Genomic DNA, 143,002 nt, shown 5'->3' with positions numbered 1-143,002 from the left:
CTTTTTTAAGTTTGAACTGCTGGACATTGAGGTTGAAATATTTGCGTTGGGACATAATTTACATTTACGTTTAGACTTTGTGCCCTTAATTTTCTTTATTGGTTTAAAATATGTTATAATTTGCGGCCAGGGAAGGGTTAAATCATCTTCACCTGAAGAAGTAAGTACTATGGAAATATTCTTAAAATAAATTATAAAATAGAATAATAATATTATTAGTAACCTTTACTTTGAATTTTGATTGAATATTAATTAGATTAACATTCGACTGAAAATTTAACAACTAGAATATAAAATAAAAATGAATAGGAATTATAAATTTGTTAATATTATTTTAAAAATATTAATAATTAATTTTTCTATCAAGTAATTTTAGAATTTATAAACGCGAAAAAAGGAGAGCAAGATCATTTTTTTATATTTTTATTCAAATTTATAAATTCCTTACATACTATTTGATTAGTCGTAAAATTTATGACCCAATTTGGTAATCAGGTCTGCTCTGAGCACGAACCCGGGGTCCAGACCCTAGATTCGGATAACATAATTATTCCAAATAATTATTGACCAAAAGTAAAGAAGCAGCCAAACGCAATGGCGTTTTCTGATAGATAGTAAAGTCCTGCAAGCATCTCAGCTTCGGGTTTAAAATTTATTTTTAATAGGGTAGACCTAGGGCTCAAAAATTCCAAAAAATAGAATTAAAATGAGTTATTATGTTGTTTAGCCGAGCGATTTACAGCCATCTTTTGTAACGATTCGAAAAATCACTTTTTTCTAAATAAAGGATAAATTAGTATTTTTTCTGGGATTATGACAAGGACAATTAATATTAAATTTAACTTTATGCAAAAATTAAAATGCTTTATATTTATAAATTAAATATTTTCGGACTCAGGGCTAAAAGGAAGATGTTGTGCCTAGATAGATCTTGCTTTTCCTTGAAGATATTGTGTACAACTCTTAAAACAAGATCCAAATTTTTAGTCATTTATAGAACCTATCCATTAACATTTATTTTTAATATATTTCATTTTTTAGAAAAATAGTTAATATAAAATAAACAAAAATAATGAATTTAATTTATTTATGTTTTTTGTTTTATATGCATGGCACATATATAGAAAATAAAATTAATATATTAGATTTATTTCAATTTTAAATAATAGATTAAGAAAATATATTTTTGTTTTTGTGGGGTAGGAATTATTATGTTTTTTTATAATTTATGTATTTTTTTAACCCTCAAATATTTATTACAATAAATAAATTTAGAAGTGATTTTTTTCTGCTATTCAAACAGATAATAATATTAGGGATTAAAATTTCTTTTTCTTATTTAACTTTTTTTATTTTAAATTATTGCCTTTATATAAACTAAATTATCTTAAAAAAAATAATGATCACCACAATAAATTATGATAAAGAAAAATGAATGTCAAAACTTAAAAGATAACATTGTTTAACAAATTTTTATTAAGTTTGATGATCAAAATATCGTTCAAAGTACATTTGCCCAAACTAGTTCACTACTCGTTAGAGGGTGTATCATTAAGGTTATTGAAATTTTTTGGATAGCCAAATTGCTAAATATTTTGATCGGAAGGTTATGGCTATTTATTAAGCAATTAAAGATTGTCGTGATATCCATTAGCGAATTAGGGTTAAATAACAAATAAATACATTTCGACTCAAAATTAAATCGAGTCAATTATTGGGACAACTAGAGACAACTCTTGATCTGATTGATGCCAACTCCTGAGCCAACTCATCTAGTCGGCTTGAGCCTTAACCAATTTTCACAACTTAGGCGAGATCTCGAAAATTATTAATTAAATAGCAATTTAGAATAAATATTAAAAATTTTAATTAAATTTTTACATAACTTTTATCTTATATCTTTAAAAGTAGTGTTGCCAAACTGTTCAATTTGAGCCGATTTTTAAAAACGGCTAACTTAATATTTTTACATATTGACTAAACCTCGAGACTTGGCTTAAGATGTTTAAACCTTTATGCCATTGTATGAGCAAAATCTTCAGTTTTCTTTATGTTTTTCTGGATAAAATATTGAGTTAGCCGTTTTAAAAGATCGACTTAAATCGAGCTGCTTAACAACACTAGTTAAAGATTCTAATATAAATTTTATTTAATAATTGATTATATAATCTAGATTATACATTTTGTTCTAAAAGTTTTTCGGTTATTTAAGCCACTTGTGGAAATGATAGGTTGATATTTTATTTTTAATCAATAGAAATTAATTTTCCATTAAGCCTTTTTTTAAAATAAAAATTTAGGAGGGATGTAGCGATATTTTATCGGATCGAATCGGGCCGATATTCCATTCATTTAATATCGGCTATCGGCCAATATTATCAAATATCTCCCGATCTGATTAACAAGAATAAAATGTTATAAAATTTTTTTTAAAAGTTATATCTAAAATCATTTATTTTATAAATAAAATCGAAATGCATTTTTATGTATATTTTTTTAATAATAATATTTAATTAATAATCATTCTATTGTTATTTTTTTCCGCATTCTATTTATAAAAGTGTGCGATATCTCTTCAGAATCTGTTTTTAGTGAAGCTGGTGATATTGACAATTATCATCGTCGCAGGCTGACCTCAAATAAATTGGAAATTTTAGCATTTCTAAAAAGAAATCTTCTATATATTAATGTTAAATATTATTTTAAATATTTATTTCAAATTTCATAATATATTTGTTTATTACTTATTATGTATATAAATTAATGTTATTACTTATTATATAAAGGTGATTTAACAATAAAAATATTTTATAAAGTTTTAGAATTGTATTTGAATTGAATATGAACTATAACTGATCATTATAATACACTTAAATGACATAAGTTATGGTATAGTTAAATTATAGATGTTATACTAATAAAAAGTATATTAAAAATTAAAACTATTTGTATCTTTACAGAATACAAAATTAGATATGATTTCGGATCGGCAATTGGCCGATATCAATTCAATATCGGGAATATCGGATCGGATCGGCCTCCAAAAAGTGGTATCGGTACATCCCTAAAATTTAGAGTTTAAAATTGAATTTTAAATATTAAAACAAAGCTGAATTGAAATAATTCATGATTGCAAATCCTGTATTTTAAATTAAATAAATCGTTCTAAAATATTACATTAAAATTAAAGTTTAAGTGCAAATATGTTATTTTTTTTCTATCAATTTCAAATTCTTATCTGAAAAACGTGGTAAGAATACCAAGTGATTGGGAGACGATTTCCCTTTGCCCGTTTTTAAATATAAATTTAACATATTATAAAGGTCATATTTGTATTTTTTAAAATTATTTATCGATCGATAATAATTGATAAATTTATATTATGTAATAAGAATTTGGTTTCTTATTCATATGGTTGAAATATTTCTTTATTATTTTAAATGTCACAACAAAGTAATTTTAAGATTTGTTCTCTTATTAATAGAAGGCAGAGATAAAATAATTTTTATTTATATTCTTAGGGCATAAATTTGATTTTTTTAATGGTAATTCAATGACTCAGTCCAGCAGAATCTCAAATATACATATTCAAAAGTGCCAATATTGTTTTGAATATTAATTGCTCTATTGTTTTAAGCCATATATGCAATTGAAGAGGGAGAGCATGGAAAATCCCTACAAATTTTAATTATTAATATCATTAAGCTGTTAAAAATAACCTCTAACCCCCCCCCCCCTTCCCTTCCTCATCTCCGCCTCAATTTCCCCAATACATGAATATAATATGCCATTGCAAACAGTATTTTTAATATAAAAATAAGTAATCGTTTTGTTCGAATACGAATAAACAATGTTTCAAGTTGAATATTTATAATTAATAAAATTGAATAATTAAAAAATAGTCAAATAAAAATTATAACGATATTTTATAATATATTTTTTTTGCGATTTATATGAAATTAAACACAAGTATATTTGTTTATTTTCATAGTTATATGACCCACCTATTTTAATTTTATTATAAATTCTATCCAAAAATCAATATTTTAAATAAAGATATAAATTAAAAAAGGATAATTTTTTTAATAAATTAATTTTGTGATAACTTATTATATAAAAATCTAACATAATTATGAATAATTTATATTTTTAGGGCTGACAGTAGAGGTCTGCACGGGTTGTCCGTAGGGTTATGATATTCATTATATCATGCACATTATTTTTATATAATCACAATAATATTTAAATTCGATTGTATTTCAACTTTTTTAATATTTAAACTGAATAAAAGATATATGTTTCCAATTTAAATAAAATGCAACTTAATAGAAATATTGATTATATTATTGCTTTCAAAAAAAAACTTTATTTAAGGTAATACACATTATTTTTAATTGTTTTTGGATATTTCGATTCTAGCTGATATAAAATTTTGATTCGGGCTCGGGTCGGATTCGGGCCTGCAGACGTATATTTCACAGTCTTATATTGATGATAATGTTAAACTAAATAACAATGCAATAAAAATTTTGAAAAATCTCTTAAAATTTTATTTTTCATACAAATACAAATAGTAAATTATTCGATTGTTTAAATGAATCAAATAAGACAAATGCACTATTTGATGCATATTTTTTTTTTGAAATATAAATAGTATTTCATGACTTTTTGGTAAGCTACACACTTCTAATAAATTTTATATCATAGCTAAGCTAAGGATGTTAAAAAAAGTGAATTACTAAGCAAAATTATATTAAGCAACAAATATTAGAATGTTAATTTTTATAATATATGGGTAATATTTAGGAAAAATATATCAAACGATGAGCAAAAAAGATGTACATAGGGGAGAAATTATAAATAAAAATGCATCTTTACACAAAATTAAATATAAACAGCTATCTAAAAACTGTGTTCGAATTAAACTGTAACCCTTTTGTACCAATAATTTTGTCAAAAATATAATTCACTAAAATTTTATAGAATAATGAGAGGAAGATAAATTATCAATGTTTACTGAAATTTCTTCAAATTCCATCGTCAGGCTCCAAAGTTATGTATATTTAAAGCAGTGCCGGGTTAGACTTTTAGCGGCCCAGGGCAAAAAATGATTCAGCGACCCCATAAAAACATAATTTACCTAAGCTTTTTTGATAATTTTTTGCAATCAGACTAAAAGCATTTTATACTCTATTAAATTTTAATTAAAAATGAGTTAAACTCATAAAATATTCACTAAAATTTTAATTCAATTAATAGATCTTGCGAATTAATATCGCCTTCTAAAGTATCCTAATCTGTGAATAAAATATTTAATTGATAATATTTTTATTTTACCTCTCTTCAGATGCATTTAACAATTCTGGTATATTATATAAGAATCCAAAAGGATCTTTAAAGAGCTTTAGAAACGTTCCTCCAACTATTTTCTCGCTTGATCTATTAATGCATTGAAAATTTAATCTCATATTCATTTTGATGGTCATGAATAGGCATGTCACTCCTTCAAATTGTTTTGAATTTTTTATCTACGAACTATTGTTATTAAAGGAAAACAATGCTCTTCAAGATTCATTTCCAATTCCTGCTCAAGCTCTTTCGCTGAGTCAAGAAAATTCTGAACGTTTTCCTTAAAGCGATCTAAAATATCTGCACACTTTCTACAAGATAGCCCTTTCCAATTCAATATTATTACGCATAACCTTACTTACTAAATTCGCCTAAGTATATATTAAACCTGATGACAAGAGTTACCAAAAATGGAAATTGTTTTAATTCTTTAGCCAATGAAATGGCTTCTATGCAGCATTTAAGGTCATTAGTTTTTTCAAATAGTCTATTAGTGCAACGCAAATATAACCAACCTAATTTTTAATGGTCTTTACAATTCCACTTTAAACTCTCATCGCGTTTCAGGTAATGGGTTTAACTTAAAATTATTTATATAATCTCTCAAAATTTCCCATGACTGAGTCGAAACAGAAATAGGAATAAATATTCGTTGGACAACTCCAAAAAATGATTTTGGGGCTATTGATGATCGTTTCATGTTACAAGTCATAAAAAAACAATCTCCGATATATTTATAATATTCGAGCTTGAACCAATCTATAATATCCTCTCATATGTAAACCATTATCATAACCTTGTCCACTACAATATTTTATCTCTAATCCCAATTTTTTTGATAATGATAAAAATACTTCTACCATGGCTTAGCCAGCACTGGAATCGATTTCTAGAAAGCTAACAAATCCCTCATTTATCTTAATAGAGCTGTTGTCAACTTCTACGTATCGTATAACTACAGTTAATTGTTCCTGGTGGCTTACGTCTAGTGTGTAGTCTAATATTACGGAAATATTCCGTTTTTAATAACTTCAACAATTTTTTCCACTATTTTCTCTCCCATCAAGTTAATGATTTTATTTTGAATTCGATTTCCAAGGTAATGATTATGAACTTCACTATTCTTAATTCGAAGAATGTAGTCGAATAATATTATATGAAATTTCGATAAAAAACTTAACATAGCTTCATCTGAAATGTTTAAATAAGAAACAATCCCAGAATCTAACCGATGCAAGATTCCCTGTCTGGAACGGACCAAACAACATATATACAAATACCCTCAGAGTTTACTTTACTCATATGGTTCACGGGCGAAAATATATTCAAAGTAACTCCACCGGCTGCAAAATAATAGGGTGTACGTTGAGTTTCAAAAAGAAAAAACAAGTTGCGTCTAATCGATTGCTAGTGCAACATTTGACTCTGTGATAAATCTAATAACTTACTATCTTTTTCTTTTTTTAATACTAAGACATCTGTTTTAGAAAATAATATTTTACAAATAACTAAAATCACTTATGTCAAATTGATTTATGTCAACTTGAAAATCAGATATACACAAAAAATATATAACATCTTTTTTGATTCAGAATAAACCGTCCTGAAAACCAATTCAAATTGATTTATGCCAACTTGACAATTAGATATATATAAAAAATGTACAACATCTTTTTTGGTTCAGATCAAACCGAGCTGAAAACTAATTGCAAAGACTGAACTAAACTATCCGATTTTCTAAAGACCAAGCCGCCATAGTTCGATTACAATCTGTCAACAGGACTGTTGACCCTAACTAGTATTTATATAATATTGTTCCATACCTCACTAAAATTATATACTGTTTTTTTCCATTTTAATAGATATTTATTAACTATTTAAATATTTTAAGCAAAAATGCTTTTCTAATTTGTTCAAAGATATTATATAAAAAAATTAAAGAAAATACAAAAATTAATAAGTTATTCTGTGAGTTCTAAAGTGAATATTTATCAGAGACCTGAAGACCTCCTGGCCAGTATGCCCGTGCCGGGCCGTATTTTAATTTTTTTAAATATACTCGGGCCGGGTCTAAAAATTTTTTTAAAAAGAATATCCGGGCCGGGTCTAAAAAAATTTTTTCCCGGACCGATCAATATTTTAAACCGCCATTAACTATAAAAATTTAAAATAAATATAATATAATTTAAAAAATCCTCACTAAGCCTGAAAATATATAACCCGAGCCGGCAGAAAATTTTTCTTAAAAAAATTCCAGGCTGGGCCGTGCAAATGGTATTCCTGCAGGTCTCTGATATTTATATTGATAATTAAAAATAAATTGATAAAACTCCTAAAAAGTTAGGAAAATAATATATATAGACTTTTTATAGATAAATTATCGATTATTTTAAAAAATCCATAATATTTATGGCTTTATATATATAACTAAATTTATGGTTATGATAAAAAAAATATCAAGAAAGCTAAACAAAATTATAATTTAAAAAGAAATAACACGACCAAATTAACAGCCTTTAAATTTATTTTTAAAAAATGTTGACTATATTTTATGAATAAAATAAAATTGTTACCTAGGTTTTTATTATATTTTTTTTTTTTAAATTGTTGGAAAATTTTTCTCTAAAATTCCTAAAAGCAAGATATGTAAGTTTGTTTTTACAATTCAACATAATTTTAATATTTCGAATAATTAAATTTTAAATTAGGGTATGGCTTGTGTAACGTTTTATATTTTAAAATATAATTTGAATGAATAATATATAAAATTTGCTTTTAATTAACTTATCAAATATACATATATCGCTATATTATGATAAATTCATAAATTATATATTTAATTTTTACAAGGCTACAAATTTTAAATTCTTGCCTTGTAATTCAGTATGAATAATTCTAATAATTTATATTTTAAACATAACCTTTATTATCAATCAACGATGACCTATTTTTTAAAACAATTTTACATGAAAATAATAAGTCGTGGCTCGATTAATTTTCTAGACTTATTATCTTAAGCAAAATGATGAAAAAACACATGAAAATATCTTTTTAAGTAATACCAGTGGACTAAAAGGAATAAAAACATTTTTCTTATAGGTGCAAAATCTTAATAATTATGTATAACATATTAAAATCTGGATGCCCATTTTTACAACTAAAAATAACGATATTATTTTATTAAATAGGAAAATTATAAAATATCGATAAGAGATCGGGGTCTAATCGAGTCTCCCAAAACAAATTTTATAAAATAAAAATATACCATTCAATTCTGTTAACGTTACTTTAAAAAGCGCACTATAGCAACAACTATTTTCCAAAATAAGTAGCTTTGCTACTAATTAGCTAAATTCTCAAAAAATAGGGCGCTATCTATTTTAAAAACTATTCAAATTTTTTCCCTTTAAGTAAGGACGAATCAATAAAAGAATGCACCCAATTATATATTTTTTTCATAATCGTGAATGAAATTTTTGTTTAAACAAAAGAATTGAATGAGATAGGGGTATTATATTTTATGAAGAGTGGTTTTAAAAGATGGATCGCTTTAAACATTGTGATCTGATATGATCTTAATTTGTTCTCAATATTATTTATATCTAGGGATTCGGCAAAAAAGAAACCTAGTTTTTTTTTCATTTGGAAAAAAATATTTTTTTATTAATAGAATATTAATGTTTTATTGTAAATTTTTAATTTCACAATCATTTAAATAAAATTTAAATACATTTAAATTTAACATTGCAGAATGTTCATGAAGTATTCATGAACATTCTTTCATTGCAATATCAGTTTTTCAACTATCAAATTAGCAGTTTCCTATAGTGTAGGTATTTACTTTTTAGAGTAATGATTTTGTCAAATCGTCGCTTCTGTTGTTCCTCTAATTCAATGATGATTCCAAATGACCAATTTCTTATCTTTATTATAATCTAATGAATTTTTGTAATAAAATGTTTCCAGAGCAATACATCATGGGAATAAGGGAAGTATATATATGGGAATTTCATACCTTGAAGGGGAAATGGTTTTTATAAAATTTTTAAAATATTCTCTCTTTAAATGGAATATTTTCTGCTTATATTTAGGGTGTAATATGATGATTTTAGTAAATTTCTTTTGCAAAATTTATTTGCTGATGATGAAGAAAAGGAAAAAGGAGCAATTGATGCATTAAAATTTGTGAAGAAAATGATTGGGGGTCTATGCATGCCTGTGATGCTGATGTTGGAAGTAAATGTAATTGATAGAGCATTTAGCTTATATTTGATTCTTTAACTTTCGCGCTGCTCAGCAGCCTTAAGTATCTTTTAGATTTTACCTAATGTATAATATATTTGGTGTCTAATAAAATTAGTATTATTCTCTTATAAAACACTCACCCTTATCTTTTTGTTTCGCAGCAGTTCAAGAATTCTGTATTAGTTTCCTGAACCACGTAGGGGAGACTGGGGTTAGGTGAATCGATTTTTACAAAATTATTTATAGCTCCTGGGTTTTTTTTAGATAATATAAAAAGCAATATATGATTGGATACCTAAAACTATACTATATAAAGTTGCCTTATAAAAAAATTCTAGAATATAATCATTTTTTTGAAATTTTATTTTTTGTAAAAGTCGTAATTTGCCCAACAAGCCCCAATAGCGGGGTGAGGCAAACCACTTCAAGGGGCTTCCTAAACCAATGGTTTTTTTAGGCCATAATAAATTGAAATGTATTTTTATTTATTAACAATGATACATATACTATAATTTTATTCTTTTATTGTTAAAAATATGATAATATATATAAATTGAAGCTAATTATATAAAATTGAAACTTAATTTTGGTTAATTTAATACACATTTTGGACATATAAAAAATTTATCAAAATTAGCACATGTACCATGTGCCCATTCGTGGCACATTCTGCACTGGTACCACTCTTCACCATTATGATGTTTGATATATTCCAGCTTACAACAAACACAAATATCTTTGTGAATAATTTTTTTCACTATTTTTCTCTTGTTAATATTTTCTTTTTCCATTATTTTCTTTTCTTTCTCAATTAATTTCTTTTTATAAGGAGATGATGTAAATATCTCTGCTCTCTTTTAACTATCTTGACTCTTTCCTTTTTAGGATGAGGCAAGGATATTGATAAATTGCACGATGGTCCAGGAATATTATCTAAATGAACATAAGACGTAGATGGAGTATCATTACATATATCTAAGTTTCTATTAGTATTTAAAATATCTTTTAATACCAAAGATACTGAGCTTGATTCTAATAATGGGCTTTTTGGAAGTTCACATATAGAATCTCCATAAACTGAGGCCACATAATCTTCTTTATTGAATATATCTGTATTCAGTGGATATATTCCACATGCTTTAAAACCATTTGATATATTGAGAGATGATGCTGCTAAAGGCAAGACATCCTTAATAATTGATGGAATATCATAAATTGTAAATAATTTTCCTGGATGGCCATTATTGTAATATTTTTTGAGAGGCCCAAAAACAGACCGATCAAGAAGCTGTAATTTATGGGTGCAATGGGGTGGCAAAGATAATAGAATTATTCCCGTATCTATACAAAATTTGACAGCTGAATAGGAGTGGTGTGATATATGATTGTCAAGGATTAATAAAACTTTGGACTTTGGAGTACCCCTAGTGTGTTTAGAAAAATGCTTCAAAAAAATAATAAAATCCTCCTCTTGCATCCATCCAGAACCATTTGATACCCCTATAGAGCCAGATGGACCATCTCTAACAAAATAGACATAATATTTTTTTCTGGGAAAAAGAAACATTGGAGGAATTGTATGACCAATTGCATTTACAGCAAGTGCGAATGTTATTAAGGTACCCCTTTCTGCGGAAGTAATAGATCCTACCTATTTTTGATTTTTGTGCAATAATCTTGGATGTGGTTTGAACTGTGGTAAGTCCAGTTTCATCCATGTTGTAAATTGCCATACATTCTAATTTATGTTCATCTAATATTCCTAAATATTAAATGTAAACATTTACTTAACAAATCATTTAATAAACTTTTATATAAATCAAAAAAGTATAGAACATTTTCTTCATTAAATCCAGTTGCCCTAGCCATACTTGTAGCTTCAGGGGATCTTAAAAAGAGAGTAGGATTTCTTGACATAAATCCTAAATACCAGTCATGGCCAGCCATTGAATTGTCCTTCCAAGATTTAGGAAATTTTTTCTTCATATTTACTGCCATTTGGTAGGCTAATATTTTTATCTAAAAAACAATATAAAATAATGAAGAATAAACTATACCTTTTTAATTGAAAGGTCATAAAAAATTTGGCTAGATTGAATGAGATATTTAGTTATATCTCCCTCTTCTTCTTCTGTGAATATCCTCTTTTTATTATTTTGTCCTACACTAGTAAGAATGCCACTTTCTTGATATCTCTTATAATATCTCATAAAGTTTGATCTAGGAATACCTAAAATAAAAATGTCAAGTAAAATATATAATTATTTAATTATATGTTTAACATTTAAGAACATAAAATTTAAAAATGATAATCACTTTACCATTACCATTTAGATTTTATTAGCATATTCTCTATTATTAAATATTGCTAAAATTTGATTTTAATGTTTAAGAATTACATAAAATTAATACAATAATACTATACTTCATCTAAATTGTAATCAATCTAAAATATAAGATCATTTATAAATTACATTTAATAAAAATATTTACATAATTTCTATTATTAAATATTGCTAAAAATTGATTTTATTGTTTAAGAATTACATAAAATTAATACAATAATACTATATTTCATCTAAATTGTAATCAATCTAAAATATAAGATCATTTATAAATTACATTTAATAAAAATATTTACATAATTTCTATTATTAAATATTACTAAAAATTGATTATATTGTTTAAAAATTACATAAAATTATTGTGATTATATCTTAAAAATAAGACAGATAATGTAGATAAATTTACCTGTAAGTTGGCTAGTCTTCCTTGTTGATTTACAATTTTCATATACCCTAATAGCCTAATTACAATTATAATATTAATTCATTAAATTTTTATATACTTCTAAATAATTATCAATATTAAATGATTCTCCTATATTAATTTTTTTGGATTTATATTTTCGCACCATATCGAATAATGTAATAATTGCTAAAAATAAATTATTGAAATGGATTGACATGTATGGTTTAGCAAGCCCCGCTAGCTCTAAATTTACTAATCATGATTGAAATACTATATAGACATAATAAATATTCATAAAACTTTCCCAAGTTATAGAAGAGTGTTTAAACTTTGCTATAAAATTTAATTTATATATAAATGAATATATATTTTAATAAAAATTAAAATTCTGTCATGTAAAAATCTTTAGAAAATTTCATCAAAATTTTATTTCTTAAATAAAATTTTTAATAATTAATCATTTCAAAAGATATTTTGTCTATAGATGTAAACTAATAAAATCTATATTAGGATAAAATTTTAACCTTCTAGTGTTTATAATTTTATAATATTAAATGGTTTGCCAAGCCCCACGGTTTACCTATCCCCAGTCTCCCCTACTTCAGTGCAGCACGAAGCCGCCAATAGGTACCTATTGGATTTTACCTAAAGTAGGGGATTTAGTATCTAATAAGTTTAGGTATTTCTCTTAATATACTTCTAAGCTTAAATTATCTCTAGTCCATAGGCATTGTCATTAATCGCTTAGCAATATATTTAGCTTATATCTAATAACCAGACTCACATATCGGCATTGCTTTTTTAATAAAAATTTGTAAAAATGCACATATTATCATTAATTAAATATTTTAAATGAAGATTAAAACATATGAGAGGAAAAATTAATAATTTTTTTGAAACTTTACCCTTTTTCTTAACATTCAACAAATGATTATAATTTGGGTATTTTGTCTAGTGCGTCTTTTTGTCCGATCTTTCTTTCTTGAGATATTTTTGTCCAGGGGTATATTTGCCCGTGTCTTTTTATCCAGGACACGTCTGATCGATTATCCTCAGGCTCTTCCTCTTAATATTGTTTTCCTAAATAAAATATCTAAATTAAATCTATATAATAATTATGATTACGAATAAGATGCAATCTTAAAATTTTAAATTAATAAATGAAATAAGTGAAGGGATTTAATATATTTAATTATTTAAAATATATCCATTTATTTGTTCCAAATTATAAATAAAAATTTGTTATATCATCATTTTAAGATGTTAATTGAATTAAGTAACTAAAAATTAGTAGCTATTTTTCAGCCATAACTACTCGCAAAACGGAAAAAAACGGCATTACTAATTGGCTACTTTTTATAAAAGTAGTGTTGGTGCAATTGCTACGCTACTTTTGATAGCTACTTTATGAGCATTGATACCTATATACCGCATTTTTTCTTTATTAGTTTGAATTAGGCTTTATATTTTAAAAAACAAAATATCATTTTTGGGGTTTTTTTTGGAACGAATAAACTATACAGAGGAAAATGAACCCCTACTTAGATCTATTGCATTAAATAAACATCATTTTTGCTCGTAAAAATTATAAATTAAGTTTATAAATAAATATTTATTATGATATATAATATATTTTAAATAATAATTTCTGACTTATAAATTTAAAAATTGGTGTATAATTCATAAAAATATCTTCTCATTGAAAATCATATTTTAAATTATTTTTAATATGCCTCTTTTGTTTGGTTAAATAAATATTCTATAAATGTGTATTTAATTTTTTTTTATTAAAATGTAATTTTGTAAAAAAATATCACATAGAGGCCAATACTTTAGATAAAATCCAGATCTAGCTGTAACCTGGGCCTAATTCCGTCTTTTCTTTAAAATAATAAAAAAAATTAGTAAAAAAATACACTTCCATGATTAAATTTTTGAATGTGTAATGTCTTCTCCTGCAGAAAAATTTAGAAAAAAAATATAGATTCCCATTAATTGCTTTTTATCACTAATTAACATATTTCTGGGAGTGCAGCCACCTCAGACCCCCAAAAATTATCAAGATAAATAGATATATAAACCAATAAGCAATAAATTTTTTTAACCTTAGTATATTTTTTTATATGAATACCCAATCCACTAGCATGGGAACTTAAATCTAAAAAGCATACATATACATATGACTATTTTTTTATAGATTATATATTATGTATAATGATGATTATTCATTTTTAATAAACAAGAAAACAATTGAAGGCGTGTATCCTATTCCTATTATTAAAATCCTACCCATATAAATTTTTGACTATTTTGAAATATCACTGGTAAGTTATATTGAATTGAAATATCTTTAAACAGGTATAAACTTGCTTTCAAACAAATGAAATCCAAGTATTAAAATTTTGAAATACTTGAAATTTAGTTTATAGTTTTTTTTATAAGTTTTCTTTCTCAGATACATATTGTCTTTTTTAAAAAGGTTTTATCTTTCTAAATATATTGACCAAAATTTATTGTATTTTTTAATTCTTATCTCTGAAAAAACAAGCTAAGAGCAAAATTTTACCTACACTCAGGATTTCAGCAATGGTTGCCAGAAGCTTTTGGCTCTCTTTTGGTAAAATCGAGAATTAGATAATATTTTTAATTTTAGCCGTTTTTTAAAATAAAAAGAAATTGAGTTTTTATCAACTCTAAAAAAAAGACATAGGACAATGAGAATTATTTTATAATATTCTTCTAGTGCTCCTACAATATTTGAATTATGAGCATGGGTGCAAGTCAAGGTATGTAAATATCAAATTCTTAAAAATCTGCTTTGATTTTGAACTCAACAATAATATAATTTAAGAAAATCATCAATATTTGACATAACTTCTTTAAACTCTGGCTGTGTCCTGGTTCGAATCATTACTAAACAGCCAAATGAGTAAGAGACTTTAAACATGCCACTCATTTAATTTTCTAAATACAATTTTACATATGAATATAGAAAACAAGGTAAATATTATATAAGTATAATTTTATATACAACAAGCTCATCCTATCGATTGTACCCACGAGAATATTATCATGGGTGATATTAGTTTTAATTTCCATAGTCAATATTCGAAATCGTTTGCTCAATATTCCAAATGTTCTTTCAATACATCCGCGTTTCAAATATCACTAATCTTATTTCATCTCATTAAGAAATTCTTGATCTTTTTCATGTTGATTCAAATGCATTTCATTTATTTATCCTTCAATCAACAGAGCCTCCTAGAGAGGTAATGGTTACATGAAAGTTATTTCTTCTATTTTAATTTATATAAGAGTAATTGTAGAAATAGAGTTTTTTAGTTATAAACAAAAATATATTAAATTACAAAATAAATAAAATAATTTACCTTCAAAAAAAAAAAGCAAGCAATAAAATTACAAATAGTAAGACGATAAAATGTGAACGAGAAATATATAATATTTTTTAAATGTTAAACCGCTCAAATTTTTATTGATATTCTCTACCGTATGAACTTGGAAGCTGGTATGGCCATTAAGTTGATGTTATGTTTAAAATCTATATCAATTTACAATTATATATTTTTTTTAAATCTATGAATATCATAAATAAAAACTCCAGACCTTGGATTGCTAGGAAGACATCAATAGTACTGTACTAGGCGAGATATTAGAAAAGTAGTTTTAATATGTATATATTATAAGATAATTAAATTAAATTGGTTGTTAATCTATTTATTATATCATTATTATATCAAGATCTGTATTGTAGACCTTTTTATATTAAAATAAGCACAATTATATTTGAGCATAGAAATTTAATTTATGATAAAAATGTATATTATCTGTATACATATTTCATATAACTAAACGGCGCGTACGCAAGGGAAATCTCACCCAACACTGCCCCCCACCCCGAGCAAAAACATACATCTTATACATATATATTTCAATTTACATTTTATCACATTCATAGCAGAAATAATTACGATACTAATTTATTCTATGAATTTATTCGATTTCAACTTTTCTTTGGCGTTATTACCATTAAAATTTCTCAAATCATTTGAAACTTCTTCACTGCAAAACTTAAATATTTTTTAAAAAATGACATCGTTTTAATTGAGACAATAAAAATAGCTGAAAACAATATATTGAAACTTAATGAAATAAGTGAATTTTATAAATTATATGTCATTGTAGTCAAAAGTAGAGCTCGAATTTAATATTTGTCTACCTCGACTCGCAGCAAGGCAAGTCCATCATTCCAATATTAATATAGGGTTAGTTCGAAGAATACTATAGAATATCCTTAACCCGCTATTAGACACTTTTATAACTAAAATGAATGAAAGATTCTTAATTAATCAAGTTACAAATTTGCAAATATTATTACCGCAGAACCCTTCCGAATTTATTTCAAATCTTGCTAGAGAAAAAATTAAATATTTGGCAGATTTTTATTATGATGCTAAAGTATCCCATGATGCATTACTAGCGGAATGCAAACTATGGTACAAAGGGTTAAATATACTGATAATGTTCCAAAAAATGCTGCATAATTTTAAATATTTTTTAGACCATTCCCGTACAAAATTATTATATATTTTTCTACCAATGACATTTTCTCTTTAACAAGAATAAAGGCATAACTGAGAAGTAGTATTGTTAAATGACACAATTTGGACAAATTTAAAAAAAAATAGATGTCCAAATCTTTGAACCATCTATGAGCAAAATTTTCAGGTTTGCTTAATATTTTTCTGGATAATACAACAGAGTTTTTCAATCAAAAAAGGAAAAGTGTAAATAAAAAAAAGAAAAGGACCAATCAAAAAGGGAAAAATCCCAATGGTTTAGGGAAAAAGTTCGATACAAAAAGGGAAAGTGTCAAACAAAAAAAGGAAAAGGTCCCATCAAAGAGGGAAAAGTGTCAATCAATAAAGGAAAAGTCCCAGAGGCTTAGGATAAATATCAATCAAATAAGAAAAATTCCCATTCAAAAAAGGAAAATCATTAGTTTTTTAAATATTTTAAAAAAAGAATTGTAAATTTTTTTTCTTGTCATTTTTTCTTAAATTTTTAGTTTTTTTTATTTTTCTTTCTTATTTTATTTCGCAATTAAGCCATTTTTAATCTTATTTTTCTTATTTATCAGTTTTTCTATCTTTCATTTTTTTTTAATTTATTTTCCCTGTCATTTTTCTTCACTTTCATATTTTTTTGTCATTTTTAACAATTCTTTTTCCTTTTTTTTTATATCCTAGATCACAATTTTTTTACTTTTTTTGATTTTTTTTCTCCTTATTTTTATTTTTTAAATTTCACTTAATTTTTATTTCTTTTTGGCAATCAAATTTTTTTTATAAAGATATTTTGGATCTATTAATCGACGCGTTAAAAAAGGATAGTATCGTAAATATTGCATCATGTTTTAATAAGCAAAACTGTGACAAATATAAAATACTCTCATGGAATAAAATGGCTTAACCAAAGGAAGCTCATTTTTTAAAAATACAAATTAAGATATTATTTAAAAAATCAGTACATATTTTTATTCATATTTTTTAGAAGATTTAATGTTATTCTAAGTTTATTTTTTGCTATTAAAATCTTTACAAGAATTGAAATTATGGATCATTAATACTGTTAAAGTTATATAGATAACTGATTAAGATCTTTCTGCCAGAAATTTTTCTTCTGAATTAGCGTTGAATGTGGTAACGAGAATATAATTGTGCATATTAATTCAAAATTTGGCGCAATGTTCTATGAAAAAGTACCCATTTGCATTCATGAGCTAAATCGATATATTATTTTGTTCTATAAATATATTTAAAGCAATTAATTCCTGAAATAATTCATCTAATTCGATATCTTTTACATGAAAATTGATTATTATTAATTCAACTTCCTCATATTTGAATTTATTATCGAGTTTCATAATACTTAAATTTTCCCATTTATTATTTATATTCATCTTTTTTTCTCAAAATACGAAATGATTGTTTCAATGAATTATTAGCTTTATTTTGAAATGATGCGATATTATGATCATCATCTCTTATAAACGAGTCAAAAAATTATTGATAGTTTGGGCTTTTAAAGTGTAACTAATTTATTCATTAATGAAGATATCTCCATTGCATTAAATTTTCCGATTGCAATTTTTTAAACACGTTGCGTAAGGTCGTCCCAGGCGCGTAACCAATGGGGGGGAGGAGGGGAAAATTTCACCCCCATCGTAAATTTAACTGTTTTCCTAAATATCATTTTAAGCTAATAAAAATTTTCCCCCCACCCCCCTTTATCCTTACTGATAGTTGGATTAAAATATAATTTTCCTATAGCTCACTACTATGTAGAAATTTACAAAAACCAAATTTCGATTTATTGATTTGGAGGAAAATGTGAACGGGAAGAATGAATGTAGATGAATATTTCATAATATTTATATAGACGTTGAATCAAAAACTAAATCTTATAGAATTTTATAAAATATCCAATTTCATCCCATTCTTAGATACTTTTTATCACAAATTAAAGTACGGTTTTTAGATAAAAAACAAGTCTTTGGTAATCTTCAAATTTTATTACCTAAAGACCCTTCTTCGTTTTCTGATGCCATATTGGTAAAATTAAATATTTAGCAAAATTTTATTCTTATGATATTGATACTGAAATCAATTTAATCAATGAATTCGAATTGTGGTATAAATATTTACTACGTTTATTATTTTATCTGAGCATGCTATTGATGCGCTCAATCGGTATAAGGAAACCTTGGCTTAATTTCCAAATATTTTGAAGGCATTTAATATTCTTGCATGTTTGTCTATTACAACATATACGAATGAAAAGACCTTTTTCAAATTGAGAAGGTTGAAAATATTACTTCCGAATCTCGGGTAAATGGGTTAGCTCTGTTAAATATCCACAGAGATTTGATTCCAACGACAAAGAAAATTCTTGATGAATTGGCAAATTTCCCACGAAAATTAAAAATCGCATTATAATTCTAGTATTTAATAAATTTTTTGTAATTGTATTTGATGATAAGTTATAAAAACTTGTTTTTTAAAAAATTTTCTAGTCAATATTATACACACTACAACTAGTATTTTCAATAAAAATTTTTTTATTCTATTTAAATTATATGAGAATTTAAGTTGAAACTAGTTTTTAAGCCATTTTTATAAAAAAAAATTGACACTAAACTTTATTTCAATTTTATATTATTAAAAAAAATTTATTTATAATATACTTAAAATAAAAATTGGGTTATAATATTTCTTCCTTAAATATTCATAAATTAGTAAATAAAAGCTAAAAATATTAATATAATTAATATAGAATTATGAATAATTTAAAAGAATAGCTAAAAGATATGACCCGGCCGAAGGTAGGGGAAATGCTGGCCGAAGGCCAGCCAAAGGGAGTTTGGGAGCGCCCCCAAAAAATTTCCCCCCTATAGGAAAATCCTGGATACGCCACTGGGTCGTCCCTATATTAATGACTAGGCCTAAATACTCCTCAGCCAATACACGTTCATAAACGAAGTTCCTTTTTTTGAATAAAATAATGAACGACGTTCTATTGTTGACGAACTTTGAAAGTGAATGCGTTTTTATGACGAACGTGTTAAAATTTTACCTTCGTTCAATCTTAGAAAATCTTCTTATCATTGAAAATAAATATTTATTTAATTTTAACCCAAATTTTTTAAGAAAAAAAGGATTATTTTTTAATCAACTATTTCCTTTATCACATTGGATTTTTTAACCAGCCAGAATATTATTTATAGAGCGTAAACATAGATGTTGCTATTTTATTATAATTTTCTGATTCTGAATTTTCAGAATCAGTTGAATTAACATTACCATAACCCAAATATAATAAATACAATATAACTACAAGTATCCTGTTAATAATTTATTTTAGATTGTTGTATTTCATTATTAAATTATTAGGTTAGGATTATTATAATAGATACATTAAGTAAAAATCATTAAATAATATAAATATTCATAGATATAAAATAGTTAATATCTTATAGAATTTATTTATTTTAGTGTGATTATGTGAAATTTCATTATTATTTTTAAGTTTTAACACTATTTTTATCGTATTTATATTCATATTTTTTTAAAAAAATTTATTCATAAAGTTTTGAACGAATGTGAATGCGTTCATGAACGTGAACTAGCTCCTTTTTTTGGAAATAAACTTGAACTTGAAACACGTTCAATTTTTTCCAATGAACGTTGAACTCGAACGCGTTAATTTTTTTAGAAATGTTTACCCCATTACTACGATTTAATAATATTTTTTATCTCGTTATAATTGAGACTTCTATGATTTATGGTCTCTCTATTTATCACCCCCTATATTTTGGGATTCGCAATGATTTATTAAACATTTATATATTCTTTTGGTTAACATTTCTGGGCATTATTTGAAATTGAATGAAATTAAGGGTGAAATAGATAAGATATTGAATCATTATATGTATCCCTAAACTACGATAAATACACAAACTCCCCTTTTCTATTGAAATCCTGTTCTTAAATTATTTTTTGATAAATAATAAAGTGTGATTTTTTTTTGGTTATCGGGGTAGAACTATAAATGAAATTAAAATGCAATTTTTGTGAAAAAAAAATAAATAAAATATTTTCAATAAAAGTACCCCCATTATGGGGGTACAAATTTCCTACTTGAAGCAATTACTTCAAAAGAAATTTAATATTTAAATCAACAAATTATGAATATATATATAATACAAAATTTCAATATTTAAAATCTAAATACTTTCTAACATATTCAAACAAATAAATACTAAATATAAAAAGTAATCTGCATTTTAAATTTAAATACTGTCCAACCCTGCAAGTAACTAATTCCCTGTATTTAGTAACTTCTTTTGCAAAGTAATATTTAAGTCTTTGAAAAATAATATTTGCAAAAAGTATATTAATTATAAGCATTCACTTAAAAAAATATTATATCATTTTAAGAAATTTATTATTACAAAATATACGTTATAGGGATTAGGACAAATCTTGACGGCAAAAATTTTATCATTATTTTATATATATTCCTTGTTATTTTAAAAGATATTTAACCTGTAAAAATAAAAATATATTTATAGGTATTTTTATCGATCTTTTACTATTTCACAAATTAAATTTTTGAGTATTATAGAAATTGACTTTTCTTTTTTTATTGTGACAATATATATCTCATAACTATAACAATACTTGTACTCTTTGTTTTTATTGCTTTTAATTTTATACCATAAAAGGTTAGAGTTATTAAATTATGTTTGATATCTTATTTGCTAAGAAAAATAAAATAACATCCATGAAAAAATTTGTTTAATTTTAATAAATAAAACTATAAGATTTCATAGTATGTAAATGGGTAATTAAAAATGTTAAATTTCGTTTGTAATTTATTTTTAGAATAAGTATAATATCCATTGAACGTATCTAGGATTTTGAGGGAGGTGAATCATAATAAAAAAAATCTATTTATAATTATAAAGTATTGGAGAACAGGATGGTCAAATGTCATTTGACTCTCCCTCCCTCGAAATACACAACTGTTATTTTCAATATTATATCAGATTTCCTCTCAAAAGTTTGGCCGATTTCAAAAAAATAAATCAAGAACAGGGTCAATTTTTATAAAATAAATTTAGCTTATACAATTAAGCAGTTATCAAATAATAGATTAAATAATTTATTTGCTTATTATATAACTACACTACACAATTAGAGAGAATAAAAATTTTAGAAACCTGGCCTGATAAAAAAAAATTTAAATCTCGCCGTTAAATGGGTACTTTTAGGTCTCTCTCTGACAAAGAAAAATACACTTCTTATATAATATCAATTAATTTTATTTTAAATTTAAAAATTATATTTTTAAATTATTATTATAAACATGTAATATTTTTGCGAAATGTTTGTTTTACTCAATAAATTTTATTTAAATAATTAAATTTATCTTCTATGATTATTATGAATATTATCTTTTTTATTGTCCAAAAAGTACCTTTTAAATTATTAAATTATTTCAAGGCTTACTATCTAAACATTCATCTATATCAAATCGATTAAATATCCAATATTTTTCATTCAAAAAATATAGCAAAATATATTGCTATTAATTCATAATGCACATTTAGGTTGATAATGAATTTTAACCTAAGGGTGAGAAAAATGATATCAATTAAAAAAAATTATCGATCAATATTACAAAAAAAATGGTAGGCAAAATGAAATAATTTTTTTTTAATTTATCAAAGGTTTTGTCAAATATTTTCCAATATAAAAACATAATAATAATCATTATATATTATTAAAATATACATATTATTAATAATGCATTATACTTTAACACAAGCAAAATAATGGCAAAAAAGTAGATATTAATTGGTTAGAATTATATATTTTTTAAAATCGATATTTTTAAAATTTAATACAAATGTCTCAAATATACTAAAAACTTATTCAATATAAAAGGTAAAAAAAGTGATTTTTTTTTAACTTTATAATTATAACCTTACTATGTTTATAAATTTGTGTTTATAATTTATGAAATTTATTTACTTATTTTTCTAAAGTGCTATAAATAATAAAGATATCAGGGTTAAACCTATGCTTTAATTTATTGAGGGCAAATGGGGTTGGTAATACATAGATAAAGGCATGATATAGACTAGTTTGTTTAGTATTAGAACTAATTTTATTTAAAAATACAATTTATAAAACTGTTAGGCAAATCATGTGCACTGTTGTACCTGGCTATAAAACATGCATGACCTATCTGGATACGGAATTTCAGAAAAATCTTGAGGTGGCGTAAAATTGTGAATTATAAAATGCTGTAAAAATAAAAAATTGGAGTGGGTCATGATTTTAAAAATAAATTTATAATTAAAGATCATAAAATTTGTACTTAAATTATAATAATATTAATTTTTTATTTCAATTAATGGATTCTCAAAAAATATTTAATAAAATAATCATATTTCTGTAAAATTTATATTATTATATATATGGGACGTTTTATACATATTAAAGATGCTGGTTTGTCAATTGTATATGACAAAATTTTTGTCTAAATTATAATTATATTGATTTAATTTATTTTAACTATATTTTATTATTATTAATCCATAACCAATTTTATTATATTTATAGATTTCGGATATTCTCCAGCCTTACTCCAAAATTTGATTTTTTGCAACTTAAAATTATCTGATATTAAGTTAAATTTAATATTTTTTATATGTTAAAATCTAGTCAACTTTATTTTCAAAAGAATAATATATAATTTTATATAAAATGATTAAAATACCCAGTGATTTTATATATCGTACTTATCATTCAACTTTAAAGAATCCATTTTATTCATATTCCAGATCCTTCAGGCAACTGTATTACAATTCAATATTAGTATTCTTATTGACGACTAGTTCCATATTTATAAAAGGTTAAATTTATTTTAAAATCTTACCAGCTTGATGCACAGATTCTACAGCTGCCTAAAGGTTTTTGTGGCTGGATCGGCGCACCAAGCACCTAATGCTATAGCTATACTGTTTTTAAGATGTACAATATATTAACAGTGCAAATAAATTTCAAAGAAAATATTAATAATTATTATATATCTAATTTATTGTAATTATCGTGGATGAAGATGATTTATCTGAAACTGACGGATAATAAGGAAAGGAAATTATGTTAAAAAGATTTGTTCCTTTTGTTTTGCGGGTATATAATTTTTTTCTCTATATTTACCAGCCTATTTACTTTTTTCACAAAAAATTAAGTTATCAGGATATTATTATTTTTTGACCTAGTAACAACCCATATTCTTATTCTAATTTGATTATTATAGATGTAAAGGAATAAATTTGCTCTACTTTTGTTAAATAATCCTTAGAATTTGAACTTATTTTCATCAATTTTTTTTTATTTCTACATTATTTGTTCAAGAAATAATAGGTGTCGAACAAGAATTGCATTGGGCTAATAATTATAAATGAATTAAAGTATTGGGACTAAGTTTTTGAAATCTGGAATCCAATAACATGAATAGTTTTAAAAAGATGATAAATCAACAAAAACACAAGAGCTTACTTTATAGAGATCTTACGTAAATAGACAAAAAATTAAATATCTGCCCACTTTTTAAAGTAGAGAGTTGTACAATTTTCCAAATTTTTAATAACAATTAGTAGGAATTTGATTTAGTCTCAAAATTTTTTTCAGATGAGGGAGTTTCCCGAATTATCAAAAGCCCAAATTAGACAGGTTTGACTGCAAAATTTGACACATACTGTACTGATAATCTTAAAAAAAACTATAAAGAAAATGATACATTTTATAAATCCAGATAATAGCATGTTTTTTAATAATATATCCGACCATTTTCTAATATTCAATTAATTCTTAGTTAAAAATAAACCTTTTAGTGAAATTCTATTTATTTATATTAAAAAACAGCATGTATAAAAATAACATTTAAAAAATGAATTAAAACGACATTTAAAAATAAATAAATGAATTAATAAACAACATGGGAGGAGAGGAGCAAAAAAATTCTTATTGAGATCCGAGGAAACTAAGATAGTTGATTAGAAATACAGTGATTTGAGTTGAATGTAACATTTTAAAAGCGGATCATCATTAATTTGAGAATTTTTTTAAAAAAATGATAGCCTAATGGGCCTAAGGACCCATTGGTAGAAATAACTATTTAAATAAAAAAAATCAGAAAAGTTGTGATACTTTCTAATTTTTGTCTTTTCAACTGTAATAATCGTATTCATGTTTGGAGTGTTGTTAAAAAGTCGAGTTCTTACCACTTGCGACTCGATTCGAAAAACCGCTCCGAGTCAAACCGATAGCCGCATGAGCCTAATCTCTTAGTCGGCTAGTGTAGTCGACTCACTGGGTCTGCTGTATTTTTTAGTTTTTTTATTTATAAGTAAATAATATTTTTATAAACGGCTAATTAATAAATTACTAAATTTTGGGTTACTGATTAATGTAACAAAAATTATAATAAGACTGGACCCGAATTCGGCTTTAGAGATTTTAGACTTAAATTGGTGGAAATTTTGATAACATGAACTTAATAAGCCGGCTCAGGAGTTGGCTCAAGTCGGCTTAGAAATTAATTTTATTTGTGATTAGGTTCTAAACTTAGCCAGTTTGTGAATTGAAAAATTGATATAGGCTGAAGCCAGTTTATTGAAACAAATGATCGGATCAGCAGAATTTTGCTAAAGCCGGCTCAGAAGCTAGCTTGAGTTCAAATTAGAGCCAAAATTTATTTGATTGAGACATTTTAAGAATATAATTATGTAGAATTTTATTTATTTAATTTTAATAAAATATATTTTATTTATATTTAAAGTTAATATTTTATTATTATCAACATAAAAAAATATTTTATATTTATATGAAATATGATTATATTACAAAAATGGATATATTAATTTGATTTTTTTTGTAATATTATTTTTGTTACAATTTATTAGTGATTTTCACGCCCAAAATTTTAAGCAAAAATATTTTTTGAAGTTCAAAAAGAATTTTGAAACATATTTTGATTTGATAAAAATTTTAAATCTTCTTTGTAAAATCTTTTTTAAGGAATTCTTTTGTGAATTTGAATTTATAGTTTTTTTTATCATTTTTGCAAAATTATCTATTTTTTAAGTATATTAAGAGAGGTGGTTTATCTAAATAATTTTTTTAAAATATTTATATTAAACCTTTTTATGTTATTTTATATGATAATATTTTAATGTGACAATTGTCATATTCGTTATTTTTTAAGATTTTTTGACACAAATTTATATGCTAAAGATGTTAAATTATAAATTCAATGAAAATGTTTTTTGGAAAAATGACAATTATCATAATCGGTATTTTTAAATATATTAGATTTTTTGACGTTAATGGACAAAAATATGTATTTTAACATGTAAAATTTCAATTCAGATGTACCAATAAAAGTGACAATTGTCATAATCGTTATTTATAAAGTTTTTTAAATTTTTTAAACGTAAATGGGCTAAAATAGGTATTACTAACATGTTTAAATAAAACTTCAGTGAAGATGCTAGATACGTGACAATTGTTATAATCGTTATTTTTAAAGTTTTTTAAATTATTTTGACGCCAATGGGTTATAATTTAGAATGTAAATATGTTGAATAAAATTTCAGGATGATGTACCATAGGAAACTGATAATTGTCATAATCGTTATTTTAAAGTTTTCCAATAAGTTTTTGAGAAATCAAAAAAGATATTTTGTTTAAGTTTTATTGAAATAATTCAGAAAAGTGGCAGTAACTTTGTTATTTAACTTTCATATTTTTTTGAGAAATTGATGCTATGGCGAAACAAAAAAAAATAATGGCTATTTTTATGCTCATAATCGTTGTCCTTATCATAAATTTGATGAAAACATGCAAACTGATTTAACAAAAGAGGTCAGTAACTCATGTTATTTAAACTTTTAAGATAAGGATTCACAATCTTATTCCTTTAATTAATAAATTTTAATTCTACATATATTAAAAATTATAACCCTGCATTCATTATTAGCATAAATTTTTGTATACTCACTGCGAAATCGTGCTGAGTTTGTATTCAAAGTAAGATTTTATGAAAAGAATTTATAAACCATATGAATATTATTTATCAATATGATAAAATACACATCTTATAAATTTAAAATTTTGAATTTCATAAACATATGGAAAAAATAGATTACAATCTATATTTTAACCCATTTGCGTCAAAAATAAATTCAAAAAACTTTAAAAATAACGATTATGACAATTGTCACTTTCCTATGGTATATCATCATGAAATTTTAATTCAACATGTTTACAATCTATATCTTTACCCATTAGCGTCAAAAATTATTAAAAAACTTTAAAAATAACTGAAAAATTTTGTGACAGGGTCATGATAATTTGTTAATAAAAATTTCAAAATTATTTTTAAACATAAAAAGTGTGTAAAGATTTTCAAAATTATTTTACAGAAAAAAAATAAAGTATCAAAACTATAAAAGATTCGTCCCTTTTATAGGGAAAATAAAAGGCGCAATTATAAATTAAAATTAAATTGGTGCAAAGTGAAAAAAGAACGTTTTTGTGGAACCGAGTTGTGTTAGTTTTATCGATAATTGGGGATAAAACCTACCCACCTAAACTTCCCGAAACTCAAAATATACCTTGGGATGCAAGGTGGTCTCCCGGACCCAACGGTCTAACTCATATTTTCGGATCACCTTACTGAGGACTCCTAAAGTAAGAAATCCAGTAAAATGAGAGAAAACACAAAAGCCATATGTTTTATTTTCACTGTGTTTAACTTAAAACAAAAGAAGGACCAAAAAGAGAAACCTTTTTTTATAACTTTCATTTTATTGTAAACAAAGGAGGGGTATTAAAAAAAAACTTTATTTATCTTTAACATAAACAAAAGAGGGGGATTAAAAAAACTTTTTCATCTTAACCATAATAAAAGAGGAGGATAAAAAAAAACTTTTTTTCATCTTTAACAATAACGATATGACAATTGTCACTTATTGAGGATACATTTTCATTGAGTTTAATTTAGACATGTTAGCAATACTCATTTTAGCCCATTTCAAAAAAATTTAAAAAACTTTAAATAAACGTTTATGACAATTGTCATTTTTCCAAGGAACATCTTCATTGAATTTATAATTTAACTTCTTAACAATATAAATTATATATTCACCGTCTAAAATCCCTAAAGCCGAATTGAGGTTCTGAACCATTTTTACGACATAAATATTCTTATTATAATTTAGTTCACAATCAGTAATCCAAAATTTAGCAATTTACCAGATTTTATAAAAATATAATTTACTTATAAATAAAAAAACTAAAATATTGAGCAGGTCCAGCGAGCCTACTACACGAGCCAATTAAGCGAGCCGACTAAGTGATAATGCGGCTCCTTTGATCGACTCGAGTCGAAGTCGTTTTATCGACTAGAAACTAGACTCGAGTCGCAACTAAGTCGACTCGGCTTAGCCGTTTAACAACAGTATGTTTAAGTTAGAGGAAAATTGTGAGACATATATAGGTGTTTTCCTTTAAACCAAGGAATGTTTGTGAGACCACCTGTTTTTCCATCAGACAGGGATAAGTTGACGGGTTCCAGAAGGTTAAGGTAGTTAGCAAACCCTAATTTATTTAAGATTATAGAGTTAATAGACCTAAAGTATTTAAGGATTGGAGTTTTATCAAGGGAGGGGTTAATTCCCTTCAATTTATTAAAGTTAGTCAGAGGGGGGTTAAGAAAGCCATTTTGTGCCGAGGACTGTGAAAGAGATAAGGTATAAATTTTTCTTATATAAGTAACTGGCAGTTTCAAATGAACATCTCTACCCCTTACAAGCTTACTTGTAACCTCCTCGCATTGAAGATGAAAAGAAAGGAAGGCTGATAAAGAAATTAAATTAAGAGGGAGGAACCCAAAACCACATTTCTTGGTCGGAAGTTGTGCAATAACCCAGGGAAAATGAATGTTTAAGATAACCTCAAGCAAGTTTTTAATTTTCATGTCCAAGGCTGAAAAGAAGGAAAATTTTAAAAGTGTAGATGAGGCCCAAAAAGATGTAAAATTTTGGGAAGTCCTTATTAAATATAAATGATGGGCGGGAATATTATATATTGCTTCCAATTTAGTGCAAAGTCTAGAATTTCTACTGGGGATAGACTATTTGACGAGGATCCTAAAAGAGAGATTGATTCCCTGTCAATACCTTAAAGCAATTAAAACATTCTGATCGGGATCTTTTTAAAAACTAATTTCTTTTTTATCCATATTTAAAACAAGGCTTATAGTTTAGAATTCATCAATTAAGAAATTGATGGCCTCCAACACATTAATCTCTGGGTCACATAGGGATCCGTAGTCCAGGTACCAAAGGTTAAGTTCAAGATTGATTTTGAACTTCATATTATAAATATGTCATCGGGGGGGGGGGGTGAACTGAGATCTTGCGGCCTCGTGGGCAAATGTTTTCTAGCAGCCTCAAGTGTTTTTTTTACTTCTTATATTTTTAAACAAAAATGTTTAAAACGATGGGTTAAACACAATATTTCAGTTTCACATTTTAATTGAAAAAGACTCATATGAAATGATAATCCCATATTTTATTTTAAGAATACATATAAAAATCAGCCATTGCAAATATAATTTCCTAAATAGAATTTAAATAATGAATTAAACGAATATTATATATTTTTTAAGCTAATAAATCTTGCATTCTTTATAGTAAATAACAAGTTTCATTTGCATCAACAATTCTCTTCTTTTTCAACGGGCATCAAAAAAATGCCTCCAATTACTCGTGCCCTCAGTCTATTTTTTATAATTTTAAATTTACTAGATGTTCTTTACTATATTAATATGTTGGTAAAAAATAAATTAATGTATGCGGTCGTTTTATTTGAAAAATTAGTCCTTTGTCGAATGAATTTAAATTGATAATCTGTAATTTTTATTAAATTAGATAGACTATAAAATATTAATAATTATTTATTGTTTCTTTATTATACTGCTTTTTATTAATTATAGATTTTACAGAAAAAGGAATCAATAATATTCTTTATAGCAGTTTTCCATTTTAATTTATTCTTATTTTTATTATGCAACTAAGAGCTTTTTTGCAACTGTTTCATGTTCTAAATAAAGATTACATAATCATTAGTTTTTTTTGAAGTGACAATGAAACTTAGCTGTTATATTTCATAATGGTAACTGCTAACTTTCATTAAGCAATATGCCCAACTCTGGTTAATCTCATAGATACTTATTAAGAATTGATTATTGGTTGGAGTTACTATTACAGGGTTTCTCATTCAAAAAAGGAAAAGTTCTAATCAAAAAAGGAAAAGTTTTAATTATAAAAGGAAAAGGTCCGATCAAAAAAAGGAAAAGTGTCAATCATAAATGGAAAAGGTTCAATCAAAACGTGTCAATCAAAAAAGGAAAAGTCCCAAAGGTTTAGGGAAAAGTTCGATCAAAAAAGAAAAAGTGTCAAACAAAAAAGAAAAAGTGTCAATCAAAAAAGGAAAATTCCCAAAAGATAAGTAAAAGTGTCAATCAAAAAGGAAAATTCCCATTCAAAAAAAGGAAAATAGTAATTTTTTAAATTTTTTTAAAATAAATTATAAATTTTTTTTTATGTCTTAAATTTTTATTTATTTTTCTTATTCCTTCTTTTTTTATTTCTAACTTTTTGCTATTTCTTAGTTTATTTTTCCCAATATTTTTCTTTTCATTTTTGATAATTCTTTTCTCTTTTTAAAAATAATTTATAAATTTTTCGTTATTTTTCTTCACATATCTGCTCCATTTTTTTAAACAAGTACTTTTTTTCATCATACATACGATATTCTTTTTTTATGATTTTTTCTCCTTATATTGTAAACTTTTAGATACATTAGCCTTTTCAATCTCTTTAACTCATTTTCAATCTCTATTTTTTGATCTTTTCTTAATTTTTTTCTTCTCATTTTTGATAATTCTTGAATTATACATAATTATCCCGCTTGAATTAGAAGAAATTATTTGCGTCAAAATTTAAAGTTATTCGGATCTATTAGCTTGAAAAAATTATACATAGGCGTAGCCAGGATTTTCCTAAGGGAGGGGGATTAAAAAATTACTGGGGACTTCGCCCTCAGACCCCATTTGGGCGGGACTTCGGCCTGCTTCGGCCGTGTTACCATATTCTATATATATAGTCATAAAATATTTTTACAAGATAGGTTAGTTTTAATAAAAAAATAAGCCTGGAACAAATATGAAATATACTTTTATTAGTTTATATAAAATATAATAAATTACTTGCATATACATTAATATAAAAGCATTCCAATAATTTATTCCAAACAAGTATAAGAAATTTATTTATAAGAAGTAAGTAGACATATATTTGATATTCCTCTATTATATCGAATTGACAAAATATTAGGTAAAACTCCACTTTTACAGACATATTTGACAGTTAGAAAATATATTTCAGTTAATATTTTAACAAATTTTACTAATCAATGCTCTTGATAATAAATATAGCAATAATTTGCACTCAGTTATTTAACGCCATCTATTTTATTTAATTTTATTAAATTAAATAATGATAATGATAATGATAATGTCTTTAAAAGATATTTCTTGATGTCCTTATCAACATTCTATAGTTTTATGTAAAATATATAATTCGCTATATTGGAAAAATTATTTGATTGTCATATGATAATTGATAAAATTAGATATAATATAAATCTACGACATATTATATTGTACTGTTTGTATTGTGCTTTAATTTTTTAATTTAATTTATGATTTAATTTTATCAATAGTTTTATAATTATATTTTACTTTTATTAAGATAAATAAATTAAAATTACTCACTTTATAAAAAATTATATTTGATATATTATATTATTTAGTAATTTTATGGATCTATTATTATAATTATAATACATTTCACTTTAGTCTTAAGACTTATCTTTGGCTTATATTCCATTTCTTTAAAAACATTTTTGGTTCACTTTTTTTATATATACTTTTTTCCAAAAATATATAAATTATGATGAATAGTTTTAGTTTAAAAAAATATCAATTTTACATTCTTTCTTTCAAATTATTGTTTAAGATATATGCATATATTTTTGGGGGTCAGGGAGTGGGGGGAGGATTAAGGGGGATATTTTTTATTAGTTTAAAATGATATTCACAAAAAGTGATAAATTTCTGAAGGGGGGGGGATTTCCCCTTGTCCCCAAAACTGGCTACGCCTATGAAATTATATAATAATCGATTAAAAATTTATCTTAATTCTATCTCTGAAACTACCACCCAACTTCATAAATATTCATTCTGCATTTTAAATTTTTAAAAAATCAAACCAAAGTATTTCATTTCTTAATATTTTATAAAATTATTAGAAATAAAAAATCATAGGTTATCTAGTGTTACTTGTAATTCTTCATGTCATTTTTTTTACACGTGTTAACCTAACTTTATAATATAAATTGTTGTATATTTATTGTAAAAATATTCAACATTTTAAAAGGGGTAATCAGTCAAGATGTACATATGGATATATCTGAATTTGGGCTATTAGGCGGAGAAGCATGGTTTTATTGTAACTATACTGATAAAGGTGATTCAATTATAGGACTGGAATGGTTTTTTTCGGCCGATCCTTCAGATCTGGGAACACCACTTTTATCGTATGACCCATGGACCCATGGAGTTCAAGTGATATTTGGATATCGATTATTATATAATTTGTTTAAATATAAAAAAAATATTTCTGATCACGCATAAAAATAATTGTCAATTTTATGGTTTCTAATATTAAAATATAACAGACCTTTATTTAAAATTATGATTTATCATATATCAAAATTGTAATGAATTTTGTTAATTAAATATCCTAAATGTTAATAAATTTTAGGGGTTTATCAAATTTTTGATTCTTTATTAGTGTTCATATATTTAGGCATATTTAGATATAATGTTCGCGCCTATAAAGTTTTTTCGCTTTTACTCTTTTGAATTTCTGGTTTCGAAAATTTTAATATTAAAATAAGGTTAAATTCATTTTCTCATTACTCGCATAAAATTATTTAAGTTCCTTCAACAATTAAATATTAAATTTATCGCTTATCGTTTTATTTTTTAATGTGTTTATTATGCAAATTTCTTTGTGTTTCAATTTTTGATTGTGATCAAAATCTTTCTTAAGCTTAAAATCCATTATCCACTTTTTACTTTTTACAAAAATAACTCCCTGAAACACTCTATTTAGATTATTATTTATATTATTTCTAAAGCCTAAGCATAAAATCACAGTTCCTCTCTTAAGACACAATTATTTTTAATATATTATAAAAGGTAAACCATAAATGGAACGATCGTTTAAATTTTCAAGACAAAACCACAAATACTTCCTTCTTTATATCACCATTGAAAAGGGAAGATCAAGGAATTTATCGTTGCACAGTAATAGGAGATGAAACCATAACCAAAGAAAAATTTTTGGAAGTTTACGGTATTTTTTTAAAATCATTCTTATAAAGATAATAACTAATTAACTCACTGACAGATTCTAAACGAATTCTTTTTATACTATATTATTATAGTTATATTTTTTTTCATAGACATGAGATATATAGAATGTTTGTAACACCTTATTAATATTCTATAATCGGTATTAATAAGTTCAGTAAATTAATAAACGGAATTTTATATTGATAATTGCTAGAAAAAATATTTTTAAACTAATGATCCTTAAGTTATTATTTAAGATTATAAATGTTTTATAATAATTTATGTCATTATTATCAAAAAATTATTTATATAAATTTGAATAACATCTTTTAGTTTCTGACAAAAAATAATAATAAACCAGTTAGAAAACTTTTAGAAAGTTTGAAATTAATAGTTCTAATTTCCTTTACTTCACGAGGGCATGTTTAATTTTATCTAGGTTAGGGCAGGATAAAAACATGGATGGAATAATTGGGGAGACCACCGGGATTATATTATTCACAAAAAATTGAAGTGCTATAAAAAAGATAAATGAAGCAAATTTTTCAAAATTTAACATATCTCTTCGGTAGTAATTATTTACGGTAAAAATCTTTTCGTTTTTTATTTATATAAAATTTAAAAAATAAAAATTTGAGAATTTAGAAAAACACCCTGGGCACTTTTAGCATTTCACGGTTCGTTTTATAGCGCTCCTTTATTTTTAGATTTGTTAAAAAATATACAAAAATGAAAATCCAACTACTTTCATGATATTAAATGCCATAAATTTTGTAAATATTTTTAAACATGATAAAATCGAGATTAATTTATCATTTAGAATTTTTATTTAGTCTGAGTAACTTTCATAAAAAAATTTATTCGCAAATAATTAAAAAATTAGGCAAATATCAGGACGAAATAAGTTGAAGCTGATGGTTATAAAGAGAACATGTAGTGATAAATTAAGACAGTTAAAGAAAATGTTTGCGGCAACAAGCCATTATCGTCCTTTAGGTTGACTGATCATCTATTTCTTTAAAAATATATTGGATTGTATTTTATAAGTTAGAAAAATTGAAAATATAGTAATTGAATACTATACTATCAATTTGATTACCAATGAATCTATTATATAGGTTTTCAATAAATCTATTGATATAAATTAAATTTACCCGACCAAACTGGGACTTGTAATGGGCTTGCAGGACACATAACTAATTTTTTCCAGAAAATTTAATAAATAGCAATTTTCATCTCCAAATACTTCTCAATTTGGAGCTATCGATGTTACTCAAAAAAGTAAGGTAGTTATACATTTCGCTTTTTTCTGTTAATGTGGTATATTATTTCAAAACCCCAATGAAAGTTTTTTTTTTATCTAATTCATTACTATGAATAGAGATTACTTAAAAAAATGTTTATTTCCTGGTTCTAAATATTTCCAATCACTTTAAAAATAGAGAGTATTATAAATATAATTTTAATTATCTTCAATCGATAAATTTTGCAAATGATAATGAATTATGGATGAGGCTTAGATTTAGAATTTCGCGAAATTCTTTTAAGCCATTTCTCAGATAGGATCAGTAGGGTCATTATATGATAGGATAAAACGAACTGCAATTTTTTCAATTACTTTAAATATAAATATTATAACATAATTTTAATTATCTTCAGTCAACAAGTTTTGCAAATATTTGATTTTCCTGGGAGGAGGGGAGGAAAAGGGGGGGGGGGGGTTGGATTCATTTTTTAACTGGTTTTTAAATTTTTTAAAATTTAGACTCACCTAGATTTTTTTTAAAAATAATTTTTTTTTGCACTTTTTGTATTATTCAAAATATATTTTTCTGAAAATTGACACTTTATTTCGAGAATCCCCACATAATAGCTAATAAAACATCTTTTATAAAAACTTTTTAATTATTCGTTTTTGTAGATTCCATATTTCGAATAATATAAGCTTAAATTTTTTAAGAAAACAGATTTTATTATTTATATTTTTGAGGGTCAATTTTGCGGGCATCAATTTTTCTGAGTCCAATCTCTGAGGGGGGGGGGCGGCAATTTCCCTAGGAATTGGCTTTTTGATTAGGCTGTGTTCAAAATCTAATAGATACAAATAAATAAATTTTGAAGAAATATATAACATAAGCTATTTTTAATGTAAAAATAAAATAGTGTTCTAAATCATTTTTCATCATTAACAAAAAAATTTTAAAAATAAAAAAAAAATTAATAAATTTAAATAAAAATTTACTCAAAATTAATTTTTTGGGTAATTAATATGAAAAAAACTAGTAAGTAATATTAAAGTTGTGTCCAAAATGTTTTAAAAGAAACCTCACTATTTTATAAATTTTTGCAAATTAATAAAATTATGAAACATGCCCGAAATCTTCCATTATTTTTTTTATCAAAAAAATGGAAAAAAAACCAAAAAAATATAACTAACAAAAAAAACATAAATTATTTTAATAAAACATATTATATTACTAGTTTATAAAATTACCCAATAAATAAATTTTGAAAATTTTTTTATTCAAATTTATTAATTTCAAAAATTTTTTTGTAAATGACGAAAAATGATTTAAAACACTATTTTATTTTTACATTAAAAATAGCTTATGTTATTTTTTTATAAAATTAATATTAATTAATGAATTTAAAAAAAATTTTTAGAATTGAATATTATACAATCCCCCCCCCCCCCCAAAAAAACATAACTAACTTGTCAAACACAAAATCTTCTTCCAGATAACATTTTTATTTTTCAATTCAAATCCAAGAATAATACATATAATAATCCACATTTTATATAAAAAATAAATTAAAATAACACAAAAATATATTGATGGACGTTAATTAAAAAAAGTATTATTCTTTGCAGTATTTTATTGAATAACTGCTACACACCCACCCCTCATAAGCCCAGTGTCCATCTACTCTATGAATTTGGAAGTTATCGATCTTCATATTTATCCATTATCGTAGTTTTGGCATTGGTCTTTTCTTTATCATTTATAGAATAGCACCTTTGAATTGTATCGACTTTTGACTTGTTTTTATCGCCCCTGGTATTGGTCGAATAAATAAATAATTTCCCAAAACCTATTTAAAATTTAAACAATTGAATGGCAAAATAATTACATTTTTGTTCTTAAAAAAAATGATTCACTCTCTTGCATCTCTAAATTTTTCTTTAACAAAAACAATATTATCATCAATAATGCAATTACTATGTCGAAGTGAATATCAATATTATTTAAAGACATCTTATATGTATGGCGGGGCCGGGTTATATAACATCACAAGGTTAAATTTTCTGTTGTTAAAGTATAATTTTGCTTTAAAATGATTTTGTGGTGAATTAGTGAATGATTATTAATAATGTCCATTCAAAGAAAATAAACAAATATAAAGGAAATTCTATAAACTGTACTTGGATATTAAAAAAATTGAAATAAATTGTACCAGGCTAAGTTAATTTTACATTAATCAATTATTGAACCAAGTCAGGCCTGATAAATTGTTTAATTTTGGTGAACTTTATTAATATGATATACATCACCCGATAAGCGTTTCTTTTCTTATTTTAATTGAAGAGTAGTTAAATTCCAACCACGACATTTACCCACAAAGATAAAACTTTTAACTAATTTATTTTTTAAAAAAAATTACCGAACATGTGCATTCCCTTATTCAATTATTCCTTCTCCCGAGAATTAATCAAATAATTAAGTACCTAACGAAATTTGTTTTCTTTTTCTTTTGCCGGGAGGGAAAAAAATAAATAAATTTTCAGCTCAATGAACTTTGTTAAAAATAAAAAATACATATGTTACTGAACTCTTCTCCTCCTGATCTCTTTAATTAAAATATATGATTAACAAATCCTTAAAATAAAAACCTGCCAAAATTAGACAGAAATATTTAATAAATTGTAAAAGAAAAAAAAAACAAACAAACCCCTCCCCATATTCCATAATATCGCACAGATTATCCGACACCACATTGTCTTTCTTCCAATTACTATATACCTTGGTCACTTCCTCGGTAAATTTCTTTATCAGAATTTTACATATAATGAATAACACATATATTACTCCAAATAATATCGTAAATACACAATCAATTATATCCAGGGGTTCGAACCGAACCGAACCGAACCGCAAAACCGGAATGAACCGTTATGATTTTCTGAACCGTAACCTTAACCGAACCGTTATGATTTTCTGAACCGTAACCTTAACCGAACCGTTATGAAGAAAATATTAAAAGAGCGAACCGAACCGTTATAAATATTTTAACCGGTTCAAAACGGTTTTAAAAATAATTAATTTTAAATTATTAACCTAAATTTAAAATTTTAATTTTCCTTGGGGGCATTTTTTAAATTGGTGATTTCTTTTCAAATTAAATATTTCCATATTATCAACATTATATATCAAATTAAATATTTTTATATTATCAACATTATATATCAAATTAAATATTTTTATATTATCAACATTATATATCAAATAATACCAGGTTTGTTGTTTTTTCTTTAAATACTTAATTTATAAGAGATTAGACAATTTATCTGTTAATTAGATAAGATATCTTAAAATCAGACATAATTATTCTTGGCTAAATTAAATTTTTTATCTCATTATAAAAACTTGGATCATAGAATTTAAATGACAATAAATAAAATAGTCAGCAATATTTTAATGATATAATAATTTTTTATTTATAATCATTGTTTTTTTAAATTCAGAATTCTAATATTATAAATTATTTATTATTATAATATGTTAGTTAGCATTTACCATTAACATATATGCAAAATAAAAAAATATGATTAAAGAATGGCATTTGTAATGAATATTTTTCTAAATCTGTATTTTTAAATAATAAAAATCTTACTATAAATCGTTTAAATAAGTTAATTAACATTGCATTAAATTATTTTTATACTTTTATTTATTTATTAATGTGTTTTATATTTAAATAAACTTACAGTGAATTAAAAATAGGAATTACATTTTGATGTTAAACTAAATATAAATACTATAGTTTAACTTAAATTATCTATTCTGTCATATTATATTAACATCTAACAGAAATAAAGTACTGACCAATTTTTATATAATATTGTTTTACAATAATTTCTTATTAATTGATATATTCAAAAAAAGTTTATCTTAGTTTATATAGAATATATCAGAGTGGGTAATTTGAATTAAACTATACTAGTTATATTTAGTTTAACATCAAAATGTAATTCCTATTTTTAAATGTAAGTCTATTTAATATAAAACACAAATAAATAAAAGTATAAAATAATTTAATGCAATGTTAGTTAACTTATTTAAACTGAAGATTTATAGTAAGATTTTTATTATTTAAAAATACAGATTTAGAAAAATATTCATTACAAATGCCATTCTTTAATCATATTTTTTTTTATTTTGCATATATGATAATGGTAAATGCTAACTAACATATTATTTTAATAATAAATATTAGAATTTTGAATTTAAAAAAAAATATGATTTTTCTAAATAAAAAATTATTATATCATTAAAATATTTATTGCTGACCATTTTATTTATTGTCATTTAAATTCTATAATCCAAGTTATTTAAAAAAATAAAAATGAAGGTAAAATTGTTTCTATTAAGCTTTTTATTTATTCTATTTATATAATAAAAGATTTTCATCTATTATCATATAGCTTTTTAGTTATCTATTAAATGGTTCGGGAAAAGTCAAATCCTTTGCGTTCCTTTTTAAATTAGATATCATAAAAAATCAATCTATTTGTAAAATAGAAGATTGTGGTAAGATCTTAACTGGAGACCATGCTGCAAATCTTGAACGACATATAGAAAGATTCCACAATAGGGAATTCAAATTATTAAGAAAAAAGAAAGAAAATTTGACTATTAAAAAAATTCAAATAACGAAAACTGCAAACCAGTATAATACAATCCAAGATGCTTTTAAGTCCAACACTACTACAATACAAATCAATATAAATAAAGAAACTTTAATCCGCTCCTGCACCGAGCTAATAACAGTTCATGGTAGGCCAAATTGACGACAAAGCATTTCGAAATATTATAGATCCAATAATTATAGGATTGGGTGGAAATTTAACTATCAATTCGGAAAATATACGCAATAATATTAAAAAAATGGCGTTAGATTTTTCGGAAAATATAAAAAAGGAAGTGTATCAAAAACTTATTTCGTTAAAATTAGATATAGCAACTAGATATGATAGGTCCATATTGGGGATCAATATTTAATTTATAAATAACGGAAAAATAAAATTAAGGACTCTATGCATGAAAGTGATTAAAGAACGACACACATCAGAATATCTTAAAAAAACTATTCTAGATGTTTTAAAAGAATATGAAATAAAAATTGAGCAGATTTACACAATAACCACCGATAATGCAGCAAATATGATTAAGTTAATTAAGATATTAATACTACACGATGAAGAAGATGATGAAGATGATGACCTTAACGATTATTTAATTAATGATGATTTAAATAATAATGATATAGATAATGATGATTTAAATAATAATGATATAATTCATGATGAAAATAAAGAACCTTTTAATATTGAAAATATTAATCTTGCATCAAATGCCAGACCCATATTAATAGGTGTTAGATGTGCTTCACATACATTTCAATTAGCAATTAATGATTGCATTAAAAATTCAAATGAAATTGTCATTATAAATAAAGCAAGAAACATCTGCAAAAAAATAAGAAATCAGACAACAATGGCTATTCTCTCAAAATTAAATTTGAAAAAACCACTAATAGATTGTTGCACAAGATGGAACTCTATCTATTTAATGTTGGAGAGATTACTAGAGTTAAAAAGCTTTTGCTAAGAAATATCGCTCCAAAGCGATCAAAAATGTTTATCAGAGAATGAATGGGAAATAATTAGTGACATATTAAAAGCTTTATATCCAGCTTATGTTTTGACAAAATATTTACAAAGTGAACAATTGACAATGGGCGATTTTTATGCTGCGTGGATCAAATGTCTCATGCAAACGAGTAAAGTAGACACTCCATTTGCCAAACTTTTAGTTTCTACGATGAAAGCATGAGAAATAAATTTTAAAAATGAAGTTTTTTGCTCTGCTATTTATCTCGACCCTAGATATAATGTATTTTTAACTTTTGAAGAAAGAGAGATCCCAGAAAACATCTTTGTAAAAATTGGAATAAATAATCAGAATATTGAAATTCTAAATACTATGCCTACGTGTTCGTATTCGAAGGATAATTTAGATGATGATTTTGAAGATTTATTAAAGTCGCATGAAAGTCTTAATAAGAATAATTCTCAGGGTATCGAAAATTATAATAAATGTATAGAAATAGAATATATAATTCGGTCATTTGATAATAAAGAGAGATTAGAAAAAGATACTAATCTTTTGAATTATTGGGAAAATGTAAAGAATAGTATGCCAGAACTTTATAAGTTAGCTATAACTGTGCTAGCAGTTCCAGCTACGCAGGTCTCCGTAGAAAGAGCATTTTCAAGCCTTAAGTTTATACTCTCTACGCAGAGAACTAAATTATATCCTGAAATATTAGAAAATTTTAGTTATCCGTTCGAATTCTCTTTTTAAACCTAAATAGTATAGTATACATATTATTTTATTGATTATTGTATTTACGCATGTTTGTTTTTATCTTATTTATTTATGAAATAAAAAAAACTAATTTGTCTAATTTATATTTCCTAAATTTAATAAAAATATCTATTAGATTATCATGGATAAATTAAATAAGAAATTATAAACTAAAAAGATTTTTCTCTAAAATTAATATATACATGGTTAATGATTAATTTTTTTTAAAATTAAATTTATAAAAACCGGAACAAACCGAAAAGAACCGTTATAAATTATAAACCGAACCGATATGATTTTTTTTTTAAAAACCGAAATGGAACAAAACCTTTATAAAATTTTAAACTAAAAACCGGAACGAACCGAACCGTTATACTAAACGGTTCGAAACCCTGATTATATCCCAAACTTTATGACCAAAAACTCTTTATAAATCAAAAATATTATGTTCATTTCCAAATTAATATAAAAGTCCTGTCGCTCAACCTTCTAAGTTACCAAATTGATGTATATTATATGAATTCAACTCTTAGCATTTCCAGATTTCCACCAAATTATTTTTTTAAGGTTAAAAAGTAACATTAAAAAAACATGTTCCCTTTTTCCCTTTTAAATAGACTATAAAAATTTGTTTACTTACTTTATTATTACTTTAAAATAGTAATAATTAATATAAAATCATCCAAAAATTCTTATTCCAAAAATAAATATTTTCATTTTTCCCTTTTAAATAGGGCTAAAAAATTGTTTATCAATTTTATCATTACTTCAAAAACATTAATAATTTCTATATAATGATCCTACAAAAATCCTTATTCAAAATAAAATTCAGGCTTCAACCAGTTACATTGTGTTATAATTTACCATTAAATAAAAAAATAAAATTAAAATGTATGTGAAATATTTACTTACCTGTTTATTTAAGTACCGTATCTACCAGAATTCGACATCCTGGTCACGTGCAACACTACACAAACCCCTAAAAACCACAACTAACTTTCAAACACAAAATCTTCTTCCAGATAATATTTTTATTTTTCAATTCAAATCCTTGAAAAATATAATCCATATTTTATAAAAAAATAAATTAAAATAACACATTAATATATTGATTGACGTTCATTAAAATAAAAAATATTATTCTTCGCAATATTTTATTGAACAACTGCGACAGATATGTTTAACAATTTTTTTATATTTCTTTAAAATGAATATGATTAAATATGGATTAATATAGATCCTCCTGATGAAAAAGATGGATTAAAGGTTATTGAAGATTTTAAGCCTTTAATGATTGGTGAAACTGCTATATATACTTGCCAATCAAGCAATTCAAGTCCCCCAGCTAAACTTATGTGGTTAATAAATGATAACCCCGCTCAAAAGTAACTTAGTTTTTTTTAATGTTGGCAAATATTATCATATATTATAATATTAATAATACAGGGAAAATATACCATTGAATTTAACTCTTACTGATCCTTTAACTGGTACTTCAACATCAGTGTTGAAAATTAAATTAATTGGATTGACAAATTTACATGGTGCAAAGCTAGTTTGTAGAGCTACTATGTTTAGACAGCAGCCTAAGGAATGGATAAGAACTATTGAAGTCACAAGTAATTACATTATATGAGCTAAACTGACATATTTGAATGTAATTTTATAAAAGTTTATGAATTACAAATTTTTTTTGTAATTAATTGAATAAAAGTTATAAGATTAAATTTTCCAAAGGGTTAAATCGATAAAAAAATTATACTATATTATAAAATGGGAGATACTTTTATTTGAAATAAGGTCACAAGCTTAGCCACGTTCTGGGGAAATCTATTTACATAAATTTCTCAATAAAACTATTTTCTAAATTTTAATCATCCAATTGTTATAACAGGCGTGTTTTTTTAAATAAATTATGGAAAGGCTTATTTGGGATGGTAATTTTGTCCCCTTGATTTTGGAAGGGTTGCAAATTTTTTTATTTTTTCTAGCCAATTTAAAAATTAATTATTTATAAGAAATGCGTTTGTTACTCGTACCTTTTTTATTTCTTTAAGAAGATATATTTTAAGAAGATTCGAATCCATCAAAGATCAAATCGAAGCAGGTGAATACTACAAGTATAATAAATAGTTGATTGGAAGCTATAGCGTGATCTTATCTCTTAAGTCTTAATATATATTGGAAATGGATCGTATACTCCATTTTTTTTAAAAAAATGTTCGTTAAAAAATAAACAAATTTTATTAAAAATTTTGAACATTTTTTATAATTCAAATAATGTCATATCTTGTCATTTTCATATTAATTATTTATGTGAGCAGATTGACAGAAGACTTTGGAGAGTTTACGCTGCAAGAAATTTACCCTTTTCAAATACAAATAATTTTGGAACCGATGATGATTATATTGTCGATTATTTAAATAAACTTTTAGAAAATTTTTATATTAAAATGATATATTTGATTTAAATCCTAAATCCCCAATATATCATTTTAAACAAATTATTGGTTAATGTTAGTTAATGTCAAGTCAACATATAGTGATTTTCTAATTTATTATAGGTCTTTGGCTTTGTTACATTAAAATTTTTAAATAATTTTAAAAAATATATACTTATATTTCTTCTATTTTTGAAACGATATAATTTTATATATATATATCGTTTTTTGAGAGGGGGGAGGGGATGGGCTGCTTAAAATGATATTTACGAAATCAGGCAAATTTCCGTAGGAGGGGAAAGCGTCATCATGTTATCTCCTTAGCTCTATGACCCAGCTAAATGTTGTAGTTTGGCACATAAAAATTTACATTTAGTTTAAAATAACATAGCCCAACAAGGAGAATTTAATTATTTAATTTATAATTAATAACAATCTGGTTTATTTTAATCATAGGGTTGTTTGACCAGATAACCAAAAAAGAATAAATTTGTTGGCTATTATTATAGTTAGGGCAACTATCTGCTTCATTGTAGATATGGCTAATTCATTTTATATTAACTTCCTTTTTGGTTTATTCTATCGATTGTTTTTGTATGAAATTCTATCATTAGTACATAATATGTTTTGTCATTATCCAACATTATTTTTTATTCAAGTCATTTTACACCTATATTATTGGATTTTGTATTTAATACTGAAAAGGATAAATATACTCTCATTTCAATTAAAATTTTAATTTGTAAAATCTTTGGACCTTGAATAGAAAGATTGAGTAAATTTTTAAGCCTGTTTAATTAATCCGACCGTTATCGTTATTTGTCAAAAAAAGTTGCGCGCTACCGCTATCCATCATAAAAAAGTATTTGCCGAATTATATCAATTGACAAAGACTTTAACAGCCATGAAAAATATTGGCGATATTGTTAATCAATTTAGTTGAATTAAACTGGTTTTTTTGGATGTAGTCTCCAATATACCAAAATTATTAATATATTTTTCTATCTCAAATGGAACATTTTCGATAAGATGAATTACATAATTATTAGAATTTTGAAAATGGTCATTAATAAAAATATTATTTAAGCTAAAAATAATTTTATAGTGATCTATTAAACTGACTTGAAAAAGTATTCGCCAAAGTATTTATTTGTGCAAAATTTACGTCAAAGTATTAATATTAGAATACATTTTATGAAATATTTTGTAGGTATTTAATATTTATATTTAAAACATATATTTGTATTCATATTTAAATACTTTCTTCTTGTGTATTTTTATTTATATTCTAAAACATTTTTTTGAAAATTTACTCATCTTGTATATAATAGATCGGAGGCCACCGTGTTCTTCCACCACTTATATAAAAAAAGGAATTTTATTGCTCTAAAATTAATTGGTGTGCTGTTTAATCAGATTGCCTATTATTGCTATATGTTGACTTGATAGTATTTAACATAACTAGAATCTCGTAGGATTATTATTTAATTATTTTAATTTAAAAAAAATGGTGTTAATCTATTTTTCAAAATTAGTGTTAATGCAGAACTCAAAGCACCTAGCTAGGCTATGCCCCTGATCACATGTATTGCCAGCGTCTACACGGCAGAAAATTTGATGGAGGCAAACTCTCCTACAAAATCTACCCCTACCCCCTAAAACCGTGGCCTTCGGCCGCGATATTCGCCAAACCACGATTCTATAGTAAATCGTATCAATTATTGATTTAAAAAGAATATAATTCAAGTCAATACCCCCCAAAAATTAATACCCCCAAAAATTAATATCTACCCCCTCAAAAAATATCTACCCCCTCAAAAAATATCTACCCTCAAAAATCTATACCTACCCACCCCCAAATGCCAACATATTTTGGAGCTCCTACCCACCCCGGCCATGTAGACACTACTGTATTGCAACCGTTATAAAATGACTAGGTTATAGAATGATGGCTTCATAGTTTTCTCCTTTTAAAAGCATTGACGGTCATATTTTATTTGATAATTGATCTTGAAAATATATGCTATTAAATTTACTGATTAATTAATATGGATGGTAATAATGTTAATGTTTCATAAACATTGGTTGGCTATTTTTTTCTATAATAATCGATGTTTGAAAATAATTTTTAAGATGACTGCTATTAAATGATCAAAAAAAAAATTGGGGCCATAATATTTGAAATTCAATCATAAGGATAGGAATTAAAAATACTGCAATTAATCTGACATTTAATAATATTCATTTCTCGCTTCAAAAATATTTGTGCCCATTTTTTCTATGAAAATATATTGAAAATAACTCGGATTAAACAGAATGCGATTAATTTGAAAGCTAAAATATTTATACCTCGCTTCCAAAATTGGGCCAATGTTTAAATGAAAAGTTTGGGATTAAAATGACTGAACGAGCTAATAATATTTCTCGCTTTAAATTGGGGGCCATCTTTTAAATTAAATTTCTTTGAAAATGACTGCGATGAATACCAAAAAAATCAACTTCCTATTTCTATTGGGGGTATTTTTTAAAATATGAATTAACCAATAAGTATTCAATTTTCAAACTCTTTTTAAAAAATTAAAAACTTGGCCGTAATTTCTGAAACTCTCAAAAATAATAAGAAAAGATTGGTCTATTATTAATTTAAAATATAATTATATCTTTAGTTTGCATGCAAAAATGCATATTACGGTCATTCTATTACATATTATTTAATGTTGCTATTATTGTCGAATAACCGTGAATTTGCGAATGACAGGAATGGATCATTTGTTACAGAATTTAGAAACCCTTAGCATATATATATCTTGTACCTGTGTTAATTAATACTAAAAGCAGGCGCGGGCAGTGGGAAGGGAAGGTATGGAAGATAAATCACACCTGAGCTAAAAATGCAAATTTAAAAAATGGCAGTCATCAAGTAAACACTATTTCTATGAAGTTAGAGGAACCAATTGCTCTTTGTGAAATGTCAGAATGGTCTAAAATGACTTCTGAGAACCCAATCTTTTTGAAATAGATAACAACAAAATATGTATTAAATTATGCTAGTACTATAATCAATCTATTTCATGATATTGATTTAGTTGACATGACACCATGGAGATACTGTTAGTATTATTTAAAGCTTGAATAAATTGGATTAAATATTGGTTAATAATTTCACAAATTATTTTATTGTTGAACTCAAAATCAGGGCTACACCAGTTTGATTGTTGCATACCTCGACTAGCACCAAGATAGCTTGTTGTTAAAAATTTAATGAAGGATCAGTATAAGAATATCCTCCAGGTGTTGATAAAAATCTCGATTTAGACGATTTATTTGTAAAATATATTATTTAAGATTCGAGATTTTTCTAAAAGAGGGTGTCAACTTCTTCAATTGACGGAGTCTAGAGACTTATATAATATTTTGTAGCTAAAATTAACCATTTTTAAAAAGGGACTAAATCGATATTTTTTATAACACCACTCTTTTTGATAATTTTTGAAATGAAATAAAATAATGAGAAGCTCTTGATTCATAGAGCAGTTCCGAGAAATCTAAAAGTATTTTTTCATAATATATCAAATTATTATATATTTTTACCACTCTACCCCATTTACACTTGCACAAATCAGAATTTTATTATTTATAAAGAATAAAAACTTATACACAAAGTGAGCCTCAGAAAATAGATTGATTAGGTTAGCCTTTTAGATATTTACATAGGGATTTTACACAATTACTGATAAAATCATTGAAAAAATAGGTCAATCACATTCGTATTTGTCAGTTTATATTTATGCATTATTTTTGTTTCTTATAATCCATTTTTAACATTTTATATTTAAAAATTGGGCCATTTTTTCTAATTAGTAATTCTTATAAATTTATGAACATTTTAAAAGCTCAAAATATTTATATTTTCGTATAAATATATTTTCAGCGCATATTTATTTTATAGCGATTTGGCATTACATCTTTTTTTAGTTATTTTCTTAATCATGGACTTATATAGATGATTACATTAAAGAGTTAGATAACCACTCTAGATGTCCTGTAACGCCTACTACATCTCAAATAAAATATTTGTCATACCAGCTGCGCTTACTTCCCATATTTTCTATTTTTATGCCTTTCTCCTTATTTAAGACAAGGCAGGGTTTCGATAAAACATTTTTCTATATCTTCTAAAGAATTCTTGAGACATTTTGTTTGCAGAATATCACTTTTTGACTTCACTATATGTTTAACTAGGGTAAAATAATCTATAGGCATTCATTTGGCGCTTAAATTTTTCCGTCAATTCCAGTCTTTTTGGCTCTCTCATTATGAATGCGACTAAATAATATTAACCCGCCTCTAAATTTTGGTCTAAAGAGGGTGCTGCAGTTGTCAATTTTTTGCAATCACATAGAGTATTATAAATTATTCAATTCTTCCCAATTGCTATGTTTTTCGCATATAATTCTAGTTTTGATATAATAAAAAAAATAAAATTCGACTGATTACACTTAATGCTAATTTAAATCATTTACACAAAATTCCCCATATAAAACTTCTTTGAAATATATAAACCTTTTCTAAAAAAATCTTAGATTCAGTTTTATTCAAAAATATTATCAAAAAATGTCAGTATTTGAAATTTTTTAAAATAATACTAAACTAAATCCAGGAAAATATTACTTTTGCAAATTTTATTATTATTTACTATTATGGCTACATCCATGTAAAATATAAATAAATTCAATTCATTATTTTTTATTTTTTTTAGGGGTTATTTATAATTGTATTTTAAAATTATATTAGCTTAATTTAAGGCTCATATTTTATTTCCGGATAGGAGTTTTATTAAAAATCTTATCATGCACGTAATTTTCGTGATGGATGAATAAAAGTCGAAAAATCCTTTAATTTTGCGAACCAGGTCGATATATTATGTTAAAATTTTTAATCCCCTCCCCCAGTCTAATCTGGAACTAGAGATGAGTATACCAATGCGAACAGATCCTATTATATATTTCATTTTTTACCTATGTCATTGGCGTACGCAGCGGGGGGGGGGGCAGGGGGACAAATCCCCCCCGCCCAAGCCAAAAAATGCAGATGCCGGATTATATTTTTCAAAAATATTAAATTTCGATTTCAAGTTTTCCTTGGCGTAATTTACCTATTATTTCCAAATTTTAGTGGCGTAATATTTATCTAAATTTCTAGTCAATTAATAATTATCTCTGAAACTCCTTGTCCAACAGGGAGAAAGAAATTGCAAGCTTGTCCAACGAGATCGAGTCTCCACCATCAAGCAGTAACAGCTATTATGGAGTTAGAAGAGCCGATTATTAATGCTATTACTAAAATATCACAATGGCTTGAAAGAAATATTTCCTCAGAAGCAAGAAAATTATTGGATTCAATACTCATTCCAAATTTTTTTTCTCATTAGAATGTGTTATTTAATTATACACTATTTTATGTAATACTTTTCAAAAACATAATATTTACTTGATTAAGAAGATGAGAATAGCGGAGAGCATTTTATTAGAACTCAAGGAAATTAGAGCTAATGTTGATGAAGAATTTCATATTTTATATGTTATTGTTGAGTCAAAGGCAGAGCTATACGTGTTTAATATTTGCCCCCCTCGACTTGCAGCAAGCAAGCTCATCGTCAAAACATTAATATAGGATCAGTAGAAGAATATTATAAAACAAATGTCCCCTCTCCCAACCTTTTTCATATGGTGATAGAAAAAAATATAAATATTTGTTAGATTTTTATCATGAAGATGTTAAAATATCTTATGATGCCTTATTAGGAATAACTATGATTAAACGATTAACTATGGTTGATACAGTCCCAAAAATGCTATGGATGCTTTGCATTTTTTCAAACACATTTTAGATTATACTCCCAATGTATTAAAATGGTTATATATATTAGCACTCTTTAGTAATAAGAGAGAATAACAGAGTCTTGCAGAGGTACCATTTGCAGGACACGGCCCAGATTCTTTTTAAAAAATTTTTCCGGCCCGGGTTTTTTTTTAAAAAATTTTCAGGCCCGGCCCGGCTTTTTTGAAAATAAAATTATCAGGCCCGGCCATAATTTTATTAAAATAAATTATATTTATTTTTGATTTTTATAGCTAATAATGGCGATTTCAAATATTTGGTTTTAAAATATATAGCTCGGCGGATATTTTTTCTAAAAAAAATTTCAGGCCCGGCCCGGGTATATTTAAAAAAATTAAAATACGGTCCGGCTCGGGGGCCAGGCCTTGCAAGTCTGTGAAAAACATACCTAAGAAATACAACATCTGAAAGTAGATTGAATGATTTGGATCTTTTGAATATTCAAAGGAATTTAACGCCAAGCAAGGATAGATAATTGAAAAATTAGCTCAACACACAAAATACAATTATTCCTAAGAAACTTTTTGTGTATTAATTTATATTTCCAACATTTAAATTTTTCATACTTTATATATTTTAAAAGCTCAAAAAATTCAAATTTCAATTTTGGGTCATTTAAGTGATTCATATCGTGGGTTATAATTCACATTTATTTTATAGTTTTTCCATGCCGGTTTATATATATAATTTTTTTAATTCACATTAGTTTAAAATTATGTATATTAGTCCTAATAAATTTATGCTTAGTATTTTTAATTAACAATAATATTTCTTAAAAAAATTTATTATCCCCCCCCAGACCAAATTCCTGCGTACGCGCCTGTCCCATGTCGAAATATTATGTTAGAAATATTTTAGCCTTCCACCCCATCCTACACGAATTGACGATTAGTGAATTCAATACACCTTTTATTAGCTTTCATTTGATACCCTTATTTTAAATTTCTATATAAAATATTTATTAAAAATTAGAAAGAATTGATAAGAGCTAACATCATTAACTAAAATTGGCTTTTTTTTTAAATTCAAAATTTTTAAGGGGACTCTTCAAATTTTTCAGGGGGTTCAAGCCCCTGCGCCCATCTCCATACTGACGCTACTGTATATAAAATTTTATTTGCCGATTTATATAATATATATTTATAAAATAAAAAGCATTAAATTCCAAAGGCGTCACTAGCCTTTACAATCTCAGGGTGCTCAAAAAATTTTTTTAAAATTATTTTAAATATTATCTATTTTTTTTTAGATAACATTATACAAAATGACCTTTTTATAATGGTATAAAAAAATTTAAATTTGGAATTCTTCAATTTTTTAACGGGGCTCGAGTCCCTGCCCCCCCCCCCACCTACTGTTAAATTTTATAATTATTATAAAAATATTAATTTGATAAAATTATATATCTTTTAATTGCTGATTTTTTTAATCGTTTGTTTGTCATTTACTAAATTATTATTTTCATTTAATTGCAATTTTTTAAAAAATATATGCATGTTAAGATATTGAAAATGACCGTTTTTCATCTTCAAAAAATAGCTTCAATTGGCGTAATTTTATAGATACCTTTAATTATGTTAATCATAATTATTCAAAAAATAGTAATGTTGAAAAAGCTAATATTTTAACAAGCGATTTAAGCTATAATATATCAAATACTGATCAGTATCTAGCGCTATCCATAAAAAAATATAATAAGCTGGAAAATAATCATAGACAACATCAAATGAAATACAAATATGATATCAATAAACTAACGCCAATAAATATATCAGATAGGAACTTTACAAAGTCAACTTTTAATAATTCGACAAATTTAAATTCAATTATTGTTACTTTTTCAATAGTCAATCCTCCAGTTAATAAAGAATATTATAAACTTAATCACTCATCTAAACACAATAAAATTGATATAGGAGCTCTGTTCTATTTTTCTGGATTAGGTGGCATGAATAAGTCAACTAATTCTTATATGTATATAACTCCACAAGCTATTTATGAAAAAAAAAGTAGTTTTATGTCTAATTATTTTGGAAATATAATTGGCACCTTTTCACTGCTTAAATCACATCACCTATAATTCAACACTACTAAATTTTATATAACAATTTAAAATAGTTAAAGTATATTTTATAAAATATTACATGATTAATAATTTTCCTTTAAATTATTTGCAGCAAGTATCAAAAAGTTGAGCCCCTTCTCAAATTCTTATTTCCCACTACCACCTAATACATTACCAGAAATTTACTCGAATATTAGTATGAACACACATGATAAAAGCTTATTGTTAAATTTGGGTGTAAATAAAATGAATACATCATTTGAATTACTTCAAAATCAAACTACTAAGGCTATTGTAGAAATAACTACATCAGGAATCATTCATAACGACGAAACAAATACTGAAGATGGTATAGTAAAAGGTCAAACTTTAGCTCCTAGATTAATAACCAATGTTGATTTATTTGTAACCTCCCCTCAAAGTACTTCTGGCGACTTGTTTATGAATATTACGACATTTAGTAATGATTTTAATAATCATCTAATTAAAAATCATTCAACAATGGAAATGACGACAAATAACAATTTAGTTACAACTGCTTTATTGATTCAAAATCATATGGGAAATATTTCGTTTATGAGTAACATGGAACTTTACTTAATTATTCTTTGTTGAATCCTTTGTTTATGTTATTAAAATTTCACCCGTGTAAATTATCAACTGGTTAATTTCTGCAACATTGAATAGCATGATATTACTATATTTCACAATATATATTTACTGCATGTAGAGTCACCCGGCACAAATTTCATTATATGATTTTGTAATATATAGAATAAATTTTCATATATATTATATATGTTAATATATTTTTATCAATCACAGACATATTGGACAGTACCTTACCTAGAAATCGAAGTAAATAAAAATAAACAGGTTAAATTATCATTTCTTAAAAGCTTTAGAAAATATAAATATGATGTTAGCTACTGGCTCCCCCAGAGATGTAAGTGCAACCGCCCCAATGAGAAATGGTATTATCATATCAACTAATTTTATAATTTTCAAATCATTAATATAATACTTTTTTTTAAAGTTTGATAAAAATTTAAAATATTATAGATATGTCAATTACTAAATCGCAAGTAACTAAGAAAAATTCAGCAAATCCATTAAGTATAGTTAATAGTTATAAAATTATATTTGTATAAATTATAGGTGGAAATTTTAAAATTAGCCTACTATTAATAGTGTCTTTTTCAATATACTGGTAAAACTTATCCTACAATGCTATAGTCGTTGTGTAATATTTATGCCTAATCGCAACGAAAGTTTTATCACTTATTAATGATAAGAATCGCTAATATTTTTATTATAAAAGTTTCATTTATGTATCATTTTTTTTAATACTTGTTATTATGTTTAATGTGATTCGATTCTATTATTTGGGTTAGCAAATCACTTACTGTATTTAATTGTACCACATATTTTTTATTACTCTTACCATTTCGCATACAAATTATATGTGCAAATTATATAATAAAAATTATGTTTGAACATATTTATTATAATTTATTAATTTCTTTTTTGAACACAGCGATGGACCACTTATACCATAAAATAATTTTGAAGTCATTGTTGAGTTTGTAATGATTTTACTTTTTAATTTATATTAATTCTTAAAACGGAAAATGGTGATATTTGAATCAGCGGGTTGAATCTACCCTTTCGCGCCCGGAATATTTCCCCTGAACAAAAAATACTTGTACTTTGATATAATTAAATAATGATTTTGACATTTTGATATAATAAAATAATGATTTTGACAGGTTAATGATAAAATTCGAAATAATAGATATTGTTTTATAAATTAATATCTCTAAGTACCAACCATTAGTTTCTTTAAATATAAAATTTTTGATGACAAATGATCTCGCTGGGCGCGAAAGGGTTAAATATTTTGTGATTTTTAAATATCTTTCAGGATGAAATCTCACAATTTTTTTTTATAAAAATTTAATATTCTTTAAATAAATTCTCAACTATTTGTGATTTTCAAAGATTTTTTGATCAAAATTTTAAAAAAAATCAAAATCTTTGAAGATTTTTTTTCAAACTCTAATTTGAATATATACTTTGACAACTTTTTTATCTTTGGCAAATCAAAAGATAAGATGGGTTTTCCATTCCAGAGGCTATTCTCTACAGTAACAAGGCTTATTCAATGATATCCACTAAAATTAGTTGTATACTGGTTCGCGGGGTATAATCAAAAAAGTATTATCAGATGAGTGTGAAAATACCTTTTCTAAAATTCTAATAATTAAATAAATATATACATATCAAAATTTTATTATATTTTATCTACAGTAATACAAACATTATAAAAGAAATATCTAAAATCACATAAATTATATAATTGCAAATATAATTAATAAGTAAATTTGAGCCCAATTATATTGCACAACAGGGGCGTAACCAATAGTGGGGGGGGGGGGGGATTTCCCCCTTCCCATCGCAAATTTGACTGTTTTCATAAATATCATTTTAAATATTACTCCCTCCCCCACCCTTCAATCAAATATTTACAAATATTTGAAAATCAATTTTCCAACATAAAACTTATTTTTTATAAATAAATTTTTTTTAAATTTCCTTACCTTGTGAGTACATTAACATTATTCAAAAATATTAATAAAAAATGGAGAAATTTTTAGTCAAAGACAAAGATATTGAAATCAAACGGTATATAATTTATTATTAAATATATTTATTATATGAAATTCAAAATTATTAAATAGTGAGTTAGAATTAATAAGAATTTTTAATTATTAATAAATATCTAATTTTATATTTTTCATTTTTCTTTAGAACAGAATTAAATATGTCTGAGCATGTTGGCTCAATTTCCCGATATTTTGAAGTTATTTTATATTCTTGCATGTTTGCCTATTACAACATGCACGAATGAAAGGACATTTTAAAACTTGAGAAGACTGAAGACATTTTTACGAAGTACTATTTCAGAATCTCGGCTAAATGGATTAGTTATGTTAAATATTCATATAGATTTAGTTCCAACGATTGACGAAATTCTAGATGAATTGGCAACATCCACACGAAAATTAAAAATTACATTATAGTTATAGTGTTTAATAAACTTTTGATAATATTGTATTTGATAGAAGTTATAAAAACTTGCTTTTTAAATGATTTTCTAGTCAATATTTTATACACTGTACAATTAGTATTTTCAATAAAAAAAATTTTATTCTACTTATATTGTATGAGAATTTAAGCTGAGGCTAGTTTTTAAAGCAAATTTTAAAATAAAATGACATTAAACTTTATTTCAACTTTACATTTATAAAAACTTTATTAAATATAACATACCTAACTTAAAATAATAAATAATAGGCTTGTAATATCGATATGCACAAATTAGTAAATAAAAGTTAAAAATAGATATATAATTATTATTAAATTATGTATATTTTAATAGAATAGCTAAAACATAAGACCCGGCCGAAGGGCAAAAGCTGGCCCAAGGCCACCTAAAGGGGTTAGAGGGCGAAGCCCCCCCCCCAAAAAAAAATACCCCCCCCCCATAAGAAAATCCTGGATAAGCCACTGTTGCACAATATGAATTTTTCAGACACAGAGTTAAAATTATAAAATAATATTTAATAAAATAATATAACAAACATATAAAATAATTCAAATAATCACATTTAAAATTAAAAAAATGAATATTATATTTAAATAATTTATAAAATATAGCTAATTTTTAACATAAGTTTTTCAGAAAGTAGCGCGCTACTTAACGCGCTATCTATTTTGGTAGCTAGCGCTATCTATTTTGGTAGCTATAGCTAATGGCATGTTACCTTTTTTGTAATTATTTAATTTTTTTAGCGCGCTCCTTTTTTGAAAGTAGCTAAGTAGCGCGCTAGCTACTTTTTAAAATTATAATGAATGTAATTATAAACATGAATATTTAAAAATATATTTTCAATTTGTAATTTATATTTTCAATTTGTATTATAAACCTAAATCACGTGTAAATAATTTAAAATGTCATCGCCTATGGACATCCAAATCGTTGAAAGTGAGAAAGGTGATGATATTAATGAAGTGAAAGATACCATGGAAGAAAATGTTCTTAATAGCCGTAAAACAAATTTCCCATTTCATGAAAATTTTTTTAAAATATAAAAACCAAAACTGGCTTTAAATTTATTTGTTTAAAATGCTAAAAATATATTTCCTCAATTCAATCCAGTAGCTATAACCTCAAAAAACACCTAAAGGTAAATTGTCATTTTTAAAAATAATATTTATTTTATAAGAATGTTCATGCCAATAGTTTTAAGGAGATAGAAAAACATCTAAATAATTTTGATATAGACGACTCTACATCCAAAAAGATTAATTCAAACTAAATTGATTGATCCAATATTTCTCAGAAACTGGCTGATAACGTTATTGTTGATTTTATAATTGATACAGTTCAACCAATGTCCTTGGTTGATGATTCATCATTTACCATGATGATTAAAACTCTATCCCCTGGTACAACAATTTTATGTACCAGACACTAATGAATAGGATAGCAGCTAACTTTAAAGTTATGAAATGCTCTAATAGTAGAGTTGTCAGAAACATCATAATATGTACTACGGTAGAGAGTTGGGCACATTACAGAAGGTAAAAACTTATTTATATTTATAAATTGATCTGATTAAATATTTATAGAGCTTATTTGGGAATGACAGGCCATTAGCTAGACATTAATTTTTTGAAATAAAAGATAATATATGGAAAATCCCCTCGACGCGTTTTTAATTCTAAAAATACTCAAATGAGTATTTTTGATAATCTTTCTTATATTAAAAATATGTATATAAAATTAAATACTGCCTTAATTATCTAGTAAGGCGAAACTTATACTTTCTAATAGTCGCTCTAGACTTGGGAATGATAATATTTTAATGATTTTATTATTAAAATGCAACAAAATAAATAAAAACTGAATATTACCATAAATAGTTATTTTTATTACATAAATTTTTTTATAATCAAAATTTACTGCATTTATAAATGTTGATATAAACAAAAATTAAATTTTTATAAAAAGCAGCTAAAAAAGTAGCCAAAACTATTTTTAAAAAATAGTAGCCAAAGCTATTTTTAAAATAGTAGCTAATAGCGCGCTTCTTTTGAATAATCTTATACAGGAACAGCAGATGACAAAATAGAATTATATAATAATTTAAAATATCTTATAAAAATATATTAATAATAATAAGCTAAGAAACTGAATATTTTCGGTTTTACTTTTGTAAATATAAAAATATATAAGAATTTTGGAGTGAATAAAATAAATTTGTTGGTCGAAAATTAGTTTAAAGATTTCTGATGATTTAAATTTTTTTATAAAAATTAGAAAATTCTTTTGACATCGAAGAGTTAGATAATCTAAGTTTAATATTTTAAAAAACTCTGTTTTACCGAGTGCACAATTCAATAAAAGATATAATATGGTTCACTATTAAGTCAACATATAGCAATTTTCTAAATACCAACCAAATTTGCTAAATACCGACCAAAATTTAAAATTTAATAAGACCCTTATTAAACATATATTATAACGGAATCACGTGGTCGAGTCAGGCTTCCTATATATCATCCCCCCAAGGAGGGAGGAACCACCATGTCAGATTAGAAAAAAAACATAATCATTGCTGGGATTCGAACCCATAACCATCGGATTGGTAAGCAACGCCTTTGCCGACTAGGCCACAGAGGCTTTCCAAAAATCACAATTTTTAAGATATAAATTGTGATAAATTTGGTAGTGCCTATCCAAATAAATAAACAAAATACAAATTTGATAGGTAATACCTTAAGGTAGTGAATATCATTAACCATAATAATGTGTTTTTATATTAAATGATACCCATAATTAATGTTTTATAAAATTTTGACATAAATTATTATTTTTTATGAAACAAATATTGTGGTGATTTAATAAAATAAAAAAATATATATATCCTTTAATAAAATGTGTCTTTTACTGTCCCGAAAAATTCAATTAATTCTTAATTCGGACCTTCTCTTTTTCTTTTATATAATTCTTATCTAACTAAATAATTTATTTCAAATAAAATGTCGCCAATACTTCAGTAAGTGTTTGTAACCTTCTTAGTTTGGTATGGTTAAATCCCGTCATTGTTAATACATCCTATATATTTAACTTATTTAATATAAGTTCTATGTTTTAATTTAATAATAAATTCTCTTGCTTCAAATTTATTTAGGGGTCATATTGGACATTATTTAACTTATTTACCTCTTTAATATTTTTTAATAGTTGAAAGAGAGGGCCCAAATTTTTTTTAAAATATATTTTATGTATTTCGCCTGCCCTTATTGTTAAGCATTATTTAAAAATGGCCTGATTACTCAAGATAAGGCAAATTGAATTCCAAGACTTTCTGACATCTATGAACAAAATTTACGGGTCTACATAATATTATTTGGCTAAAATCACGTTATTACTAGAATTTAAGCAAAGAAAATATTAAGGAATCTTATAGGATTTAAAATAAACAACAAACTTCTCCTTAGAATAATATCTTAAAAAATATACTATATTTATAAAAAATTAAGTAAATATTAATTAATTTAATAGGATTTTGTTTAAAAAATAGATTATGATGCATGAATCAGTAAGAAGATATTTATTATTAAATTCAAAACAAGCTTAAAAATTTTATCAATATAATAGGCACATATATCAATTTTATTAAAATTGATGTTTTAGAAAAATCACACTAAGTTCGATGAGAAAATAAATTTTATTCTTCCTCAAAAAATCATAATCTAAAAAATATAAAAAAGAAAATAAATAATATAATTAGAATATCAAGTAAAATAAACAATGACATTTGAAATATTTTGGTTCAAATTGTTTAAAAGTAAAATGAAATATAAAAAACTTTAGTTTTGAAAACCTTATTATATAACTCTAAAGTAAAATGAAATATTAAAGACCTATGATAAATATTTATATATATTAAGCCTATTCAAAAACGAATTCGAATCGAATGGTGCATTATTTATATTCGTTTCGTACAAATAATAAAATCTACTATTTGTATTCGATTCGAATTATTCATAATTGAAATAAATTTTCTTTATATAATATATAATACTCAAATATATTTTTTAAACATCTATAATTTTAAACATCTAACACTAACACATACTCTAAAATATACAAACAAATATTATCAAAAAAATTAACTTTATTCCCATTACTTATATTAATCTTACAATCATAATCATAATATAAACATATAAACTCTTGAACAAAAGACCATCAGATCTTAACTACAACCCCATTCCTTCAAAAGATCACTTTTGATTGACATTTTATACATATCATAATATTGACATTTCATATATATCATAATATATATATAAATATATAACAAAACTACAACACGCCCACCCTTCAGAAGCCACTTGTTACATTCTAAAAAAAACAATATATCATTTAATTTTTAAGATATTCTTCATTTTTCATATGATCTACCCAAATTCGCTTTAATTCTCATCAGTTATTTGATATCGTCTTTTCATAATCTTTTCAGACTTTTTCATTGAATCATAGCTCTTGTTCATCAATATTCCCATATTTACACCATTTTTCATTTCACATCAGGGGTTAAATAAAACATATAAGGGGTTAAATGAAACATATATGACATATATTTCTTTATCAAAGATTAACAATCAAAATATAAATTACATCTAACTACAATTTCTTTAAACATAATCAATGTGATATTTTGTCTCAAAGAAAATTTAGATTTAAAAAAAATAAATCATCAGATGTAATATTTTTAACATAATCATTGAACATTGGTAAACATAAAAAAAAATATGATTTTGTTGACATAATCATGATAAAAACTACATATATTACGTATAACTACAATTTTGTTATGTATTCATAATTAATGACATAATCACTATTAAAACTATATAGATTACATGTAACTAAATAGAATATTTTGATTTTCACAAAAAAAAACAAATCTTAATTGTTAAAAAAAAAAGACAGTAATATTATTACAATTGTTGAACAGGAAATATTGTACATTCTAATAAAAATGGAAAAAAAAATTTAATTTACATGATTTACAAATTATATTTCAAACACATCTTAATGATAACTTTACAAAAATTTTAAGAGTTGAAGAGCTAGATATTTTTATGGTCATTTTGATGAAATAAAAATTAAATTTATGGAAAATTAAGACAGATTTCATATGTTTATAGAGAGATTTATTTTAATTATGGGAAAAGTTATTTTAATAAATTTAAGTTTTTTTAAAGGGTTATTAATTTAAAATTTATTAAAATAAAATTTAAAAAAAAGGGTATTTATTGGAATTATAAGGGTATGGAAGTAGAGAATTTAGTGTGATAAAAATGAAAATTTGTTATAAAAATATATATTCAAAATAAAAGTGTGAATAAAAATTGGTGAATAATTATGGTGATTATTAAAATTTTTTATGGGTGATATTAAAAATATATAATATATTTTTGTGCTGAAATTATTAATTTTTATATATGCAATTGGAGCTTTAAAAAAGATGGACATGTGTGTTGGTTCATTTTTAATCTACTTTTAATAATATTGATTTATGATGAATATAATTCAATTTTAATTAGGGTGATATATTATGTAAGTGATAAGTGTATATATATATATATGTGTGATATATATTTAAATGTAAAGATTATGTTATTATTAAGATGTGTTATATATGTGATATATATATTTGAATGTAAAGTAATCATTAAGATGTGTTTGAAATGATAATTTATAAATCATGTAAATTGAATTTTTTTTTTCATTTTTATTAGATTGTACAATATTTCCTGTTCAACAATTGTAATAATATTTCTGTTATTTTTTTTTAACAATTAAGATTTGTTTTTTTTGGGAAAATCAAAATATTCTATTTAGTTACATGTAATCTATAGTTTTAATAGTGATTATGTCATTAATTATGAATACATAACAAAATTGTAGTTATATGTAATATATGTAGTTTTTATCATGATTATGTAAAATCATATTTTTTTTATGTTTACCAATGTTCAATGATTATGTTAAAAAAAATATTACATCTGATGATTTATTTTTTTTAAATCTAAATGTTCTTATCACATTGATTATGTTTAAAGAAATTGTAGTTAGATTTAATTTATATTTTGATTGTTAATTTTTGATAAAGAAATATATGTCATATATGTTTCATTTAACACCTAATATGTTTTATTTAACCCCTGATGTGTGATGAAAAATGGTGTAAATATGGGAATATTGATGACCAAGAGCTATGATTCAATGAAAAAGTCTGAAAAGATTATGAAAAGATGATATCAAATAACTGATGAGAAATGAAGCGAATTTGGGAAGATCATATGAAAAATGAAGAATATTTTAAAAATTAAATGATAAATCGTTTTTTTAGAATGTAGCACGTGGCTTCTGAAGGGTGGGCGTGTTGTAGTTTTGTTATATATTTATATATATATTATGATATGTATGAAATGTCAATATTATGATATGTATAAAATGTCAATCAAAAGTGATCTTTTGAAGGAGTGTAGTTGTAGTTAAGATCAGATGGTCTTTTGTTCAATAGTTTATATGTAAATATATGTTTATATTATGATAATGAATGAATATCTGGCGTCACCCCAGTTATCAGCACATCATCCATATAGTAAAATACACCTTCTAGCCCCTGAAAAACATATGCCATAGTACGTTGGAAAATAGGTGCTGAAACACTTAATCCAAATGGTAATCTGCAAAACGCAAATAATCCTTTAGGTGTAGTTATCGTTAATAATTTTGAATTTCCTCCTTTAAAGGTAATTGTAAATAAGCTGACGAAAAATCAACTTTTAAAAATATTTTGCACCTTTTAAACTGACCAAAATTTCTTCAATTCGGGGCAATGGATATTTTACTTCAACAACCCACCTGTTTAAAGTTACAAAATCACCACATAGTCTTAACTTCCCATTAGCTTTTTTCACTGGAACTAATGGTGTAGCCCATTCACTATAATCCACCGGAATAATAAGCCATCTTTAACCTAACGGTCTAGTTCGTCGTTAATTTCTTTTTTTCCACGCAAAAGGAACTCGACGACATGCTAGAAAAATAGATGAAAATCCTTCTTTTAATTTCACATCCACTTTATAATCATTAAGACATCCCAAATTGTCTTCAAAAATTATACCATATTTTTCCATTTAAATAGATATATCTTCACACATTCTCTTCAATTTAATGACTTTTAAATCAACAATTTGATTTTCATTAATTTCAGTTTTATTTTGAACATTTTCCAAGTTAGCCATTAATTTCTCGGAAATTTCGCTCATTCCTTTTCTATCAAATCTGATATTACTATTTCATGAATTTTATTTTTAACATTATTATTCATAATTTTGCATTTAGTATTCTTTAGTAACAAATCACTATTTGTTGTAAAAATATTCAAATAGTTGTTCATGGGACCAATTTTAGTAATCCAATCCCAACCCATGATTGTTTCTATATCTTTTTCTACCACTCATAAGTCAAGAAAAATTGTTAAATCATTTGAAATCACTCCTAATTTAGTTTTACCCAAAACCAAAATTTCAGACCCATCAAATTGTTTAACACACGTTTTCTTTCTCGAGAGTACCCTCAGGCCAATATTTATAATAATTTGTTTTAGACATTATTGAAATGCTTGCCCCACTGTCAAACAACATTTCTATATTCTGCCTATCAAATTTTATATTTACACGAGGACACGAACACGGATTTATTTCTTTTTCAATCATTAAAGTTTTATTCATTATATTTGAACCACCATTAATATCATTAATATTCATGCCTAATCAAAAATCATCCTTATCCTTTTGATTACATTATTTCACATATATTTACAGAATCATTTTAAATTTATACATTTAGCAATATTTAATCTTGTCATCTATTTTTCTCAATATCTAATTATATTTTATCCCTTATAAAAATTCCCATTTAATTTTATAAATAAAATTTTCATTTGTTTAGAAAAATGTAATACCTTGCGTTGTGAAAAATGAGTTTCTTATTTAACATATTCTAATCCTTTTTATTCACTCACGAATCCAATTTTTATCCTCTACATTGCATTGTATTCTCATCAATCCCTAGATGGATCCTGGTCACGGCACCAATTTTAAACATCTAACACTAACACATACTCTAAAATATACAAACAAATATTATCATAAAAAATTAACTTTATTCCCATTAATTATATTAATCTTACAATCATAATCATAATATAAACATAAACTCTTGAACAAAAGACCATTTTATCTTAACTACAACCAAACTCCTTCAAAAGATCACTTTTTATTGACATTTTATACATATCATAATATATATATAAATATATACAAAACTACAACAATATTGATATTATTACAGATTTGATTTCAAACAGAAAAAATTATTATAATTATCTAATAATAAAAATATGTAATCAATAATCTGAAATTACAACCTTTTCATCTTATTGATTTGATATCGATCCCATATAATCGCTCTTTTTTGAGGAAATTTTGTCAACTTCAACATTTAACAAAACTATTTCATCAGAAGCTTCCTCTAATATATTTAAGCTACTAACAATAATTTATTGTAGAGATATATTATATTTTTATTTACCTTTGGTTTGTGTAATTTTTTAATATAATATATTATGAGATTTAAAAAATAAACTTCTCATGAGATTCAAAAAATACGACAAATAAAAATTTAAATATTGTCTTAATTTTCACTTCAGAAATTTTATATATTTGTGGTCATCACCTGTGAGATTGGAAGGTCATCAAATAGAAATGACAAATTTTAGAATTACTAAAAGCAATTTATATATTCCGAATAATTCGTTTTATTCGTCGAATAAATAATTATTCATATTTGGACAAAACAAATAATTTATTATTCGTATTCGAATTTTTTTTGAATAGGCCTTATATTCATACTGAAAGAAAAAAAAGAAAAATATAATTAAAATGTTTTTTTGAATAAAGTAAAATAAATGATGAAATAAAAAATAAGAAATTGATTTTAACACTTAATGTTTTTTGAATAAGGTAAAATAAATGATGAATAAAATAAGAAATTGATTCTTTAACAAAATATCTTAGTTATCATATTTAATGTTCTTTTATGTTTTTGAATAAATTTTATTTATTTATCCTTTACAAATTTTTTATATATATCAAATAATTATTCAATTTTTGTTATAATTGATAGTAATTAACAAAATAAATGTTTCATTATATACACAAATGTATTTTGGTTTAAGATATTTAATTTGGATAATGGAGAACCATTTGAAAAATTAAATAGTATTAAAAAGGATTCAAAATAATAATATTATTAACCAGTTACGCCAAAATAATATTTTAATTAAAAAACGACAAAGGATTACAAATAATATAAAATATCTCCAAATTCATATTATAACATTCCACAGTTTCAAAATAGATAACGTTATTTGAAAATTCGTTTAGTTGTTTTTTCATCTTCCGTTGTTTTAGCAATTGGTCATCGTTGTTTGTAGAGTCGTACGTTATTTTCTTGATCGTTGGTTTGTCCTAATCGATATTGATCTAACCTATGCCTGCTATCCTTATTGAATTTATCTTTACCTTGTTTTGATATCAAATATTATATAGGTTTAAATTCTTTAATATAATATATTAAAAATGTTAAAATATAAATCTACTATATTTATTTCACAAGCTAGGTATTATTATTTTATAAAAAAAATTTTTAATTATTTTTTCTCTTTTATTTTAAATCATATTACATTATCACTTAAAAAGTAAACTTAATACCATTTAATTATCTATAAAAAATGATTGGAATATATTAAGATTAAATTGTTAGATTTCGAATCTGGTTTTTTAAAAATAAATTGGAATTTGTTCGAATTTTCATTTGATTTCGAAACAAGCAACCTTTTGATCTGCACGATGTTGAAATATTCCAGTGAATTAATATAATCAGAATTGCTGTTGACAACGCTCGTTCTCTTTACACAAATTTTAATAATTATTTGTTTAAACATACAAGAAGGTAGATATGTAAAAGCAAGGAATTATAATTAGGTGTTGATTTGTAGGTATATACATTCACCCATGTTGATTTATATAAAAATTGTTGAATAAATTTTATCGTTTATTAAATATTTTCTGATTAAAATGACTAGGAAAGAGATTTTGGGTTTTGTGGCCTTAAAAAGACTTTTTGTTTAGTATGATTGAAATACTTTTCCCAAGGTATTACTCTGAAATAAGCATTTAATATATATTATTAAAAAAATATATAATGGGATACCAAAATTTTAACATAAATTATAATTTTTTTGTGAAATAAATAATGAAATATACTGGAGTTTTGTTCAAATACGACGATTGCCATTTTATCTAAATCACATGACCTGCCAGATACGACATATTAATAGGTTACGTGGTAGTGACATATGTTAAATATCTGAGTTGTCAGATGTCATTAGTTATATTATTTTATATTATAATTTTAAAATTTCAAATTATATTTAATAATTTTTTTTATAAATTTATATATATTATTAATTTTTCTGATGAAGGAAACATGATTTAAAAATTGAGAGATATCCAATCCCCATGGATTCCAAATCCCAATACGATACTCTTAAAGAAATAAAATAATTTTTTTTAACCGTTATCCACTGCGGCCACCACTCGTATTTTTAAAAACAGCTTAAAGGGAATAAACCGGAGCTTAAAATATTTATTTACATTCCCTACTATATATATAAAATTAAAATATTCGGTAATAACTTTGATAATTTAACGATATTTTTTATAAATTTTATTCTATTTATTACACAAAATAAAGACACGAATATAATTAGAAAATATTTTATGCCTGAAAATTATTTATTATCAAAATTAACTATATTACTAGTAGATAGCCCGTCAGAAATGACGGGGAATGAGAATTTTCTTCTTAATTTTATGATAGTTGTTACCTGTTATCCAATTTTTATTCTCTTTACCCCCTTCCCCCTTCAGGCCAGGTTCAATCCATTAAAACTAAGTGTAAATACTATGGTTTGAGTCAAAATATATTTAGAGCGTTTACTTGATAATATCAATATTATTTATTAAATATTACTGATCTATGCCTAATATTTAATATTAAAATTAATTCCCAAGCAAGGTACAAAGCAATAATAATTTTGAAAAAATTCTTCCAAACCCAATGAAAGATCATAATAATTTTGGTAGTTGAGAACTGAAATTTAAAAAATATGATGAATTTAAATATACAATTAAAATTAGATTTTTGGTTTTTCATAATGAATTTAAAAATACAATGAAAATCAAATATTCATGGGCCTTGGTTTTATGATCAGACCAAGCCCAGGCCTGCAATAAAAATTTTTTTAGGCCAATGTCTGACCCATAGATAATAATAAAAATATTCCCAAGCGTCCAAGCTGATAATAATTTTGAAAAATTTTCCCCAAGCCCAGCCCAATATAATTTATAAAAATACAAGTCTTGTCCAACGCATAATAATTTTGTAAAAAAATTTCTCAAGCCTGGCCAACCCATAGTAATTCAAATTTTTTTTCCCAAACCTGAAGATAGGTAATTTTCTAAAAACTTTTATTGTTTTTAACCACCAATGCCAACCTATTAAAACTAAGATTGAATACTATTTTGTTAAAATATATTTAAATTAGCTTTTACCTGAGAGCCATATAAATATTCTTTGTTAAATATTACATCTATGCCTAATATCTAATATTAAAAAAAATCCTAAGCCAGATCCACGCACTTGGAAAAAATTTCTCAAGCCCGCCAAAGATCATAATAATTTTGGTAGTTGAGAACTGAAATAAAATATATAAAAAATCATAATGCATTTTAAAATACAATCAGAATATAAAGGATGCATGGGCCTTTGCTTTGATGAGGCCAGACCATGTCTTCATATTTAAACTTAAAAAATTTTCCAGCACCTAAGACCATAATAATTGTGAAAAAATTTTCCCAAGCCAGGTTATCTCCCAAGCCCAGCAAAACCCATAATAATTTATTTTTTCCTTGGATCCAGAAAAATAGATCTGATGTAAAGGGTTTATAAGAATTAAATCTGTAGAGAAAATTTTTTAAAATAATTTATCATCAAATGAAGAAGAAATATCTGATCTGGTATTTATATGAAATTATTGAATACATATTAAAGTACCATGCCTTATTAAAATCAGTGAAAATATGTTCATTCAAATTATTAAATTACAATAGAAAAAATTAAAAGATATTTTAAGTTAACAAATAATAGGAGGTTATCTTCAATCATAGTCAAATTATATATAAGTAAAATAAAAAAAAAATGTTATAATAAGTTATACGAATGACATACATTCAACAATTATGAAGTGATGAGAAAATATATAAAAGCTATGGAATGCATGTAGAAAAGTCAAATTTTCAGAAAAGATAGAGACATATATTCAGTTGCATGCATAACATGGAGTATCCTATACGATAGCCAATATAGTAATAAATGTAAAAATTTTTTAAATATCAGTTATGCTAACGGAAATTGAGTTGTATTTAATAACAAAACCAAAATCTGCTTCCATGATACAATTCCATTGATTTACCAAATTGCAAAATTACAGACCTATGATATTTCATAAAAGTGATAATTCATAAAACATGGGTTTTAATTTAATTCATCTAAATTAAGGAGAAAATTCTAATTCTTTGTCAAACTTGATGATTTATCAGCTAGTAATCATATAAATGCAAATATTTTATGCATAAATTACCTAATTAAAAAAGATATATAATTGTATAAAATTCAAATATGTAAATCCTTCCTTAATACTTTTAATAATGGAAGGCACAAAACCCTCCTTGATAAATTGTTCTCCAGAGTTGTGAGTAAGTTTGCATCTTCTGATGACATGTATTCATTCTTCAATAAGATATTTATTGTAAGAAAATATATTTGATAATTTAAACATTGATACTATGAAAATCTAAATATTAATCCTTTGATAAAATGGCTAGGCTATATTTTTTAATTTGATAGATTTTTATTTATTGATAATTTATCGAAATCTGAGGCATCTTGACCTTGAGTTGTGAAATATTTATTAAAACAAAATCATATGTAACATAAATTACCAATATCTTAACGTTTTCTGGTGTGGTATCTTGGGTATTATATAAAATCATTATTAATAAATTCATATTTAATCACATGATAGAAATTGCAATTGGCTTTACATTTGCATGATGACTTTTATTGGATGAATATTTTTTAAAAGAATACTATTGGCTAAATTTGTTGTGACACAGCTTTTATATATATATATTATAGATGTGTTGTTAAAAAGTCCAATTTGGGACGATTTTACAAAACAAGATTTTAGATAAAATAATATTATGTAAGCATCGAGATTTTGCAAATAAATGTCCAGATCAAAATATTTAGGTTTACATAAAGTTATTTTGGTTATAATCTTAATAGGGTTGTTTTTTAAAATCGACCTGAATCGTTATTTCATGAAAATAAATTTTCTTAATAGAATCTAATTAATTTTCTTAATAGAATTGCTGAAATAATTCCAAAAAAAAGATTAAACCGATACACAAAATTGATTATGTTTATCATATTTAAATATTATTTTATTTATTTAATATTATATAAATATAATATTTATTGCAAATAGTGTAATAAATAAAATTATATATAAAAAATAGGATTTTTTCCAAATATATTTATTTAAGATAAAAACAGGTCTGATAATTTAATTATTTAGTCCTAATTTAGCATAAAATTATTTTACCGAATAAAGCTGTAATCAATGAATTCAATTTGTTTTAGATCCAATCCAAGATAACAGGCTAAAATAATTTCCTGTGATACGATATGTTACCACCATTAAAAAAATAATGATAGTATATCTAGGTAGATAAAAAATCAGGTGTAAGTATAATTTTTAAACATTCAGACAATCTAGAAACAATTTATTAAATAAATTAGAGTTTTTAATAACACAATTTAAGAAAATGGACATATTAAAAATTGGTTATTGCAATGAAAGATAAACAGAAAATTGGTAAGCTTATTTGAAATAAAAGTAGTAAAAAAAAATTGGCATCAAATTTTGGTAAAAAATATCCATAAAGATTGTACTAATTTTTTTTATAAAACACTAATAATATTTCTCTTCATCTTATATAAAAATTAACCCTTATCCTTGTTGCATATTTCAAATAACCCCTAAAGCAGTCGAGAGTTTAATATCAGTCCTTAACCTGAACCGCGAGGTTTGGTAACTAAACGAAACTTATAAGCTAACTCGCGCTGCTCGGTGGCCCTAAGTATTTAGAGTAGTGAGTTTGGTATCTAATAAAATGAGCATTTCTCCCCATCTAATATAAACTCAATCCTTATCCTTGTTGCATAGCTCCAAGCTAGCCGGTAACGTAGTCCAGAGATTAATATCAGCCTTTAACCTGAATGGTGCAGTTTGATAAAAACTAAAAGAAACTTTAGCTACTCATCTCGATAGCCCTAAGTATCTTTTAGATATTACCAAATGTAATGGGTTTGGTGTTAAGTAAGATGAGATGAATATTTTGTTGGCAATAGAACTTAGCCTGAAACGCGAAGTTTGGCAAAAACTAAAAAAAAACTTATCTCCCGCTGCTCGATAACCCTAAGTAACTTTTATATTTGGCCAAATGTAGTTGGTTTGATTCTAATAAAATGAGCATTTCTCCCCATCGAATATAAACAAACTTTAAAGCTAGTCCCTAATGCTGTCTAGTCTAGAGGTTAGTATCAGTTTTTAACTTGAACCGCATAGCTTGGTAAAAACTAAAAGTAAAATATTGGCTGTTTCGCAATATCTTCTTGAATTTCCAATTATAGTGGGTTGGTGTCTAATAAAATGAATATTCATCATCATTTAATGTAAACACTAACGCATATTTTTATTTCATAGCTCCAAGCTAGCCCCTAACGTGGCCCTCAATTTTAATATTAGTCGTTAACCTAAGGCGCATATTTGGTATCTAATAAAATGGTCCTACTTACAATCTAATATTGTACAAATAACCCTATCCCATATCAAACCTTAGCATTAATATTAAATTTAGTTATTGCTCCTCATAAATTATACCTACAGTATTAAAAAATTATATTAATCTATTATATATTTATATAATGATAAATTAATAATTCATATAGGCGTAGCCAGGGGGAAGGCAAGGGGAAATTCCCCCCCCCCTTCAGAAATTTATCACTTTTCGTGAATATCATTTTAAGCTAATAAAAAATATCCCCCTTAGTCCTCCCCCTACTCCTTGACCCTCAAAAATGTATGCATATAACTTAATAATTTGAGAGAAGAATGTCAAAGTTAATATTTTTTTATAAAAATATTCATCATAAGTTATACATTTTTGGAAAAAAGCATTTATATATAAAAAAAAAGTGAACCAAAAATGCTTTTTAAGAAATGGAATATAAGATAAGTCTTAAGACAAAAGTGAAATGTATTATAATTATTAATAATAGATCTATAAAATTACTATATAATATAATATATCAAATATAATTTTTTATGACAATACAAACAGTGGAATTGTAGTAGATTTACAGTATATCTAATTTTATCAATTATCATATGACATGACAATCAAGTAATTTTTACCAATATAGCGAATTATATATTTTACAGAAAACTATAAAATAATGATAAGGACATCAGAAAATATCTTCTAAAGACATTGTGGAATAAATAATATGAAGAATAATTTTTAATATTTTATTTAAAATAAATAGATGGCGTTAAATAATTAAATGCAAATTGTTGCTATATTTATTATCAAGAGCATTGATTAGTAAAATTTGTTAAAATATTAACTGTAATATATTCTCTAATTGTCAAATATGTTTGTGTAAGTGGAAATTAACCTAGTATTTTGTAACTAATTCTATATATAGAAGAATATTTTGGAATAAATTATTACCATGCTTTTATATTAAAAAGGATACATATTTAGGTATGGTCGGCGGGGCTTAATTACCCATGTATAAATATGCAGTTGGAACGACAGATTTCGATAGATATTCTTTGCCTCTGATTAAACATAGCCTTTGTCCTACTCCTATTGTTTTGAATAATTTTAGGGCTTGGGGTCTAAATGATCCACAGAGTCTAAGACTACAGGAGCGAACAAAATATAATTAAGGTGACAATATTTATTGATTTTTGTACCGCTTTCATGATGGAGTTGGCAGAAAAAGATTTGGCAAAACGATCTACGCATGTATAATCCCAAGCGAGGAGTAAACCTGGTTTCCAAGGGACTACCGTCATTTCATTCCATCTGATTTTCGTAGCTAAGGCCAGTGGGTTGCAGCGTAGAGATAATATTTATGGATTTCAGGACTATATTGTTGATTGAATTGATAGCATAAACCAGCGTCTACATGGCAGAAAATTTGATGGAGGCAACCCCCATCCCAAATCTACCCCTACCCCCCTAAAAAAATTTCGCGGCCTTCGGCCGCGATATTTGCCTTAATCAAGAAAATCTTATATTAAGTCACTATTTATACCCTTACAAACATTCAGACCTGCTTTGGAAAAAAAAATTTACAAACTGATAACTATTGTTACTATCCGTTTTCAATTAACTTATATTTAAGTAGGTAGTGCAATCTTTTCATAATTTGATTGATAATCAATTTATTTTCATAAAAATTAATATAATAGTATTAAATGAGATAACATATTTACATTACTATAAAAAAATATCAAAAATTTAGTAAAAAAATATAAGATGAGTAATTTTAAAGAGGTATAGCTTGATTCTATAATTACTAATACCTTTATATTAAGTAAAAAAAACAAAATGAGTAATTTTAAAGAGGTATAGCTTGATTCTATAAATACTAATGCCTTTATATTAATTAAAAACATTCATATAGATATAACTATTATATAAAAAAATTTTTTATGTAAATATAACTTTTATATAAAATATTAGAATAAAGAATATAGTATATTTTGCACAAGAATTATAAAAACATTTATGTAAATATAACTATTATATAAAATATAAAATGAATAGAGTATATTTTGCACTGGAAATATAAATTTTTTTATGTAAATATAACTTTTATATAAAATATGAGAAAAAAATGAATATAGTTGCACTGGAATTATAAAAACATCTATGTAAATATAAGTTTTATATAAAATATTAAAATAAAATGAATATAATATATTTTGCACTGGAATTATAAAAACATTTATGTAAATATAACTATTATAAAATATTTAAATAAAATGAATATAGTATTATATTATGCACCGGACTAGAATGATATAAAAAACTATTAAATTAAATTTACATTATTAAAAAGGCGTATATAATTAGCTGTGAAAAAGATATAACTTATTTTATTAATAATTTAGTTAATCTTTTAGACGTAGATGCAAATCGCGTTATAATGTCGTCTATTTTAAATCTTTCAAAAACATCAATTTCGCTGGATATTAGAAGTAAATTTTCTAAAAAGGGGTCAGAAATTTTATTCCGCATTCTAGTTTTATTTATTTTGACTTTGCTCATCACTCTTTCGGCTGAACAAGAAGTAGTTGGTAGAGTCAATAAATATTTATATAATAAATATAAATTAGAATAAGAATTTAATTTATTTAAAAGACGATATGGTAGTATAAATGAATATTTTATCCATTTTTTTGTATTAATTATGTTATCGTTATTGATATCTTCCTCGGTTTCATCGTTTACAATACCTTTAATTATATATAATTTTAAATAAAATATCAATAAATTACTTTCATCAATATATAACCCATCATTCTTTTTTATTTTCAAAAGATCCTTGCAATAAATGATTGCTTGTGAATCCAAATATAAAGATCGAAAATCATTATATTCACGAGCAATATCTTGAGCATTTAATTGGTAAGTATGACAAATTTGAGATATTTGCCACCCTTCTATTCTATCATTGGCTATAATTCCAGCTGGTGTAAAAAGAGATATTTGAGATAAAAAATTTAAACAATCATAATTAAATCTTTCATTTAAATCATTAATGATTGTATCAAGCACAGGGAAAAATATTTCCCTTTTATATCTATAATGCTAAATAATAATTTTAAATCTTTTTTTATTCAACTTGTTTTTTTTTTGTTTAACATAATTATTGAATGCTGTTTGATCAAATTTGAATATTGATTTTATATTATGCAATTCCGTTGTAACATTATTCTTTTTCAAATAACTGTTAGATAAGGAATGCAATTTTAAAAAAATATTATCCCCATTAGCTACATTTTAAAATTATTTATAGAAATCGTAACTAATTTTAACCTCTTAGTCTTTGTAATTTATTTTTTGTGTGTTGTATTAATTTAGTTACCATAGCCAAATCATTACCAACTGCCTGCATTTCAATACAAGCCTCATGTGTGCATTTCAATATTTCTTTCAAAATAAATAGACTTAATATGAAATCTTCATCCTTAATTCTTGTTAATAATCCATCGGCAATAGAAGAGGTGCTTGGGTCATTAGAATCTTTTAATTCATTTAATGATGCTATAATATGTTCATAAACATCTAAAAAAATTTCTACAGCTTTATAAGATGATGACCAATTTCTAAAAAAAGATAAGTTACATTAAAAATATTATATTTACCTTGTTGTATTTTTTATTCTTTTAAGAGATTTTTTAGACTTTGTCATTTGATATTTAACAAACACTCCTTGACGTCTTACCCCATTCATGAAATTATATAACTCATCCAATATTCCCATTACCTTTTTCATTTCTATTTTGCATCCACAAACATGAGCAACTACTAAATTGAGCCTATGTGCATGGCACCAAATATATATGGCTTTTGGAGCCTCTTTCAATATTAAAGCCTGCATTCCTTTGTATACTCCTCTCATATTCCCTGCACCATCCATACTTTGCCCAACCATATAATCAAGAGGAAGACCAAGATCTTTGAACTTAGAAAAAACATGTTTCTTTATATTTTCCCTGGTGGTTTCTGATGTTGTAAAAACATGGATGATCCTTTCTACAGGATGTGGATGCGGATCATCTTCTATATATCTTACAAGTAAAGCAATGCATTCTTTTTTAGACACATCATATGTTCCATCTAATATGATGCTATAGGCACAATTCTCTTTAATTTTTTGAATAATACATTTTATTATTTTTATCTTAATGACTTCAATAATTTTTTTCACATGGCCATATGACAATAAATTTATATAAGGTCTTGAAATTTTATCTGATTTTTTTCTCCTCAATTTTTCGTTGTTATCAATGTATGCCCGTAAAGTTGGAACCGTTTTTGCCATTAATTTTATGAGGCACATAAAATTACCTTCATTCGAATTAGTGCCCCAAAAGGCTATGTTACATTTTATAAGGTATATAATGGCATCAATAATATTATGAACTATATTACGATTTTCCATTATTATATCAAGCCTATTTGATAGAAAATGATCTTGAATACGCTTATTTGCAAGCCAAGTCATGTTGGTGTATTCACAATCCTTATGAATAGAAGATGACTCATGTCTCTCTAAGTCACGCTTAAAATTTTTCCAATTATTTACTCCAAGTTGAGTCCAAAAAGTATTGGATTTAGGGCCACCAAACATAAGACAATAAAGACAAAAGACTTTGTCTAAAGTGGTGCTATAGGATAACCAATTTCTTGGTTTGAGGGAACCATCAATATTAACCTTTTTATAATAGGATATATTCATGCTCCTATTTAAAAGTAGAAATAATGGATGCGTAAAAATTAATAAAAATTAAATTTTTTAAAAACCTTTTGTGAGTAACAGGATATTGAAATATATTTGAACATGGCTGACATGGGCCTATGGAAATTATGAAATTAATCAAGATATTTGTCATTCTAAAGAATATGAAATGAAAAGGGTCATTAGGCTCCTTTTTTTTATATAATTGAATAATATTTGGGCCTTTAATGTTTGAAATATTTTGGCTTGCATTGGGATTGATAATTGGATGAAAAAAAGATATAATTGGGGAATTTTCAATAACTTTGTGTGTTTGCTAATTATTATTAAAGAGTGTATAGTTTTATTTAAATTAAATACCTCATCATTCAAAATCAGCAGATCACTGGAACTGGGCATTGTATGAGAAGATAATATAATTTGGGAATCTTCAGTAAAAGATTTGTGCTAATTATTAAATAAAGAATAATTAAAATTTGTTTATTCATGAAAATATCTGAATATCCTCATTTATTCCCTTCAAAATTATAAAAGAAATCTTATTTAAATTAAGTACCTCATTATTCAAAATCAGCAGATCACTGGAACTGGGCATTGTATGAGAAGATAATATAATTTGGGAATCTTCAATAAAAGATTCATGCTAATTATTAAATAAAGAGTGGTTAAAATTTGTTTACTTATGAAAATCTTAATTTTAATAAAAATTTTATTCTTAATTAAGATATAGAAAAGTGGAAAATATTTCATAATTTATTCACTTCAGAATTATCAAACAAATCTTATTTAAATTAAGTACCTCATCATTCAAAATCACCAGATCACTGGAACTGGGCATTGTATGAGATAATATAATTTGGGAATCTTCAGTAAAAGATTTGTGCTACTTATTAAATAAAGAATAATTAAAATTTGTTTATTCATGAAAATATCTGAATATCCTCATTTATTCCCTTCAAAATTATAAAAGAAATCTTATTTAAATTAAGTACCTCATTATTCAAAATCAGCAGATCACTGGAACTGGGCATTGTATGAGAAGATAATATAATTTGGGAATCTTCAATAAAAGATTCATGCTAATTATTAAATAAAGAGTGGTTAAAATTTGTTTACTTATGAAAATCTTAATTTTAATAAAAATTTTATTCTTAATTAAGATATAGAAAAGTGGAAAATATTTCATAATTTATTCACTTCAGAATTATCAAACAAATCTTATTTAAATTAAGTACCTCATCATTCAAAATCACCAGATCACTGGAACTGGGCATTGTATGAGATAATATAATTTGGGAATCTTCAGTAAAAGATTTGAGCTAATTATTAAATAAAGATTAATTAAAATTTGTTCATGAAAATATCTGAATATCCTCATTTATTCCCTTCAAAATTATAAAACAAATCTTATTTAAATTAAGTACCTCATTATTCAAAATCAGCAGATCACTGGAACTGGGCATTGTATGAGATAATATAATTTGGGAATCTTCAATAAAAGATTTGTGCTAATTATTAAATAAAGAGTAGTGAAAATTTTAGGCAAATGACTTATTTTATTCTTAATTATAATATATAAATTTTTTTTTAACAAAAGTTGAAATATTTAAATATTCTTATAATTTATTTCCTTCAAAATTGATAAAGGGCATAATAAAAATGTACCTATATATTAAAAATCTTATCTTTAATAAAAATTAAAAGTATTATGCTCAAATTATAGATGAAGAATTGGTTTCTACTAATTCACAAAATTTAAGGTTATTTTTACTTATATTTATTGTCATGAATTAAAATAATATATATAAAAAATTACTTTTTGGAAGTAAGATGTTATTGATTTTTTTTGTAACTTGGTTTCAACCCCATTTGTGATATTGAATGGAATATCTTTATTTAAGGATACCCAATTATTATCCTTTTTGATAGCTATCTTTGTAAATTTGATATCAGATAACTTGACATGAGGATGTTTATGTTTATAATGGTTATTTATTTTGTCACTTCTTATTTTAGAAGTTTTACAATTAATATAGTCACATTTGACTTTATATATTGTTTTGTTACTTGGCATCTAGAATAAAAATGAAATAAATATTTAGATAATATTTTTTTACTCACTGATGGCCATCAAGAATGATGGAGAATCATAATTTTATCCTTTATTTGACGGTGGATGGCTGAATCTTAAAATTCTCCTATCTTATGAGGTGTGATTCAGAAATTAAATTTATATTTGTTTAAATGAGGGTGTAATTTTAAAATTTTCCAGTGGTTTTACAAAATATATTAAAGAAATATATATTTAGATATTTTAATATATGTGCACAATAAATTTTTATTCATTTGTATTATATTTTTAATCTAAAAAATATATTAAAATCTTTTAAAATAAATTCTTATTCATTTGTATTTGTAATTTATAATCAAAAAAATATATTCTAGACCCTTATTGTTTTTAAATTAAAATTCATAAATATACACTCTATTAACATATTTTATAAAAATAATGAAAAATTTACTGATTCAATCATCATCATATAAAGGAAATTTATTATGCACCCATCATTGAATAAAGAAGAAAATTCTGATTACCAGTCATTCATAATGGACTATCAGCTATTAACTTATATTTTTGATAATGTTTTCTTAAAAGATTCCTATTATATTATATGTAAGCTTAATGCATGGTCACAAAAAATATAATATTTTTTGTTATTTATGCCAAAACAATCATGGATCAATATTTCCTCCATTATACACTTCACAATTGATTTCTTTATTTCTTAGTGTCCAACAATTTTTAGAAATGTATGATGCTTTGAAATCATAGTTTCTTTAAATTAACAATCCTAATAAATTTTGCAAATAATTGAAAACAGGCATATTTGTGATTTGCCCATTCATTTATCTTCAAATAAAGTCTGAGAAATGATATATTTTAATCATTGAAATTAGAGACCTTCACTGGCATTGATTTCTTCATCCAGCCTAGGTCATAAGTAAAAATAATTTTCAGGCCCAGTTCATGTTTAATGGAAATCCAAACCCAAACCACATCATAGGTTTCAAAGATTATTCCCAAGCCATATCCAAAAATTTAATTTATTGTTAACAAAAATAAACAATATTTCAGTATATGGAATCACTTTGTCAATTCATTTAATTGAAATCTTTTCTTAAATCAATAATCAAATGAGAGGAATAGATTATCTGTTCATTCTCCCAAGATTTCTATAAATATTTAGAAAAAAGGCCAAATATATTATGGAAAATTTGATGTTATATAAAATTTATCTAATAATGAAATAAAAAATTTATCAATTCTTTTAACAAATTTTTTATCACACAATGGTTTTCACCTCTCACTTATAATTTTGTATATAATTTACACTTACCTCAAAGAATCATTTATCATAAATAGAAATCAATTATGGGTCCAACCTGATTGCCTCACAAAAATGTGGTAATATTTACCCCATTGAAAATGATTATTTAAAAAATTATTAGCAAAAATAATTGCCATGGTTCAAAACCCAGATAACTTATTAAGTATACATATTAAGATTAAATAAAAATAGCTTCATTCTTTATTATATTTATTTATCTATCATCAAATTAAGGAAAATGCAATTATATGCTTAAAAAATTACCTTTTTAAAATCCAAAAATGTTTCTTTATATTGTTAATTGAGTAGGATTATCTTATCATAAAAGGGATTCTTTATTCAAAAGGTCCTTATTATAAAAAAATATATATTGATAATTTAAAATTGATACTGTGAAAATCTAAATCCCATTATGTAAATGAATTTTCTAAAAATTTAAAAAAATAAATATAGTGTATAATATTTATAAATTGACAGATATCTTTTCTTTAATTGACATTTTTCAGAAAATCAACGATAATCATATCGATTATTGGATTTAAAAATATCATAATACAAGTCAAAAATTACCCTCCAAAAATCAATACCTACCCCCCAAAAACAAATGCCTACCCCCCAAAAATCAATATCTACCCCCCAAAATTAATACCTACCCCCCAAAATGCCAATATTTTTTGGAGGCATTTGTCTCCTACCCCCCCCCGGCCATGTAGACACTGGTCGTTAGTATCCAAGTCTCCAAGTGTAGAAATTTAGCAACAGAAAATAGAAAGGCTGAAATGCTCAAGGATTTGGGGGATTGGATACCTATACTTCCTAGTTTTGGTGGAAAGGTTGTTTGCATCCAGGAGAGTGATGATTGATGTTTAAAATAGATTCGAGAGTAATTTTTAAATAGACTTCCACGTCTAATAATATTTCAGAGGAGGTGAAGATTATCTACAACGGAAGGTATGTATAATCTTTGGGATGAATAAAAAATTTTTAATATAAGAATGATTCAAAACTAATATCCAGAATAATGATATTAGAATTGGATTATTTATTGAATAAATCATCTCTTGTTAATAATAATATTTACATATATGGATATAAGAATGATCCAAAACTATTTTATAATAATGGCCTAATTTTAATTTTATATTGGTTTGTCAAAAATATTTTCAGCTCTTTTTTTTAAGAACAGGTATTAAATGATTTCAGAAAAACTCTAGTCCAGTACCACCAAATATTGTGGTGATTTAATAAAATAAAATATACATAATCCTTTAATGTCTAAAATGTGTCTTTTAAAGTCCCAAAAATTACGAAAATATTTAGAACTTTATCTATTTGCCCTCTTATAAATCATGTTTACCAAAGGTTTAACCTATACATTGTTTAGTCAGTATAAATTATCCCATATATTCAACTTATATTTTTCATGTAAGTTTTATGCAATAACATATAAATATGTCATTGGTTTTATGTTATAATTTAATATTATATTCTCTCGCTTCAAGCTTATTAATAACATAATAAGTTATTATGAGCCCTACGGGCCATATTAGACGCCATTTTAGTTTGTTTGTCTCTTTTTAGAAAGGTGTATCCAAATCTACAATATGATTGATGCTATAATTTTTAGCATATTTGACCCTAAGGAAGGGCCTAGATTAGTATATCAAGTATTAGATTAAAGTTATTTGTTGATTAAGTTAAATTTAGAATCCAAATAATTATTTATCAAAGGCAATATTCGATAACAATCATTTTTATATAATAACCAAACCTCTACTACAAGGACATACCATTACTTTGTATCTTTTACATAAAGTTTTAATTTTAAATTCAATTAGAGCGCTAGAGAAAAAATACATAATAGGCCATCCTTTATGCTTAAAAAATTCAAAATATGATAGAAATATGTTTATGTTTAATGTATGTTTCATTATTAAAAGAGATATGGACATATTTCCATTTGAGAAAGTTGTTAAAAAACTATCTAATTATCTTAAACGATTTGAAGTTGTTAATTAATATTTTATAATTTATTATTTGCAATTCAGCTTGAAGATGCTTATTTATCTGAATCTAAAAATAAATTATTATTCTTTACTCTTTTAAAAGATATCAGGTTTAAATTGAATATGTATGGAATGTGCTCATTATCATTGGGTATGATAGTAATTAATTATACATAAATTGATTATATAAATAAAGGAAATGGAAAAATGATACATTTAAAACTTAACATAGAAAATAGATTATTTAATATTCACAAAATTAATGACTATGATGTTCCAATAATGATTGAAAATAATAAACTATATAATATGAAATTTGATTTGAGCATGCAGCAGGTATCAATATATATATAAAATAATAATTTGTTTTATTTAGATTTTACTTCATATTAATAGTTATAACCATATTTTAAAAATATCGCAAAAAGCGGATGTAGACAAATCTTTGGTTATTTTATGCATAAAAAATTTGATGTAAATAGATTCTCAATTTAATTACATTATTATATTTCTTAGGTACATAGGAATAATTAAATTATTATCTATATTCCAAGTATACTTAATAACATAATTTTTTTAGATAGACTTAAAAAAGGAAAATATCTTTTATATAATTTATTTAAAAATTTGACTCTGAATAGGTCTAGATCCACATTTTTAATTGTTGCAATATTTGGTGATCAGAATTAAATTGATTAGACTGATTTTTACATTGATTTAAATTTTTTTTAAACTATATTATATCATTATTTCACTTATTTTATATGTCATAGGTTTAATAATATTTATTTTTAGAATTAAATCATTGAATTAATAAAAGTAAAAATATTCTTTACTTTACTTTCTAATATATCCATAAGTATAAGTAAATGATGGGGGGGGGGTGTTAAATGTTAACTGTGTCTTTGTTACATTGATCTGCTTATCAAAATAGAAGGGCTCTGCCATTTGGCATAAAATGATCTTGAATTAAAATATATGATATAAAATCTAATATAAATTTAATGAAGGTAGATTTTCAGATAATTATAATTTAATTTATATAATTTATCATGCCTGGACTCTTATAAACTTCCCACTAAGTAAGTTTTTTTTATATTTTTCTTTTTTTCTTTAATGCATTTTTGTAAATTATTTTGATGTTTTTTTAAAAAATCTTTTATTTAATTATTTATAAAATTATTACTTTATAGGGAGCATCCAAATTAATGTGTTATAAAATAATAAAAACTAATAAAACATGAGATTACTTCATAAAATGGTTTCTTATTTATTTCAAATAGCCATTATAAGAAAATGTAAGGGTATTGAGGCTGAGTTAAAGTCTATAAATGAATTTTTTAAAAGCAGTTTGAGCTCTAAAATAACATTGGACTGGCCTAGCTTTGGGCTTAGAATAATTATAAAGATAATTAAAACTTCTTCAGGATTAGGACAAAGGAATTAGGCTTTTATTTTATATTCTATTTTATAAAAATGTAATGTATTAATCAAAAAGATCAAAGCTGGCTCAGGCTTATATAATATAAATTTTGGCTTAGGCTTAAAAAAATATGGGCTTGGACCTGAAAAAATTAATAAAATATTTAGATGGGCTAGAACTTGAAATTTTTTTAGGACTGGGTTGACTTGAGTGGAAAAAAATCTAATTTGCAGGGGTCTGTCTCTATAAATTTTAAGTTTTTAATATTTAAATTGCCACTAGGAAAAGGAAATTCACACCAACAAACCAGAGTAGTAGAAATGGGCACTTCTGAACATTTAAATAATCTAATTTGAAAAACAAGAATGATTATTTTAAACAAATTTTAATGTTTTATTAACAATTATAAATGAGGAGTAAAATTATATATAATGTAATTGATTAATAACTTTTGTTTTCTTCATCATCATATTTTTTATGACTTCCTTATCCCATAGAATTTGGAATTAGGCTATTTTTTGATATATCTAAAACATTAGTATTAAGAATCCTTTATATACAGGGTTTACCATTGTTTTCACACTTAAACTCTTATGAAATCACTAAATATAAACGAATTTTTTTATATTTTGTTATCATTCAATTCAAATATCATAAAAAAATAAAATGTAAATGCCTCAATTTTTATTGTTCTTTCAACAAATTCTCATTCAAAACAAACATTTATTAAAGAAAATTTTTTACATTAAACTTATAATTTTTTTATTAAAAGTTAGTGGAATATCTATAAAATTATTTAAAATTTTTTAAAATAAATTTATATAATTTTATACATCATTGGTATTTCATAAAAATATATTATTAAATATCGAAATAATCTATTTTAAAAAGGAATATTTATAAACTTATCAAATAAAAAAAGTTGTGATTTTTTTATAGATAAGAATACTCAAATATTTTATTTTTTATGTACCAGGATAATTTTGCTTTTTAAGATTTGGAAATATGGAATCAAATTTTTTAATGAAGGAGGTTAAGAATGACTTTAATTATTTTATTTCTAATAACCATCATTATGTCATTTTGAAAACACTAAAAAGAAATATATTCATTTATATGGAAAATATTGTTAAAAAAATGCAAGTCGCATGTACATAATTACTTGGAACTTGGAAAGTATATATTATAATTTAACATTTTGATGAAATTATTGCATTAATTTTTCCCCTTTTAAATCTATAGATATCAGTTGATGATTGTGAAGGATATTTTTCTCATATAAAGGAATATATAAATCCTTGCCTAATTATGACACCCATTAATTATTTAACATCAATATGTAAATTTTTTTCATATGTAATATTAATTTAGCTATAAATTAAATTTTGCATTACGATTGATGCACAATTTTTTAAGCAAATAAATTTAGAATTGTTTTTATGAATAAATTATAAACTTAATCTAAATTTTTAAAAAAAAAAAAATTCTTTTTGAATGAGAATTTTTTCGAAAGAACGATGAAAATAGGGGTAGGGGAGACCGGGGATCTTAATTAGCCCGAGGTTCTTGTTAGCCATGGAGTTTTCTTCCTGGTAATGGTTAATTTTTTAACCAAATATGTATAACTATATTATGCATATGTGACGATAATTTTTTTAATATCGGATCAAATATAAAATTTTTACAACACAATAGAAAAGTAACTTATTTATGCACTTATAAAAAATAATACTGTCTTATATAAAATAATACTGTCTTATATAAAATAATACTGTCTTATATAAAATAATACTGTCTTATATAAAATAATACTGTCTTATATAAAATAATACTGTCTTATATAAAATAATACTGTCTTATATAAAATAATACTGTCTTATATAAAATAATACTGTCTTATATAAAATAATACTGTCTTATATAAATGATTAAGCTTTATTCTATATAAAATTATTCCTTATTTGAATAAAAAAAACTATCATAAAATTTATTTTAAAGATATTCAAGTTTAGGGCTACTTTTCAGAGGTTCATATGAGCTTTTTAAGCGTTATTATTTAAAATTTATGAATTTGCTTATTGATTTGAATATGGTAGGAAATTATATTGGAAAAAAAACAACTAACAAATAATGAAATCATTAATATATTTAATGAAAATCCGTCCTTGCTAGCCGTTATGAAGAAAACGAACTTAATGCAACCTAAAAAGATATAAATCAAGCTAAAGGAAACAACAAGATTTGAATTGTCTACATCAAGACAAATATTTAAGAGAGAGCTGCATCGAAAATGTTTATGGGTCTTTGTTGTAAATGCACTTTTTGAGCACATGGATCCTATCAATTTCACATTCTTTATTTGTTTACATTGCCAATAAATTTCACTAATTTTTTGTAATTATTTTCCATCAGGCCTTATTATTCTCAATAAACTAGTTATAATATATATCTATCATTTTTATATTTAAAAATAATAAATATTTTGCATCTCAAAGGCACTTCATGGAGAGCCTCATCTTTCTCCTGGTATAGCTCATCCTTTCGGAACAATTAATACTTTAAAAAGGTATAATTTTTTAAGAATTATTTTTATTTGTAGCATAAAGGTAAATAAGTGGAATAAATTCAGGTTAATTTTATCGACGTTTGCTTTTTAGAGCTCATAGGCTCCACGATCTACCCTATTAAAATTCTTAATTATTTTTTTATATGATGTTCGAATTGAATGATAACAAAATATTAAAAAATGTGTTTACATTTTGTGCTCTCATAATAAGCTGTGATAAAACAACTGTAAATCCTGCAATAAAAACTGTTATAAACAATGTGTCATATTTTGTGAATAAGTACCACAATACCAGGAAATGGAATTGAATTTGTTATTAAATACGATTGTCACACCTGCTTATTGTTCTACCCTCACATTTTTATTAATGATGTTATCTATTTTCCATACTAGAAATAATTAATAAGTTAATTATTATCATGTATTATGTTAGAAAGGGAAATCCTTAAATTTTAAATTGATATCCTGATTGTATTTTAGCAGGGATTTGAATGAAAAATCCAACTATATTTATAGGACATTAGAAGCCAGCCACTAGTTTGTTTAAAGTCACTATTCACAATCTGAAAATGATTGACTTATTTATTTAAATGACAAGTTCTTCTGGGTGATATATATATAATATAGATGAACCTAGTAAATTAATTTAATATATTTGACAATTTATTTTCATTTATTTATTTAGGATTAATATTTATATATAAAAAATATTTACAACACTATACGGTAACAGGTACTTTGAGTGTTATTCATAATTAAAAAAACTAAAAGAATTTTTTCCTAAATATTAATTTCTATCGTGGAGATATATGTAAAGAATAAAATTACGTTTAAACACTTTGAAAATTTACTTATATTTTTTTTTTATAGAACTTCAATTTTTTATTATACCCCGGTCTCCCCTACTCTTCTTTTTTTAAATATGCTCTTGGGTTGCAAAATTTTTTCCTATATAAATGATATAAAAATTATAAACAAACCTTCAATGAATGATGATCTTTTATCCCAAACATTGCTCATAAAATTTATAAATTATACCCAGATAGATTTAAAAAATTAGGAAAAGCAACAAGAATATAGATAATATCATTATAATATCCTCAAATTAATATTTTATAAAGATACCTTTTAATGAATTTTGATTCAGAGAAAAAAAAATTCAAGTTTAAGATTATTTTATTTGGGTAATAAATAATTGCTACTGATAAATACCATAATAATCCTTAAAAAACCTGCATTTTTCTCAGTTATGGAGATATTGACATCTTTTTGGTAAAATTTATAATATTACAAATTTTATTAAATAATTCTCTCAAATACGAGTGTGTTGAAAACCGATAACCATCAAGTTTTACCCATCTTAATAGTTAGCTTTAATTCGCGGTGAAGTGCAAAAATATCATAATTTTATATATTTCGTAGAAAATTGGCTCTCACTGTGAATGGAGGGGTTAATGTAAAAAGATTAATAAGATAGGAAAATTTCTTATTCTTCCGCAATTAAAAAGAAGATAAAATTATGATTCACCCGTCATTTTAGATCTGCTCATACCTTATAAAAGTTTAATGAATACATATATTTTCATCATTTTAAAAAAATATTTATTTATTAATTTTACTTTAAGTTTATGACGGAAAGATTATTTTTTAGCTCAATAACACGAATAAAAGCTTTTCTATAATAATAGATATAAATAACGCTGATATAAATAATTCTTACAGGAGCTGACCACTAAGTGCTTTATTTTTAATAATTTGATGTGTTATTTATAAACTAAGTTCTGTCTTATTTTTAAAACTTAACTTCGTTTGCATTAGTTTAAATTATATATATATATGTGTTAGCGTCAATGTGAATTTTCCGGCAATGTATACATTGCCGTAATTTTTTCGGCAATATGATGTAGTTGTAGGCAGGATGAATGTGAGATTTCGGCAATGTATTCTATTTTACAAATTAATACATTTATTATTTATTTGAGATTAATTTATTATTTATTTGAGATTAATTTATTATTTATTTAATATTAATTTTTTTTTTAAATATATTTTTTGATATAATATTTTAATTTGTTATATTATCTTTTTAAATAAATTTTTTGATTGATATTTTTTTTAAAATATTTTTTAGATTATATTTTAATTTGTTATATTATTTTTTTATATATTTTTTGATTAATATTTTTTTTTATTATAATGATTTTTTATGTATTTATTTTTCACATAAATTTTTTCTTGATATATTTTTTGATAGCTAATTTATTTTTTATTTTTTGTTATATTATTTTTTTAAATATATTTTTTGATTGATATTTTTTGATTGATATTTTTTGATTGATATTTTTTGATTGATATTTTTTGATTGATATTTTTTGATTGATATTTTTTGATTGATATTTTTTGATTGATATTTTTTGATTGATATTTTTTGATTGATATTTTTTGATTGATATTTTTTGATTGATATTTTTTGATTGATATTTTTTGATTGATATTTTTTTAAAATATTTTTTAGATTATATTTTAATTTGTTATATTATTTTTTTATATATTTTTTGATTGGTATTTTTTTTTAAATATTTTTTAGATTATATTTTAATTTGTTATATTATTTTTTTATATTTTTTTTATTATAATGATTTTTTATATATTTATTTTTCACGTAAATTTTTTCTTGATATATTTTTTGAAGCTAATTTTTTTTTTATTTTTTGTGTTATATTATTTTTTTAAATATATTTTTTGATTGATATTTTTTTTAAAATATTTTTTAGATTATATTTTAATTTGTTATATTATTTTTTATATATTTTTTGATTGGTATTTTTTTTAAAATATTTTTTAGATTATATTTTAATTTGTTATATTATTTTTTTATATATTTTTTGATTGATATTTTTTTTTAATATAATGAATTTTATGTATTTATTTTTCACGTAAATTTTTTCTTGTTATATTTTTTGATAGTTAAATTTTTTTTATTTGTGTTATTATTATTTTCCCAAATGGCGAAGATTTTCCGGATCATCTTTTGGAAGAATATAACCTAACAAATGAAATATAATTTTGATGTCTATGGATTCAAATATTCTTAACTCACTCCTTATCATGAACATAACTATTCAAGACTAAAAAAACAGATAAGATATATGTCTTTTTATTATTAATTATTAATTTACAATTACAATATCGGAAAGGGTAAGTTCCACTTTTTTAGATAAACTACAACTGGGTACAAGGTATGTTGGTATCCTTGAGAAAAAAAATCGGCATAATTTTATGAAGGGTAGGCCTTCATAAAATTCACGTTCGCTCATTTTGGGCAGGTCTATGACCAACGTGCTAGATAAGATAAGATTGATACTTTTTTTAGAGATAATATATTTTAATTTGTCATAATTTTTTTAAATATATTTTTTGATTGATATTTTTTTTAAATGATTTTTATATAATTTATTTTTAACGTTATTTTTTCTATTTTATATCTTTTGATTGCTAATTTTTTAGGTAAAAGTGACAAATGGTATAATCGTAATTTTTGAACTTTTTAAATTAAAGTAAATTTCAATGAAGATGTACTATAGAAAAGTTACAATTGTCATAATCGTTATTCTTTTTTGAGTTTTTTTAAAGTAAAAAATAAATATAGGTTTTGTAAACATGTTAAATTAATATTTCAGTGAAGATGTACTATGGAAAAGTGACAATTGTCGTAATGTTATTTTTGAACATTTTTTAGTTTTTTTAAAGTAAATAGGTAAAAATATGTTTAGTAAACGTGTTAAATTAATATTTCAATGAAGATGTACTATGGAAAAGTGACAACTGTCATAATCATTATTTTTGAACATTTTTTAGTTTTTTTAAAGTAAATAGGTAAAAATATGTTTAGTAAACGTGTTAAATTAATATTTCAATGAAGATGTACTATGGAAAAGTGACAATTGTCATAATCGTTATTTTTGAACTTTTTTAAAGTAAATAGTTAAAAATATGTTTAGTAAACGTGTAAAATTAAAATTTCAGTTTAGATGTTTTATATTTTATAGACACTAACAGGAATATTAACAATAAAATTCCTAAATTCGCTATTATTTATATATTGAAAATTAATGATGAATTATTTTCCTGTAAATCGTCAATGCATTGATTTGATTAATCTCGAGATTTTAGCATGAATACATTAATGACCTCAAATGATAAAAAATTTTACTATTATGATTACACCTTAATCTTCATAGCAGCCGGAAATGTTTTTTAACATAATTTATAATAGTAGACCGATGTATAAATAAAATATTTTTAGGATTAATCTATTTTTTTCTAAAATATTAACTGCCAAATATTTAAATTAAATATAGAATCCTGCATCGGTTATTTGTATATCAACTAACTGTCTTAGTATGTTAAAAAAATGTATATATATATAAGCCTCAAATGTCAATCAGATGGATTGTAGACATCTGATTGGAGGAAAAAAATTATTATTATTTAATGTAAAAAAATAATAATTATTATTATAATAATATATTTTTTTGAAAATATATATTTTTGTAAAATTAATTCATTGAAAAATTTTTGTTAAATTTATAAAAAAAGAAGAAATAATAATTATATAATTTTAGTTTTTATTTTGTAAAGATTAATTATTAAAAAATTGTCAAAGTTTTAAAGAAAAAGATTATTATAAGAAATAAAGAAATTTTGAATAATTTAAATAGTATTTTGTTATACTTATTCTATCGTTTAATACAATTCAATATCAACTATGGATATCCAGAATACACTTAAAAAGTGTTGACCGTTCTCCCAGGATTCGAACCTGGAAATTCAAGGGTATTCATTATTTTAAAGTAAAAAAATAAAATTTTTTTTATTTTACATATTATAGGTTACCTTAGGACACAACGCAATAATAACGTTTTTGTGGTTTAAATTTTTTTTTTGTGAATTTTAATTAACAAAGTAGTTTGGAAAAATATTTTTTCTTTTTGTAATAACGTAATTTTAAAGTAGAAATTTGTAATATGCGATGGTTGTGTATTTCGATAAGTATTCTGAGCCTACTTTTATTAATAAAATTGCCATCTTTAAGGATATGGGTTATAAAATCTTGTATCAGAACCTTAATGAATTGGATATAGGTCATCACTTAGTTACATTAGGATTAATAATAATTCTATATTCAATATATATACTTTTGAAATTTTTATGTGGAAAATGTACCTTGGTTGCGACCAAGGTATATGGTAATTGGAAAAAGGACACTCTGGTGTCTGTTAATTGTTTTAAAAGAGGACTAGGAAAGTAGTTTAAATGGAATTTAAATGAAATCAAGAACGGCAAACCAGGAATGGTTGAAACGATGAAAGATAATATTGATGATCGTTTGGAATTTATGGAGAGATCAGTGGTTATCCTCCAGGAATTAAAAGATATAAAAGAATCTATTAAAGATATTTATAGTGATGTATCCAGGTTGATTAGTATGAATAATCAAGGGGATAAGAAACAATTCGGTGATAGAATTATTTCGAATGGAAAGAGTTTTCCAAAAATTATTGCTGACATAATTTGTAGTCGGTGCGGTTACAAGGGTCATTATGCCAAAACCTGTATTGTAAAGGAACAGAATTTTAGAATGGGTTTTCCATTGCAAAAATCTAGTGGAGAAAATTCCAATGTAAGGAAGATTTCAGGCCTAGATGTAAATAAAGTTGATTCGTTGAAATCGGATTTGGATGGGTCTCGTTTATGTTTTAAATGTAAAGAGACGGGACATATAGCTATAAATTGTGCTTTACACTGACTATATGATAGCAAATGTAATCATATAGCAGTTGGAATACAGGGAAATAAAAATTTTAAGAAAGTATATTATAATAAAAAGAGATGGGATTCTCGTAATTTTAATGGTTTTAATGAAAATGTTTGTTATCATGAAGATAAAGTTAAAACGGATTATAGTTTTAATGTGAATATAATGAAAAATAATGCTTTTAAATGGGAAAGATTTCCTGGGAGCATTGTGAAATATACAAATAGAAAAAATGTTGATAATTTTAAATAGATTTCCTGGGAGCATTGTGAAATATACAAATAGAAAAAATGTTGATAATTTTAAGTGGGAGAAATATCCTCGGGATATTATGAAAAAATATAGTTATATTAGTAAAAAGCCTCGAAATTCTGAGTTGAATTTAGGAGGGAATTTAAATTTTAATGAAATGCATATTTCAGAGGGAATATATAGCGATCAGCCCCTTAAAACTTGTGAAATTTTAAGGACTGGTGGAATGAATAGACTGGGTCAATGTCCTAGGGTTAACTTGAGAATTGACTGCAGGTATATTGATATGCTATTTGACACTGGTGCGAGCATTTCGATAATGTCTTGTGAAAATTTTTATAAATATTGGCCTAATGGCGTGATTATTAAGGAAAATATGTGTTTAAAACAGTTCGACGGTTCTGAAATTGAGGTTTTGGATAAAACTCAATGGTATGTGGTTTTTAATGATACTATTCTAAGTTTAGATTTATGGATAGTGGGAAAAGCAGTGGAAACTATTATGGGGTGGGATTGGATTACCACAATTGGACCCTATAATAATTATTGGAATTTATTTATTATTGATAGCGGATTAGCTAGTGATAAAGGAGATTTAATGGCGGATAATATCCGAGATGAACTTCAGAAAGAAGGGATATCTAAATTATTGAATGATGAAAATAGGATTGTCGGTAATAATAATTTTATTGAAACTCCTGAAAGGGTAGGGATCAGTTCTGATCATACAGAAATAAATGGTAAAATTGATAGGGATCAATTTATGGAAATTGAAATCGATGGATTAAAAAAGATCGATCTGGCTATACCTGTTTTGGTTAGAAAATATGGTATAATTTTTGAAGAAAAGTTAGGACGTTTAAATGATTATCAAGTAGACGTTAAACTTAAAGAGGGTTTTTCACCCATCTTTTTGGCTTGTCGAAGAGTTCCTTTTGAGTGGAAAAGGGAAATCGATGAAGAATTGGATCAATGGGTTAGAGATGGCATCATTATTCCTGTAGAATATAGTGAGTGGGCCACACCATTGGTACCTGTTAGAAAATCGAATGGAAAGTTAAGACTATGTGTTGATTTCCGTGTAACGTTAAATAGATGGGTAGTGGAGGTAAAATATCCATTGCCTAGGATTGAGGAAATTTTGGCCAGTTTAAAAGGTGCCAAGTATTTTTCCAAGGTTGATTTTTCTTCGGCTTATTTGCAATTGCCTTTGAAAGAAGAAATTCATAAATTATTTACAATAACGACTCCGAAAGGATTATTTGCCTTTTGTAGGCTACCGTTTGGATTAAGTGTGTCAGCGCCGATATTTCAGCGCACTATGGCATCAGTTTTCCAGGGCCTAGAAGGAGTTTATTATTATATGGATGATGTGTTGGTGACTGGTATAACACCAGAGCAACATAATCAACGTTTGGAAGAGGTTTTCAAGCGGATTCGTGATAAGGGTCTGAGGGCCAGCAAGGAAAAGAGTGTTCTTGGGGTAACGGAAGTTATCTACTAGGACATCGCATAAATGGAATGGAGGTGAAACCTCTGGAAAAAAATTTAAAAAATATAACGAATATGAATCCGCCAACCAATAAAGCGGAGTTGCAATCATTTTTGGGGATGGTAAATTATTATCATCGTTTTGTGGAAGATTTTGCAAAATTGGCATCTCCATTGTATGGTTTATTAAAGAAAGGTGTTCATTTTGTATATAACTGGCCAAAGGCCTTCAAACAGAGAGCCTAGCATTTATCAATAAAATGTAGTTTAAAAAAAGTTACTCAAAGGCCTTTATTTCTCGAAAAAATCTTAAATGAACTTATAATGTTTGACGCATAATCTTAGTAATAAATATAAGGGCTAATAGTATTTAATGTACGCTATATAGTTAAATGCTAAAATTTATTTCGTTTATAAATATATTCATGAAAATGTATTTAGTGATAGATATACATTTCAATAGCTCTAACTTGTAATTTTAGATAGTACACTTAAGTGAATAAATATTTAAAATATATTTACTCACAGAATTGAAATAAATAAGTCAAAGATATTATAGTTAGTTTTTAAGTGTATTCTGGATATCCATAGTTGATATTGAATTGTATTAAACGATAGAATAAGTATAACAAAATACTATTTAAATTATTCAAAATTTCTTTATTTCTTATAATAATCTTTTTCTTTAAAACTTTGACAATTTTTTAATAATTAATCTTTACAAAATAAAAACTAAAATTATATAATTATTATTTCTTCTTTTTTTATAAATTTAACAAAAATTTTTCAATGAATTAATTTTACAAAAATATATATTTTCAAAAAAATATATTATTATAATAATTATTATTATTTTTTTACATTAAATAATAATAATTTTTTTCCTCCAATCAGATGTCTACAATTCATCTGATTGACATTTGAGGCTTATATATATATACATTTTTTTAACATACTAAGACATGTCACCCCTTTATGGGTCAACGACATTCTTCACCATTAAATATAATATTTAATATATATTTTGAAAAATATTATATTATTAATTATGTTGTTATAATAAGAGAATTTTTTTTCTTTAGAATGTATTCATAAGGAAAAATACGGATATCCAGTTGTCCCTCTTTACCCCATATTTATATACTCTTGAGCTTGATTACTAGTTGTACCGATAATCATCATGCGATTGCAGGCTTGACTCGAATAACGATAGTCAGCATTTAATCGTTGGCTTGATCTGAATAACGCTGGCCCTCCATACCATCAATTGAAACGACCGAAAATTTTTCCCGAATTGTCTTCTCACTTTTGTGAATCCCATTGGTTCAATCACAAGGTCAAAGTTTATAGTCTTAGTTCAACCATAAGGTCAAAGTTTATAGTCTCTTTATTGTCTAACACAAATTGAATCTTTTTTCTTTATACCATAGCAACATCAAAGTAAACCGTCCGTGAAAACAAAAAAAACATAACTTTCTTTTTCTTTTTCCACTGACCATCCATCACAAAAATTTACATTTTTTATTAACTTTTTCTTTACTTTCCTTGAAAAAAAAAACAACTGCTCGGTATATAACATAATCATAAACGATTCCCTCGTTATACCATTTAATTACTTATATTATACTCCTATCACTCTACAATGAGGATACTCGAGTATATAAAATAATCAATAAATTAATAAAATACTTTCCTCCGATGGACTTTAATACCATGTAACCGAAAGCATAAATTACCAAAACACCCCCAGTTGTTCAGTATTCAACTAATTCATTAAGTTATATAATTTTGTTTTGTAATCCACTAATTTTATCAATTACGTGATTATTTAAAAAACCAAAGGAATCTCTTCCTTCAAGGGAAAACAAAAAAAATTGTCTTTGCCCTTCAATACCCTGAGACTCAATTATAATCCCGTATGTTGAGTTCTCCCTCCGAAATATAAAAATCCCTTTATTTTCCAGGCTTTTCAAAGTTTCAATTAAGCATCCTCTAATGGATTCCATTAACACTTAATCCCAAAGAAGCCTACCCCTATCTTTATGATAGTATCTTACTCCCAATACTACGTAAGTATCGTTATCAGAGTATCCCAAAAGAATCAATATTTTCATTATTCACATTTAACATATTATGCTATATTACTACAATAAATTTCATTATTCATCTTTAACACATTATGCTATATGATTCCAATAATCTAAGATTCTGGAAAAATAATCAGATAAGATTAATATTTAAGCATTTTCATATTATCTTTATCCTTTCTTACTTTCTCCTAACCTTACGTGATCATTATGTCTGATTACCGTAATTCCATTTATTAGCAAAATTTCATTTAATTTGGAACCAAGGTTTTCTACTATACGACCTTTTTCCCATTTCTTCCCTTTGTTATCAAACAAACGGGCCCATATAATTCTTCCCACAGGATATTTTATTACAATCTTATCAACCGAAGGTACACCAGTTCCATCTTTGGATTTTAAGAAATCCAACGGCATTCTGGTCCTTCTTCCCAAAAATAACTCTACCGGAGTAATTCCCTCTCGGTTTCTGGAATTATTATAATATAAATGGGCCATCCAAACATCATTACTTTCTTGTTTGGCCTTTTTAATCCAATTTTTCACCATAGCTACCATTCTCTCCGCCTGTCCATTGGAACTGGGATGATATGGTGGAGCTAATACGTGTTTAATTTCCATCGCATTACAAAAATCTTTGAAACTTTCACTTACAAAGGCCGGACCTCCATCAGACACTATTGTCTTTGGAATCCCAAATCTAGCCCATAACCTTTGTAACAATTTGATAACAATTCTAGTGGTTAATCCATGAACCTCTTCATATTCAATCCACTTAGAATATGCATCAACAACTAAAAAATACGACTTCTTGTTTAAGTCAAAGAAATCCACGTGAACACGCTCCCAAGGCCTTTCAGGTCTCGGCCAATAACTGCCTATTTCCTTCCGGGGCATAACGGCACACGAATTACATGGAATACAACTCCTTGTAATCTTTTCAATATCATCGCTCATTCCAGGCCACCATACATACTCACGAGCCCAAGATTTCATTTTATCCCGACCCTGATGTCCTGCATGCAACAATCGTACAATTTTACTCCATAACATACTCACGAGCCCAAGATTTCATTTTATCCCGACCCTGATGTCCTGCATGCAACAATCGTACAATTTTACTCCGTAATTTCAACGGAATCACGGCTCTATTACCCCGCATCAAACAATCATCCACTACGGACAATTCCTTTTCAATTTTTTTATAAACTTTACTATTATTTTTCCACGGTTCTTGTCCCGTCAAAAATAATTTTACTCGACCTAATTCCTTATCCCCTAAGGTATTGCTTTTAAGATCCTCCCAATTCGTAGGACCACCCTTTAACATATGTGATAAAGAACAAATTAATACCCTGTCTTCATTCACCATTATACTTTTGTTACCGTCAAGATCCCCTTCACTGGATCCTACCTAGATAAAATATCAGGCAAACAATTTTCCTTGCCCCTGCGATATCTGATTTCCACATTAAAACTTCCCACCAGTAACAACCAACGTTGCAACCGGGGAGACAGCATTAACTCTTTATTATCTTTTTTAAATAAATGAATTAACGGCTTATGATCCGTTTAAATTATAAATCTTTTACCGATCAAATATTCCCGACATTTGGTTAATCCAAAGATAACCGCTAGGGCTTCTTGTTCAATAACCGAATATCTAGTTTCCACTTCCCTGAAAACTCTCGAAAAAAATATGATGGGTCTTTCCACACCATCCATTAAATGTAACAATGCACCTCCAACCCCCTTGTTGGATGCATCAACTGCCAATATGATCTCTAAATCATTATTAAAACATACCAAAATCGGTTCCTTACCAATTTTTCCTTTTAAAATATCAAAAGCATTTTTCTGTTCAATTTTCTATACAAAATGAACACCTTTCTTTAATAAACCATACAATGGAGATGCCAATTTTGCAAAATCTTCCACAAAACGATGATAATAATTTACCATCCCCAAAAATGATTGCAACTCCGCTTTATTGGTTGGCGGATTCATATTCGTTATATTTTTAAAATTTTTTTCCAGAGGTTTCACCTCCATTCCATTTATGCGATGTCCTAGTAGATAACTTCCGTTACCCCAAGAACACTCTTTTCCTTGCTGGCCCTCAGACCCTTATCACGAATCCGCTTGAAAACCTCTTCCAAACGTTGATTATGTTGCTCTGGTGTTATACCAGTCACCAACACATCATCCATATAATAATAAACTCCTTCTAGGCCCTGGAAAACTGATGCCATAGTGCGCTGAAATATCGGCGCTGACACACTTAATCCAAACGGTAGCCTACAAAAGGCAAATAATCCTTTCGGAGTCGTTATTGTAAATAATTTATGAATTTCTTCTTTCAAAGGCAATTGCAAATAAGCCGAAGAAAAATCAACCTTGGAAAAATACTTGGCACCTTTTAAACTGGCCAAAATTTCCTCAATCCTAGGCAATGGATATTTTACCTCCACTACCCATCTATTTAACGTTACACGGAAATCAACACATAGTCTTAACTTTCCATTCGATTTTCTAACAGGTACCAATGGTGTGGCCCACTCACTATATTCTACAGGAATAATGATGCCATCTCTAACCCATTGATCCAATTCTTCATCGATTTCCCTTTTCCACTCAAAAGGAACTCTTCGACAAGCCAAAAAGATGGGTGAAAAACCCTCTTTAAGTTTAACGTCTACTTGATAATCATTTAAACGTCCTAATTTTTCTTCAAAAATTATACCATATTTTCTAACCAAAACAGGTATAGCCAGATCGATCTTTTTTAATCCATCGATTTCAATTTCCATAAATTGATCCCTATCAATTTTACCATTTATTTCTGTATGATCAGAACTGATCCCTACCCTTTCAGGAGTTTCAATAAAATTATTATTACCGACAATCCTATTTTCATCATTCAATAATTTAGATATCCCTTCTTTCTGAAGTTCATCTCGGATATTATCCGCCATTAAATCTCCTTTATCACTAGCTAATCCGCTATCAATAATAAATAAATTCCAATAATTATTATAGGGTCCAATTGTGGTAATCCAATCCCACCCCATAATAGTTTCCACTGCTTTTCCCACTATCCATAAATCTAAACTTAGAATAGTATCATTAAAAACCACATACCATTGAGTTTTATCCAAAACCTCAATTTCAGAACCGTCGAACTGTTTTAAACACATATTTTCCTTAATAATCACGCCATTAGGCCAATATTTATAAAAATTTTCACAAGACATTATCGAAATGCTCGCACCAGTGTCAAATAGCATATCAATATACCTGCAGTCAATTCTCAAGTTAACCCTAGGACATTGACCCAGTCTATTCATTCCACCAGTCCTTAAAATTTCACAAGTTTTAAGGGGCTGATCGCTATATATTCCCTCTGAAATATGCATTTCATTAAAATTTAAATTCCCTCCTAAATTCAACTCAGAATTTCGAGGCTTTTTACTAATATAACTATATTTTTTCATAATATCCCGAGGATATTTCTCCCACTTAAAATTATCAACATTTTTTCTATTTGTATATTTCACAATGCTCCCAGGAAATCTATTTAAAATTATCAACATTTTTTCTATTTGTATATTTCACAATGCTCCCAGGAAATCTTTCCCATTTAAAAGCATTATTTTTCATTATATTCACATTAAAACTATAATCCGTTTTAACTTTATCTTCATGATAACAAACATTTTCATTAAAACCATTAAAATTACGAGAATCCCATCTCTTTTTATTATAATATACTTTCTTAAAATTTTTATTTCCCTGTATTCCAACTGCTATATGATTACATTTGCTATCATATAGTCAGTGTAAAGCACAATTTATAGCTATATGTCCCGTCTCTTTACATTTAAAACATAAACGAGACCCATCCAAATCCGATTTCAACGAATCAACTTTATTTACATCTAGGCCTGAAATCTTCCTTACATTGGAATTTTCTCCACTAGATTTTTGCAATGGAAAACCCATTCTAAAATTCTGTTCCTTTACAATACAGGTTTTGGCATAATGACCCTTGTAACCGCACCGACTACAAATTATGTCAGCAATAATTTTTGGAAAACTCTTTCCATTCGAAATAATTCTATCACCGAATTGTTTCTTATCCCCTTGATTATTCATACTAATCAACCTGGATACATCACTATAAATATCTTTAATAGATTCTTTTATATCTTTTAATTCCTGGAGGATAACCACTGATCTCTCCATAAATTCCAAACGATCATCAATATTATCTTTCATCGTTTCAACCATTCCTGGTTTGCCGTTCTTGATTTCATTTAAATTCCATTTAAACTACTTTCCTAGTCCTCTTTTAAAACAATTAACAGACACCAGAGTGTCCTTTTTCCAATTACCATATACCTTGGTCGCAACCAAAGTACATTTTCCACATAAAAATTTCAAAAGTATATATATTGAATATAGAATTATTATTAATCCTAATGTAACTAAGTGATGACCTATATCCAATTCATTAAGGTTCTGATACAAGATTTTATAACCCATATCCTTAAAGATGGCAATTTTATTAATAAAAGTAGGCTCAGAATACTTATCGAAATACACAACCATCGCATATTACAAATTTCTACTTTAAAATTACGTTATTACAAAAAGAAAAAATATTTTTCCAAACTACTTTGTTAATTAAAATTCACAAAAAAAAAATTTAAACCACAAAAACGTTATTATTGCGTTGTGTCCTAAGGTAACCTATAATATGTAAAATAAAAAAAATTTTATTTTTTTACTTTAAAATAATGAATACCCTTGAATTTCCAGGTTCGAATCCTGGGAGAACGGTCAACACTTTTTAAGTGTATTCTGGATATCCATAGTTGATATTGAATTGTATTAAACGATAGAATAAGTATAACAAAATACTATTTAAATTATTCAAAATTTCTTTATTTCTTATAATAATCTTTTTCTTTAAAACTTTGACAATTTTTTAATAATTAATCTTTACAAAATAAAAACTAAAATTATATAATTATTATTTCTTCTTTTTTTATAAATTTAACAAAAATTTTTCAATGAATTAATTTTACAAAAATATATATTTTCAAAAAAATATATTATTATAATAATTATTATTATTTTTTTACATTAAATAATAATAATTTTTTTCCTCCAATCAGATGTCTACAATCCATCTGATTGACATTTGAGGCTTATATATATATACATTTTTTTAACATACTAAGACAGTTAGTTGATATACAAATAACCGATGCAGGATTCTATATTTAATTTAAATATTTGGCAGTTAATATTTTAGAAAAAAATAGATTAATCCTAAAAATATTTTATTTATACATCGGTCTACTATTATAAATTATGTTAAAAAACATTTCCGGCTGCTATGAAGATTAAGGTGTAATCATAATAGTAAAATTTTTTATCATTTGAGGTCATTAATGTATTCATGCTAAAATCTCGAGATTAATCAAATCAATGCATTGACGATTTACAGGAAAATAATTCATCATTAATTTTCAATATATAAATAATAGCGAATTTAGGAATTTTATTGTTAATATTCCTGTTAGTGTCTATAAAATATAAAACATCTAAACTGAAATTTTAATTTTACACGTTTACTAAACATATTTTTAACTATTTACTTTAAAAAAGTTCAAAAATAACGATTATGACAATTGTCACTTTTCCATAGTACATCTTCATTGAAATATTAATTTAACACGTTTACTAAACATATTTTTACCTATTTACTTTAAAAAAACTAAAAAATGTTCAAAAATAATGATTATGACAGTTGTCACTTTTCCATAGTACATCTTCATTGAAATATTAATTTAACACGTTTACTAAACATATTTTTACCTATTTACTTTAAAAAAACTAAAAAATGTTCAAAAATAACATTACGACAATTGTCACTTTTCCATAGTACATCTTCACTGAAATATTAATTTAACATGTTTACAAAACCTATATTTATTTTTTACTTTAAAAAAACTCAAAAAAGAATAACGATTATGACAATTGTAACTTTTCTATAGTACATCTTCATTGAAATTTACTTTAATTTAAAAAGTTCAAAAATTACGATTATACCATTTGTCACTTTTACCTAAAAAATTAGCAATCAAAAGATATAAAATAGAAAAAATTACGTTAAAAATAAATTATATAAAAATCATTTAAAAAAAATATCAATCAAAAAATATATTTAAAAAAATTATGACAAATTAAAATATATTATCTCTAAAAAAAAATATCAATCAAAAAATATATTTAAATAAATAATATAACACAAATAAAAAAAAATTTAGCTATCAAAATATATATCAAGAAAAAATTTACGTGAAAAATAAATACATAAAAAATAAATACATAAAAATCATATTAAAAAAAATATCAATCAAAAAATATATTTCATAAAACAATATAACAAATTAAAATCCAATCTAAAAAATATTTAAAAAAAATATCAATCAAAAAATATATTTAAAAAAATAATATAACACAAAAAATAAAAATAAATTTAGCTATCAAAAAATATATCAAGAAAAAATTTACGTGAAAAATAAATTCATAAAAAATCATTATATTAAAAAAAATATCAATCAAAAAATATATTTCATAAAATAATATAACAAATTAAAATAATATAACAAATTAAAATATAATCTAAAAAATATTTAATAAAAAATATCAATCAAAAAATATATTTAAAAAAATAATATAACAAAAAATATATCAAGAAAAAATTTAGCTGTCAAATACAAGAAAAAATTTACGTTAAAAATAAATACATAAAAAATCATTATATTAAAAAAAAATATCAATCAAAAAATATATTTCAAAAAATAATATAACAAATTAAAATATATTATCTAAAAAATATATTTAAAAAAAATATCAATCAAAAAATATATTTAAATAACAAATTAAAATATATTACCTCTAAAAATTTATTTAAAAATTTATATAACACAAAAAATAAAAAAAAATTTAGCTATCAAATGATATATCAAGAAAAAATCTACGTAAAAAATAAATATATAAAAAATTATCATATTAAAAAAAATATCAATCAAAAAATATATATAAAAATTAATATATAATATATTAAAATATATTATTTCAATATATTTTAAAAAAAATATCAATCAAAAATTATATTTAAAAAAATAATGAAAAATTAAAATATCAGAAAAAAAATACATAAAAAATAAATATACAAAAAATGATCCTATAAAAATATTATATTTTAAAAATATCATATTAAAAAAACATTATATTATATCTAAAAAATAATGTTATAAATTATAAAGAAAAATATTAATCTTAAAAAATTATTAATAATAAAGACAAAATTATTAATAATATAATATTACAAAAATAACACATTGCCGAAATCTCACATTCATCCTACCTACTACAACTACATCATATTGCCGAAAAAATTACGGCAATGTATACATTGCCGGAAAATTCACATTGACGCTAACACATATATATATATATAAAATAAATATTTGATAATAATTATATAGGTTGACATCTAACATTAACATTTCTCTTATGAAATCTGGCAAGCCATGCACCCCATCAAGGTATTTTTTGTAAATACTTTTAGTTGAACTTGTGTATTAAACTTCTGGATTTACCAATCGTTTTAGTTTGGTCTTGTCTGATCCCATCTCACATTTCATTTTTTTTAATCAGCACCCTGATTGATAGATGTTTTTTTTCTAACTAGGTTAGAAAAATGATTGTCTTTCATATTGATTGTTAGTACGTTTTTCGTTAGATAGGGTACTCTGGTTCACATTTCAGATTTCCGGTAAAAATCGAGGCTAGTTCAACTTGTCTGAGAATTCCTTTTTACGACTTATCTTGATACTCTATCGATATAATTTTTAAAATCGAGAATTTTTTTCAATGTTAGGAGTAACTATTCTTAGGAATGTCATCGACCATATCACATAAGGAAACAAAGGCTAAGCAGTCCATCATACCACAAAAAAAGCTTAGAGTTTCATCGGTTCTGTATTGGTTTTCCAGACCTAGCTTCTCAATTTTTCTTATTTATTTTGACATAAATAGTAAACGCACTTTCTGATTACGATATGCTCCCCTAATTAAAAAAAAATATATTAATAATCATACCAATGAGAAAGAAAGAAAGAAATATTATATTTATAATATAATTAAAATATATATTTATTTGTCTATATATATATATCTTAAAGTATAATTGACACCTAATATTTATAAAATAAAATAATATTGGAAAATATAAATTAACAGACCTTGATTGATTCAATATTCATTCGATTAACAATCTTGACTATAAAATTCAACAAAATTTAATAAATATTAAAAAATGAATTGGTTTGATTTGATTTAAAAACCTAGCCTAAATTTTTATAATTTAAAAAAATATATATAATTAAATAGAAAAAATTTTTTCCATATCTTTGTAAAAATTTAAAGTAATGTTTTGATATGATGCGTAATTGTTATGTTTCATATATTTTAAAAGGTTATAATATTCAACGTTATTTGAATAATATATTTGTTTAATAATAACTTGTATTTATATTTAATATTATATAAAAGGTCAATTTAAATTGTATAATTATAGAATAGTATATATAAAAGAATTGAGAATAAAAAGTGTTACTCTTCACCTTATATTAAAAGGTTGCTTCAAGTTATAAAATTAGCCACGAGAAAAAAAACAGACGTGGTCTTCATGTTAAATATTAAATAGAATTAAATCATGGGTGATATTTCAAAAATTACATTATTAGTTAATTATTTTGAAAGTAAAGAATATCCTCAAACAGACGCAACTTTGAAAAAATCATAGCATATGAAGGAATAAATATAATAACAGATATAGAAAAATTATTATTTCCAAGGAAAATTGATATGTTATGGGCAGATTTATAAAATTTTTAAACAACTTTTTAAAGACGAAAGAACTGTCTTGGCATTAAAAATTGTTATTAGATTACGCGGACAAGCAGAATCAGTAATGAGTTGTTTAAAAAATATAAAGGAACTGTGAATTTAAAGATAATATAGAACTACGAATTCGTGATCAATTAATCGCTGAATTAAAGATGTCGCACCTAGATAAAGAACTATAGATACCCAGATACTAGAGACGAAGAGCAACCGTTAAGCTTATACAAGGTTATAGAAATGGCTTTGACGATAGAACGGGCCGGTTTAAAATAAATAATATTAAATGGTTTATAAATTTAAAGAGACGACTAAAATGATAATAAAACATAGGTAAAAAGAAAACCAGTTCAATATTATAAAAATTACCACACGAATAATAATATTACATGAAAACTGTGCTATTTTTAAAACGTGCAACAAATGTAAGAAATTAAACCACTTTTCCGTGTGTTGTAAAAATGAGGGGAAAGTTTATGGTACAAATTGCAATAGTAACTACGATGATTCAGATTTCTCAATAAAGTCTACAAATATGGACAGCACCTATTAATTATGGTATTAATAAACAAACACGAAATTAAAATGGAATATGATACAGGCTCAGCAGTAACAATCATTAATGCAACATTATGGAATAAAATTGGAAGGTCAAAACTTAGAATGTTTAGAACTTTAACTACACAAGGAAACAGTACAATAAAAATTATAGGAGAAGCTTATTTAAAAGTTCAATTAGATGATAAAAAAATATAAAGAATTTGCTACTGTGTATGTTAATAAATTAGGATTAATAAAAAAATGTAGAACCAGTAAAACTACTTAGAAGAAAATACAAAACCAATAGCTCTACAAGCAAGAATACCTTTGCCTTTAAAAAGAAATTGATAATGAACTGAAACGTTTGGAAGAAAATAGCATAATAAAGAAAATAGATCCATCAACAACAAGAGTAAACTGGAGTACATGGTAGCGGTACACAAAAGTTCAGGTGAATTACGATTATGTGGTCAAAGTAACATGGAATAAATTTTTACTAAAAGATTATCACATTCTACCAACGTTTGAAGAATTAATCGCAAAGATCGCTAATTGAAATAAGTTTACAACATTAGATCTAAAAGATGCATATCTACAAATGAGTATTGACGAAGAATCGCATTTTTAACTATGCTAATACCAAATGGATACTACCGCTAAGATTACCTTTAGTTATAGCTATATCACTAATAATATTTCAACGATTTATTAGCTCGCTGTAAAGATACTGCAGTTTATTTAGACAATGTTATAATCATTGATAAAAATGATAAACATGGTACAAAATATTAAACAAGTCCTCAAAAAATTACAAAATGCGGGATTAAAAGTCATAACAAGCAAAATAAATTTTATGAAAGAAAAAGTATCATCTTTAGGATACATAATAGATGAAAATGGAATACACCCAGATAAAAAGAAAATAATAGCAATAAAAAAATATCCATCCAAAAGATAGACATGAGATAAAACCTTTTTTATATATATTAAACTATCATACACGGTTCATACCAAACTTATATTTAATTATCGCCGAATTACATATTAAAATTAGTAAAAATGTTAAATGTAATTGTAAAAAAGATGTACATTATTTGAAAGAGCAAAAGGAATAGTAACAGAATAAAATACTATACAGTTTTTAAACAGGACCTCGAGTTAATATTAGAAACAGGTGCATCTGACCAAGGGTTTGGAGCGGTACTTTTGCAATAATATAATAACGGAGACGAATTTCCATTAGCGTATACACCTCAAGAACATTAAGACGCTGAAAATAATTATTCTACAATAAACAAAGAAGCTAAAGCAATAATAAACGGCATAGAAAAATTTCATAGCTATTTGTATGGACGTAAGTTTATGATACGAACAAAAAACCTCTAATAAAGATATATGGCAATGAAAGGGATTTAAGTTTATTAACAAATCAACGATTATTACGTTAGGCCTATAAACTATCTGCATATGATTACGATGGCGCTCCAATAGAGAAAAATGATGATGGAATGATTTATATAAAAAATCTTACTTATGACACATTACTATCTAGAAAAGAACTTAGAGAAGAAACCGCAAAAATTTAATTTTAAGAAGAGTAAAAATATTAATAAGTGGTACAAATATACAAAACAAGCACCAGAATTACAAGCTTTTAGAAAAATAATAGATGAAATAGAAAATGACGATGCTAATTTGTTTTGGAATGGCAGATTATCATTCCGTACTCACCTCAAACTAGAGTTTTACATATATTGCATACTGGGCATCCGGGTGCATGGTGGAATAATTAGATAAAGATGTTGAAAAAGTTAACAGCTGTGTAGGATGTCAAAAACAACGCTGAGATATACCAGGTGTTGCCGTATACTCTGGAATCCGCCATCGCACACCTGGGAAAAATTAGATTTTTCTGCCCACTGGACGGATTTTGTTGGCTGGTGGGAATCGATGCTTACTGAAAATGGATTGAGATCGATAGTGGTACAACAAGTAAGAATTTAATAAATAGATTAGAAAAATGGGTTACTCGATATGGTATGACAATGGTTCTACAATTTATTTCAAATGAATTTGATAAATGGTGTAAATACAAGAATATGCAACATATAAAAATTACACTGTATCACTCGAGAAGTAATGGTTTAGTAGATGCATTCAGACTATCAAAAATCGATATTTCGCAAATAGAGAACAAACCAATAATGGGGAAAAATACTTAAATGATGTGCTATTTACGTATAGAAATTCAGAACAATCATTAACGAAGCAGCAAAACAATTTATGGGAAGGAGACTAAATACTTTATTGGACTGGGTCGAACCTTCTATTATAATTAGAAACTTCTATAGTTATCCTAACCAGTTCATTTTGGAGAAAACGATTTAGTTTGGATATTTCTTATAATTTAGAAGAAAAAGACGCCAGCCAACTACGAAGTTGAACCCGAATCAATTATGATAATATAAAATTAGGAGAAGATAAAATAGTAGAAACAATTAAACCAAGTCAAGAAAGAATTCAAAATCGACATCAACGAGAGAACGAATGTAAACAAAATATTAATAGACTAATTTGAACTTGGTGGGAAATAAGATATGCTATTTTTCATATATTTTAAAAGGTTATAATATTCAACGTTATTCGATAATATATTTGTTATACAATAATATAGCATATTTATATTATAAATTGAATAATATAGAATAGTATATATATATATATATACAAGAAGATAATAAAAAATTACAATTGACCATATATTATGATGTTTCTTCAAGTTAAAAAAAGTAACTCTTTACCCTTTAAAACAAGTAAAGAATGAATTTCCTTTTCTTCAAAAATGTAAAAGTAAGGCCGTTTTCATCAGCGTTCAGATTTCTTACAACGTATCTAGATAAATCTTACAAATATACTCAATTACAATTTTTATTATACTTGTGTATAGGATTTTACGGTAATTCCATAAATCGATAAATTTTTGGCCCGACCTTTTTAATTTTGAGAATTTTGCATACTGATATAACATCATTAGAAAGCATCGAATCCAATTGTATTAATACCTGAGATATAAATGGTCAAAAGTGCCGAAAATAACTTTTTTCGTAAAACGAATTTTTAAAATCGAGGTAAGTTCAAAATATTAAAAATAGTAACTATAAAAGGCCTTTTATTAAATATAAGATTTTTATAAAATAATAATGCGCGGTTTTTATTTACGTTTTGAATTATGAACCCTAGAGCTCCAAGGGTTTCGCTATCCGAATTTTTTTGAAATTATTATTTTATTATTCTTGCAAAAGATTTTTAGTTATTGCGATTAAAAATTCAATTTATATTTTTTCAAAAATAATTCATTTTCGTTAAAATTATTTTATTATATTATTTTTTAAATTAAATAATAAGATTTTCCAGTATTAATATAAAGAAATATTATTTAAGTCGCCGTTGATAGGCTAATTTGTAAAAATTAGTTGTTTTTAGATTAAATTTCATAAAAAGATAGTTATGATCTCCTGCAAGAAAATAAATAATTAATTGTTGAAAGATAAAAAGCCAGTTTTCATGTACCTGCTCTGCTATTAATTAATTTCGATTTTACAAATATTTCGATATTAATTATATATTTTTCATAAAATTATTTTTAATGTAATCCTTTTAAAAAATCTAATTAATTATAAAAAGAATCTGTCCAAAGTTATGACATGGATGACTTAATTTCATAACATTGAAGCGGAACATAATATTTATGATATATGTCTTAAATGTTTATCACAAAATTATTTAGAAAATTTAAATATAAATTCTGACAGCGAATATTAAATAAATAATATCATTACAGCATCCACATAAATAGATACAATATTACTTTAAACGAAATTAGAATATCTCCTATTAAAAAAAAATTATCAAAAAAAAGATAGCCAAAATATCTAGATATAACAATCCAAAGTTAGTTGCCAAGACAAACTTAAGACCTTATTCAAATCAAATTTATACCTGTACAATTTTATAAATATGCGGGAGAGCGTATAAATTTTTCTTATGTCATTATACCAGAATATGTAGCAGAAGAGTTAAGGCTAAGGGAGAGATTTAATAACTATCTCAATACCTAGGATACAAAAAATTCACGCAGTGTTTTCAATTGGTTTAATTAAGCTCAATTCCAAAATATCTTCCAATTCGCAGGCGTTTAATATGGAGAATATAGTAAATTCATGTGAAAAACTTTTGATTGAGGATCTGTTGATTCATGAAATTAGATGTGACCTGTTTGTAAGAATGCGATTGGTGGTTAGGATTTGTGCAAAATATTTTCATCTTAAAGGAAGAGGAAATTCTTTTGTTTATCCAGCGGCACCAGATCTTCTCTTTATATCAAATTTTTTTTTAATAGTGAATCTATCAACGACGACTGGGCATACTCACAATTTATTGCAAAACGTAATTATCAAGCATCAAAAAAATATTATTTGAAAATTAATAAAATAACTTTTTTCAAAATTTAAATTTTTACAAGGAAAAGACCGTAGCTAAATACTCTCATTTTATGATATTTATTCTGGAAAATCTTATTATTCATGTATAATTATTTTCCAAAAAATTATTTTATGTAGGAGCGCCATCTATTTTTTAAAAAAATATTCATTTATTTTTTTTTGTAATATCACAACTAAAAAATCCGTAGTTGTCCCAAATCTAAATTTTTTTACATATTAGTTATAATGTAAGTGAATACTAAAATATTAAATTCAAAGAAATTCGGAAAGCGAAAAAAATAAAAATTGCAACATTATTATTTTAAAAAATCCTTAATAATAAAAGACGTTAGACATCTTTGGCACTTTAGACATTAGGATGCTAAAATTTTGAATTCGATCCTTTCTAATGATGTTCTCTCAATTCCGAAATTAAAAGATCGGGCCAAAAAGTTATCTATTAGGTATGGAATTATTTGTTATTCAAATTTCTAATTGAGCTAAAAAATTTATTGAGTTGATATCTCATCTACACTGTGTTTCAATTGCTATATTTTTTTTAACAATAAATTTGTCAATTGTAAAAAATATTCAATAAGATTTTATAGATTGTGAGAGGGATATATTATAAATGTTTTTGCAAATTTCATTAAATTCTATCAGCAGGGTCCAAAGTTATGTATATTCAAAGTTGGACAAAAAAAATTCGAACTCTCAAAAATGTGAATATATATATTTTATTAAACTTACATTTAAAGCAGTCGATATTAAAAAAAATGTTTTCAGTAAAGATGACTTGAATTAAAAAATTTAAGACCAGAAAAACATTATGGAGCCAAAAATTTTTTGAAAGTATTTCCTAAAAGAAACTGATGTCGCATCGGAGAAAAACGGTATGGTGGTGGTAGTTCACACCCCATGTACTATGGAGAATTTTCTATTAAAACACTAGTACTGAGCCAAGAAAACCTACCTGGCACCCATAGAAGAATTCAAGTATCCCGATAAATGGGTATACCGCAAACTTTAGTTAATCGGATTATCCACAAAGTGCTACAACTGAAATGCTTAAAAAAGGAACCTAATTAAAACCTAGCTGATGCGAATACGATTGCACATATGGTAGGAAACAACCTTTTAATACCTTCAGAGGTTAGTTCATTTCATATGGTTCATAATAAAAAGCTATTTATAGTAACTCCACCAGTAAATCTGCAAAATGCTAGGGTGCACGTTGCAGTCAAGCCCACATACGCGTTGACCATCCCAAACAGCAACTTGTAGAAAAATGGAATCGATTAGATCAAGGAATTGTTGATTATGCAATCAATGAATAGGTAGATTCTCAAAACATGTATCAAGCTAATGGCCATTTGACTCAAATTAATTTTAAATGTTGATGTTTTCATGTTTTTGTCAAATTATAAAGTTTAATAAATAATAAATTTTTACATGTTGGAAAATTCGAATTTTGTCCAACTTCGAATGTTCATTACTTTGGACCTTATTGATTTTGATAAAAATTGCAGAAATCATTGATCTAGGAATTTTATTGAATTGTTTTAAAATTGACAGAGATTTATTGCTAGATCAACAAAGATATCAGTTCATTAGGAAGTGTAAATACATAATTAAATAATAAACAATAATTGTTAGATTTTAATAATACATATATAAAATATTTAATAAATAATAAATATTTGATTTTATTGATACATATATAAAATAATCCTTAGGACATTATCAAGATTTTCACCATTAAGGCATATCCGTTTATCTGTAAACCACACTAAAAATCTTTCTAGCGGGGTAGGAATGACCGGGGTAAAGCGATTGACGGGGTAACAATGTTAACTTTTTACCCTTAAGCACAAAGATTTTAAATTTGGTGTGAAGATATATTTTTATATCTAATTTCCTACCTATGTTCATTTTTTAAAAAACTTACCTGGTTTTTATATTTTGTCAAAAAACTGTTTTTTATCCAAAAAATATAAAAATTATTCTCTAACCTTAGGATTCAAAATTTGGCACACTTGTTCCTTAATGTATTAGCATAAAATAAAATTTATTTGACATCGATAGCTATACTAGAAGTCACGTAATAACGGTTTTTATAATATATGTTACCTTGGGGTAAAGCTGTTATGGGTAAAACGGTTAAAATATATAATTATTCACATTAAATTTTTCATTCATTTATTATAATTTTTATTGCATCAATCAAATAATGAGATATTATAAAAGAGAAACAATATTCAGAGATGTAAATATAATAGATATAGCCATAAAATAACAAATAATACTTCATTGAATTTGTCTGCTAAGAAATATAAAATACCATATCCAACGTTGAGAAGAAGATATAAAAATGGTATTAAAAGTTCAGATCACCATAAATAAATATTTTCAAATGAAGAGAATCTAGATTATGTGACTACATATCAGAAGCAAGTAGGTCATTTATGGGATTAAAGCCTAAACAAGTAATTAAATTTATTTGTATTTAAATTGACAATGTGCCTTGAATGGGCGCATTCTAAATGTGCTAATTATGATAATTACTTTACATGTCCTTATTGTATTGATTAGTTTGTAAATAAAAATCATAAATATATCTTAAATTTATAATATTTGTTAAATAAAACAAATATATATCAAATATTATTTTAACCTGCTTACCCATTTACCCTGTACCCAGGGTAAAATGGCGAAAATGAATAGTTTGACATAACTAATCATAGCTCCTAAAATATTATAGGTAGAGGGCTACACTATTTTATCTTGTAGATGAGGGATGGGGCTACACATTGATCTGTAAATTGTTGTGTTTGACTCTTGTTTAAAATTTTTATGGTAAATTTTCAAAATGCACCCCGGTCTTCCCTACTTGACGAAAGTTTATTATTATAATTTTTGAATAACAATTTTATATTGGGATAATCTTTATATATACTGAAATCCTGACACTCATTTAAAAAAAATATCATTTGAAAGAGTAAAAAATTTTATCATTATATACATAATCATATCCTCTATGGAATGCTGTCAAATTAATTATTTGATTTTTTCAGAGGTTATCTACAATTAGTTATAAACTTGATATTTCATCAAATAATTATTTTTAATTTTCGTCCATTTGTATTAAGTCTAATCAAGTTTGAAATAAGAATGAATTTTAAATTGTATAAAATATTTCTCCGATTTGTTTTTATAATATTAATGAATTAGTTAAAATATAATTTTTTTAATATAAAAAAAATGTAAAATAAAATTATATCAAAATGTAGCTAAAGATAGATAAAGCCTCTAAAATATATCTATATGTAGATACAAATACCACATTTTTGTATTTAGATACTTAAATAAATTTGGAGAATAACTTAGTATGATATAATTTAGTTTTTATAAAAATTATAAAAACAGATTTTTTTAAAACATTTTATAAATATTCTCAATCTGTCATTTGACTCGAATTTTAATTGCCTGTATTGGTAGGTGTAAGACCTCCTATAGCCTTGCGGCAGCATGAGATATTGCTCTCACATCTTTGACCCTGGAATCTCGTTTTTACTATCACTGGAAGATTTGGGATGATTGATATTTAATCTAGAAGTTTCATATCGCGCTTTTACTTAATCTATGCAAATAAGAGCTGTAAAATCAATTTTATGATGAAACATTCGCATATTACATTTTTTTGGTACCACTGCATATAGATTATCACTCACCTCCGCCCCCCCCCCACTATTTGATTGTTCTTCTCAATAACATTAAAAACTTATATAAATATGTGCCTTTTCTCAATTATCTAAATTTCTATTAGTTCATTTTCAAACCTTATAGCATACATATCCAACGACTCTCAAACCATTTAGTTACAATATATTTTTACTACAAACAGCGTCATAAGATACTCTAACCTTTTTTTAATATCTTGATAGAATTCTAATCTAATAGAAATAAAATGATTTTTTTTAAATATTGCAAGATCCTTTATTTGCTACTGATCTTAAGGCTGGTACTTTGTGAAAGAGAATGGAATAATTTTAATATGACTTTTCCGCCAATATCCAATTTGGTTAAAGATGGACTGATTTTTTCCAACATACATAAAAATCCCAGGGATGCTGATAAATATGGTCTTGTATCTGACAAATTGCTGCATTTTTACTCGCCTGATATAATCTATCGGTGTTTTTATCCTGTCAGGACTCTTTACCCAACTCATAAATCACGATCTCAACGTCGATTGAATCTTCCATGTTCAATTTTTTTCAAATCGAAACTTCAAGAAGAAAAACATCTTAAAAATAAAGAAATTTGGGGAAGTCTAAGTGCGATAAACCTGGATAAGTGTATTTTATATATTTATAAGTATTTTTTTTAGAATATGAATATATATAATATAGTGCCAGAGGAAGGTGGAGGTAGAGTAGTAGCAATTTAATAAAGACCTATGTGCTAGAAATGTCATTACTTCTTTAGATTTTATGTGATCGTTTTTAATTAAATCATGACTTATTATTTAATCTTGCCATAATTCTGAAATGGCTGGAAAAATAAATGTTTTAAAGTTTCTGTATTTGTATTGCACTCTAATGTATTAATGGCTCTTTAAAAAAATTTAACATTTATTTATAACTACGTTTGGAAAAATCAAGATATGCGTTTTTTTTATTGAAGCAGAGTAGTTGTTATTTGATAGAGGAGCAATCTTGGATTTGATAAAATTTATTATGTTTAATTTTGAGAAATCTAAACGAATATATGTTAAGAAAAAAATTCGCTCAATTTTTTTAGTAACAACATCTTTATAAAATTATAATTGGCAGATGAAGACACAAAATATCATTATCATTCATTCATATAATAATTATCTATAGTGCAATTGAATTTAACTACTTTTATATTAGACAATAAAATTTGGGTCCCGTTGTGCCCCATATTTCGCTTTAGTCTTTCATATAAATCAAGCTTTTTAAAGTAAAAAGGAAATAGAGGTAAATATTATAAAAGTGAATAAAAAAAATGGTAAAGAATTATATTAAATAAAAAAAATTTGCTAGGTTTATAAAACGAAGCTGTTTTTGGTGCAAAATCGGGTTAAATATCTTCACTATAAAATAAATATAAATTTTTTTGTCATATTTGATTTTAAAACTAAATATCTTTATTTGTTTAGTACAGCAATGTTTACACTTGTTTGCCAGACATTCACAAACTTTTTGTCAACAAACACCTTCAGAATGAATGTCTTAAATATGTATCAATCAATGGTTAGATTTTATAATATTAAATATATCACTCACAATACACAGTAACTTCTATACGCCCTAAGTTAATAATGATTTACCTCCTTTCAAATATAAAGCCTCTTTTTTTATTCCCTACACCAAACCCCATTCCCCTACTTTGTAATTTTATTCAAATGAAGATTTTTCATAATTACCTACACCACTTTCAATTTCAATAATGATCTTGTGTCTCCCCATCGCCCCCAATCTTGACAATATACTCTCTTTACCCGAAAAGGGACTCTTTTTTTACTTAAAAATATTTTAAGACTTAAATTGTCGGCTCGTATATTTTCTATTTTTTTTATTTTATGGAAATAATATAGTGACTAATATATTAATATTGGTTCTGCTACAATTATGTTTTTGAATATTTAAATGTTATCTTTTTAAATTTACTAATATAAATATTTTAAAAAAATTGTCATTACCGGATTTCCCATTCAAAATAGGAAAGGTCCCAATCAAAAAAGGAATCAAAAAAGGAAAGGGTTCGATAAAAAAAAGAAAAGTTTCAAAAATGGAAAAAAAGTCTTAGAAAAAATTCCATCCAAAAAAAGTGTCAAATAAAAAAAGAAAAGGTTCAAACAAAGGAAATATGTCAATCAAAAAAGGAAAAGTGTCAATCCAAAAAGGATAAAATTCTTGTTACTTATTCTTAAATTTTTAGTTTTTTTATTTTCGTACTTATTTTATTTCTAACTTTTACGATCTCTTTAAGTCATTTTTATTCTCTATTCTTCCTTCTCATTCTTAATCATTCTTTTTTGATTTAAAAAAAATTATTTATTTATTTTTCCCGTCATTCTTCTTCACTTTTCTATTCTTATGTCATTTTTAACAATTCTTTTCCTTTTTTTGACTTTTATGATTCTTTTTCCTAATTTTTATTTCTTAAATTTCACTTAATTTTTATTTCTCTTTAGCAATCAAATTTTTTTTATTAATATTTTTTGCATATCAAATTATTTCACTACAGTTGCTTAAATAAATTAATCATTTGGTTATAATGTACCTTTTTAAATTAAAATAAATTTTAACAATAATAACAAACGATATCTAAATAATAAAATATAATTATCAGAGACCTGCAGAGGTACCATTTGACGACTGGTTCCGGATTTAAAAAAAAGTTTTCGGCATAGCCTTTTAAAAATTTGAGCTCAGATTTAGGAGATGTGGCCAGGGCCGTAGCCAGAATATTTTAGCAGGTGATGGGACACTATTTTTATTAAAAATTTGAAACGACGATTTTTTCTAAAAAATTTTAATATAATGAATTAAGAACTAAATTATATATTATTTTTTCCCATAAGCCATGAATAATATATTTTGTTCACTTCGATCTTTCATTGATTCTCTAGTGCTCGATAGAACTCTCTTTAGTATATAATGAAAATTTATAAGCAGCCGTTGTTACATGATGATTGCTGTAGAGTTGCATTTATACAATCAGGCGCGTACGCAATAATTTGGTCTGGGGGGGATAATAAATTTTTTTAAGAAATAATATTTTTAATTAAAAATTCTAAGCATAAATTTATTAGGATTAATAACTTTTCTAATACACAATTTTAAACTAATGTGAATTAAAAAAATTATATATATAAACCGGCATTTAAATGTGAATCATAAAATATAAAGTGAATATAACCCACGATATGAATCACCTAAATGACCCAAAATTGAAATTTGAATTTTTTGAGCTTTTAAAATATATAAAGTATAAAAAATTTAAATGTTGTAAATATAAATTAATACACAAAAAGTTTCTTAGGAATAATTGTATTTTGTATGTTTTAAGCTAATTTTTCAATTATCAATCCTTGCTTGGCGTTAAATGTCTATGAATATTCAAAAGATCCAAATCATTCAATCTACTTTCAGATGTTGTATTTCATAGGTATGTTTTTCACAGACTTGCAGGCCCGGCCCCTGAGCCGGACCGTATTTTAATTTTTTTAAATATACCCGGGCCGGGCTCGTAATTTTTTTTTTAAAAACACCCGGGCTGGGCCTGAAAATTTTTTAAGAAAAAATATCCGAGCCGAGTTGTATATTTTAAAACCAAATATTTGAAATCGCCATTATTAGCTATAAATATCAAAAATAAATATAATTTATTTTAAAAAATTCGGGCTAAGCCAGCCGGGCCGGGCCTGAAAATTTTTTTAAAAAAACCCGGGCCGGAAAAAATTTTAAAATAAAATGTGGGCCTGGTCCTGCAAATGGTACTGCAAGGCTCTGTTATTCTTCTTAAAAAAGTGAATGTTCTCTCATTAGTTTACTAAAGAGCTGCTAATATATATATAACCATTTTAATAATTGGGAGTATAATCTAAAATGTGTTTGAAATAAAAAGCATCCATAGCATTTTTTGGGACTGTATCAACCATAGTTAATCTTTTAATCATAGTTATTCAGCTAATAAGGCATCATAAGATATTTTAACATCTTCATGATAAAAATATAACAAATATTTATATTTTTTTTCTATCACCATATGAAAAAGGTTGGGAGAGGGGACATTTGTTTTATAATACTCTTATACTGATCCTATATTAATGTTTTGATGATGAGCTTACTTGCTGCAAGTCGAGGGGGACAAATATTTAACACGTATAGCGCTTTTGACTCAACAATAACATATAAAATATGAAATTCTTCAACAACACTAGCTCTATTTCCTTGAGTTCTAATAAAATGCTCTCCGCTATTCTCATCTTCTTAATCAAGTCAATGTTATCTTTTTAAAAGTATTACATAAAATAGTTGTATAATTAAATAATACATTCTAATGAGAAAAAAAATTTGGAATAAGTATTGAATCCAATAATTTTTTTGCTTCTGAGGAAATATTTCTTTCAAGCCATTGTGATATTTCAGTAATAGCATTAATAATCAGCTCTTCTAACTCCAAAATAGCTGTTACTGTGGCGGAGACTCGATCTCGTTGGACAAGCTTGCAATTTTTTTCTCCCTGTTGGACAAGGAGTTTCAGAGATAATTATTATTTTATTAGAAATTTAGATAAATATTACGTCACTAAAATTTGAAAATAATAGGTAAATTACGTCAAGGAAAACTTGAAATCGAAATTGATTGATAAAATAACTTAGTAGATGAAAGTGATAAATAAAATATATATATACATATATATATATATGTGTATATATGAGATAAGAATAAATATTAACAAATATAAATTAATATTAACAATAATATTTTTGAAAAATATAATCCGGCATCTGCATTTTTTGGCTTTGGGGGGGGGGATTTGTCCCCCTGCCCCCCCCCCCGCTGCATACGCGCCTGTATACAATTCTTTAAATGCAAGATAATACTTTTTTATACATAATATTTACGATATTTTCAAAATTATGCTTCTTTAACTTCTGCAGTTAATAATCATTGCTGTTTTCATTTCATATGATGTATTGCTTCCATAAAGTTTGATAATGATTCTAATGGGTCATTTTATCTGATATCAAATTATCCGGGACATTGTACTCAAACATGATAGAAGATTATAATCATTTTGTGTGATTCTATCTAAAAACGATCTACAAAGTGATCAATAATTACATAATAATTATTTTTATGTAATTATTATTGAAGTATTTTTCATAATCAAATTGCAATTTGGTATCGACAAAACAATCCTGAAGATTTATAGGCGTTACGTATCCTGATGATTTTTGAGGGATGAGTTAAAATTTTGATATAGGTTTCTCAGCCTTAATTCTTATCAAATCAACAGAGTATCACTTCTCTTATTTTTTAAATATATTAATGGTTAAATCACAATTTTTAGCAGCCACTATATTAGTACATAAAGACTGTAGATATTTATTTAGTATATCTTTATTAAATATTTCATAAATTAAAATACAATTTGATATAATTGATATAAGCCCATTGAGATAGAAGACCAGAGGCTTCGGATCAATCATGAGTGGAAATCTCTTAAGAGTTCTATTCAGGCACGTAACCAATGGAGGGGGCGAGAAGGGGAAATTTCATTCCCATCGCAAATATGACTGTTTTCATAAATATCTTAAGCTAATAAAAATTTTACCAGCCACCCCCCCCCCCTTTCGTAAAATTTTAGCAATATCAATCAGAGTTTATCTTTACAGTTATTTGCATTAATAAATTATTTTCCTACAGCTCACTACTTTGTAGAAATTTACAAAATCCAAATTTAGATTTGGTTCAGGTTATTGATTTGGCGGAAAATGTATATGAACAGGTAAATAAAAATGAATGTAGATGAATATTATTATAATATTTATTTAGACGTTGAATCGAAAGCTAAATCTTATGATATAACACTAATTAAACCTGGTCTAGCACTTAGGCAATTGATGAAATGTAAATGTTGACTCAACTGTAAAATATACATTTTCATCCCATTCTTAAATACTTTTTTATCACAAATTAAAGTACGGTTTTTAGATAAAAATAAGCCTTTATCTTCATATTACCTAAAAACCCTTCATTTTTTGATGCCACTATTGGTAAAATTAAATATTTAGCAAAATTTTATTCCCATGATATTGATATTAAAATCAATTCAATCAGTCAATTCGAATTGTGGTATAAATATTTACTACGTTTGGCTATTTTACAGCATGTTAATGATGCGCTCAATCGATGTAAGGAAATCTTGGCTCAATTTTCAAATATTATGGTGTTGTTTTATATTCTTGCATATTTGCCTATTACAACATGTACGAATGAAAGGACCTTTTCCAACTTGAGAAGGTTGAAAACTTATTTACGAAATACTACTTCCGAATCTGGGCTAAATAGGTTAGCTCTGTTAAATATCCACAGAAATTTGGTTCCAACGACAAACGAAATTGATGAATTGGCAAATTTCCTACGAAAATTAAAAATCGAATTATAATTATAATATTTAATAAATTTCTTGTATAATATTGTATTTGATAAGAAGTTATAAAAACTTGCTTTAATATTTTATGCACAGTACAATTAGTATTTTCAATAAAAAAATTTTATTCTATTATATTGTATGAGAATTTAAACTGAGGCTAGTTTTTAAAGCCAATTTTATAAAAAAACGTCTGGCTGTTCAATCTCGATGATGGATCCACTCCTTTAGATACTGACCTTTCTCAGGCCTTCACCTTGTGGGACAGCAATTGTCCATCCACTCTTTGTCGTCCTACCTCCAGCATTCAAAAAGACTGGGATGCTCCTCTGATCGCCCTTTCAGTTGAATACCTAATTTCGAACAGGCCCTTTGAAGACAATCCCAATAATTTAGTGTTATATGCAAACTCAGGTTACGAATTGTTGGAAGCCATCCTAGTTCCAATCTTGGCCTCCTCTTGACTGGTAAACAGCTACGCATTTCCATAGCCCTCCGCCTTGGCTGTAATGCTATGGTTCCCTCCATTTGTATCGACTGTGGCCATTCTATTGAATCGAAAGCTTACCATCCCTTGCACTGCAAATTCTCCCATAGACGCAACCGTGTCAAAAATCAATCAACAACATTATCCCAGCTGCCCTCAAAAAGATAATATTCCATCCACCCTCGAACCAGTGGGCTCTAATGAAAACGCCATACGTCCTGATGGGATGTCCTACATTCCCTGGACTAATGGTCTCCCGCTCGTTTGGGACTATACCTGTCTATTTTGCAGCAAAGTCCAGCCTCTCATTTTCTGCCATTGAAAAGGCTGAAATCCTAAAAAAAATAATATGCTGGCCTCACCAACCATAACAATCGTTACCAATACACTAGGCAATCATTTTTCTCAGTTCTTTTTTATACATATGTATATTTTTTAAATTAATTTTTAATATATCCTTATTTGTTTTTTAATGTATATATTATTATTTAGTGTATATATCCTATTTTAAAATAAATAAAATGATTTGGTCACTATAATATTTATATAAATTAAAATTTTATAAAAATTATATTTTGTCTTCAATAAAATTATTACATGTGCGCTTAATTTTAAATCCTGACCCTGAGGATATGTATATTTTTCTAAAAGCAAAATATACTAGAGAATGATTTTTATAATTTTTATGTGAAAAATTGTTTTTTGGCAAAATATATAAAACCCAGGTAAGTTTTTTTAAAAATGAACTTAGGTAAGAAATTAGATATAAAAATACATCTTCACCCTAAATTAAAAATCTTTGTCAAGGGTTAAAAAGTTGTTTGCAATATTGTTACCTCGTCAATCTCTTTATCTCGGTCTCCCCTATTTACGGCAAATTCCACAATTACTTTACGCCCAAATTCCACAATCCCTTTACCCTTAATATAGCCTAGACCCACCTTTTCCTATTTTTTAGTTATTCAAAACCATTTTTTTTCCTCCAAAAAATATTTTTCCAAAAACTTCTTATATCAAAACGATTTTTTTCTAAAAAATGTTTTTCCAAACCTTCTATAGATTCGCTTTTCAAAACAATTTTTTTCTCTTCTAGAAAAATAATTTCATTGCAATAAAAAAACAAATATCCTTTATTATTCCATGTTTAAATTTAATATTCCTAATTGAAAAAACTAATAAATGTTAACAGTATATAGATGGATACTTAGACCCGTGCAAATGGGCCAACCGATGGGACAATGGCCTTGGCAATAAAATTATATTATTTAAGGGGCATATAGTTATATTTCTTGTCATTTAAAAGTGAATTGTAATTTAAAAAATGTTTACTAAAGTCATTTTTTTGCAAATTAGCTTTATTGTACTTAAAATATATTGCATAAATATTACTTGATAGATATTTTTACTTTAAATTTCATTATAATAAGGAAAATCTAGTATGTTATTTGATGATTTTTTAGAACAAAATGTAATTAGAAGTTCTTATAGAACAACCAAATTTATTTTTGCCCCGGGCCACCAAATGTTCTAGCACGGTCCTACGAATAGTAAAGATAAGAGTATTTACTTATACTTTGATGGCCAATTTAAAAAAGTATTTTCCAGTGTAAAATTAATTCCTGGCCTTTATATTTATAAATGACAGAAAATAAACAACCTCAATTACATGATGTCCTTCTATATTATTCAGCCTTTAATCATACCGATTCAATTCAAAATATTAACGAAGTATTTAACCCACGTTTATTGAAGTTCAATGAGAAGTAATTATATATACCATTTTTAATATTACTTAATATGATTGTTTAAATATTGCTTATTGGTATTAGATAAGATGAATGATGGTTTGATAATTTAGTCTCATCAAACGCAAAGCTGAGCTTAAAAATATTCTTCTAAATTAAAAAAAATATATACTACGAAGTAGTTTACATTCCATATTACAGTTTAAATCTTAATCCAGTATTACATTGACATGTAAATAGTTTCTAAGTAAATCTAACATAATAAGTCTGCCTTTCTTTGGCGATAAAAATGCTTTTTTTCAAATTCTATTTTAAGGTCCAAATTTATTTTAACCCTTCAAAGCTCGACTTTTTTAAATACAAAAAATTTTTTATAAAAAATCTTCATTTATAACCAAAGATGTAAAATTTTTGCTTCATAATACACAGGTAAAAAAAAATCATGTTAAAATTGACATTGAGCTCAATGCATATATAAAAAGTATTTATTTATTTATTATGAAATGTTTTAAAACAATTTCTATCCTGGTTAAAGCATAAATAAATTTCACATTTTTCACACTTAGTTTTTGAATATGCGCTAACACAGCTTACACATTTTTGACTGTTGGAAGCTTCTGTGTTTAACGACTGATATTATCATTTGGTAACCTAGATCCTTTTTATTTTTTAGGAGTTTCATTAACCTTATACCTTTGATATCTACACTAGCATTCCATTAGCATATCGTGTAAATCTACCCCTCCCATTCCTTTATTATATTTTTTTTAAATACAAGGCCTAGAGATCTGAATAAATTTTTTTTTCCGTCAAGAACCATCGCCTCACATCTTATATTGGGTTTATACCATTCAAAGATGATATAACATGAACAAATTTGTTGTCAATATGATAATTATTGTATTATTATTAGTGCCACTTTTGTAGTCGAAACTACCTCTCCCCTTTTTCTTGAGATCGCGATCGCTTTTCAAATTGCAACCTTTTATTCGATTGGATCGTATGGTACCAATTAGTGTTGTTAAATGGCTCGTTTTGAGCCGATTTTTAAAAACGGCTAACTCAATATTTCGTCAAGAAAAATATTACGCAAGCCTCAAGATTTTGCTCATAGAAGGAACAAAGGTCTAGGCATATATTATCTAAATCTCGAGGCTTAGGCTATAATTTTCTGGCTAAAATATTGAGTTAGCCGTTTTAAAAAATCGGCTCAAAATGAGCCGTTAACTATTTCTTTAAGTCTTATCACCTTTTTGAACGCAAAATAATTTGATTCTTCAACAATATTATCTATAATATCATCATCCAAAAACATTTTAAAATTTAATATGGTATTGGAATAATATTTGGAGGATTAGAAATTTTTAAAAAAAATGTATCAAATAATTCAATATTATTACCCAATTACTATTGAGATTAGGAATACTAGGTCCTTCATGAATATTATCAAGTTCTATGTGGAGTGCATTTGTGGGCTAATCTATATCCATATTATCAATTGGATGATTATAATTATCCTCACTATCATCAATATCTGTTTCCGAAATATCAACTTCAATTATAATTATTTTATTTGACATCTATAAAAATAAAATATATAAATTCATTTTTAATAAAATAATTTATTAAATTCCCAATGAATTAATTTGGGATCATAAAATATAAATTCATGATGACATACTAGATTATTTTGTCTTCTTTATTAAATAAACAGTTTTCAGAATTCTTCAATTAAAATATATATAAATAACAGGTAAAATTAAGTAATTTTGAAAAAATCATAGTCAAAAGTTACATGATAATATTTATTTTAAAATGCTAAATTAAATCATTTAGCGGTTTTAAACGTTAAAAAATAACATGCAATATGATGATGTCAAATTAGCTCGCAGGACTTTAAAGAGTTAAGAAAATCAGGCAAAAAAATCCTAAATAGAAAATTTAGCATATCTGCAACCATTAAGGGTATAAAAAACATATATAATATTTTCATACTATAGTATAAAAATTAATAGTAATTTTTAGAGCTGTCCCGATCCACATATTTTTCCCGATCCGATCCGATATTTTCCGATATTGATTCAAAACCGATCCGATATTTATATTGATTTTGCACCACCCCTCTTTGAACCAAATGTAATTTCAATATTTTTTTACGCAAAAGAATTATGCATTTAATTTAATTTTTTTATTTCAACAATAATTTTAAAAAAATTAGGGGAAATGTGCCATAAATGGCCATGTGTGAAGACTGGCCACCACCCTTTAACTTTTTATTTATTGGACCAATTTCTCTCAAAATTGGTCAAAATGTTTATATTTATGATATGTACCTTACATAAGTTCATTTATTGAATAGAGCAATTCAATAAAAAAATATTTCAAATAAACTGTTTTTACTACCTCTTTCTGGAAAAATCACGTTATACATTTTTTTGTTTGGTGAAAATATTACTAATTTAGATTACTGATATTTTATATAAATATTATCCTTAGGCATTTAGCATTATTCACACAAAAAATTAGACTTTAAAAGCTTTATTTAATAGACATTTAAAAGCGCTTAATAATAATAGAGAGGTGAGTATTGACTGTCCATGTATTGATTGGCCACAATTCGCACATTCACATATTAAAATGAAAAGCCCTTTTAAATCAACATTTGGTGTAATAAAATGATGAACAAGCTTAAGAATGTTTAGTAAAATAATAATTAAGATATTAATTTATAATATTATCATTATAAATGTGGTAATAAATTAGATTTTAATACTAATTAAATTAGTGCATAATTAATTTTTTATATAACTAAAAAATGTAGAAACATTAACATAACAAGTATTTCATATTTATAATAAAATTCTTAAATAATATATTATGACCAACACATAGTATATGGCCAGTCAATACATAGTATACATAGTATGTATTGACTGGCCAGAAAAACAACTTTCACATAATCTCATTTAGCTCATAAAGTATTATACATAGAGCTTTGATTGATTAATAAAATTTGTTTGTTAAACATAAATTTTAATACCCTTTTTTCAAAAAGGCAAAAACATGGCCATTCATGGCACATTTCACCTATATTATAATAGATAAAATAAATATAATAATATATCCATTTTATGTTGGTTTATAAATTGTAATATTTAACATATAAAATAATAATAGGGGAGACCGGGGTTAATGTGTTCCCGGGGTAGGTATTACCTTCTCAAATAATTTAAAAATTAATAAAGTTTAAGATTTGAAATTTAAGCCAAATATGTATTTTAATAAGGTGCATAAGTAGGTCCAAAAATGTTTCGGACAAATGCTCATGAAAAATTTTAAATGCAAATTTAAATTTCAACATACCCAAAGTAACTTTTTAAAATGTTACATTTTCACTAATAACTTTTTTAATAAACGTTGTTTGGACTTAATATTAATTCTAAATGATAAAAAAAATCTCCATTTTATCATATATAAAAATATTGACACAATTTATGGTAATTTAATATCTTAAAATTATATTTTAATTAATTGTTAAGAGCTGGGGCAGGTTTTGGCGAGGTGCGTATTAGCCATTTTTAAGCAGGGATTATTTTGAAAAAAAATATCAACTAAATTTATAAAATTCTAGGACCACTAGTGACAATATGAAGATGATTGAATTATTTTTTATAATTATATAACAGATTTAAGTGACAAGTACTTCCGGATGACATATGTGATATAGATGAACCCTAATAAATTTAACAATTTATTTTTATTTATTTACTTAGAATCAACACTTTTATATAAAAATTTTTTAAAAATCTAAAAATAAAGAAGCGCTATGACAAGCAACGTGAAAGGATAATAGCTACCCCAGGTGTTTTTCATAAAATTTAAATTTTCATTTTTTTAATTTAAATTTAAAAAAATATTATATTTTTTTATTAGATATTAATTTCTACCGTAGATAATTATATAAAGAATAAAATAACATTAAAATCATTTTGATAAGTTACTTCTCCTACTTTTCACAGCCTCTCAATTTTTTTATAGACAATATCGCCCCGGTCTCCCCTATATTAGATTTTTTAAAATTAATATAAGAGCTTCTAGATTTTCATGCAAAGGATCATAATATTTCCAAATATTAGTTTTATTAAGAATGGCTGATATTGTTGGCTGACTTTCGGGACTCTTTTTCTAAAAATTTGATTTGTTTTTTTAATATTTCTCGTTCTTTTTGTATTAGCTCTTCGAATTCCGTTTGATGGAATCGCTTTAAATGTTTCCGAATATTTGTTGTATTAAATGAATTTTTCATTATTTCTCCCCGTGAAATTAGGATTCCGCAGATAACGCATTTTGCAAAATTCTCTTTATCTTTATCAAAATATTTCCATAATTCAGAAACCATATTTAAAATAATTCCTTTATTTAAAGTATAAATATAAAATTGGTGTTATTTTTTTAAAGTTTTAAAAATAAATAAAACTTTGGGTGTTCCTTTCTATTTTTATAAAAAAACTTTTAAATCTATTTAAAGAAATAAATAACATTTGCATTGTTTAAAAAAAAAATTATTTAGAAAATATTATTAATGTGAAATAGAAACTCATTTGAAACTCGGAAAAATTTATTATTTTTTTAAATATATTTTTTTAAAATTTTTAAAAAAAATTTATATTAAAAAAATAATAAATATGATGTAATAATAATTCAAAGTTTCATTACTCAAAAGTTTTAAGAATTACATTTTAGTAAAAGGATCGGATCGGGGTTTAACAGATATCGGCACCATCCGATATTTTGGAAAACGTTAAATATCGGTACCGATCCTATCCGATATTTAATATCGGCACAACCCTAGTAATTTTTATTATTATTTCACATTATAATATGATTTAATACGTTTGGCATATATATCTTAAACAATATCTGCAATTTCTATCCTCTTTAATTTTGAAAAATTAGTATATACATGAATGCAGGCTTTTCGTTTTAAAATCAATATTTGTAATTTTCATTGCTATTAAAAATATTTATAAGCGTCGGATGTAGACAAAATCTAAGATTGTTTCTTTTGATGAATATTTTCTTGATAATGACAAATTATGTTTTTAGTATTATTTAATCGATAAATCTTTTAATATCTGCGATTATATTTTGCCTATTCATTTTTTTGTAAAAATATTGTCTCTTAAATAATTGTGGAATATACTTTGTCCAAAATTAATTACTTTTAACTTCTATGTAGGAATATCATTAACGATTTTAACAGCGATATTTGAAATATACCTAAAACGAATTATTCGATATTCTATTCCAATTTTACGACTGCGAAATTCTAATTGAATACAAATATGGAAAATATATTATTCGTCGAATAGTTTTTTATCCATTTTTCGATAGAAATATTCGTATAATATGATTTTCTTCATATTATTCAAAATTTATCTATATAAGACATTATTCGTAAATATTCGAAACTATTCATAAATATTAAAACTTATACAGAACATTTTATTTTTTTACTTTATTTCTACATCTATGAATACTTTTTAAATTGTTTTATAATTTTCACGCATAAGAAAACTTGAAAAAATAAATATTCATTTTTGAAAATATAAAGACTTTAATTTATTAAATTGAATTATGTTTTTATTATTCACAAGAATACAATAGAATTATTTTAATCAAATACGAATAATGTATTGTAGGTATAATCTGAAGGTAAAGCTAATACATATAATTTTCATCAACGTTCTCTTCATCACAAATCAAAAGAACTTCGTGAAATTATATATAATTTTATCTCTTTATTTAGTTGGATTGGATCAAAAATCCAGAACCATTCATTTTAAAAATTATCACTAAATTCATAAATAATAGGCAGCTAAGAATTATAAATAATTATATAAGAAATGATCAATAAATATTCTGCAAAAATTATCTAAATAAAATAAACAATTTCAAAAAACTATTTTTTTATATAAAAAAATTTAACTGAGGACATTTCTGACTGAACATTTATTCTTACTGCTAAATCTTTTACAGTGCATATATTCACCACTAAAGTTAATTTAATCTTTTCTAAATTCTTATTTATATAACATAGAAAATTGATACAGTTTGGATTAGTTCACGGATTAATTAGTCCCGTTAAAAAATATCCTATACTAATTAACTCTAAATATAAGTTCAATTTCAACCCAGGGATACAAAATAAAAATGACAACAGAAATAGCTTATACAACAATATGTTATATATAGATGGTAGAGCTGACTTTGATGGGATATGCTGCAAAAATAGTAATTAATGATAATGAGCTATAAAAAAAATTTACGATTATTTTTAGATATAAGTCACAAGGATCTGGACCTAATTTGCAAAAAATTTTCCAATATTATTATATTTTATGCATGAGCTATTATAAAACACAAAATTTCCACTACTATAATTCCTCATATGATACGGTTATTCTACTATGACTAGATATTTAGAAAAAGCTTTGCCTATATTTTGGATGAAAAATTGCTTATTTGCTATTGCTATAATTATAAACATAGTACTTCATGTTAAAAATACCATAAATAATAACTTGACCACATTATAATGCATTAATGTTTATTTATAGTATATAAGATATTAAAATGCTATTTTTATTATTTTTAAAAAGTAAGCACTGCCATTGATCTCACAAATTGTAAAATATTGGCAAGCACATTAACTACGGCTATCTTTCGCATAGGCTTGCCCTATATTTTTATGGGGGGAGGGAGATATTAATAATTTTCTAATTTTATTTTAAATCTTGTATTAATGATTATATTGATGCATATAATTATTTGACTTTATTCTGTTAATATGGTGAAATTATCATTATAAACATGAAAATTAAAAAACAATAAAATGAATAATTTTAAGAAGCAAATATTTTGTTTTAGATTTTTTTAATAATATTTTTATTTTAAATTTTATTAGAATTTAATATATAACACTAAAATATAGAGGAAATAGATTAAATCATGCCAAGATCGAAATTTAGGCCCGGACAGGGAAAATTTCTTAAGTTTACCAAGCACATTTTGCCTCCCCCCCCCCGCTACTGACATTAATTCTTTATTGCTACATTTTTAAATGCTATTAATCATCTATATTTAATAGGTCTGTTCAAAAAAGTCTAATCGAATAGTAACGAATAATATAAAGAGTAAATTACGGTTTTGTTCTAATACGAATACTAATTATTCAAATAAAACGAATTATTTGATAATTTATTATTAAAATATTAATAAAAATTTGACTAAATTTTATTATATAATTATTTTAAAATATTAGAGCTATGACGATCCACATATTTTTTACCGATCCGATCTGATATTCGATATTCGTTTAAAATTCGTTCCTATATTTATATTGATTATATAATCAAAATTTGCTACAGGGACCATCAAGAATCCAATATGAATATTCCTGCAATCGTGAGAGCAGCAATGATAGTATAATTCATTGTTTTTATCCTTTTCCTTTTTTGATTCGACTTTTTCTTTTTCTGGCGCATTTCCTTTTTTGATCCAATCCTTTCCTTTCATGTTTGACTCTTTTCCTTTTTTTATTGGAGCGTTATCCTTTTAAATTGGAAACCCAATATATCAAATAAATTAGTTAATCATTAATAGTTCATTGTATATCACTAATTTTAGGGGAAAAGTGTGGTTGTTTATCAGATTCAAAGAAAATTTGCTTATGTTAAGGGCAAATTATCTTCGACTAAAATGTATAGGTAAATATGATTATGTTTTGTTTAATTTATTATAAAAAAAAATCAAAGGAGCAGCAATCCTTCATTGGAGCTAGTTCGTTTAAGAAGGAATGTTAACCACTCTGATCACGGGTATCGGTTGTATCGCCGATAACGTGTAGATGACTTAGGTTAGGGTATCGGTATTATATATAATAATGTGATATCGGTGCATTCCTTGAACCTACTGTTCAAAAATACATAAATGATAAAATAAGATATAATATAAATGTATATTCAGAAATTTAGGAATATTTTGACAAATAGCTAAAAATAATTTCTTTAATAATTAAAGTATTTAAAATTCTAATTCGTAAAATAAATTTACTCATATAATATTTGTTTTCATTTATCAATATGATTTGCTAGTATATATAAAGATTAGAATTCCATTGAACTCAACCTTAGTAATTTCTAAAGTTATTAAAGAATTAATTTCTACATATAATGTTAATCTATCAAAATTATTAGTTAAATGAATTTGTGCAGGATGAATTTATTTTTATTTATAAAATATGATTAAGTAAAAAATGAATATTGTTTATTTAATTCATAAAAATTCTTGATTAGCATAAGAAGGCGAAATCTTGCTGAGTCTGAATTCTAAGATTTATTTAAAAAGAACTTAAAAACCATATGAATAGTATTTATCAATATGACACAATCATCCTATAAATATTATCTTAAGATTTTGAATTTTATAAACATATGGTAAAAATAGATTATAATCTATACTTTAAAATGAACGATTATGACAATTGTCACTTTCCCATGCTACATCTTATTTTAATTTAACATGTTTAAAATCTATATTTTTAGCCATTTGCGTCAAAAAAAATCAAAAAACTTAACGATTATGACAATTGTCACGTATCTAGGGTACATCTTCGCTAAAGTTTTATTAAACATGTTATTTAGCCCAGTTACGTCAAAAAAACTTTAAAAATAAAGATTATGACAATGTCACTTATCAAGGACGTACATCTTCACTGAAGTTTTATTTAAACATGTTAGTCACAAAGATAGATAGATTAAAAATAACAACACCAAAACTAAATAAGAGAAGGATATATTTTATATGTAATATTTTTTAATTTGTAGAATGTTTAACAATCATAGTAGTGAAAATGAAATTATGGAGATAGGTTCTCCTGAATCAAATCCGAATCTTAAAATTCTAGATTGAAAATTTTATATAGTAATTCATGTGAAAAAGAACAAGGTACAAGCTGAATATCAAAATTGCACAAGTAAAAAAGTTATTAAAGGTTCAACAAACTCCTATACAAACTTTATTAAACATATTAAAGTATATTATACATTTTTATTTTATAATTATTAGCATAATAATACCTATATTTCAGTCCCTCTTAGATAATTGTTATTAAAATTTTTTATAGAAGATTTGATTATCAAATTAAAATCATTTTGGATATATTTTTTTAGGGGGGTATCGATACCACTTTTTGGAGGCCGATTCGATATTCCCGATATTAAATTGATATCGGCCGATTACCGATCCGATATAATATCTAATTTTGTATTCTGTAAAGATACAAATTGTCATTTAAATATATTATAATGATCAATTATAGTTTATATTCAATTCAATTGCAATTCTAAAAGTATATAAAATATTTTTATTGATAAATCACCTATTTATATAATAAGTAATAACATTAATAAATTTACATAATAAGTAATAAATATATTATGAAATTTGAAATAAATAATTTATATTAATTTAATCGAAGATTTCATTTTAAAAATACCAATATTTCCAATTTTTCAGAGGCCAGCTTGCGGCGATAGTAACTGTCAATATCACCAGCTTCACTAAAAACAGATTCTGAAGAGAATATCGCACACTTTTATAAACAGAATGCGCAAAAAATAACAATATGGCAGAATGTTTATTAATTAATTATTATTAAAAAATATATATAAAAATGGATTTCGATTTTATTTATAAAAATAAATGATTTTAGATATAACTTTTTTTAAAAAATTTATAACATTTTATTTTTGTTAAAGAAGCCATTTTATATCGGATCAAGTTTTATAATATTGGCTGATAACCGATATTTTAAAATAGGTGAAATCGGCCCGATCCGATAGAAAATATCGGCACATCCCTAATATATTATATATATAATTATCTTAGCAAGTTCTTATTAGAGTAAATATTTAAGCTACAATTGATATATAACATTAGATAATTTTAAAATTAATAAAATAATTATAATAAGGTAGAATTTAACTTTTATTTATTTATGACCTAAGTAAAATTACATTACAGTATTTATTTACAAAATTTAATCAATTTAAAATGTATTCAAGAATATTGTTATGTATTTAATAATTATTATATAATGTTGTACATTATTTTCATATTTTTTATATATAATTAATGATTTTACAAGAAATATATAAAAAAAAATTGAAAAGAGATTTAAATGATATTTATATATATGATATTACAAACGCAAGAACTAATAAGTCATATTAGAAAATAAACTAATTTAAAAAATACATAACAAACAAGTAATGATAAATACTTAATAAAGATAATGAATAAAATAAAACTGGTATTTTTTTTTAGAGATGCCATTTAGCCATATACTCCGAATGTAAGCTATATTTAAAACAACACAGAAAATAACCTGCAAATTATAATAAATCATTTGATTTAATTTTCTTTCATATTTGCAAATTTTCAACTCCCATTAAATATACTACTCGCCCTTCCTTGTTTAAGCTATTAATGGGCAAAAACTGATATTAAAATCCCTGGTTATTTTAATTAATTCATTAATAAATATTTTATTAATTATTGCAAATATTTATTCTTATATGTGTATGCTATGTTCTTCACAAATAAATAATAAAAACTGTATTTTATAAACTATTCTAATTTAATTGTTAATGATAATTTAAAAGTATCTTGTATTTAAGATACTTTAATTTAGTAAAAGATACAAGTATCTTTTATTTTGTATCTTTTTAATATTTTGAAAAAGATACTAGTATCTGTATCTAGATTTTTTTTTCTGGCGGACCTGCCAAACTCTGTCTAGGGGTAAATCTTCACTGAAGTTTTATTAAACATGTTAGCAATACTTATTTTACCCATTTAATTTTTAAAACTTTAAAAATAACGATTATGACTAATGTCCTTTTATATGGTACATCTTAATTTAAATTTTAATTTAACATGTTAAAAATACATATTTTTGCCCATTAGCGTCAAAATAAATCTAATATGTTTAAAAATACCGATTATGATATTGTCATTTTTCCAAGGAACATCTTCATTGAATTTTAATTTAAAATCTTTACAATATAAATTATACTTTTATCCTTTTGTGTCAAAAAATTTCAAAAATCTTGAAAAAATAACTAATATGGCAATTGTCACATTAAAATATTTTTGTTAAAAAGATCATATAAAATAATATAAATAGGTTAAATATAAATATTTAAAAAAAATTTTTTAGAAAAAACTACCTCTTTTAATATACTAAAAAAATATAATTTTCCAAAAATGATAAAAAAATTTATAAAAGATCACCTCTGAAAGATTGTTTATTTATAATAAAATTCACAAAAGGATTCCTCAAAAAAGATTTATTTACGATGAAGATTTAAAATTCTTATCAAATCAAAATTGTAAAACATAATCAGGGTTGGCATGTCGGTCAATACTGGGGGGGGGGATATGATAAGTCAATTACTTTAAAATATTATTGGCGAATAAATATTTTAGTATAATTTACTAGTATGCATTAAAAGCATGTTTATCAATCTTATTATGAGATTTTATTATATAAGAATTAGGTATTTTACAAGGTAGTGGTAATCAAATATTTTAAGTGATATAATAAATTTCAGAAGTAAAAGCGTCATATTTAATAACCAAAATATGTAAAGGGGTAACTTTCATAAGAAACAATCAGATTTCGGCCTCAAGTTGGTGGAAATATTTTGCCCACTTTTACTAATATTTCCTAGTTCGATTACTTCTTCAGAAAGAAATTGGTCGGTTGGGGCAATATTCATACGAAAAATAGAAATCGATTTAAGACTTATCCAACTGGAAAATTGATAAGAGTATATCATAACTTAAGATTCATTAAAAATATTAAACAAAATAATGATATTCGGAACAAGACTCTGCCACGGAGGGCGAAACATTAACTAAGATATAAAAAAATATTATGAAATTTAATATTACATATACAAAATAAAGTTAATATTAACGTAAAAAACATTTATTTGAATTTGACCATATTTGACCGGTCAAATATCGATCAATTGACCGAATCGTATTTGGTCAAATAAACAACCCAAAATAATATTACAATAGCAGCATATTATTTTTTTTATTAAAAAAACATCGAATAAATAAATCTATTTTCATTTTCATAATATAATCATAAAAAATATTAAATCATATAATATGTCCATTTGTTGTAAACAATAAATATAAAGTAAATAAATTATTTTACTAAAAATAAATAATTATGCTACAACACAGAAAATAACCTGCAAATTCTAATAAATCATTTGATTTAACTTTTTTTCTTATTTGCACATTTTTAACTCCATTAAATATACTACTCTCCCTTCTCTGTTTAAGCTATTAATGGGCAAAAATTAATATTATTAATCCCTGGTTATTATAATTAATTCATCAATAAATATTTTATTAATTATTGTAAATATTCATTCTTATATGTGTATGCTATGTTCTTCACAAATAAATAATAAACACTGTATTTTATAAACTATTCTAATATAATTGGTAATGATAATTTAAAAATATCTTGTATTTAAGATACTCTAATTTAGTAAAAGATACAAGTATCTTTTATCTTGTATCTTTTTGATATTTTGAAAAATATACTAGTATCTGTATCTAAGATTCATTTTTTAAAAAAGTATATGTATCTGTATCTAGATTCTTTTTCCGGAGGACCTGCCCACAAACTACTATATTACGGAACGCTGACGATCGAATACCTGCAGAATTTTCTACTAATTTAGTAGCCGATTTTTAGGCTAAACCTAATTAGGCTTAGCCTATTTTTTCATCTAAAATATTGTCTAGGCCGTTTTATAGTCAGCTAAAATTAAAGGATTACGCAACACTATTTATATCATTTATAAAGGGTATTTTTAAACGAGCAAGTCGCGGCATTTAATGATCTGAGAGGATCTCAGGGAATAAAGGATTTAGATATTGAAATAATTTTTTATTAAAAAAAAGATTGATGGGCTGGGAGGTAATTAAATAATGAATTTAACTTGGATAAATTGTTAAGGGATTTGTTTAAAAATGTTTCGATGACCTTTTCATCTCCTATAGTTGATCCAAGATGTATCATCTCGTCTCTGTTGATGACATGATATGTCATGTCTAAAGGGATAGAAGTAGGATTTAGGAAGCAAATCTCACATCCTGTAATATGTGAGAGATTCTCAATGAAGAGGGGAATGGACATGATTGTGGAATTGCATTAGACAATGCCGTTACCAAGATACCAGTAATTTAAGGTAAGGTTAAATTGAATTTCCTGAATTATCTTGTGGATCCCGATGCAAAAAAGGGCTGGGCCTAAGGGGTCTCCTTGTTAAATTCCCTCTTGAGATTCGATTATGTTATTGTATTTTAAAAAAGTATGGTTCGAATAACTGTGGAGGATGTAGTTGATAATTCGGGATATTTGTTGCAAAATAGGGGAACGAAGTGTTGCAGTTTTATTGTATTAAAGGCATTGTAGAAATCCAGTTTTAGGACCACGTCATCGTATACTGTTAGCTATAGTTAAACGAGCAAGAGCGGAAATTTCAGAGCCTTCGGGAACACCAAACCCTAGCTGAAGTGGCGACAGGAATGAAGAAAGAGATTCCTTTATTCGTGAAGCAATGATATTAGAGACAGTCCTTCGGAAGAACGAGTCAACAGCGATTGTGCGAATACCTCCGTCCTATTTTTTGAGGGCTATAAGGCGTGCACCAAAGAGAATAGGAATGATAGGTGATGGAAGGGGTCCATTAAGAATTATATTTAGTAACCTGATAAGGTTTTGTAAAAGGGCTTTACATGAATAGGTTTTAAAATGTCTTGGATGAAGATAGCACGAATGCCATCAAGACCTCCGGAAAAGTCTCTTTTGAAAGATCTAACAGATTTGATTGTCTCATCAGTGTTGATTTCGGGAGCTATATGGTCGTTTTGGCTTAAGAAGGCAAATTCCGAATCACATAAGGGGTGTTTTAACAAGGCTTCTAAGGTGGACACATTGTTTGGAGCCAAGGAGTCTTCAGAGATCATGGCCCGAAGGGCTGAATTTATTTTAAGGCTGTTTATTTTGTTTGAGACTATTTTAGCCCTACGGGCGATGAGGATTGGATTAATAGGTTCGGGGTGTAGGGGTTTGTACTGAATCAGGGTTGAAGAAGGATATTGATGTTTTTATATGTTTGGATAATAAAATATTTTTATTATCGGGGATATTATGGATGAAATTGGTAAAACTTAGTAGGGGAGACCGGGGTTATATTGTCCATAAAAAATTGAAGTGTTATAAAAAATAGACAAAGTATAAAATGTTTAAACGTAATTTTATTCTTTACATATATATCTACGGTAGAAATTAATATTTAAGAAAGAGAAATTTAAAAAAATGAAAATTTAAATTTATGAACAACACCCAGGGTAGCTATCCTTTCACGTTATGTGTCATAGCGCTTCTTTATTTGTAGACTTTAAAAATTTTTTTATATAAAAGTGTTGATTCTAAGTAAATAAATAAAAATAAATTGTCAAATATGTTAAATTTATTAGGGTTCATCTATATTACATATGTCACCCGACTTGTTATCACTTAAATCTGTTATATAATTACAAAAAATAAGTCAATCATCTTCATATTGTCACTAGTGGTCCTAGACAAACTAGTGGCTTTCTAATGTTTTTATAAATTTAGTTGGATTTATTTTATTCAAAATAATCCCTGCTTAAAAATGGCTAATACGCACCCCGCCAAAACCTGCCCCAGGTCTTCAAATTTAATTAAAATATAATTTTAACATTAAATTACCATAAATTGTGTCAATATTTTTATATATGATAATATATATATTATCATTTAGAAATAATATTAAGTCCAAACAACTTTTATAAATAAAGTTATTAGTGAAAATTTAAATTTTAAAAAGTTTCTTTGGGTATGTTGAAATTTAAATTTGCATTTAAAATTTTTCATGAGCAATTTTGTCCGAAACATTTTTGGACCTACTTATGCACCTTATTAAAATACATATTTGGCTTAAATTATAAAACTTAAACTTTATTAATTTTTAAATTATTCGAGAAGGAAATACCTACCCCGAGAACACACTATCCCCGGTCTCCCCTAAGTTTTTCCAATTGGATAGGTTCCCAAGATTGTTTACTGTTATGATTAACTTGTTGAAGGATTCTGCTAAAGTATTACGAGACCCTGTGGTATGCGGGATATGGTGGGAAAGTTGGTTAGAGATAAAAAATCATTGGCCTATGATTGTATGTTGGGAGTTTGTTGACTGGGAGGTGAGTCAATAGCAACAATAGGAGAGGAAGGGCTTGCTAGATTTAATAGGCTGAATGGAGGAGGATCTTTGGACGTTATACTTGCTAGCTTGAACCCCGACATCTGGAGGATGGGGGACCATCGATTTGAAACCTAGCTTTGGTTAATTTTTAGATTTATTGCATAAGGGGCATATTTCATGCATTTAAAATTTTATTTGCCAACACTCATATTAATACATAGAAATATTTCAGGGTGATCAAAGTGATAGATAAAATTGACATATATTTAAAATGCAGGATGTGTATTGTATTAAAGGTGTCAAAGGTAGACATATATATAGATAAAGTAAGATGTACACAGGGTAAATCATATTAAAAGTTGCTATAGGAATCTCTTAAGGAATGCAATTGATAGTATATGTCTGTGTTTGAAATCTATTAGATTGTGCAGTTGATAGTATATGTCTGTATAAAAATAATTAACAACCCATTTACAATTGATGGAGGACCATGGATTAGAACTTCCTAGCTTTGATTATGTTTGAAGATTTATTGCATAAGGGACACATATCATTCATATAAATTTTTATATGCCAACCCTCTTATCAATATAGGAGGATTCAAAATGAGAGATAAGATTTGACATATATTTAAAATTTAGAATGATAACTTATGCGGGATATATATTGAAGGAGATATGTCAAAGGTAGACGAATATATAAATTGAGTATGATGTAGGCAGAGTAAATCATTATAAAAGCTTCTTTAGGAGACATTGAGAATGACGGCGCATAATCTAGAGGCCTAATTATATTAACCCGTTATGGAATGTAGTTTATCATATATGTCTGTATAACAATCTATTAGATAAATAGCATCAATGGTATATCTGACAATTAACAACCCATTTACAATTTAGAGTTAGAGATAGATGCTAGTCTATTTTCAATAAAAATGAAATTTTATTTAAATTTAAGCAATATAAAATGTTGAGCCGAGTTTTATTGGTTTTTTATCTAATATAGTTAAGATATTAAAAATCAAATTTTCCATCTTTTTATATTGAAAATTTTTTGGAAAATCTTATAAGTCATATTAATATTCATTTTATGATAAAAAATAGTTTTTAATATTATGGATCTAGACATCATAGAAGAAGAAATCGAAATAAAAAATAAATTATCTATTAAAACTTTATTGCAGATTTTCAAATGTTTATAATGATGAAAATATCATTGCGGCTCTTATCCATCCTGCATTCAAATTAAATTAGGAATCGATAAAAAATGCACAAAATATGGAACAAAAATAGAAATTAATTAATTTTTTAAGAGAACAAATTCACGATGCAAAAATAGCTACAACGGGAACCATTGGACAAATATTTTTTAAATAATTATATCAAAATTACTATTTTTGATAAATTTCCTGAATTAAAAAATATTTTTATAAAATACAATGCCCCGCTTCCCACAGGTGCTCCTGTTGAGCGCCTATTTAGTATTGCTAAACAGGTTTGTGGGAGAGGCGTGGATGTTTATTAGATTCGAATTTAGATAATTTATTACTTTAGCGAATAAAATATAAATATTTTGATATATCATTTAATATAAATAAACTTTTTTGATAAAAAAATATGATTTTGTTTAGTGTACTTTCTAAAAAATATAAAAATCAAAGGAACAGCTATGGAGTGGCACTCCCTTTTAAAAATTTACTAGTGAAAGCTGGAGCTAGCTCTTTTTAAGAAGGTAGTAGTGGGAGGAAGCTAAAAAGGAGCCTTAACAACTCTGCTTCCATCTATATAAAGTAAAATACCTTCGCAGCATATGAAAATGTAAAAAATTCTCACCTATATCTGTCACATCAATTAGGTGTATTATCTTCTAAATCTATAATGGACATTATTAAAACCTAGAATTAATTAATATTATATATAAATAAATAACACTTATAGGCTTTAAATCTCGTAATATAAAATATGGCCGAGGATGATAAAATATGATGTAGATAAATATTTTTTTAAAAAATAATGATTTTAATTTTTTTAATAATGGATAATATTTAAAAATATAAAAAAAATATATATTCTATTCCAATATCGCTAAATTTTATTCCACGCCAAGAAGAACCTTTCATTACTAATGTCATTATTCATCAGCAATGGTATTTCTTCCTAAGATTAGAGTAAATATTAAGAAAATATTATTCTTAAAGATAAATTCCATCATTTTGGTAATCTATTCCTTACAGGATGTTCTAAATAAATTAAATTAATCAACATACCTCTGCATTCACATATTTTATATCCCCTCAAATCCATTAGACAATATCTTCTGCAATGGAAAGACGGATAATGTCCCAAACGCATATTGTCATTTCTTTTGATAGTCCGCACTTATGGCGACATTTTCATTATTCGACTCGTAGATCATGTGTTTTCTTACTGCGCATGATCATGGCCATTTTTTTAAATATGGCCATGATTCGCCATTATTCTTCTTCTTTTTAATTCAAGCGCGTATATATTTTATAACTATGACTACCTCCATCGAACTCAACGCCACATTTTTATTATTCGACGCGCAGATCATGTGATTTCTTACTGCGTATGATCGTTAAATATGGCCATATATTCGCCATTTTTCTTATTCTTTTCTAATTCAATCGCGTATTGATTTTATAAAAATGGCTACCTCATTCGAACCCAAAATATGTCCTACTTGCCGGAAATTTATACATTTAACAAATAAATGTGTTTTTTATGTTCATGGACCAATTTCCAATAGGTGTCCTCATTCTTGACATGCTCCTCTCTCTCATATGGCTAACTCACTTCCCAACTCATTCACGGAACTACCTTCAAATCGCGCCTCTAATCCCACTTTCTCAGACAATTTTCTCAATACTACAAAACCAAGTATCATATCCAGAATACCTAAAGGAGCGAGCATACAAGTCGCTAAATCTCTCAGTGACAGCATATCCTCTCTCCTCAAAATTTTGACAATGAAGAAGAATGGTTAAAATTCTTCTACTTCGGTTCAATACTTTTAAAATACCTGACAAATCAGTCCAGAAATCCATAACTCAACAAGTAAAGGACGCCAGTTTAACCCTTTAAAGTCCTGTGAGCTAATTTGACATAGATTTAATTTAACATTTTTAAATAAATATACGAATGTATTCAATCGTATTTTATCAATAATAAAAAAAATATGCTTTTGTTTTAATTTTATTATCATGTAAATTTTGACTATATTTCCGTTTCGATTTTTTCTGAATTACTTGATTTTACATATGATTTAAATATAATTGAAAAATTTTGAAAACTGTTTATTCTATAAAGAAGACAAAATATTCAAATATGTCATCATGAATTTATATTTTTTTAGAATTTTAATTATTTTTGTAAATATAATTTTAAAATTATGATGCCAAATTAACTCATTGGGAATTTAATAAGTTATTTTATTAACATTGAATAAATTTTATTTTTTATAGATGTCAAATAAAATAATTATAATTGAATGTGATATTTCGGAAACAGATATTGATAATAGTGAAGATAATTTTAATCATCTTATTGACAATATAGATATAGATTCGCCCATAAATGCACTCCACATAGAACTTGATAATGTTCATGAAGGTCCTAGTTTTCCTAATCTCAGTAGTAATTGGGTATTAAAAAATCATTTGATACAACATTTTCTAAAAATTTTTTAATCCCCCAAATAATATTCCAACACCATATCACTTCGAATAATATTTCTACCTGCATTGTGAATGCATGGTTATTGTATCGAAGACATTACTTCAAAAAAATGGAAATTTTTTATAAAACTTACAACATTTAAATCTCAAATAGTTCCTGCCTTGTTAATGGCAGATAAAATTAGTAAAAGAAAAATAGGGAGACCATTAAATGAAAATCCTAAAATACAAAAAGGATTTAAGTTACCTCAGATAATAACTGACGTTAGATATGATAATTTAGGGCATTGGCCAGAAGTTTCTAAGACTCGAAAAAGGTGTAAATTATGTGTTATCGCATATTTAAGGACTATGTGTGAAAAAATTTATGCCATAACTAGGAAATAAATTTTAAAAAATTTTTCATTTTTTTATATACATGCATTTCGCTAAATGGTGCCAAATTATATCATGATTTTTTTTTACCTTTATACTATGAAATTAAAATCGAAATAAAAATTTTACATACTTGATGTATATAAATGAAGATTTTTTATAAAAAATTTTTTAGTTTTATTTTAAAAAGTCGAGCTTTAAAGGGTTAAATATCCTTAGCCGTCTTCAAAATACCCAAATCTATTCACATCCAAAAAAAAGAAAAGTAACTCCACTCCAGCAAAAAACTTCATTGATCTCGAAGAAAATCGATAGTCTTAACATCAAAGGGGCTCTCAAACTCATTTCGACCAATGATACCCTTGCTGATTTCTCAGAAGAAACCTTAAGCAAGCTACGCTCAAAACATCCGAATTACACAGCCTTACACGCATTGTGCAGCAGACTTCACACAAGAAGAAGTAAGGAGGAAAGCAATCCTATCATTTCTTGTGACTCAGCGCATGGACTTGACGGAATTGGACCAATCTTCTTACAGGACATAATCACTCCCATGATTTGTGCTCATGTTTTAATTCTCACCAAAATTACCAACTTATGCAATAAAATCTTAAAAGGAGATGTACCAAGCTTTGTAACCCCCTTGCTCTTTGGAGCCAGACTCATCACACTCCAAAATCTCAACAAGGACATCCGTCCCATCTCCATTTGTTCAACTTATCGAAGATTGGTAGCAAAATTAATTCCTCAAGAATCAAACACGAAGCATCACACATGCTCAGCCCTTTTCAATTGGGTGTTGGCGTACCCGGTGGATGTGAAGCTGCAGTACACTTAACAAGAATTCATCTTGAAAATAACCCAACTAACGAAGCTTTAGTGAAAATCGACTTTTCCAACGCATACAACACTCTTTCCCGCAACACCTTCATAAATTACACTTGTTCCTATTTCCCCGCTTACACCAAATTTCTTTTCTCTTGTTACCTATCCCCTACAATTCTACAATTCAACACGGAAAAAATACTTTCAGTTGAGGGTATTCAACAAAGAGACCCTCTTGGATCTCTTCTATTTAGTCTTGGAATCAATGACATCATTAAATCAATAAACGCTTCTTGTACTTTATCGCTTCTTGCTTGGTACATCGATGACGGAATCTTAAGTGGCTCCCACAGTGAAATTGACAAAGCAGTCAACATAATTCATGAAATGGGAACTGCCATTGGACTCTCTCTTAACCTGAGCAAATCCGAATTCATTCAATTGAATACAAACGCTCCAAACTCACATAATTTCAAATTCACTGTTATTGATGAATTCACACAATTAGGATCTCCCGTAGGAGGACATAAGGCAATTTGTACCTTCCTTCATTCCACCCTTGAAATCATCCTTAAACTTGAAGACATTTTTTCTCATCTTCCCTCACACAAGTCTTATTTCTTACTAAAAAATTTCTTTTTCATACCAAGGATTCTTTATGCACTTCGCGCAACACCCATATTTAAATATCCTTCTCCATTAAAAACGTACGAAAACGGAATAAAAGACCTAACCGAAAAAATAATAAATCTAAGATTCAACGAATTCGCTTGGGCGCAAGCTTCGCTCCCCACAAAATGACTTGGCATTAGATCTCCTTATGATCTAGCAATAACCTCTTTCCTATCTACTAGTCTCTTGTCAAAGTAAATAACAAACGCCTATCATTCTAAAGAAGATCTTTCCTTAATTGAGGCCATAAACACTTGGTAAACTCGAATCAATGTTGATTCTCATCCCCCCACAACCCATAGACAGAAGGACTGGGATGCTCTGGTAGATGCTCGCTGCGTTGAAAATCTCTTATCTAGCATGCAATTAATTCACCGCACCCTATTCTCTTCCCTGCTCAATGGTACTGGACACGAGTTTCTCGCATTCCTTCTATCAATCTTCAACTTTCGAACAACGAACTTACTCACGCCATCGGTATTCGTATAAATTGCTCAATCACCCACCCTCACATCTGTTCAGGCTGTAACTCGCCCGTCGACACGAATGGAAGACATAGTTTACATTGTCGCTCCTGCAATGGTCGATTCATTAGACACAGGCAATGATTCAATCATCCAAAACACCTTGAAATCAGCACAAATCCCTTCCATACTTGAACTTCAGGGTCTTTTCAGATCTGATGGTAAACGTCCTTACGTCATCACTCAAATTCGGTGGACGAGAGGCCAATTATTAGTATGGAACTTTTCTTGTATTGACCCTCCTGCCCCATCTAACCAGATACTCAACATCATAGACCAGAAGGAACAGCTTAAAACCTCGAAATACACAGAAATTACTAATGACCATTGTTTCATTCCAATTATTTCAACCACACTTGCCACTTTCGGTAAACTTGCCTTAGCTTTTTTCTAAAATTTAGGATCTCAAATCAACAAACATTCGGAAGAACCTCGAGAGGGTTTTTTTCTTCGACAAAGGCTTGCCATAGCAATCCTTAAAGCCAATTATATCCGCTTCAATGGTAGTCTAATAGTCAAAGAGCTATCCTAAATCCTTTTTTTTCCTCTCATTATACCATCCCCGTTCTTCATTGGTATTTAAAAAAATTTTTTTATTCATATTCCTTTTGTCGCATTTTAATATACTTTATTTATACGTTCTTATATTCATTATTTTTTATTATATACATTTGATTTTTAATTCAAATTTATGTGATTTAATTTTGGAATTTTCATATGTATTTTTTTTTAATCTAGTTTTTTATATACATTACAATATGTGTTTTCTTAATAATTTATATATTATTTGTAATTGATATTTTTTATATTGAATTTTGAATTTCTTTTATATGAATTTATTGGATGTTTTATGAAATAAATTAAAATTTTATATCAATTTAATTAAAAAATTTTAAAATTTATTTATTACTTTTAAAAAAATAAATTTTTAAAAAATTCGTGAGCGAATATTAAACATAATGATCACGATCCTCAATTTAAGACAGGATCATAAATCCAGGAAAATTACCAAATTTAATATAGAATCCGATCATCGATCTTTTGATCTCGATCCTTTAACAACTCTGGTATTAGATTAAATTAAAATCATAATTGAAATTGGTATTTATATGAAGTTGACAAATAAAATTAAAAATGAAGATGACATAATAATAATATATTATACCTTGCTATTAATATATATTAAGATTATTATCATCGATCAAGAAACCAAAAATCAATAATTCGAAATATTTATTGTAAATTATTGTTTATATTCTAGAAAATATTATAAAATTGTTTAATTAAAGTAGAAATATTATAAAAATGAATAATTTGCTAATTAAATTATCTCTTATCATTACAGCTTTATACATTGGAGGAGTAACAAATAATTGTATAAATTGTAGAGAAAATTCAAGTAAATATTATTAAGACAATTTAAATCATTACTACTTTAATAATAGTGTGTTCAAACGGAAATTGTGGAGGCAGTAAAAGAATTGGTCTTGGAAGTTCTTACCAAAATATGGAAATGGGTTCATCACAATCATCAAATAGTGCACAATTTAAAAAACAATCCTC

The 143,002-nt window shown here is 25.4% G+C and overlaps 3 protein-coding genes across 16 annotated transcripts; 2 read left to right on the top strand and 1 right to left on the bottom strand.

Moving 5' to 3' along the window:
• The first annotated feature begins 23,574 nt into the window (after positions 1-23,574).
• On the top strand, positions 23,575-52,977 carry LOC135929516 (uncharacterized). Its single transcript, XM_065466131.1, has 11 exons — positions 23,575-23,622; positions 23,777-23,847; positions 32,507-32,694; positions 33,334-33,490; positions 42,376-42,523; positions 42,585-42,757; positions 51,658-52,125; positions 52,371-52,403; positions 52,445-52,519; positions 52,608-52,661; positions 52,704-52,977. Exons 3-11 carry the CDS (start codon positions 32,530-32,532, stop codon positions 52,757-52,759), a joined length of 1,329 nt encoding a protein of 442 aa, XP_065322203.1. The 5' UTR covers positions 23,575-23,622; positions 23,777-23,847; positions 32,507-32,529; the 3' UTR covers positions 52,760-52,977.
• Positions 52,978-71,517: 18,540 nt separating this feature from the next.
• On the bottom strand, positions 71,518-78,394 carry LOC135929298 (zinc finger MYM-type protein 1-like). Of its 6 annotated transcripts, none has more exons than XM_065465815.1 (16): positions 78,277-78,394; positions 78,150-78,234; positions 76,614-78,103; positions 76,313-76,570; positions 75,921-76,004; positions 75,732-75,815; positions 75,489-75,575; positions 75,296-75,379; positions 75,053-75,139; positions 74,857-74,943; positions 74,562-74,812; positions 73,400-74,500; positions 73,071-73,360; positions 72,877-73,027; positions 72,530-72,834; positions 71,518-72,487 (listed from the first exon to the last, which is right to left on the bottom strand). In XM_065465815.1, the coding sequence occupies exons 4-16, from the start codon at positions 76,568-76,570 to the stop codon at positions 72,123-72,125; spliced, it is 3,234 nt and encodes a 1,077-aa protein (XP_065321887.1). In that variant the 5' UTR covers positions 76,614-78,103; positions 78,150-78,234; positions 78,277-78,394; the 3' UTR covers positions 71,518-72,122. The 6 variants fall into 6 exon arrangements, with proteins under 6 accessions (XP_065321887.1, XP_065321889.1, XP_065321890.1 ...); XM_065465817.1 differs by having other exon boundaries at positions 76,618-78,103; XM_065465818.1 differs by having other exon boundaries at positions 76,614-77,730.
• Positions 78,395-79,426: 1,032 nt separating this feature from the next.
• Positions 79,427-142,802, top strand: LOC135929441 (GATOR1 complex protein NPRL2-like). 9 transcript variants are annotated; one of them, XM_065466027.1, is made up of 11 exons: positions 79,427-79,552; positions 79,593-79,684; positions 79,724-79,892; positions 79,934-80,042; positions 80,088-80,227; positions 80,268-80,365; positions 80,408-80,444; positions 112,720-112,813; positions 119,861-119,978; positions 123,780-123,822; positions 142,785-142,802. In XM_065466027.1, the coding sequence occupies exons 1-10, from the start codon at positions 79,490-79,492 to the stop codon at positions 123,808-123,810; spliced, it is 951 nt and encodes a 316-aa protein (XP_065322099.1). In that variant the 5' UTR covers positions 79,427-79,489; the 3' UTR covers positions 123,811-123,822; positions 142,785-142,802. The 9 variants fall into 9 exon arrangements, with proteins under 9 accessions (XP_065322099.1, XP_065322093.1, XP_065322096.1 ...); XM_065466021.1 differs by lacking the exons at positions 123,780-123,822; positions 142,785-142,802 and adding exons at positions 126,061-126,254; positions 126,302-126,871; XM_065466024.1 differs by lacking the exon at positions 142,785-142,802 and adding an exon at positions 126,061-126,192.
• The last annotated feature ends 200 nt before the right edge of the window (positions 142,803-143,002 follow it).

Source organism: Gordionus sp. m RMFG-2023, chromosome 5, assembly GCF_954871325.1.
Source record: "Gordionus sp. m RMFG-2023 chromosome 5, tfGorSpeb1-WG-v2, whole genome shotgun sequence".
NCBI classification, from domain to species: domain Eukaryota; kingdom Metazoa; phylum Nematomorpha; class Gordioida; order Chordodea; family Parachordodidae; genus Gordionus; species Gordionus sp. m RMFG-2023.
The sequence above is the reverse complement of the archived record's forward strand: the minus strand, read 5'-3'. Positions and strand labels throughout refer to the sequence as shown.

Bases quoted from the DNA above. Each gene is read 5' to 3' on its own strand.
- LOC135929441 (XM_065466018.1), top strand. From the start codon at position 79,490: ATGATTGATGCTATAATTTTTAGCATATTTGACCCTAAGGAAGGGCCT. The intron at 79,685-79,723 runs GTATCTTTTACA...AAATTCAATTAG, and splicing joins CAAGGACATACCATTACTTT to AGCGCTAGAGAAAAAATACA. The intron at 119,979-139,679 runs GTAATTATATAT...TCCAAAAAAAAG, and splicing joins TTATTGAAGTTCAATGAGAA to AAAAGTAACTCCACTCCAGC.
- LOC135929298 (XM_065465815.1), bottom strand. From the start codon at position 76,570: ATGCCAAGTAACAAAACAATATATAAAGTCAAATGTGACTATATTAAT. The intron at 74,501-74,561 runs GTTTTTAAAAAA...ACTTTTAAATAG, and splicing joins TATCCTGTTACTCACAAAAG to GAGCATGAATATATCCTATT. The intron at 73,028-73,070 runs GTTAAAATTAGT...TTTAAAATGTAG, and splicing joins TAAATTACAAAGACTAAGAG to CTAATGGGGATAATATTTTT.
- LOC135929516 (XM_065466131.1), top strand. From the start codon at position 32,530: ATGGATATATCTGAATTTGGGCTATTAGGCGGAGAAGCATGGTTTTAT. The intron at 42,524-42,584 runs GTAACTTAGTTT...TTAATAATACAG, and splicing joins AATGATAACCCCGCTCAAAA to GGAAAATATACCATTGAATT. The intron at 52,126-52,370 runs GTAACATGGAAC...TATCAATCACAG, and splicing joins GGGAAATATTTCGTTTATGA to ACATATTGGACAGTACCTTA.